This window comes from Dama dama, chromosome 7, assembly GCF_033118175.1.
Source record: "Dama dama isolate Ldn47 chromosome 7, ASM3311817v1, whole genome shotgun sequence".
Lineage (NCBI taxonomy): Eukaryota > Metazoa > Chordata > Mammalia > Artiodactyla > Cervidae > Dama > Dama dama.
Genome location: NC_083687.1, coordinates 24,760,777 through 24,904,955, shown reverse-complemented (window position 1 = coordinate 24,904,955; position 144,179 = coordinate 24,760,777). Strand labels below are relative to the sequence as shown.

The following is a 144,179-nucleotide window of genomic DNA, read 5'->3' as shown; positions in this document are numbered from 1 at the left end:
TTGAAAGCAATTGAATGTCATGATTAAGCAATCCAAAAATCTCAAAAGATGTACATTCAACAGGACAACTGTCTTGGGCTCTTGAGAGAGATAATAGCATGAAAACAAGCAGGAAAGAGAGATTATTATAGACTCTAATAGATTAAACTGACATAACCAAACACAATGTGCAAACCTAGATTAGCTCCTGGTTCTGGTCAAAAGAAAACAGTCATAAAAAATAATCTTTGGAGAAATGGAAAAATTTAAATATGGACTAAAAATTAAGTGTTAAAGGACAATTATTAATGTTTTTAGGTCATAATGGCATTATGTTTTTGGTTTCTGTTTTTAAATGTTTAAGAATAAACTGCCATGATGTTGAAACTTTAAAATGGTACAGTTGTACATGTGTAACACCTATACACATGCATAGGGAGGAGAGAAAAAATAGTAGAGCATTCTATCAACTACACTCTTTCCTACTGAAAGGAACAAGAACTCCTTGGAAATATGCCTGATTCTAAGACTGGGGCAAAAATGTACAAGATAAACCTCAATGTTTTATTACAGCAGATATCATGGAAGCTATCAAAGATTACTAAAGTGAAAGTGAAAGTCGCTCAGTCCTGTCTGACTCTTTGCAACCCCATGGACTGTATAGTCCATGGAATTCCCTAGGCCAGAATACTGGAGTGGGTAGCCTTTCCCTTCTCCAGGGGATCTTCCCAACCCAGGGATTGAACCCAGGTCTCCCGTATTGCAGGCAGATTCTCTACCAACTGAGCCACAAGGGAAGCCCCAAAGACTGCTAGGTTTGTGTAAAAAGACTCAGGATGCAACTTGAAAGGCTTCCTCTGGCCAAACATGGGACAATCTGAGCATCGACAGAGATAATAACCTCAATAGATTTAAACACATTAAGTGTTTAGTGTTTAAATCCATGAGTCCTTAGAATATATTTAAAACATTTTGTCATCATTAGAGGGTGGAATATTTTAAGAGTTGATAAAGGATAGAATTTTGAGCAGTTTATTTTGCCTTTCCTATATAACTCCACTACTGGGAAAGTGAATGGTAGATGAAGGAGCATTTCTCTTTACAGAAGTATGTTACCTAATAAATGAAGAAATAATAAAACTAAAATATCAACATTTTGTAACCCCCATGAATTCATGAATCTAGTGGTCGAATTCATGGCACATTAGTGGTTGCTAACATCAGAAAAAGAGAGACCCAATATTACGTGGCACCTGGATGGGAGGGGAGTTTGGGGGGGAATGGACACATGTATATGCATGGCTGAGTCACTCTGCTGTGCACCTGAAACTATCACAACATTGTTAATTGACTATACTCCAATATAAAATAAAAAGTTAAACAAGAAAAAGAGAAAACCAAAGAACACAAACTGCTTAAAGGGGAGAAGCATCGTCTACTAGGAAATATTCTTGCCAAAAATATCATTCCTATGTCTAATCAGACCTCAAGGTTTAATTACAAATTTGCAAGAAATGTAGAAGTCAGGCGGACATTTCTAAGAAAACAAAAACAAGCCCCAAACTTCACGAGGATGCAATCAGACAAATCCAGACTGTGGGAAAATCTACAGAACAAGTACTTTGTTCTGTCAGCAAATGGATATAAATGAGACAGAGAAGTAAAGCTATAGGCTAAAGGAAGCAAGAAGGCACATTATCTAATTGCTTTATGTGAATCTCATTTATATCCCGATTCAAAGGAATAATTAGAAAAGAACCTTTTATAAAGTGATGGGACATTTGAGTATTAACTGGATATTTGAAAGTATTAAGGTATTATTGTTTTTAAGCATTATAATGTTTATAAGTATTATAATGTTTATATCATTCCAGGAGACAGTGAAGGACAGGGAAGCTTGGTGTGCTGCAGTCCATGGGGTTGTAAAGAGTCAGACATGACTTAGCAACTGAACAATAACAACATTATAATGTTTTGGTGGCTATGTGGTTTTTATTTTTGAGTAGCATTTAAAAGATTTTTTAAAATTTATTTTTATTGAAGTATGTTTGATTAACAAAATTGGGTTTATTGCTGCTTTATAGCAAAGTAATTCAGTTATACATATGTATATATTTTTAATATTCTTTTCCACTATGATTTATCACAGAATATTAAATATAGTTCCCAGTGCTATATAGTAGGATCTTGTTCATCCATTCTGTTTATAATAGTTTGCAGCCGCTAATTGCAAACCATCCTTTCCCCAGCCACCTCCCTCTTATTTAAAACAAAGTTTTTTTTTTTTGAGCAGCATTTTTATCCTTAACTGCAGATGAAGTGAGATATTGTCTGGAATACACCCCTTAATAATATGAGATGGAAAGGAAGTAGGTGAAGCAAGACTTTCATGAATTGATAATGTTTAAGGTTAGGTGATGTGTAACTTTCTAAAATTATAAAGTGTTTTGATATTCTGTAGCTTAGAATGAGAAAGCAAAAATCTTCCTGGCTGTTCATTTGGTTGAGGTAACAGACATCTAATGCTAATTGCACAGTTAACAAACAACAATTTTTCTCCCAAGGACATGCCGCAGCTCTTGTCCTTAAAAAAGAATTATGAAGTTGCTGCCTTTATTATCTTCATTTTACAGAGGAGGATAAAGTGAGTTGCTCAAGATCACACACTATGGTTTGCCACAGAGATGGGTTCCATATCCAGGGACTCTGGACTCAAGGGTCTATACATGAAGACATAAATCCGTGGGATGAGATTTTCACTGGGGTGTTATGACCCAATATAATTGAAGAAGTTTTATTCGTGTGGAACTTACAAGTAACTCTTTGGCTTATTTGAAAGGTGTGGGTTCCAAATTAGGTCTAGGCCAAAAAATTAGGCCATGTGAAAGCCAAGACTCAAGACCATTCCCAGTACTCAGGAGTTGAATTTTCTTTGGTACGTAAAACATGTAGGAATGATCACAGTTCTTCCATAGGGAATAAGGTAGAGATTTTGGAGATGGCAAGGATGGTAATCACTGTATTCTTCCTTTGATCAATATGCAAAATAGGGAATGAAAATATTTCCTTTAATGCTTGAGAAAGGCTCTTTGCTTCTGAGAGTGAGAACTGAGAAAATATTTTTTCCATTGCCTTGGCTGTAGTAAAATTGCTTGATATTTTCAAGCAAGATAACTGACTCATAAGAATGAATATAAAAAGAACTCCAGCATATTAAAAATCTTCCCTATGCTAATGTGTTCAGATATCAGAAACAAATTGATTACATCTGTAAAATAAAAAAAAGAAAGAAAAAAAATGATACCCTCCAGGATGCAATGGGGAGAATTTAATAAGCTGCCTTAAATCACTCAACCTATAACACATCTAAAATGTTAATTAAGCATTTTTTTTTTTTTATCCTCACCTCTGCTCTGCTGGCTTTAGTAAAATCCTGTCTGCCAGTATAACTCTCTACAGGTAGCTCCAATTCTGTTTGAAGTTGATGATCTGGGCTTGGCTCATAACATTCACAGTAGATTTACCTGAAAGATCAATAAAAGCATGTTCAAAGCTAGATTGGCTTCATAGAGCCCAGGATTTTTATTAATTCATATAAACTTCCTAAAACTTTCACTGTACAGGAAAAAGAAGGAAACTTGAGAATATTCACATTGTAAGAAATTGAATTGATATCATGGAGTTGCAGAGTTGGTCTGGAGCCTGTGAATCCCCTGACATGTCAGAATTCAAGGAGGCATGAAAAATGCTGTCTTTCTTAAATCTTCTAGGAAGTCTTAGAATCATCAGTCACATCAAAAAGTATTTGATAAGTGCCAATCTCTTTGTTCTGGATGCTGTGCAAGATTGGTGACAGGGACGTTTGCCCTTTGTGAACAGATGTCACTGATCTCATTAGACAACATGTGTCTAGGCATTAACTACTTATCTTACTAATTCTAGTAATTAGTAATACTAGTTGGAGTGAGTATAGCAAAGAAGAAGTTGAAGCAGTTAAAGAAGGTATACAGATACCATGTGGAAAACAGGAAGAGACTGGATCCTTGGACCTGGGAAAAGAAGAGAAGGTAATGTTATAGGAGCCTTCTCATAATGCACTGAAATAAAAAGGCATATTAGAGCCAGATATAACTCTGGTTGGAGTTCAGTTCAGTTCAGTTCAGTCACTCAGTCGTGTCCGACTCTTTGCAACCCCACCGACCACAGCACGCCAGGCCTCCCTGTCCATCACCAACTCCTGGAGTTTACTCAAAATCATGTCCACTGAGTCAGTGATGCCATCCAACCAACTCATCCTCTGTCCTCCCCTTCTCCTCCTGCCTTCAGTCTTTCCCAGCACAGGGTCTTTTCCAATGAGTCAGTTCTTCGCATCAGGTGGCCAAAGTATTGGAGTTTCAGCTTCAGCATCAGTCCTTCCAATGAATATTCAGGACTGATTTCCTTTAGGGTGGACTGGTTGGGTCTCCTTGCAGTCCAAGGGACTCTCAAGAGTCTTCTCCAATACCCCCGTGGTCTTGCACAATTTCCTATTCTTAAACCTCAGTTTCTGTATCTGTTAGTCAAGAATAAGGGGGGAAAAAACTGATTTAAAGGAAGGAAACTGTTTGTCTTCATTTGTAAAAGTAAGGATTTTGAAAAACTATTTTGAAATAATCCCATAATCCCTCTTGAATTATGTTTATATACTTTAAACTGTAGGAGATACTTGAAGGGGAGAGATTATGTATTCTGGGGTTGGGACAGTCTTTCATGGAAGCAGTGGTATTTCTTCACATTTTAGTATCCAGTATAAGGGTTCCTGGCAAGTGAAGAAAACAGGGAGTTCCAGCCATAGGGCATAGAGTGGTACAATTAATGTGTAATTTGACTAGCATTTATTATTTCTTGGAAAAGTGTATCTAGAGATAATTGTTTTCTCTTTGTTTGGGGAGGTAATACTCTTCCTTTTTCAAATTTAGATTTTTTTTTTTTTTTTAAGAATGTATGGTTTGACTAAGAATGTGAAATTAGGACCTAGAAACTAATCAAGCAGCAGAGAAGCTTTGATCTTTAAAATGCTGGAATTATCTTTAATCAGAGGAGATTTAAATTGGCTAAATAGTGGGATTAAGGCAAAATTATCATCATTTTGTGCACTAAAATGTTGATTCTTTTTCTACGAATGGAAACAATTCTGTGAATAAAAACTCAGTTTTCTCTCTTAATTAAATGATTCATTGCTTTCTAATAGGTTCAGTTTTAAAAATTATTTTTCCTTTTAGCGGTTTTAATATTGGTATACAAAATAGTGAAATATAAATGTTGACGTAAGATTTTGTTATACTTACCAATGTTTCAACTCTTTTCTTCTGTGGAGTATTGCCTGAAACTTTTTTCTTTAATCACCACTGTTTATTCCTTTAGAGAAACATCCTGCTATCTGAGCATGGATTTTGCCATTTATTCTATAGGATCCTTGTAAGGGATCCCATAAAAAGTTGATTTGCAATTTATTTGTTACTTATATTTTTAAAAATGTGTAACAAAAAGGATATACATACTAAATATTGTCACATAACATATTTTACTGCCAATATGTTAACATACATTACCAGATTAACTAATTTTGTGCTGATCATAGAGATTAGAGTTTCCTGACATATGCATATATTTGTTGTCTTGCAAATGTGTCATTGATCATTTCTTCTTTTATTAAGTGTTACTGGCTTAGGTTCCACCTAAGTTTTATAAGGGCTAGATATAAGTGTTAGTGTCCCTAATTTCAGGGCAGTGTTGATTCTCAAACTGACTCCCATATAAAGAGGGTCCAAAGAAAGATGCAGGGCTTCCCCTGTGGCTAAGATGATAAAGACTCTGCCTGCAATGCCAGACTCAGGTTTGATTCCTGGGTCAGGAAGATCCTCTGGAGAAGGGAATGAATGGCTATCCACTCTAGTATTCCTTCCTGAAGAACTCCATGGACAGAGGAGCCTGGTGGGTTACAGTCCATAGGGTCGCAAAGAGCCAGACATGACTGAGCAACCAACAATTTCACTTTCATTTTTTTTTCCAAAGAAAGAGGCAGATCACTCTGGATTGGTAGGTAGCAGGTTTAATAAAAAGAAGGGAACTTAGACATGAAGCTTTTCTCTGGAAGCTGCAAAACAAGTACGTCTTTGAACCCACCTGCTGGAATTTTAAAAGTTTATACAGTATGTAGGTCTTAACTGGGTTCAGTCATGTATATTGTCCAGATGGTCTCAATAACACCTCCCTCTCTCCAGGCTGCATCCTTGAGGCAGCTTCTAGCTTTGGAAGGCAAGCAAACACACATTCCAAGACAGGGGATGGGGTGAGGAGGCTCTCAGCTCTGAGGTCAACCCACAGTCACATCCTCTTCATGACTCCCTCCAACAGGTAGGAAATTTTATCATCTATTTGTTTGTTTGTTTGATTTATCTGTAAGCGAATGTGGCTATCCTTCTCTCAGGTGACAAACAATTCATTAATTCATGATTCCTTTATTCCTTCAGTTCAGTTCAGTCCAGTCACTTAGTCGTGTCCGATTCTTTGTGAACCCATGAATCACAGCACGCCAGGCCTCCCTGTCCATCACAAACTCCAGGAGTTTACTCAAACTCATGCCCATCGAGTCAGTGATGCCATCCAGCCATCTCATCCTCTGTCGTCCCTTTCTCCTCCTGCCCCCAATCCCTCCCAGCATCAGGGTCTTTTCCGATGAGTCAACTCTTAGCATGAGGTGGCCAAAGTATTGGAGTTTCAGCTTCAGCATCAGTCCTTCCAATGAACACCCAGGACTGATCTCCTTCAGGATGGACTGGTTGGATCTCCTTGCAGTCCAAGGGACTCTCAAGAGACCTCTCCAACACCACAGTTCAAAAGCATCAATTTTTCGGCGCTCAGCTTTCTTCACAGTCCAACTCTCACATCCATACATGACCACTGGAAAACCCATAGCCTTGACCAGATGGACCTTTGTTGGCAAAGTAATGTCTCTGCTTTTTAATATGCTATCTAGGTTGGTCATAACTTTCCTTCCAAGGAGTAAGCGTCTTTTAATTTCATGGCTGCAGTCACCATCCGCAGTGACTTTGGAGCCCCCCAAAATAAAGTCTGACACTGTTTCCACTGTCTCCCCGTCTATTTCCCATGAAGTGATGGGACCAGATGCCATGATCTTAGTTTTCTGAATGTTGAGCTTTAAGACAACTTTTTCACTCTCCTCTTTCACTTTCATCAAGAGGCTTTTTAGTTTCTCTTCACTCTCTGCCATAAGGGTGGTGTCATCTGCATATCTGAGGTTATTTATATTTCTCCCAGCAATCTTGATTCCAGCTTGTGCTTCTTCCAGCCCAGCGTTTCTCATGATGTACTCTGCATATAAGTTTAATTAGCAGGGTGACAATATACAGCCTTGACGTACTCCTTTTCCTATTTGGAACCAGTCTGTTGTTCCATGTCCCGTTCTAACTGTTGCTTCATTAGATACGTATTCACTTTATTCATTAGACACCTATTAAGAAACTTCCTTGTGCCAGACCCTGGTATTACAATAGTGAAAAATAGCAGCTCTATTCTGCAGAGTCTTTGCCATTGAGCTACCAGGGAAGCCCATGATAAGCACATAAACAAGGAAATAATCACCCATTGAACACTTGCTATGAAGGAAATGACACTGAACTTCAGGAGAGTAGAACAGGCAAATCAATTTAGAAATGAGATACAGGGAAGATGCTCTTTAAAAAGAGGAGTTGAGACTGCAACATGGAGGCTGATGAAGAATTAGGCAGGTTAAGTGCACCTCTGCATAGAAGGTGTGAGAGGGCCAGCTTCTAGACCACTGGAGGACCTAAAGAAGTAGCCTTCTTTGAGATTCTTTGAGATGAAGAGGTAGATGGGGCCTGATCACGAAAGGCCTCAAATGCACCAGAAAGGAGCTATGTTTCTATCCAGTATTGGTGAGAACCTATTTAAGAGTTTGAGTAGGAGAGTGAGGGTATTTAAATGATGACTTTAGTAATTAGCAAGAATGGATTTGAGGTAGACAAGAACAGTATTAGGGAGACCTGTAAAAAATGATGGTGAATTAGGCCAGGATGAGGCTAGTGGAAGCAAAGAGAACTGGGCAGTGTTCAGGCCTATTTTGAGTATGAATTGACATAACTTGATAACGGGTATGAGTGTGTGAAGTTACTAGGTTACTGGTGTGAGCCCTTGGGTGAAGGGTTGTCAGACACAGAGGGCAATGCAGAAGGACATTTTGTGGGGAAAAATATAAGAATTTGACACTGAACATTTTAAATTTGAAATGCTGGAGAGAGTTCCAGTGGAAATATTAAATAAGGTGATCAGTTCACATCTCAGAAAGAAGTTTTGAGAAGTCTGTATACATTCGATTGTTGTTGGTGGATGAGGGATACGTGAAGATGAGGGATGTGCATCAGAATTATCTGTTGGAGCCTATTTGAGGTTTCAAAAGTTGTGTTTACATCTTTAGATAACCTATGTGTATATACCTGCATCAAAATGTTCTTGTCAAATAAACTCTGCTAATCTATGTTACTTAAGGGGGAAATGATTACAATAATTTTTACTGTTAATCATTTGAGCAAAATCAAGGTGTATACCCAGGAGCATATCTGAGTCAAGAAAGATGGACCGCTTCTGCTGGTTTGGCTGTACTCTTCCAAGCCTGTCAGTTTTCCAAAGCCTGTCAGGTATATCCAAAATATAAAAACACAGGTGGAGAAACTCCCCAGGGGGATCAGAAAGCCATTCCTTTAAAAAGCAATTATCTGCAAACTAGGTGGTAACAGAGATTTGGTATTAGGTTATGTTTTTCTCTTTCCTTTTTCAGAGATACAAGATGGCTCTTCCTGACCAGTATGAAGAATTGAGCTTTAAACTGCCTTTCTCACATTTAGCGTGATACTCATTACATTTAGCACTTGCCGTCTTTAGCAGAGCATCAAGCAGAGCCGTCCCCCCCCCCCCCTTTTTTTTTTGGACTCTCCTCCCAAATCTGTCATAAAATGCAGGTGTTGTTACTTGAAATACATTACAAGTTCCTTTAGGGCAGGAACCGTGTATCACATATATTTGTAGCCAGTCCTTGGCTCAGCAAAGTAGCTCACAAAATGTTTTAGAAATAATGTCGGCTTGTTTCATTTGATTTGACATTTTGCTCCAGAGCGCCATTGTACGTTATGGGAGATGAAGAGCTGTTTTTACAAATGAAAATAACTCTATCTTTTTGGACTTCAGATGCTGGCTTCCAGATAAATATTTAGTTTTATTTGGGTAACTTCTCAGTCAATGTAAAATTCACACATATTGAGGGTTGTTTCTTTCTAAGGGAAATTTCCTTTCCTGTCTTCCTCCTCAGCATGGCATCCGGAACAGAGGGAGTTAATATACCTTGGGTCCAGGGGCATAACCCACATACATCTTTCTCTTCCTTGGTGTCAGTTAAGGCACTGCCAGTTTGGGATGGTTGATCTTGCCTTGTCTCTGGGCTCCTGGCACTAGTGTTCCTTGGCAAGTGGCTGATGTCACTAGGTTCTCTTGGACACTGTCCCAACCGTTTGTTGCAAAGGTTCTACAACTGAGCAACTACCTTGTCTGTTTGTAATTTTCACCTTTTGCCATGTTGACTATGACATCATCCCCAGTGCCTGCCTTCTCAAAGACATTTGCTGTCTTCTCTATGCCATGTCAACAGAGGTGGGACCCTGTCACTCATAGTCTCAGATATTTCCCCTCAGGTCTACTTGTAGGTTTTCATATCCTTAATGCCTACTCCCCACGCAGACGCTCATGACGGATCTTGTCTTAGCTTTCTCTGTCTCCTTTCTGTGTCTCCACTGGAACCAGAATGGCTTTCTTCATCCTCTGTTTCTATTCTTTAACTATTATTCTTCCGATCCTATGGTAGTTATCTGCTTAGATATTGAAGAAACTGCCAAACTGTTTTCCAGAGAGACTACCATTTTACATTCTCACCAACACAGTATTCTATTCTCATCCTATTTTGATGGTGGCAACTTTGGATAGAGATTTTGTAAAACTGGGGTTCTGCTCCAGGTTTGCTCATTAATTAATTATAATGAATTTCTTCAATGACACCATTTTTTCTAGCTCCAGTTTTCCTCAGTTACATAACAGATATGAGGAAAACTACTGCCCTTTGACTTGTGTGAACATACAATGAGATAGTTTATATAAAATATAAGCCACTTGGGGAAAATTCTCATGTTTAAATGGGATTTTATGGTTCAAAAAGCTTTTGAAAATTTACCTCACTTAATTAAAGCAGAAAGTGATCCACAGTTGAAAACTATCTATTTATTTTTAAATTCCGCTGCATGAAAGTCACTGGGGAATGGCCTAACATAAAAATTAACATTATATCAAATTATCTCATAATTTGCTTTATATATTTTAATAATCTTTTTATTTTGAGGTTTGTAAATTCACAGGAAGTTGTAGGAAATAATACAGAAACATCCTATATATGCTTTGCCCAGTTTACCCCTATGTAACATCATCTTGCAAAACTATAGTACATTATCACAAATGGTGTAGTGTGCACCCCACCCCCCCAACCTCTTCCTCAGCTCTAAACTCTCGCAACCACTGGTCAGACTGTTATCTCTAATTTTGTCATTTTATAGATATTATATAAATCAAATCATATGATATACAACCCTTTGAGATTAACTTTTTCACTCAGCATATTTCTCTAGATACTAGTCCAAGTTGTTTATTTCAACAGGTTGTTATTTTTTATTGCAGAATATTATTCCATGGTCTGGATGTACCACAGTTTGTCTAACAATTCAACCACTGAAGGAATATTCCTTCTAGTTTGGGGATATTAAGAACAAACCTGCAATGAACATCTGTATATAACTTTTTGTGTGAATATGAATTTTCATTTCTCTGGAGCAAATGCCCAAGAGTACAATTGCTGGTTTTTTATGATAGCTAGCTAACTTTTTTTTTTAATGAAACTGCCAAACATTTCCAGAGTAGCCATACCATTTTAATTCTCAATAGCATTTTGCAGTTGATCTTATTTAAAGAGATGGTAATACCATCTTAAACACTTAAAGAAATGGGAAAACCAGACCACCTGACCTGCCTCCTGAGAAATCTGTATGCAGGTCAGGAAGCAACAGTTAGAACTGGACATGGAACAACAGGCTGGTTCCAAATAGGAAAAGAAGTATGTAAAGGCTGTATATTGTCACCCTGCTAATTTAACTTATATGTAGAGTACATCATGAGAAATGCTGGGCTGGATGAAGCACAAGCTGGAATCAAGATTGCCGGGGAGAAATATCAATAACCTCAGATATGCAGATGACACCACCCTTATGGCAGAAAGTGAAGAGAAACCAAAGAGTCTCTTGATGAAAGTGAAGAGGAGAGTGAAAAAGTTGACTTAAAGTTCAACATTCAGAAAACCAAGATCATGGCATCTGGTCCCATCACTTCATGGCAAATAGATGGGAAACAGTGACAGACTATTTTTTTTGGGTTCCAAAATCACTGCAGAAGGTGACTGCAGCCATGAAATTAAAAGACACTTGCTCCTTGGAAGAAAAGTCATGACCAACATAGACAGCTTATTAAAAAGCAGAAACATTACTTTGCCAACAAAGATCCATCTAGTCAAAGCTATGGTTTTTCCAGTAGTCATGTATGGATGTGAGAGTTGGACTATAAAGAAAGCTGAGCACCAAAGAATTGATGCTTTTGAACTGTGGTGTTGGAGAAGACTCTTGAGAGTCTCTTGGACTGCAAGGAGATCCAACCAGTCCATCCTAAAGAAAATCAGTCCTGAATATTCATTGGAAGGACTGATGTTGAAGCTGAAACTCCAATACTTTGGCCACGTGATGCAAAAAGCTGACTCACTGGAAAAGACCCTGATGCTGGGAAAGATTCAAGGCAGGAGGAGAAGGGGACGACAGAGGATGAGACGGTTGGATGGCATCACCAACTCGATGGACATGATTTTGAGTAAACTCGGAAGTTGGTGATGGACAGGGAATCCTGGCATGCTACAGTCCATGGGGTCACAAAGGGTCAGACATGACTGAGTGGCTGAATTGAACTGATTTATTTGCATCCTCACTACACTTGGTCTTGCCCATACTTTTGATTCTAACCATTCTAATAGGTGTATAGTGCACAGTCTCACCTATTATCAATATCTGCCACTAGAGTGGTACATTTGCTACAACTGGTGAACCTGCATTGACACACCAGAATCACTCAAAGATTATAGTTTACATTATGGTTCATCTTGGTTCTGACAATTGTATAATGGGTTTGAACAAATGTATAATGACGCATATATCCATTATTATGGTATCATGCAGAATATTTTCACTGACCTAAAAGTTCTCTCTGCTCCATCTATTCGTCCTTCCTGCACCTCCCAACTCCTGAAAACTACTGGTAAATTTTTTATTGTCTCCATAGTTTTGCCTTTTCCAGAATGACATGTGATAGTTGAAATCATGCCATGTGTAGCCTTTTCAGGTCAGTTTTTTCATTTAGTAATATGCTGTTAGTCGCTCATTTGTGTCCAACTCTTTAAAACCTCATGGATGGTAACCTGCCAGGTTCTTCTGCTCATGGAATCCTCCAGGCAAGAATACTGGAGTGGATAGTTATTCCTTTCTCCAGGGGATCTTCCTGACCCAGGGATTGAACCTAGGTCTTCTGTATTGCAGGCGGATTCTTTACCATTTGAGTTGAATATGTTACACCTGTCTTATTTTGATTTATGTTTGCAAGATATATACTTTTTCCTACCATTTTATTTTCATATCTAATTCACTGTATTTTAAATATCTCTTGTATATACATACAGTTGTCATATTATTTAACACACTTTTCCAATCTCTGGTTTTACTTGACATATTCAGACAGTTTATGCCTAATATAATTGCTTATGGGACTTTCCAGGTGGCTCAGTGTTAAAGAATCCACCAGCCAATGCAGGCAATGCTGGAGATGAAGGTTCAATCCCTGGGTCGGGAAGATCCCATGGAGGAGGAAATGGCAACCCACTTCAGTATTCTTGCCTAGGGAACCTCATGGACAGAGGAGCCTGGCAGGCTATAGTCCATGGGGTCACAAAGGGTCAGACATGACTGAGCATGCAAGCACAGCTGTTTATATGTTGGGACTTAAGTCTGTCATTTTATTTTGTTTGTTCAGTCTCCCCTCTAGGCCTCTTTTGACACAGATGGAAGGGAGCAGGGGAGGCCTCCTCCTTACTCTTGGGTGGGGTGAGAGTTTGGGCTCCCCCACGAGTCCCCACTGTCATCATGCTGGATGAGGGGGATACGCTGTTTGTTATTACTCATGCATCACTCTGCAGATACCACAGAGGGTGCTTCAATACTGCCTGATGATGGTGAAGGTCCTAATTCTTTACTTGGCCTCCTCTGATACCACTCAGACAACAATGGCGGGCCCCCTGATTATTACGGGATGTAGTGGAAGTACAGAATCCCACTTGGTTTTCCCTGAAGAAACTCTGAAGCGGGGGAGCCTCCTTAATGCTCAGTGTGGATGAATGTCCTGGCTCTCTACTCAACCTCTCCTGATACTTCCCTGTTGGGGTTGTGTGTGCATGTTTGTATGTGCATGTGCTGTGTTGGGGGGAGCTTTGGTACACCTCTTGATTGCCTGGTGAGGGTAGAAGACCTTTGCTGGTGTGGGAAGACATGGGGCCACGGTTTTTTCCATACTGTTTAGATGTGGTGGTTAATATCTAAATAGTTTCTGTTTTCCTAGGCTGCCCTTTCCTAGTCGTTTGGCTAGAGAGATTGGACTTTTATTGGAGATGTTTTGGTCTGCGTGCTTTGACAGTTCTCAGAACGAGAGAACAACTATCAGTGTCTTCAGCTGCAAGCTTGGTAAATGAAATAAAAACAAATCTCCCCTCTTTGTCTGTTTTTCGGGTCCTGAGGTCCCTAACTAATCTGTCTCATTCTCACCTTTCAGAATCTTATGTTTGTTTTCTGTGTTCAAGGCTTCTTAGCTGTAGTTTGTAGGTGGAATAGGGAAAAGTATATTCCATCCAAAAGTTTATTCCATAGTCCCAAAAGGAGAATTTTGATTATTTTTTTAAAGAAAACATAGCAATTTAGAATCTCCTTGTAAGTCTTCTCTGGTCTCATTCTTCACTCTGATTTTTAATTTTTATTTCTTTATGTATTTTTGTATAGTTATACTCTGGTGATTTTGTATAGTTATACTCTGGTGATTCTTGTCACTTGGTTAGTTAATTTGTTCCAAAGTGCTTTTGAAATCTATCCATGCTAACACGGAAAGTCTAAGTTCATTCAGACTGATGGATTCTTATGGTTTTGGATGACAGAGGAAGTTGTTGGATGCTGGGCTGACACATAGTGTCAATGAAGTGGATTATGTAAGTGCCATCCTATGTGGCCATGAAATAGCTTTGACATTAATTAACAGGAGTTTCTGTGAGCAGTCGAGGCTGTTCCTGGTGGATCTGGGAGACAGGGCTGGACCATCTCCCAGGACTGCACTGTCAGTCCCCTAGCAGCACCACTACTGAGTTTTGGCATGGGTGGGAAGATGGGTTTTAATGCAACTTCCTGGGCTCATGAAGGCTTCTAAGTATGGGTTGAAAGATCTGTAAACATATGCTGAGGGATAGAGGCAGGCCTAGGATTTTCTCTCCAGGTGATCAACTACAGCAGGGAGGCACAGCTTAGTTTCCAGACCCAATGTCCCACTTTTGCAGTGGCTCCTTTATGAAACTATTGGCATATGTCTCCTCAAGAGTGGTTAGATAATATGAATTTAAAAATATACTCCACACGCTTGAATGCCAATTAATGTGAGTGACCAGGGTCTTTTCAATTCTTTGATCTTCTTGGGCTTTTTCTTAGTTTTCCCGGAGGCCAGTTTGGACTGAACTGAAAGACAGTGAGATAGTCCTGGCCTTCTGGGAAACTCAGTGACATTTAAAGGCTGCTGGGGCCTAGATTGTGCATATCTCAACTAATTAAAATCAAACAATAATTGTAGGACTTTGGTCTATAGAATTCTAATCAGCCTTGAAGCTAATGAACCATGTCAAAAAAAAAAAAAAATCTGTATTGAAGCTTTCTTCACAAGTGAGAATTGTATTTTTTTTCCATCTGGGCTTATTCCCAGACCTCTTTGGGATTGTAAGCATCATGAGTTTGTATGATAAACTCTTACTGGGGGTAGAATGTCTCTGCCAATTTTCTTCTTCTATTTTATTTTATATTTTGATTTTGCTAAGTTTGCATTTATATACCTTTGAGCAAAAGTATTATTTGAGCCACATAACTAAGCTAACATTACATTTAGATGTTATTTTATTAGGCTTCATTTTAATTTTATTCCATTTGTCCTCATTAAACAACTGTTTGTCCCCTCAGGCATTTTAGAGCTAACTTTCTGACTCTATGTTGGTTCCCAGGCTGTAAAAGTTAAAGCTTATTTGATTTTTTTTTTTCTTTTTTTTGCCTAGGACTCTTAAAAATGCACACAAGAAAATCAACTTGACAAATTCTAAATGTTTTGTATGTATACCTGTTTTGGTATTTGTTTCACACTCAAGCAATCATACCTGTAAATAATAATAGTAATCTCTGAGTAAATTATTTTCTTTAACTACAAGGAATATGTGTATATACATACATATATGTGTTTGTGTGCATGTGTGTGTACATTTGGTGTTCAGCTGCCAGTCATGTCCGACTCTTTGAGACCCCATGGACTGCAGCATGCCAGGCTTCCCTGTCCTTCACCATCTCCTGGAGTGTGCTCAAACTCATGTCCATTGAGTCGGTGATGCTATCTAGCTATCTCATCTTCTGTCGTCCCCTTCTCCTCCTGCCTTCAATCTTTCTCAGCAATAGGGCTTTTTTCTAATAAATCAGCTCTTCACCTCAGATGGCCAAAGTATTGGAGCTTCAGCCCAGCATCAGTCCCTACATTGAATATTCAGGGTTGATTTCCTTTAGAATTGACTGATTGATCTCCTTGCAGAATTGATTGATCTCCTTGCAGTGCAAGGGACTCTCAAGAGTCTTCTCCAACACCACAGTTCAAAAGGCGCTCGGCCTTCTTCATGGCCCAACTCTCACATCCATACATGACTACTGGAAAAACCATAGATTTGACTATGTGTATATATAAATATATTTTCCTAAAAAGGATACATCTGGATATACATCATTTATATTTATGTATATACAGCATATATATTGCATTGTATATATTCTAGCTAGGACAATGTTTAGTCAATGTGTCTCTGTGGTGTTCAAGCTCCATCCTCCCCTCTTTCCCTTCTGCAGTTCTTCACTGGAGAAATTGGAAGCAACAGGAGTAAGGATGCAAAATTAAGAAGAAATGACGTCACTACTGTCACAACCCTGTGTTGAGGACCCACATTTCCCTCCAAGCTCCAGTTGTATGTCTCACTGCTCCCCTCCACCCTTCTCCAGGCATCAGAGAAACGAATTCAGACACCCAGGTCCTGCCAGATTGAAATTAATTATTACATATTCTGATTGCATAGAAGTCATTCCATCTCTTTGAAGTTTTTTGTGAAGTTATTTAACAACCTCTTTAAATTCAGAGATGGATTTTGTTCTTTAGCATCCTTTTCCAGATTTAAATCCATAATTTATTTTTATTTTCTTTTATCAGCCTCTCTATACCTTAGTCTTTCTCATTTCTCCATAAGTCTTCTTCCCCTCCCAGTACTTTTTTTCTCTGAAGCAATTGTGTTTGGATAAGATCATGACCATACAAGTAGCTAAAAAAGCTTTTATCAATAACAAAGGAAAAACATTTTCTTTTTGTACTCCAAGCTATTCAGAATTCTTACTTAGTTTTCCTTCTTAGTGTCATATTCATGATGTATTAATTTGAATTATTAGTTTAAATATTTTCTTTTCACTCTTCCTCATAGGAAAGGCAGTTTCAGTAGGGGTGAAAGACAGTTTCATTAACTAAGTTCACAAATAGCAAAAGCCTCACTTCTAACAGAATCAGTAATTTGTCAATCAGAGGGAAAAACAGCTATTAGATTATGAATTTTATCTTATTATAACTTGACTTCAATTGGAAATATTCCCTGGTAGCTACTAAATTTTTAGTTTGGAAAATCCTATTAGTTGAGAAAATGTTCATAGTGTAATAAATTTCTCAGCCATGTGACTGGGAAAAGGAAAGAATGAACAGTAACCTTGCTGAAGATTTATCATGTATCAGACACTTGGCTGGGAGTAAGCGCTAAGTAAAGGTGAGTACTGTAGACGTGAAAAGCTGAATAACTGCTTAATTACTCCTGAATAATTAAAACATAGTTTTACCCAGGGATAGAAAGTTCCATAATCAAGTTTTAGGATTTGTATCATTCTAACACCTTAAACATTTTGAATCCCATCACAGACAGTGATATGGCAGATTAATAATGGCAAAAATGTAAATTTCAGGGACAAGCACACCAATTTATTGAAAAGAAAGCTCTTCATGACTTTTCTGTGTTATAATGATGTGACCTCTGGATTATCTCGAATAAGTTTGAAACTCCAGAGCTCATCTGTAAAATGGGGAAGCAGTGGTATATACACAGCAGTTATATTCTAATTGCTTTCTTATCTATAAGACAAAGACCATGACCAAAAATCATTGTTCAGATTTACTTACTCTTTCAAGTAGAAGAGAGAAGATTTGGTTCTCTGATAATTTTCTGGAAATGTCCTAAAATGGTTTATATACGGAACAAAAGCCTTGACTGCATTTAAAAAAATGGCAATATGAAAGAACTTAACTTCTGTTTTTATGTGTGAGGGAACACACTTTAATTATGTTTTACAAAAAAGAAGCTGAGAATGTCACTCAAACAGGGTTCAAGTCCTGGCTATGTATCATATGGGTGTCATTTAACCTCTTAATTTCCTTGCCTCTAAGCCATGATGTTGATATATCCCTGCCTTGCCTAATTAAATGGTGATGTCACTAAGATTAACTTACGATCAGTGCTTTTCCTCATAGCTAACACTGGATGAGATCATTTTGAAGTATAAGAGTTGGCGGCTTTCTCTACCATATGAAACACTGCTTGTGAGTATAGTTTTTTCCCTTAAGATTAGCATTTATCAGCTACAAGTTTCTGAAAATTTCCTATATTTTTCAGAACACCTGCTTGTTTTATTACTTCTGACTCTAGCCTCGAGTTCTTTTTTTTTAAAGCAAATAAAATATGTGTAAAATATGAGAATATTTACAGTTTGTTCTAGAATGATATTCTGATGCATAGGACTAGAAAAATAAGATATTGACTTGGTTGGGACTGACAAAATTTTGTGTTTTTTCCCCTTATTCACAGATGTTAATGAAACTTTCAAAAATGTCAGTTTTCCAAGATAAAAATGGATAGTTTAATGCCATCTCATTCCAATCCTTGTTTTTGAACATTTTGGTATTTGTTAAACTGAAATGTCTGTCAGTAAATAATATTCACTCATGCTTCTTGCTCCTTCTTTTTAATGTTTTGAAAAATTTGACTCAGATGGAAAAATACTGATTAACTATTCCAAAACTATTTTGATCATATTCCAAGACCCAAGTGGTGCATGAATAAGTACTTTAAGTTTTATATTTTAAAAATAATTGGATCTTTCTAATCCTAAGTGTCCATATCCCATGTGTTAGCTGGCACAGAACTAAGTAAATAACCCTTTTTTGTATTTGCATTTTAATTTCCCTTTAACGGTTTTGCAATCTATGTTTTCATACAGAGAATATGCCTGCATTATAAATAGATGTCACTTGAGCTGTCATTTCAAAGATCTATGGTAGGAATCTGAAAGTCTAGAGACAATGTTTAAAGTGGCAAATTTATTTAGTTTTTGAAACGTTTTTAAACTGTGTTCAATTAAGATGGAAATATATCTGGCCCCCTAATTGATAATCACAACTTGTGGTGTGCTGCTTATTTATATGAATTACATATATACATCTATATGAGTTAAAGTTTACAAGATAGTTTTTAAACAAAATTATACACACAGCATAAAACTAGATTATTAACACACTTCCCTTTGATTGTGTGTATACATAATACAAATATACATACATAATATCTCATAATCACATTCATGCCTAATGCATATACACATGTATAATATCTAATAAACACATTCATTCAATACAATAGAGTTCTCCCAGATATATTTCCTTCTTTTGGTAAAAATTAAAGACTCTTGATGAAATTCAAAACATACATTAAGTAAATGAAATAAGACTCTGGGGTGTTTACTAATAAATGCTTGAATTAACTGTGACCATGGTGAATTTTTTCTACGAATTATATTTTTCAATGGATTATATCTTTCCATGAATTATGTTTTTAAATGGTGTTATATTGTTTCTGTTTGTCGTTGAAGTATACTTTGCAGTGGGAAATATTTTAAACTAAATACTTCCCGTCTAGCCTTGCCAAGGTGAATGTTTCCCTTACAGGCCTGACTTGCAGTTGAAACTGATGTGAGAGTATGTCATGGTTGTTTTGACAGTCCGGTCATCCTAATCCAGGGATCTGATCCCTGTGGTTTGTCAATTATCCTGCTAACCCTACAGCGAGAGCAACACTCAAGGCACTGAACTGTCAACCGATAACCAAGAAATAATGTCAGGAGCTAGAGAGGCAGAACTGAGAAGGGGGGACGCTTTTGACAACAGAAGTCAGTGTATCATTCAGCATTTATTTTATTTGTGGGGGCTCATAACAAATTAATTATTAGGAATCACATGATGAAATGTCATCCATAGCTTTGGACACTCTTTTGTGTCTAAATTTGAAAAGCAACTATTTGACTGCATGTGTAAGTTTTGCTAACATAGGATTTTGGAACACAGCTCTATGTGGAAAATGGCTAAATCACCTGAAGTTAATTTGATTGTTAGTGATTTCTTTCACCTGCCTCATATTTACTTTAAGGTCTTTAGGAAAAGAATAATGCACCTGGGGACTATGTGTGTGCTCATGGAAATAATTATAAATTACTAGGAGTCTCATTTATAGGGAAATGGACATAAATATGGGGTGTGTATGTGAGAAATTATGCTTTATGCATTCAAAACCAAAATTTCAAAGGGAAATTAGTTTTTTGAACAATTCATGATTATTAATAGTTTAAGGGAAAAAAATAAAACAGACTTTTACTTTGCATAGTAGCTGTCTTAAAATGAGAAAATGATAACAAGGTTTTAAGTTACTGCTCTTGAATGTGGCTGAATGGAATCTTAGTGACATCAGCTAAAATCTACATAGCTTTTTTTGCTACTCTAGTTCATGGTCAGTGTTTCATGTGTGTACCAATTCAAATATTTACTACTTACATAAACTAAGTGATGGTCCATAATTAACAAATACCCAAGCCTGGGATCTTCAAATAAGAACTCTCTGGGCATAGCCAAACAAGATTCACTTGCATGTGTTTACTCAAGAAAAAGTGGAATAAGCCAAACTTCCTGCTTTGTAAAGTGCAAAAAAATTGAAATTTAAATGTATTTTGTGAAATTCCAATCTGTAATCAAACTGGCTTCTGGTGCTTAATAAAAAAAAAAAAAAAATTCTCCTGGTTTGAGAAACTATAAAGTCACTTGCATAATAATGCCTATTTATTTTGGGCAATACCTCCCCCTCCAAATAAATAAGAAAGATATAACACCAGCATCCATAGATGTTTACTTTTGGAATATATATATATATATATATACACACATATATACACACACACATATGTATGTAATATATCACATTATATAGATGTATATGTTTAGTGTTTTGTAGCCAGCTTATTTTCATTTAATGAACACATTCTCATGTCATAGCAAATTTTTTAAAAATATAACTTTATGACACCATAATATTTTAATATATAGATATACTATAATTCAATTAAGTAATAACCTAATGTTGGAATTTATGTTAATTAAATTTGAGAAGATATTAAATGACTCTGCAAGAAATAACTCATCTCTGATTTATTTATGATTTTTATTTGGGGATTAATTTGTTTTAGGTAAAATTACAAGTCAGGGCTTCCTTGGTGGCTCAGATGGTAAAGAATCTGCCTGTAATGTGGGAGACCCGGCTTCGATCCCTGGGCTGAGAAGATCCCCTGGACAAGGGAATTGCTACCCACTCCAGTATTCTTGCCTGGAGAATGCCATAAACAGAGGAGCCTCGTGGGCTACATTCCATGGCGTTGCAAAGAGTCGGACATGACTGAGTGACTAACACACACAAGTCAAAGGGTATCAATAATTTTGATCATCTGGGAGGACTTCAAATCTTATTTAAGGTTAGTAATTAAGCATCAGAAATTTCCTTACCTCCTTAAATATTGCTTATTGCTCTTCTTCTCTCTCTTTTTTTTAAAGACCCTTACAGGGGTAAGAGTTCTATACTTATTAGTCATTCGGTTTTCTAAAGAACAAGAACAGGTTATTTTGGGGTGAAAAATATTTATGTTTTGGTCTAGGCATTGTTTTCCAATTTTAGTGACTTAATTGAATACTAATACGGTGGACAGCAGATTCTACTTTTGTGGGCTTAGAGCCCACTTTTAACTCAAGCTGTGTTCTCAGACAGAATACTTATCCTCTGTGTTTTAATTTCTCCTTCTATCAAGTGAAGATGATATTATTACTCCCATCTTTGGGTCCTGGAGAGGATTAAATAAGGTAATACATATCATATATGTCATATAGTGCCTGGCATATAGTGAGCCTCCCATAAATGTTAACTGGCTATTACTTAAATATAGCCATTAGCAGAAAAAATATATTAGGGTTTTTAAAGTATTGCATTTCTTGTAAGGAAGTAAGGAATGGAAAACATTTTCATTATGCACATATAACCTGGTTAGACAAACTTTTAATGTAGTAATAGAAACTTCTAAAAAACCATGGTGCAATATAGTAGTAAATATTCTTGCCTACGGTGAACAAAAGAGAGGTAAGACACTAGAGTCTCTGGGTTACAGGTTATGTGTTATTAGCAGTATGCAAGGATACCACCTTGGTATCATCTGCGATAGCCAGAGCTTCTCCAACTTTAGTGTGCTTATGAATCATCTGGTGTGTGTGTGATCAGTTGCTTCCGTTGTGTCTGACTCTGTGTGACCCTATGAACTGTAGTCCACCAGGCTCTTCTGTCCATGGGATTCTCCAGGCAAGAATACTGGAGTGGGTTGCCATTCCCTTCTCCAGGGGATCGTTCCAATCCAGGGTTGAACCCGTGTCTCTTACATCTCTAAATTGACAGGCAGGTTCTTTACCACTAGGGCCACCTGGGAAGCCCTGAATCACCTGGGCATCTTATCAAAAGGCAGTCTGATTTGTTGAATCCAGGGTGGGGCCTGAGATTCAGTATTTCTACCAGATTCCATATGATGGTGATTGTTAAGGGACTACATTGAGTAGCAAGGATTTAGAATTAAAAAATTAAGTGATTTGATTGGAAAAGTGAGTCTTTCATGTACTTTTTCCTCTTTAGCACTTTGCTTTGGGCATTTACTGTATCTGCATACTGTGAATTCATCTCCTCAGTCTTCGGCAAAAGTGTGAAGTCAAGACAAAGGTTTAAAGTGAATATCATCAATTGGCAAGTGGGAGGAGGAAAGAATGAAAGACAAAACCTTCTCCACCGTCAACTGTCTCTGCAAATGTGATGTGAATATTTGGAGTCAGGCTGGAGGCGCTTCTCAGTGCCACAGTCACTACACAATGATCTGTGTTTCTTCTTTAACCTGGCGGCCGCCAAGGCACAGAGGCAGGAATCAGGTCTCATCAGTGTTTACTGATGACCATTGTAAGGACACATCCCTCCATCAGAATCTATAATATACTCTGACTGCTTTTGTCAACCATCCTCACCTGATTATCACAGGCTGGATATGAAGTCAAAGGATGTATGACATATTGGACAAGTTTTCTGAATCGTTGTAGAGCATCCATTTTACTCAAAGACTTGGAAATGGCATTACTACACATGTGGATCATTTATACCATAATGTTATATGCATTAAAAAAAACATGCAAGATTATGACAGACCACCTGTGGCTAGGTCCCTACATCCCATTATTTTGCCATTAAGGCTTATTTCAAGGGAAACAGATAAAACCTCTTGGAAGTGAAAAGAGCCAGAGAAGAAACGCAGGGAGGGACTATGATTAAAAAAAAGTTGATGTAAGTCAAAACACTTAATTTATAATCCTTGCTCAGCCACTCACATCCTTTATAACTCTGTCTCTCTGGTCTCAGTCAGTTTTCTCATTTGCAAAATGAAACAGTTAGACTGATTTTGAGGTCCCTCCAAGCGCTGACATTTTATGATTGAATTCCTCTTTTCTTCTGAGAATTTTACCCAACTCATAGGCAGTCAGTTGACTCTTTTGTATGGTAGAGCCTTCCCCAGCTCTGGCTCCTATGGTAGCTTCCATCTGTGACCAGAGCTGTCAATCATTCTGTGATTATTTCCACTGTTTTGCAGAGTCAAAGGCCTTACCCTAGAGATCGAGTTTTATTTGAAAAATAATGCAGTGCACACGGTGCTAGAAAACGTGTTACCCCACACACAATGGGGTACGTCTCTAAAAGAATTTACCCCCTAAATGTAGGGTATCAATGAGACAATGTAAACCACCAGAACAGCTACTCGACCATTTGTCACTCAACTTCAGCAAAACTATAGAGGAACAGCACAATGAATTAATGAATAGCAACAAATCCCCATGACAACATGTTAGTTCATTAAAATTTTATCAGCATTCTTCCTAAGGAAAGTGTGCCTTCTGTTCTATGTTGAGTTTCTTCAACATTGTTTCACAGCCAATTCACAGCATTCTGGGGCTTCAAAATTAGTTCCTGTGGAGAGTGAGATACACATAGACTCTACACTGTGTCACACATGGGTCTCTTGGGTGTCACGATGAAATATTGCCTGCACTTTTGTGTGTCTTATGGCTTCAACATTAACCAGCATTTTCCCATTGCCTTTTTTGGATAGTAGGTTAATTAGGTGAAAATCCACCTCTGTGTTATTTCTTAGCAAATGTATTAGATTGCATTTCATAAGCGTCTTTCCAACATTTAACAAAAAAAGTATCAAATGAGGGGGAAATGGCAAAATATTTTTGCTTGCTGCCACAGTGGCATGTTCCCTCTGGCTTCAGAAAACAATAATAACATACAAGCCTTGACATATTCCTTGGATTATTTTCTTTCCTTGAAAAAAAATTTTTTAATGTGGAACCCAAATGCCAAGGACCTGGGTTTTCTCAATTCATCCAGCATAATAACAATATACTTCTCTTTTATAATTTGAAAAAAAAAAAGGTCTCATAGCCTCATCCTACAAATAGTAGGAAAATCAGCATGGTTCTCAATATTTTGGAGGATTTTTGAGGGGATTACATTCTTTCTATTCAGTTTCTGCTGTTGAGTTCTGCTTCTACTGAATTCTTGGTCACACTCATGTCTTTCTTTTATAAAAGTACCTAATTGTACATTTGTATGTAAGTCAGACCTTTTATTTTTTGTTGATTTGAAACAGAACAAATTCCCCAATTAGAGTGATTTAACAACCTCTCATTTAGCTCCACAATTTAAGAAAATTGAGGATTATGATCTTCCTAAAGATCACAGACTTAGTCCATTCATCCATATATGCCTACAACCACTATGAGATCTTTATTTTTTGCACAGAATTTGGAGAACTGATTTTCAACATGCCATTAAATGTGTTTACAATGGACACTATGAATTTATTAATTAGTATAACCTTTATATTGTGGAAATTACGAAGGATAGCAAAAATATCGCATACATCCCTTGACCTGTTTCTGGGATATGTTAAAAATAATCAGACATTAGTACCAAAATTTAGGCATAAAAATATTCATGACAACTTCATTTATAATAGCAAGAAAAATGGAGTTAGTCTAAATATTTGGTAAAAGATTAATGTAATTTGTTTTAATCTATAAATTGAATACTAGTCATTAAAAACAATGAGGTAAATCTTCATTTACTGACATAATAGGTTATCTGCAATATACTGTTAAATTACAGGAAAGTATAATATGATTATTTTTTGTCCTAGAGTGTCTGTAACAATGTGAATATTTGTATGACATGCAGTCTATAAGAAAAGATACCAGAAAATTAATAGTAGTTATCACTAGAGTGTGGGATTTAAGGTGACCTTTTTTTTCTTTACGCCTGCATTTTAAAATTTTTCTATGGTAACCATGTGACATTTTATAACTTCCTAAAGAAAAATGTTTTTAATCATAAACTTAGACAAACTGATTATAAGAATTATTAAGGTGGGAGGGGGGTTCAGGATGGGGAACACATGTAAATCCATGGCTGATTCATGTCAATGTATGGCAAAAACCACTACAATATTGTCAAGTAATTAGGCTCCAACTAATAAAAATAAATGGAAAAAAAAAAAATAAAGCTATACACAACCCTCTGAATTCTATTTTAGTTGTATCCCACAAGTTTTGATAAATTATTTCATTATTTGATCTTAAGTAAATTCTAATTCAACAACAATAACAAAAGAATTATTAATGCTTTTATAAGATAAATGCACAAAAGCAAGTTATTTACATTTTTTATAGCAGGATTTCTCAACAACTTCACTATAGACAGTTTGGACCAATAATTCTTTGTTGTGGGGACCTGTCCCGTGTATTGTGTGTTTATTGTGAGATATTTAATAGCATCCCTGGCCTCTACCCACTTGATACAAGTTGTATCACCTGATTTTGACAACCAAAATTGTCTCCAGACATTACCCTGGAGGGCAAAATGGACGTCTGGATGAGAACCTCTGATTTATACATGCTGCCTGATTGATTGATAAGATTCTTAATTCAAAGTAGAACCTTTGCCTCCTCTTATATATTCATGCTTCTTGTAATATTTCTCTTTTTCCTGCCTCCATCTTGAAGGCAAAACTTTCCTCTCTTCAGAGGAAGCCCCAGTTCAGTTTAGGGTAGAGTAATTGACACATTGTGACTCATTTAAGCCAATGAATATGAAAGAATTCTCTATCATTATGTAGTTACCATTGCTAACCACTCAAATCCAAGCTACCAAGGAAAGACTTGTGCCCACAAATCCTTGGGCCCTAAACCCGAAGTTTACTTTAACAACTAGAGACTGTTCAGTGGGATCATTCCTTTAGTCCAATATACAAAAAAATATTTAGTCTAAATATAAATATATTTTTATTTTCAATAATTGGGCTGAGACTGGAAAAATGTATGATTTTCCAGTCAGAAGACTTTGAGCTCTGAGCCTGCCACTTGCCTGCTAACATGACCCTGGATGAGTCTTTTAACCTCTTTAAGCTGAAGTTTTGTCATTTGAAAAATAAGAATAATCTCAACATCCTTACTTAATTATAAGATTGCAATAAATAATGAGTGTATTTATGGTTTAAAAGTGCTGTGTAAACTGCCAAGGACTTCATTCCCATTGGGAATTCATTTCTCATGGAGGTTATCTGGTGGCTGGGGTTGCTATGGCAACATTCTGGCTTGTATGTTCCCCAAACAATGCCTAATATATACATGCCATCTATTTACACCTAGAAAGTAAACAGAAATAATTAAGAAACTTAAATTTAACTGTTTTTTAAAACATGTTTTCTGGATGTCTCAGTTCCCTTTGTCAGTGTTTCGTAATCATAGTAGAAATTAACTGAATGTTAGATGCTGGCGAATATTAAATATAAAACTAAAGAAGATAAAAGGAAGAGAAACTAAAATAAGGTAAATTCTTAAAAAAAAATAAGAACATCACAGAAATTAAGAAACACATGTTTGAGCTCATTTCAAGAATTACCAGTGTGAGATTTCCTCTGATAGTTGTTTTCTCAGCTTTATTCAACCCTGTTAAAATGAATCAACCAATGGGGCTTCTGCCATATCCCCCAGGAGCCTCTGCTACACTGTAATATAACTAACATTAGAATATCTTTTTCTGATTAGCTGTCTCACAGCTTCTCTCCAAAACATCCCCTGTGGATTTTAGAAAATTATTGCAAACTAGCATCTGAACAAGAATGGAAGATATGCCAACTCCTTTGCCTGATAACAGCTATCCCTGCTAAGCTCAAGATTGTACACTGACAACTCCAAGAAAGCAATAATAAAATGGATGAAAAAACACACACCAACCAGTCACTTGATTTGACTTTCACCTATTCTCGCTTTCAGTTCTCCAAAGTCCAGCTAAAGGTCAGATTTAGGAAGCCTGAACAGAAGTGACAATAAATACTTGAATGAAATATGGGATGAGAATGCATTTGTATGTGTATGTGCATATGTTAATGTATTGAACAATCCCTTAGAAAGAACATAATGATGTGGATAGCTACATGTACAAGCTAATATTAATTTGCTGTCCACCATGTGGAAAGAAAATATTACAAACTGTCTGGTTAGCCAGAAATGTATTTCAAATTATTTTCCAAGAGCTTGGAATAGATTTTAGTATTAGCTTCTTTTGTTTAGATTTGTTCAACCTTCATAGGGAGTGGTACACATTTGAGAAATGATTGCTCAGTGTAAGCTTAGAGCAAGGAACAGATTTTAAAGAGTTAGTATCCATAAACTTTTGGCTATACAGACTTGGAAGGGGGTTAATGTGATTGACTGAGAGGAGAGAAATAGCATGAGAAAACTCAGTTTGTCTGGGGAAATGTTTGGATCCATTTTGGATAGCTGTAACATGAGCAGGATATGCACACACCTATGGAGTCATTCATCAATTAATGGAATTGACAATATCATGTCCAGGAAAGAAATGTATGCTAAAATCAAAAGCCTTTTGATGAAACTAAAGAGGAGAGTGGAAAAAACTGTCTTGAAAATTCAACATTCAAAAAACTAAGATCATGGCATTTGGTCCCATCACTTCATGGCAGATAGATGGAGAAAAAAATGGAAATAGTGACAGATTTTATTGTCCTGGATTCTAAAATCACTGTGGACAGTGACTGCAGCCATGAAATTAAGACACTTGCTCCTTGAAAAAAAAAGCTATGACAAACCTAGGCAGCATATTAAAAAACAGAGACATCACTTTGCTGACCTCAAAGCTATGGTTTTTCCAGTAGTCATATATGAATGTGAAGTCGGACCAAAAAGAGAGCTGAGCACTGAAGAATTGATGCTTTCGAACTGTGGTGCTGGAGAAGACTCTTGAGAGTCCCTTGGACAGCAAGGAGATCAAATCAGTCAATCCTAAAGGAAATCAACCCTGAATATACATTGGAAGGACTGATGCTGAAGCTTCAGCTTCAATACTTTGGCCACCTGATGTGAAGAGCCAACTCATTGGAAAAGACACTAATGCTGGGAAAGATTGAAGGTGGGAGGAGAAGGGGACGACAGAGGATGAGATGGTTGGATGGGATCACTGACTCAATGGACATGAGTTTGAACAAGCTCTGGGAAATAGTGAACGACAGGGAGGCCTGGCGTGCTGCAGTCCTTAAGATCACAAAGAGTCAGACATGAGTTAGCCACTGAACAACAAAGCACAGAAATGAATTTGCATTTTATTGTTGTTGTAATTTATTTTTAAGTGGAGAAATCTCACCAAGAAAAGGATTTTAAGGTAATTTTTTCTCTCCCTTCACATAGGCTCCTGTATTCTTTATTTGTGGATTGACGAGTGATGTTTTAGTCAGGAGGAGGAAACTAATCATACGTCTCTGTTTCTCTGAGGATTGAGTGTCATGATGACACCCTTCTGACTTTGTATGAAGGGTCTGTTTATTAATGGTGTCTCACCCATGTCCAATTCTAGAGGATTCTCTTTTATTTAGGCTTTCTAAAGCATTCAACTTTTCATAAAAATAATACCTTCCTCTCTTTTTACTCATATTTCATTAGTGTATTCAATACTTAATAGCATTTTGTATTGTGACTGAGGATGGGGGAGGGTGTTTTACCCAAAGAGAAACAAAGTCAAAGTGTTAGTCACTCAATCATGTCCGACTTTTTGTGACCCCGTGGACTGTAACCCACTAGGCTCCTCTGCCCACGGAGTTCTCCGGGCAAGAATACTAGAGTGGGTTGGCATTCCCTTCTCCATGGGATCTTCCCTACCCAGGGATTGAACCCAGGTTTCCTGCTTTGTACATAGATTCTTTACCATCTGAGCCACCAGGAAGGGGAGATTATTGAAAGACAGCCAAATATTACTTAACCATAAAAAAAACAAAATAATGCCATTTGCAGTGATATAGCTGGACATAGAGATTATCATACTGAGTGAAGAAAGTCAGGTAGGGAAAGACAAATAGCAGATACCAATACTATATGATATCACTTATATGTGGAATCTAAATATTATATGTGGAATCTAAATAATGGTATAGCTTATTTACAAAACAGAGTTCCAGATGTCAAAAACAAACTTAAGGTTACCAATAGGGAAAGGGTAGTGGACGGATTATTTGGGAGACTGGGACTGATATATACACCCTACTATATAAAAAATAGGAAACCAATAAGGACCTGAGTACAGCACAGAGTACTCAATACTCTGTAACGACTGACATGGAAAAAGAATCTAAAAAAGAGTGGATTGATGTATATATTTGTGTGTGTGTGTGTGTGTGTATATATATATATATATAGAGAGAGAGAGAGAGAGAGAGAGCATTCATCCTGAAGTAAATAAACTTCAGTGAAAATTAAAAAAAAAAGAAAGTGGAACATGAATCTTGGACAAAAACAAGAGAAGTTCATCTTACATGGACATCAAAAATATTCTGTATTTTCTATACAGATCTAAAGTAAAAATGCAGATGTTATGTGTTTCTAGAGAAAACTAAGTGCTCAACTCTACTGCTCTGCTTTCTAAGCTCTGCTAATGTTTCCTTCCCCTTATCTAAGATGCTAGTCACTTTTAAATTAGAAATCTATGTGGAGTAGGAAGAAAAGTTGACTTGAGCTAGAGTCAAATAAAACTGTCAAAAGAAGAATGCCAGTCACTTTAAGCCTCTCTCTGAAGTCTGCCTGCTTGTCTCTTTCCTATAGTCTCTGTAAGACAGCTCTTGTTAAAGGTGTATGTCATGTCAGTCAAACACCATAGGAGGTGTTTGGAGTTTGAGGTATTGACAATAGGTATTTGCTTTTGTCTCACATAATCCCATCTTAAAAGGTGTGTGGTAGGTACAGATAACTCTTGAAAGAAAGGGGACAAAAATGCTGGATGAAAAATTGTAGATGGTAGCCAGTACTATCTGTTATACCCAATTTATCAAATGGATACTGGATTTAACAACATTTTCCCCTTTATTTGAGCATATGATTATTTTCATGATGGATTTTATAAAAAATAGTGACTGAGTGGAAAAATGCATAGGTTGTATAAGCCTTAATTCAATAACAGTTACTGAAAGTCTACTAATTTTAGGGTATAATTTAAGACATTGTGAAGGATAATAGAAGAATGAGAAAACACAAGTTCCTTCCTTTAAGTGATTTACAATAGGGATGGAGGGTGTGGGAGAGTCAGACAAGGTAATTACATAATTATAGTTCAAGGAAATTATTTAAGCAACAGTGCAGAGCTACAAAATATAGGTGTTCTGAATTGACATCTGGTTAAGGAAATGGCAACCCACTCCAGTATTCTTGTCTGGAGAATCCCATGGACTGAGGAGCCTGGTGGGCTATAGTCCATGGGGTCGCAAAGAGTCGGACATGACTAAGCGACTTCACTATATATGGTCAAGGGGGCTTTCCTCGTGGCTCAGTGGTAAAGAAGCTGCACGGGAGATGCTGGTTCGATCTGTGGGTCAGGAAGATCCCCTGGTGGAGGAAATTGGCAACCCACTCCACTCTTCTTGCCTGGGAAATCCCATGGACAGAGAAGCTTGGCAGTCTATAGTCCATGGCAGTCTTTGGCAGTCAAGGGCTCACAAAGAGTTGGACATGACTGAGCATGCATGCATAGGGTCAGGGAATCATCAAGACGAGGATGATAGTTAATATTGTTTTTCAGGACTATGAGAATGAATTCTATGTTAAATAGGAACACTTGTGTGTTAGGCTCAGATCTTAGTAAATGAGAAAAATACCTTTATTAATTTTTGAAAAATTAATACCTGGAAAAAAATTTATCTAAATTAACTCAGTCTCATCTCTAAGATGAACAATGTTTTATTAGTGATAATATTAGCCTGGAATATTTCTGTTTCTTTTTTGTCTGGGGAAGAGATTAAATTATTATATAATATGTATGTAAACATAAGATGTTAAATTAGATATAAAAGGGTAATAAAGTGGTAGGCACTTTTATAATTAATTATGAGTACTAGTATCTTTTTTTTTAATATAAGAAAGCTCCAAGAATAGGAATCATTCATGTTCTTAAACAATCATATTTATTACTTTTTGCTTCTGCCTCATTTTAAAAATGATTTTGAACACAACAAAAGTAAAGTATATCAATATTTTTAAGAATAAATTTGATATATGAATCATAAATATTAAAACATTCTGCAAAAATGCAAAATACTGAGTTGTAAAATATGCCAAAAGCTAGTAGAAAAAGGCAGATTTTATTGGACTTATTTTCATCCCTATGTTTGCAGTTTTAAATACAGATTTTATTGAGTGTTCATTCAGTAGAGCTCTATTTTGTGCTTTGTGATATCAGGAAGAGTACAAGGCTGAGAAAACAAAGATGAGCGTACTGGTCCCTTGAAGACCAAATAATCTATTGATAAATAAACAATAAACATTGACTGAAGGAATTATTTCAGCACTGAGTTATCCTAAGGGTGATCGTGGGATAAATTTAAGTGAATTCATAATTGCTTTGAGAATTGGGCAATACAGTTGTTCTTTTCTTTTTTTGGAAGGATGGTAATCGGTGCATAGATGTACACGTAAAAGACAGCTCATTTTTTTCAAAGAGTAACCTTTTTCAAAGGCTTTAAAAAAAAACTCTGTTAAAAGAAAGAAACAAAACCAACAACCTGAAGCTAATTAGTGGGCCAAACAGAGAAGATAAAGAATATACCGATTTTAGAAATATTTTTGAAACCTATTTTTCAAAAACTAAAGAGTAAAAAAAGAGAAAGTCATCTAAGCAGTCTGTTTTGAAAATTCTTTCATTTACTATCTTTTCCTTAACCTATTTTCTTTTCTTTCCTTCCGATGTACTGAATGATTGGCTTCACTCGGATATGGTTGAAGAGAGAAGGGCTGAAGTTAGCTCAGACAGTAATTGAAAAATGCAAACAGGGCAGTAAGAGTCCTCTATATTCCCAAAGCACACACACAACCAGTGAGTGCTCACTTTGTGCTAAGCACAAAGTTTGATGTACACACACACACACACACACACACACACACACTGATATGGAAGACAGTTCTTATTGCTCACCCAGTGAGTAGAAAGAGAGCTATTAAACACATAAAATTATTTCAAATATTAATAAGTGTTATAAGGAAATTTATCACTAAAGTGTGTGAGAAAAGAATGGAGTATCATTTTATACAGGGCTCCAGGGCAATCTCTCTGAGGAAATGATATATCCATTGACAGCTGAAGGATGAGAAAGAAATAGTCACACACTTAGGAAAGTATTTTCATCTGTGTGTGTGTGTGTGTGTGTGTGTGTGTGTGTGTGCGTGTGCTAAGTCGCTTCTGTCATGTTCTTTGTGACCCCCTTCCTCAAGATATTACTGGATAATGACTATAATAATTATGTGAAGAAACCAAATGTGAGTATAGCCCCATGTACATTCAATATATACTCCATGCAATATTATACTCCAGCCTGATAAAGACTCTGAGGTGGGAGTCTACTACACCCTCATGGCAGTAAAAGTTGCTTCATGATCCTGGAGTCAATTCAACAGGATGAAGAGATACACAGGAATCAGGGTGATGCAGGGCTTGCTTTTCTGCCCCTAGCGGGTCAATGTCATAACAGAGAATATATTTACTTCTGTCTTGCCCTCATGGTTGCATGACAGCTGCAATATCTTCCATGTATAACATACTTATGCAATTTATTTCAGAAGCAAAAAATAGTTTCTGAAAAAAACAGTAGTTGGGGAAAAGAATTTTCTTCCCTCTTTTCTCCTCTCCCCACTTCCACTCCTTCTTTCACTCTTTCTTCAATTCAGGAAGGACATGATTTTCCAGAAGCTGTCCAGTGGACTTCATTTGATGCTCATTGATATAACTGATCACTTCCTCTGATATCAAGGGATACCCACCTGAACCTAAGACTTCCAAGACTTACCACTGTGTTTATAAGAAAGATAAGCAGAATAGTGTCTGCTAAATTCTTATGGGCTTAGAACAGAGTCTGGAATGATCAGAAGCCTTTGAGAGGTATTCCTAAAGCAAGTGACTCCATATGTGTATTTTAATGAGATATCTCTGAGCATTGGCTGATGAGTATATTAGAAGGCACAAAGGCATTAACAGTGAGACAAATTAGGAGGCATTTGCAGAAGTGCAGTGAGAATTAAAGTTGGCCCACACTAAGGCTGTAATAGAAGAAATAAAGAAAAGAGGTAATATAATCCCAGGAAGATAGAGCAAGTATACAACTCAGTTCATTTTGCATTTCTGTCTTTCGAATTAGAGATGTAAACAGATTGCCAGGCTCTATTATTAGGGAAGAGAGAAGAGGGATGGCCTATTATTTCCCTTTATTCATTTTCTCTTTATTTTATTTAAAGAATAAATGGATGTTCTAAACATGACATATTTTCTCAAGACTAAGAACTTGAAACAATAGAAAAATATGAATGACAAGCATAGACTGTGTTTTAAATGATAAAAACATATAAAGAACACACAACTCACACAAAACTATATAGAGAACATATAACTCACACAAAAATAATAGTACACTACAAATTAAAAACTGGCAGATCTGAATAAGAAAAAAAATCTAAAAATGCTGTATGCAAGTTATAAGGATCATCAGATTATTCTGAAGAGTATATTAGTGAAATAAAAGAAAATGATTAAGAAATAGAAAATATAAGAAAGATTTAGCAAGTGGGTAGAATAATAAATTCCAACATACGCCTATTAGATTTTCCAGAAGATAAACATAGAAGATGGGAAAAGCCAATAGTAACAGTTAGTATCTGAGAATTTTCATCAATTGTTCAAAGTTGAGAGTCCCAGGATAAAGAAGCACAAGAAAGCTAAAGGAGTGTGTTTAAAGACAACTGAATGCAATATTAAAAATTTGAAAAATGCCAAAGACAACAGAAAATTGTAAAGGCCAACAGAAAAAGAAAAGATGACTTACGAAGAAAAATCTTAGACAAATAAATACAAATTTCTCTCTTACTAAACTAAAATGGACAGAACACAGAGGAATAGTATATTTAATCTACCGAGAGAAAATAGCTATTAGTTGTTAGTATGGAAATTCTGACACTGCAAAGCTGTTGTTTAGGAAAGAAGCAAAGTAAAGATAAGCCAAACAAAAATTAAGACAATTTACTGTGCACGGAATCTCAATGAAACAAGCACTAAAAAACGTACTCCTATAAAAATAAAAACAAATAGAGAATACAGGACCTTGGTAGTGATGTTGGTAACTTTAGATAAGTTGTAGCTGGCAAATTTCAGTACAACCACTTAAGAACAGAAATCCTAAGTATATTTTCCAAGTCAATAGAGGGAAAGTGAAATAAAGAAAAGTTGGTTAATCTAACACAAGGCAGGAAGGGAGGAAATAAGCAAACAAAAATCATAGAAAAGAGAAAGCATAAAATGTATAAATTTTATCTATATCCAATTGTATTGAAAATCACAGGAAATAGACGAAATGCACTTTTAAAACAGAAATTGTCAGATAAATTAAGAGCCTTAAATATCACTTTTGTAACTTAAAATGCACACACAAATATTTTATATGATTTATGGTAACCTATATATGTGCTAAAATATAAAGACATGATTTGGAGGGAGACACATGGTCTTCTAATTATTAATTACATCTGAGGAGAGAGAAGCTGCTTCAAATAACCCTGTGATATTTTATTTCTCAGAAAAAGTTTAAATCAAATACAGCAAATATTAACATTTTAAATCCAGATGGTGGGTACATGAACATCTTTTGTATATTTGAAATAATTTAAAAACAAAAAAAGGAAAGGAATCACAAGCTCATACAAAAGCTTTTTTTGTAAATAAATCAGTTTCTGGGACATGGTCTTTGACCAGTATACATTCAACCAAACATTTATTTTCTCTGAAGTCTATATTTCCTGCAACTGCATGACCAGGGTTCCAGATTTTGTAAATTTATGTTATTTACATTTTTACTGTGGTGAGCCTGAGTCATGAAAAACGACCAGTTGTTAGAGAAATAATTTGTATCCATTACATTCTTACTTCAATGGAAAATTGAACTAATATATTTAGGAAAATCTTTGACAAGAGTTGAAGCAAAACGATTTTTCATGCTAATCAGGAATTAAGTAGAAATTAAATTAATCATAGATCTGCATTTTGAAGATTCAAGATTTTGTAAGGTTTTCTGTGAACATAAGTAGACTAAATACATACTGCCCTCTCCTTCATGCAATGTATTCATGCATGCAATAAAAATCCCTATAAAATGCAGTACTATAACAGAATATATAGAAGATAACATATTTTTTCTGTAAGTTGAAAATCCACCCGCCTAAAAAAAACACCCAAAATACTCAACTCACATTTGCTACATTTTTATTTCTTGGAAGTCCAAGGAATTTTTACTATGACAGTGATTTTGTATTTTTAATGACAAAATGATTTATTCATAAAGAATCTATTTGCTGGGAAAAATACACACAGTCTGATCATTTTATTGTGTTAAACAGGAAATGCCTGCCTTCAGCTATGAGAGAACTGAGTTTCAAAAATCTCTCAGTTATCAATGTTTTACATATAATTGATATTGCTTAAAGCCAAGACTGGGATCAGTCTCTGTTCGCTGAATTAACTTTTGCACAGGAACCCTTGAAAAGAATGTTGCACTGCCTCTCTTCACTAGACAAATTATTTCCATGCCCAACACAATTATGGAATGTGTTTTCTTATAATTAACTGTCCTTGGATTTTTGGCTGGGGGGCGGCTTGGTATTTGAATAATCTGTCAGTTCAGGCTTTGATAAGTTTCCATGTTCCGCATAGCAGGTCATGTAAGAGTGACATTTTTCTTTATCCTATACATTAGGTCCCTCTGTTCTGCTGACTATTTTTCAGTGATAGTCTAGGCCAAGAAAGTTAGGTGCTGAGAAAACAAACTCATGACCACTAGCTCCTCAACTCACTAAAGCCAGAATATCAATAACAACAAAACAGAACTCCACCTTGATGATGGAGGAAGTGCTGGAAGCATACTTTATTCACTAAGGAAAAAAGAAATTCTAGTATAAAGAGTAAGCTATTTAATGGGTCCCTGGGATGAGATCTGGACCCAGAGGAGGAAGGAGAGAGAGATATTGATCACGTACACATCTAACTTGGCACATGTTCAGCTGAACTGGGTTCTTCTGAAGCTCAGATGGTAAAGAATCTGCCTGCTCTGCAGGAGACCTAGGTTCAGTCCTTGGGTCAGGTAGATCCCCTCGAGAAGGGAATGGCAACCCACTCCAGTATTCTTGTCTGGAGAATTCCATGGACAGAGGAGCCTAGTGGGTTCCAGTCCATGGGGTCTCAAAGAGTTGGACATGACTGAGCGACTTTCATTTTCAGCTAGTGCTAGAAATGGATTCTCCTGCTCTCACTGTTTCTCCTTCCCCTGTCTTTGTCATCTCATTAGCATTAAAATATGTTTATCATTGCTAAAACATTCAAAGGAGTTTGGATTTGGAATATGGAAGAAAGCCTGGGATTATGGATGGGAGGGTTTTGTTTTTTTTTTTTTTGAGTTTATAGTTATTGTTGTTCAGTTGCTCAGTCATGTCTGATCCCATGGACTGCAGCACACCAGGCTTCCCTGTCTATTACCAACTCCCGGAGCTTGCTCAAACTCATGTCCATACAGTCGGTGACGCCATCCAAACATGTCATCCTCTGTTGTCTCCTTCTCCTCCTGACCTCAATCTTTTCCAGCATCAAGGTCTTTTCCAATGAGTTGGCTCTTCACATCAGGTGGCCAAAGTATTGGAGCTTCAGCTTCAGCATCAGTCCTTCCAATGAGTATTCAGGACTGATTTCCTTTAGGATGGACTGGTTTGATCTCCTTGCAGTCCAAGGGACTCTCAAGAGTCTTCTCCATCACCACAGTTCCAAAGCTTCAATTTTTTGGCACTCAGCTTTCTTTATGTTCCAATTCTTTATGAAGTTTGTTTGTTTATTTGAGTTTATATTGGGATGTTAAGTTGTGGAAATGAGGAGGCCATGAAAGAAAAACTGAAACACAGACTGAGAAGAGTTGACAGAGGAAGGAATCTGACTATAGTGTATAGTCTCCAATATTTCTGATCAAAAAATGGATGCTTCTTCCTCCTTGTGTTGGGATACTCCAAAGGCTGTACCTCTTCTTGAAAGTGAAGAGCTTCTATTGTGTCCTGGTAGAAGGCAATTCCAGCAGTGCTAGCTGCTATGAATTTCTGGGGGCTTAACACACTAGAAATTTCTTTCTCTCTCATGTAAAGTCCAAAACTGATGTTCTTGATTGATGAATGGGTTGTTTTCGAGCAGAGTTGAAGGTATCTAGCCTCCTTCCATCTAGCATTTTTGCCTTTTTCAACTCCTGGCTTTCGAGACCACTCTGCTATCTGTCTCACATCAGGAGACGGAGGATAGTGGTCATGCATGAAGCCTATGACCAGGCCTGAAAGTGGCATACAACAATTTCCATCCTGGCCACACCTGACTGTAAGGTTACTGTAAGCTTTGCAAAAAGAAAAACCTGTCTTGGTGGAAGAATCTGTCAAATCCAGGGAAAATTTTCAATTTTTGTGTCCTCACTGATGTCTGATATTCTACTCTGAAGCAGTTTTCAATTGGTTCTTATCTCTGTTGACATATAAACTACAGAAGTAGGATTTTGGGACACATGGATATTTAGTCTTTGTTATAAATTGTTACTTTTAATTTGTGAGTCATAACCCATTATCAGGTTTTGACATCAATCCAATAAGTCAAGTTGTGACCTGATTTTAACAAAGAAGAAAAAACAGAATACAATTAAAAAAGTCTCAGTGCATTACAAAAAGTATAGATCAGTATTTTTTTATAACTTTTATTTCAATTGTGTATATATATATATATAATTTATTTTTCCTTTATTTTATTAAAAATTTCTAATTACACAGATATTAAATATATATGCAATGTATAATTGCATATTACATATACAAAATAAACACTAATATATAATTGAAATAAAAGTTACATGTTATCTGTTTATACATATATATGTGGATTATTCAGCCAGCTGTAATATCTTTTTCTTCCTAGGGTTGCATAAAAAATGCAAAATAATAGTGTAATTAGTTTACCATACCATTCTTTCAAAAGTTAGGACTTGACGTGGACATGGGGAATAAAATAAACCTATCATATTTCACAATTTTACATGGTGTTGTACAGAGGGAGTGAAACAGAGTGCCTACTTAAGTTCCAATATAACCTGAAATTTCCTTTTTCTGTAGATAACAATGACAGGGCAGGAGATTTGTGAAATATCCTAAAAAATTACAACATTTCTACACAAGGCAAAGGATGAGTCGGTAGCAGAATTACAAACTTAACTCCCAATCTGTTTGCCTTCTGTCAGTTTTGGATAGATACTCTTTTTTTTTTTAATCATCATTTCAAGAAGTATCAATATACATGCATAATATCAGTCCTGTCATCTAAAGTTCTTTATATAAGCAGGTGGTTTTGGACCTTGCCTGCAGCAATAGCCTTTGATCATTTGGGGGCTGCTGATGTACCCTAGGCAGCTCCAGTTAAACAGTTATTTGTAGTAATTTAAATATATACCTTTATATTATATCTTTAATCCTTTTGCACTCATAATAGGCTCTCAGTATGAGAATATTTGAAAAGATTTTTCCCCCACAGTTATACTTCACCTTTTTCTTTCTGGGGACATGCGTAGTAATTGTTTTTTTTTTTTTTTCTGTATGAATATAATTGAGATTTTACATAAGCATAAATAGTTGATAAATACAAGTATAGATAAGCCTAGTAAAATCATTTGAGATGGTTTTTATTGGTTTTTATTATTTTATTTAAATTCAATTAATTGTTTCAGATCTAACTTTTGAAACTAAAATAGGGAGTTTTTCAGGAATCCAGAATGATATTTATTTTACTCCATGAATGCTTCAGGAAAAAATGGAATTATAATATATAAAGTGATTAAAGAGGAGGAGGATATACAATTAAAGGAGTGGTCAGTTTGGTCTCCACTCTTTCTTCATATTAAGGCTCAAATATTCCCAGTCTTTAGAGATGGAATAGCTATAAAACCAATGATGCTACAATGCATTTCCAAGCAGTATCTGAATTCATGGTTCTCAAATAGATAGCCGATTCTGATGGAGGATGCAGGGTGAGTTCAAGAAGAAACTAATCTAGTGGCTGCATAAACTAGAAGAAAAATCTATCGAGTTTTTTTTTTTTTTTTATTCCACCAAGAGGCATGTGGGATCTTAGTTCCCCTACCAGGGATCAAACCAGAGCCTCCTGTGTTGAAAATGCAGAGTCTTAACCACTGAACCACTAGGGAAGTCTCCAAAATGTATCAGTTTTAGACGTAAAGAGAAATGCTCTTGAATCCTGACTCTGCCATTTATTCTAGTTCTGACTGTAGGCAAATTATTTAACTTCTCTATGCTTAGGTCTTCTCATTTGTAAAGTAGGAATGATAATACTTTATCAGTCAGGAATGTTTACTGTGAGTGACAGAGATACCAGCTCAAACTGTTTGTTTGTTTGTTTGCTTTTAATTGTAGGCTAATTACTTTACAATAATGTAGTGGTTTTGCCATACATTGACATGAATCAGTCATGGGTGTACATGTGTTCCCCATCCTGAGCCCCCCTCCCACCTCCCTCCCCATCTCATCCCTCTGGGTCAAATAAAAAGAATTTTAGCTGGGAAGGGGTGTGGATGAGGGGTACCTAATAGAAAACTGAGAGGTGCAGAGGCATACACCATCAGAGGAGCTGTTTGATTCAGGGTCATGTGTCTTCAAGGTTCCAGCTCTCTTTCTCTTGCATCTGTCACAGTTTTGCTGTAACTAACTTTTGAGCTTAGGCATCATACAAGTTGTATCAACGGTAACAAAAGTAACTGGAAAATATCTAGACCACACAATAACATCCTAAATGGAGCAGGGAGAAAAGAGCCCATTTTAGAAAATGGCTTCCATAGAAAAGTAGAAAACTTTCTTACCTAGAAATCTCCTAGAGAAGGCTCTTCTTGCCATACATTTGATCACATGACAGTCTCTGAAACAATTACTGTGGCCAGATGAGGGGGATAAACTGTTAGGGTCCAATCTTGAAATGGAGCGTCAGTCTATCCTGCAAATGCATGCTGGCCGACATGGATCTCCCAAAGAAATTTATGTTTTGGGCTTTTTTAAAAAACTTAATTTATTTTATTCATTCATTTGGCTGCACAGCATGTGGGATCTTAGGGGGAATCCATGCCCCCTGCATTGAAAGTACAGAGGCTTAACCCCTGGACTGCCAGGGAAGTCCCTAGGTTCTGTTTAAAAGAACAGAGATGCTGGGAAGACAAGCATTTGCTAGCTACTCCTCAACTACCCACATCTGTATGCCTTCCCCTTTTCAGAAAGGTATGCTAGATGTACCTGCCCCATCTCCCTTCCAAGGAGACCCTCCAAACTTGCTTCCCTGAGTGGAAAAGAGTTAACACGCCAGGCCTGGTTGTTCAACACTAGTGTTATTTTCAAAAGGGTCTGCTGTGTGACTGAGTCTTGACCAATTCCTGGGAACATGGCCCTTGGAATATTCCCTCTGTTGCTAAGTAATAAGGCTGTTTTGTACATCTGAGGCACCCAACCATGCTAGACACACTTGTCAAGAAAGTTTATGCAGACACTGTGATTTTGGGTGGATACTGGCTTCCTGCTGGGGATCTGGAGTTGAGGAAATCATGGCTGGCCAAGTAGGTGAATATGCCGACTTAACCAGCCCTCAGTAAGAGTCTTGGAGTCTGAGATGCAGACTTCCTTGGGCAGAAATGCTATGCATGTGCTATTATTATATTGTTAGAGGAAGCATTCTGTGTGACTTCCATGAAGGAGGGCTTTAAAAACTTGTGTTTATTTCCCAACAGCCTCCAGTGGGTACATTTTTTCCCCTTGCTCACCCTGCTTTATATCTTTTAGCTGTAATACATGCTGTTGTTGTTTAGTCTCTAAGTCATGTCTGACTCTTTGCGACTCCATGGACTGCAGCCTGCCAGGCTCCTCTGTCCACGGGATTTTCCAGGCAAGAATTCTGGAGTGGGTTGCCATGCCCTCCTCCAGGGGATATTTCTGACCCAGGGATTGAACTCAGGTCTCCTGCATTGGCAGACAGATTCTTTACCGCTGAGCCATCAGGGAAGCCTTTAGCTTCAGTATAAATAATTGTTTCTGAGTCTTGTGGATCCTTCCAAAGAATCATTAAAAGAGTGTATGGTTGGGCTACCCCTGCAACAATCACACTGCTGCATCCAGATCCAAAACTAGGAATCTCTAGGTTAGGGACAGACTTTTTTTTTTAATTCCAGATCTTAAGTATTTTATGCTTTGTGTCATACTGTCTCTGTGACAATTACTCTGCTAGCTACGGTAATGCAGTGTGAAAGTAGCCATTTAGACAACAAATGGATGTGGCTGAGTTGTGATACAATTTTATTCACAGATGTAGGTGGGAAAAGACAGGTTTGAGCCACACTGTAGCTTGTTGACTCTTGCTCTAGGTAGCCAGATTTTTGGCTTTGTTCAAACGTAGCTTCCTATAGTATGATGATTTGATCAATTTAACTTGGAACTGTTAACCTCTTACAATGAAATCAATATATGGTGGAGGATAACAAATTAAAAAAACACATTACTCAGTTGTTTGTAAGACGTATGTTTCTGTTGGACCACAATAAGTCAGGCTCCTTGACCTGGGAGCAAAGTAAGCTCTTAGCTGATCTGGTTTGCCTACAGCCCCCTAGGAGGTATCTCCTTATCCATTGGCACTGAGATCACAGGGTGGATAGGAGTTTGGGTGGTATTTACCGTTGGGGCTTCACACAGGACTCCTCTTGGTGTGGGGCCTGAGAATTGCCTGGGGGGGTAGCGTCATCAACAACCTTAATTCCTCATTAATTGGTTGAAGGTTTTGCCCTCAAACTATTTCCTTAATACTTTAATTGAATTTTAAACAGACTTTACTTTTATTGAACTTCAAGGGATAATAAACAAAGCCAGGGATGTTATTAGATTATGGTCTTTGAGTTTATAATGTGCCCTGAGAAATTTCTCAGAAATAGGTGTTTGTCTCATGGTCTCTGCCTTGTTCTCTTCTAGGGACAGTTCAGAACAATAGGTTGATGGACTGGGGTATGAGAAAGTCACTCATCTGCATCTTTGCAATGATCTTTGCAATGAGAAGGGATGGCCCCCTTTCCATGTAGTGAATATACAAGAGGTTATCTGAGAGATGCCTAGGCAATAAAACTTGTCTCGGGCCCCAATTGTATCATTTGATAGTATTTCTTCTCCATAATTTTTATTACAATTAATTTTAGCATGAAGTGAAGTGAAAGTCGCTCAGTCATGTCTGACTCTTTGTGACCCCATGGACTATACAGTCCATGGAATTCTCCAGGCCTCAACACTGGAGTGAGTAGCCTTTCCCTTCTCCAGGGGATCTCCCCAACCCAGGGATCGAATCCAGGTCTCCTGCATTGCAGGCAGATTCTCTACCAGCTGAGCCACAAGGGAAGCCCGAATTTTAGCATGGGCCTGGATAATTCAGTTCTTTTTCCCCTACCTATGCAAAGACAACTTCTAGTCACCTTTAATTACCTGAAACACATCAAAAGGATCTCTCCTAGAAAAGTGAATGTTCTTTTATTTTTGGCCTAGAATTTTTCTATTTTCTATAGGTTTTTATACTTTAGTTTCCTCATCAGTAAAATGGTGATCATGATTGTACCGGTGTCATCAGGTATTGGGCTTCCCTGGTCGCTCAGCTGGTAATCTGCCTGAAATGCAGGAGACCAGGGTTCGATCCTTGGGTTGGAAAGATCCCCTGGAGAAGGGCATGGTTATCCACTCCAGTGTTCTGGCCTGGAGAATTCCATGGACTGTATACTCCATGGGGTCGCAAAGAGTCAGACACATGACTAAGCTATTATTTTCACTTTTCTTTCATCAGGTGTTAAATGAGCTAATACAAGTAAACTGTTAGTATAATACCTGGTGCATAGTGAATTCTTTAATATATGATAGCAGAAAAAGGCTCTAAGAGATAACACACTATTGTCTTAAAAATTTCCTACTAAATCTTTCAAAGCTTTGACTCAAAATACACAGACTGAGCCTAAGCTACAGCTGCTATTGTACATATTTTGCTTTTCTGGAGCTTAGGTGCATTTATTTTTGTACAAATAATTACAAATCATTACCCCCCACCCCAATGTGCAACGGCTCACTGCTGGCTGCCTCTTTCACTGGACCCCTCACAGCCTCCTCCAGAAAGGCCTCCAATCTTCACTTCCAGGCTCCAGGAGAGCAGAGGACAAACCCACTCCACCAAGGCCAAGCAATAAAGTGCCTGATGTAGAGTGAGAGGACAGAACCCAGGCCACACAGTTGGCTGGCCCCCTAGAACCTTCCTAGGCCCAGCTTGGAGGAGACCCTTGATGGAGTCCAGCAGCTGCAGACAAAGGTGTTGCAGAAAACCCCAGACTGGCTGGGATTCCCCCTTTCTAGCCCCAAAGACTCCTCAACAGGTAGAAAACCTCACTGTTGGATGGCAGAAAAGGGGAACTGCCCTTTCAAGAGCCCAGCTAATGGCAGCTGAGGGAAGGGGCTAAGAAAACAGCTAAAGGTTTGTCCCTTCTTAGCAGAGTCACCCGAACTCTGGAGGAGTTCATGAAAAATATGACCCTAAGACTCTAGGAGGAGGTTAGGAAGGGAATCTCAGACCCTCAGGGAGCTGAGCCCCCTATAAAGGAGTGGTGGTTGGAGGGGTCCAGTCTTATGGAAGCCAGATCCAGGAGGACAGACTCAAGGTGGTTGATGAGAGAGGAGGGAAAGTTCTCATACTCCAGGTTAGACCCTGACACTGGCAGAAGGATGCCCAGAGACAGTGCAACAAAGGGATTTCCTAAAGCCACTCAGCGCAGGCCCAAGACCAGGACTCCAGCCTCCAACCCCTGGGATCCCCTCAGCCACACAAATGTCCCAACGTAGCCTCCAGACAGCTCCCAACTCCACCAAACCTTTTATTGGCTCTGGGAAGGGAGGACGCAACACAAAGTTGCCAACTCTGGGATAGGACCCCACAGTCCCAGAGAAGAGAAAGTAGCTTAGCGCCCATCCTGGGGCTCTGAACCAAGACCTCATGGAAAAGGACATGCCCTTAGACTCAGATTACTCAGAAATACTCTGACGAACTATGCTCAGACCCTGACTGGACAGGAAATACCCTTGATGCAGGATTAACCAGAAAGAGGCCCACATCCCTGATTTGGCTGAGAGATACATCCAGGAATGCCTGGAGAATACACCCTCTTCAAGGCTCCAACTGATCTTGATCGGTCAGGAGACGGCCCTTTGTCGGAGGCTCTGAGGAGACCCATTTCTCTTGTGTTCCTCGTGAGGTTCCCACAGGCATTGTAGTCTAGGTCCAGGAGGGCTGGGAGAAGGTGATTCCCTACAACTGGGCTCAGAAACACGCCATTCTCCATGATGACGCAGCGATGGTGGCCCTTGAGGCTACTATGATCATTCTGGATGGAGGTGGAGGCGACACTCGCCGGGCCCCTTAGGCTCATAAGGAGCAGAAGGGCACGCGCCGCAGCAGGACCACTGGTTGCACTAGCGAGGGGTGTGCACAAGAAGTACGTGCGGTCACACAACTCCGCCACAGTCTCCGTAGTGAGCCAGCCGGTGCTCAACCACGAACCGGACTTCTCCCCAGGGCCTTGCCTGTCTGACCCCGGAAGAAGTTGTCAAATCGGCGCGTGGATGGCGGGAGGGACGGCGCCCGACTCGGTGCTGGAACACCAGGCCTGCGCACGGGTGAGGCGCGCCAGGCTGTCCTGGGGCTTCTGCATCTTGTTTGGGGACCCCAGACGATGGACCCCAGACGATGTCGGGGGTCTGGTTGAGGAATTCCGGGGGCCTCGGCTGCACACGGAATACTCTGGCACGGGGCCCAGGTGGTCTCGTTGCTCACATCGGCCGAAGAGGCCGTGGTGGATGCATCGTTCATGAGGATTGTGCACTCAGCCCACTCGATCTGGTGTCTAGCTTGGTGCCCAGCGGGTAGCTGGAGCTGGTGGCAATCACAGACTGGCGGCACCGGGAAAGCCTCCTTTTGTTGCTGAGATTGAGGACGTAGATACCAGTGATGCTCCACTTCTAGAGGCTGAGGTATGCGGCCAGGCAGGGAACATTAATGAAAGACCCGTTTGTTGCTGTTCATCTCTATTCGGCATCTGCTGAGGGGCAGGTACCAGCGTCCCGTAGGCGACCCAGGGGGCAGGGATGTGAGGTCACACTGCTGAGGAGCTTCAGGCAAGTGATGTGACGTCTCTGAGCCTCAGTTTCCCCCTCTCCCCTGAGGAGCGCCCAGCCTGGGTAGCCCCCAAGCCCCTCACAAGACGCCTGGAGTGGAGAGCGCGAGAGTTTTGCGGCTCAGGCCACCCAGGTCCAGCAGTGGCCCTCTCTCGCCGGATCCTAGTGCCGCTGCTTGCCGCCGGCACCCAAGCCAGGGAGGTGGATCAACAGTTTGTTTTAAGGAGTTTTTATATCTTGTAACAAAGGTTGCCAGTTTTCTCGGCTCCAGATGACAGAGTCCTCATTACTTTTCTTCCTACTTCAACTCAGCCAGTTCTGCCTACCTTAAATCTCTCTCAATATCCCATTTCTGGTTCTAAACAGCTATATGAATAAGAATCATTTAATTGCTAAAGATGGAAAATCCAAATCAAGATGGTGGGTGCAATCAAAAGGAAGATACGTTGGCTGAATTAACCGAGCAATTCAAGGAAGACAGGATTCAGGCACTGCTTGATGTAGAGGTTCATGATGCCATTGGAGCTCTAGTTACTACCTCTCTTTGAATTCCTTGCCTCTGCCCTTCATTGATCAGTGCCATTTTCAGGCTGTCTTCTTTCAAGATGGTGAAATGGCTGAGGGAAGTTAAAGTTTCACCTGTACTTACCACACTATTCAGATTCAGAGTGTAAACCCATTCTGGTTGCTCCTGTTAGAAGGATAAACAGAGGCGTATTGAACATTTAGGAGTCTGTTTGAGCAAAAATGGATTTGACTTGGGCAGCACCAAACCAGAAGTGGTTAGAAGTGCTCTATGCACAGGAGCTTGGGGAGCGACTTTTCCAGAGAAAAGGCAGAAGTGAAGTATGGAAATTATTGATTGACTGAAGTTTAAAGCATAGCTGGCTCTGATTGGTTGTCCTCAGCATTTTAATTTCCTAACCTTTCAGTATTTACAAACTTAGATTTTGGTTTGCTTTTGAAGGCTGCCATGGAAGTAGAGTCACCTCTGTCTGATTGCCTCCTTGTTTAATCAGTTTATCACTCCTAAGGAGAAGTCTCCCTAAGAGGGGCATAAGGCCTTCCTTTATTCAGTATCACGGAAGACAAAGATTTCATCTATCCTGTTGACTGCTTGTGACAGATACTGCCGACTGGATGCAAAAACTCTATTCCTATTCCTGTGTAATATGCTTTGCTTCATTTTTGAGACTGGGACATTTAAAACAGTTTCTAGATCCTTTTCAGATGATATATATCTGCCAAAAAAGCCATCATGTAAGATTTGCAAGGTGGAAAGAAGCTGGTCTCTACTCCTGTTGCTTCAACTGGTTCTGAAGGTAAGCTCAGTTGTGGAGATTGTGGTGTCTGTTTGCATTTTCTGCAGGAATGTTCTAAGAGTTCTCAGTGTCCAGTCTTTGTCTCGTGAGTGCCAAGAGGCAAGGCATGGGGCTTGAATTGTAGTCAAGGTAATGAGATCTTGGGGCCAACAGTTGGCTTTCTCACGCCTGGGTACTGAAGGAAACAGGGTGGTACTTGAATCAGTAGTTACACCAGCAGCTTCCTGATTACCCAAGCTTTAGTAGCAGGGAAAGCGCCTGCCGTATTAGACCAGTTCTTTTCTGGTGTTTTGGGAATCATTTATAAAGGCTGAATCTTGGTTTGTCTCCTTCAGTTCCTTCAGAGAATTTGTAAGTACCCTATACTCAATGTCTTTCTGCTTAAACTATCTAGAATAGTTTCTGTCATCTGCACCTGAGTCAGTATATTTAAATGCTTAGAACTATTGTTGATCTATTGTACATACACAAAAATTATTTGTTACCTGGATAAATTTTTCCCCACAGAAGTCTGGATGATTTTTTTTTCCCCACAGAAACTTCTACCCTCAAATTTCCTGGGTTTTTTTTAGTGAATGAAATGAGATACCAGTTACTGCCTGAAATATTAGGACCGGGGTGGGCCTACCGTTGACTTCGCTGAGCCCTGGCAGTAAGAATAGAGCATAGTAGCATGGTAAACCATATGGCTGAGAGTGATGGAAGAGGAATTCCTAAAACAGTGGAGGTATTGTTTGTGAAGAGGGGGAAAATACTACCTATGGAGGCAAACAATGAGTTTGTAGCGGAGAAACCTGTTTTTAAATAGCTGTGTGTATTCTAGGAGATGATCCTTGTTCATCTCAGCCAATTCTATTTGTAAGACAAAAGCCCATAGGGAATACTGAGAGAACTGTAAGAACAAATTTTGGGGACAGTGCTATTTACATCCCTTATTTCTCCATTAGCCACTCACGCCTTCTTCAGTAGTATCAGAATCTCGATTTAGCCTGGGCATACTGCTGCCCAAGTTAAAGATTTATTTCCTAACTTTCTTAGCTAAGTACAAACAGATGGCTAAGTTATGGTCAGTGAGATGTAAGCAGAAGGTTCATGTGTGACTTCCACAAGAATTTCTTACAAGGAAAGAGGCAAACAGCATTCTGGTCCTTCCACTTTTTCACTTTGGTAGTCTGCAGATACGATGGTCGGAGTTCTGACAGCCATTTTGTGTGATGAAGTACTCTTGCTGGTGGAATGGAAAAAGTGAGTCATGATCTCATTATAATTATGGAGCTATCGTGACAGTTCTGGGCCACTAGTTTTTTAAAAATCCTTTTGCGAGAGATAGGAAAACGTCTAACTTGTTTAAACCGGTGCTGTTTTGGAGGTTTTCTGTTCAATGCAGATGACTCCAGTTGTATCGAATAGGTATAGTCAAGTCCTAAGGGATAGGGATGTGACTTTAAATTCTGTAGGGGGATGCACATTATAGACTTAGGAAAGAAAACAGAAATGGAAGAATTGAGCAAAATCAGAGGATAAGAGGCAAAGAATGCAGGGCAGTTTTTATAGTGTCAAACATTAATATCATCTTGTTAATATTTATCTTTACAACTTTCTTTATAGCGTCTGAATCTCCTTCCATTTTACAAGTAATACATGGTGATCTAGCCTCAGCAAATCAGACTACTCACCCCGGACCTTAAATCAAAAACCAGTGCTACCAGGAAGAGAGCAGTAGAAACTTCTTGGTTGTGCCAGTCAAAAGTGTTGTCACTCAGTATTCAGTGCCAGTAATATGGGAGGATGAGATGTGGGATTGAGACATTCGTAGTGGCAGCAACAGAGCTTGGCAGTAGCTCTCTGGGTGGAATTTGGCTGTGGTTCCAGCTATGTTGTTGCTACTTGATTCTTTCTCATCTCCGAAGTAATTCAAATCTGGGTGCTCCCATTATAACATCTTTTAAAAACACCTTTTGATTTGCTTACGTCAGCCAGAGTCAATTTGTGTCGATGCCTAAAGTGAACCCCATCTGATACACATCTAATAATCATGCAGTATATAATACTGCAAAGACAAGCTTTGATTTAAATAAGAATTTCAACCTGTCTTTTTTCTGAATTGATTTTAAATAACATCCATATGTTTCTCCAGGGGCAAGAAGTCTTAGGAGCTTCTTTGATTAGTCTTTTTGCCTCTCTAAATTCATGTTTCAAAACCAATTCATTTAAACTTGAAAAAGATGAATTTGGATTGAAATAATGAACCCATATGTTTCAAATGGATTTTGAATTTACCAAGAATGAGATCTCTTAAATCCACACTTGATAAATACTCATCTAAACCTGTTACAAATGTGTCTTTAATGTGTGCATATTGAGAGAATGCAGAATAACTAAGACAGTATCTGTATTCAGTGAGGTCACTCTTTCCAAAATTTGTCCATTTATCAAGGAAACTTCCATTAAGTACCTGACTAATAGTTTGTCTTTAATAAACATTTATTGATAATTGAATTCAGGAAGAATAACAAGATGACTTTTATGGGATTCTGTTTATGTAAAATTCTTGTACCTTAGAAAGATGGAAATAATTTAGCGGCAAGAGGATCAACAGCAGTAGAAAATATGTGAGCTGTATAGTTTATTACACTGATTAGAAGATGGATGAACAGAGCACAATTCTGCTTTCTGTGTATTTAACATTTCAATATTCATTTCCAAGTTCACACCACCTCCTTGTTACTGCCTAAGTCAATAAGCATTTACTCACCTGGTATATGTGCAAATTACCTTATCAGGTATACATTCATAGTTTGTGCCAAACATATTGTATTAAAAAACGATGCTTTCTGATAGTGCCATAGGTGAGATTTCATTATCATGAAATCACCATAATCATTATCATGATTCATTATAATGAATTTCATGATTCATCTCCCTCTTATACCTATAGTTTGTTATATGGATTCAAATTTGTCCTTGGTTTCATTAAGAAATATAGCTTATCCATGGTTGTAATAAAATGTCCTAAGGTATAACAAAATAAGGTTTGGAAATCATTGTTGAGCTTTGTTACTGAACAGTCATTTTACATTTTTGAACATTTAGAAAAAATTTTTGTTTTCTTTTATATTCTTTTAAACAAAACTCGTTTAATCTTTACCTTTCCACCATTGTTATTAAAGGAAAAATCTGTACTTTTTGCTGTGCTTACTTGTTTTTTGCTCCTTCCCAGACTGGGTGCTTCTCAAGGTCAGGGCTGATGACATTTTTCTTTCTGTAACTCTATCACCTTGTCTGCAATATATAGGTAACATCATTGTCCCTTACAAATTTATCATGTAAATATAACAGATGGAGATGGACTTGAAACTTTTTACTCTGTGAGACAGTTCACCTAATGGAAAAAGTTTAGTCTTTGGGATCAGAAACCTAGTTTCAAATTATTCCTCTATTTCTTATGAAATAAATTATACTACTTTTTTTTTTATTACTTATGTAATGACTAATATTACTAGCTCTTATACTCTCTATGTCCTGGTCCTCAGTTAGAAAAAAGAAACAATGGAGGTTGAGAAGATTAAGGGAAATTATTGTATACCTCATTTATTAGCTCAGTACCAAAGATACTATAAGACCACAGTAATGTTGGCTCTCTTTCTTACTGGCATTAATTTCAGGGAATGTTAAATATACCATTTTACTCAAGTAGAGAAGGCGCTGGATAAATAGTTAAGAAAACTGAGTTCTAGTATTCATTTTGACCTTGAATGAGTTTGGATAAAGCCTCTAAACATTTCAATCTCAGTTATTTCCACCTAAAAATTTCAAAAACTATGCATATTTTTGCTTCTGTTTTAATTGTTCATAGCTCAATAAATTATAAACTGTTAAAATTAATATCTATATATGTTATATATATATATATATTTGTTATTAGGGCTAAATATTTCTATTGCGGCTAAGATGATGTTACTAGAAGGTCCCTGAGGGCTCCCAGAAAATGTTGATTTAAAACACTGAAAAGTAATCTTAAGGAAGAAAGTAGCATGGTGAAAGAAGAGCTTTGAAAGATGATTTTAGCTATAAGATTTTGGACAGATTGAAAAGAAGGCTAAGACAGGTGGTGAGGAATGGGTTTTGGAATACCAGATGTGAAGTGACAAGGACAGGAACAGAGATTTAACTGTGGAAAAATAATAAGTCCTAGAAATATATAACTGATTTTCCAAAAGAAAACGGTTCAACTTGTCTTTAACTGTAGAGTCTTGCAATATGGTCTTCTATATACAACTAACCCCTGACTCATAAAGCACGGAACAATGTGTTTATTATTTTTCTTCATCTGGTAATAAACCTGTTGTATTTTGCTCCATTGCAGCCAAATTCTCAAAGTTCTCTTCCATCTAATTCTTCCAGTTCTTCACTGCTACTCTTCAAGACATTCTTTTTAGTAACAAGAAAATTGTGTAAATGTTTGAAGAGGAAATCTTTTATTTGTAAGAAGAGTGTTGACAACTCTTGGTTAGACTCTATGTTTAGAAGTAAAAACTCAGGCAGAGAGTTATCCAAGGGTAATGAAAAGTTCCAGTTTGTGGAGTTTATACTCTAAGTACTTAAATACCTCATTGTCATTTTTTAAAAGAGAATATAGGATATTAGGACTGTCAATACACTTTGTCTTTCAATCACATTGATAATTTTGAAGAATGGACATTAATGTCTCAGTTTCTTTCCTGTGAACTTCTGCTCACTTCTTCAAAGTTGAAATTTTACCAGGAATTTTTCTAGAACCCCTTATTTTGTGCTCAAATTCCCGTTGAGAGATCCTGGCCATTCTCAGATTTCTAACCTTTACGACAGACGTCCAAATCGATGCCTGTAATCTGGACCTTTACAGTTAGTTACACAGTTCTCTGCTCACTAAATCTGTTCACCTGAATGCCTTTTAGGGCGTTTAATCCCAGTACTTCTAAGTGTGCGCACTTTTGTTTCCTCTTAAAAATTTTCCTTCCTCCTATATTCTCTATTTGATGATAATTACTTTGTATTCAGCAGCCACACAAGAAATTGGGAAGTCACTGCAGACCCCATCTTTCTTGCACACCCTACCATATATATCATAAAATCTTGCCAACTTTCCCACCTAAAAAGCTCCGGGATAGATTCTTTTCTCTTTGTCCTTGTAGTAAGGCTTTGGTTTAACCCTTATCACGTCATGCAATAGATTCCTAACTCGACTGCCTGCCTCCAGTCTTATCCCTTTATTCTTCATCCTGTCACCAGAGTGATCTTCTGAAAACTCAGATTTGACCATGTCACAGATTGATGTGGACCCCTTCAAAAGAGTCTTAACTCTTACTAAATATTGAACCCTTTAGTAAATATACTAATATACTAATATAAAAGGACCTTCATCATTCAGCACCTTCTAGCACCATTGGAAGGTGATACTTGGGCTTCTCTGGAGGCTCAGTGGTAAAGAATCCGCCTGCCAATGTAGGAGATGGGAGTTCAGTCCCTGAGTCAGGAAGATTCCCTGGAGAAGGAAGTGGTAAGCCACCCAGTATTCTTGCCTGGGAAACCCCATGGACAGAGGAGCCGGGTGGGTTACAGTCCATGGGGGTCACAAAAGAGTCGGACACAATTTAGTGACTAAACAACAAGCACCAATCTTACACCCTTTTCTGGTAGTCCCTTGCCTAGAATGGCATTTCTCCCCTCTTAGCCGACCAGCCTATTTGGAATTCCTGCTAATGTAATAAAATTCAGTTCAGGTTGCCTTCTCCAGGAAGCCTTCCTGGACTCTCCTACTTGTTCTCACTGTGTTCCTCAGGAAATATCTTGCTCTGAGCTTTTGTCAGTTTTGCACATGTCTGTCATTGCCCTCACTGCCTTGCATTCTGATGATCACTTTGTGACAACCTTCCGGGATTGGTTGTGTGTGACTTGAGGACAGAGCCCACCGCTTGTTCTCCTTTATATCCAATATGCTTTAGTACTAAGAGTTTGTACAGAATAATAACACATCTGTGTTTGATCTGTGGATCGATAGAAGTGCAATGCACTTATAAAAAGAACAACCCATCTTTAAAACATTTCACCTAGGTTTTCCTGTTTGTTCTTCATTAATTTTACTATTGTTATGATAGATAATCACAGTGAACATAGGCCGTCTAGGGGGAATAGAAAAGAGACTGGGCCTTCTAAACTGAGAAGTCATTCCCTTGCATTTCTTCCGATTTCTAGATCGAAGATATAATTAGATCTCTGAAGTTTAAGCCTAAATCAGAGTAATTGGAAAGAAAGCTTTTATTTTTTTTTGCCTTTTCATTTTAATAGTCTTACTACTGGTTGAACAGTTCAAAATCACCATGAAAATCTTTCTAAAAATAATTAGGTCATAATCATTTGAAAATAATTCTGATCTACTCAGTGGATCTGAGGATAAATGGCCTTTTTGCCGTTCTGTATTTTTTGCTTTGTATCACTTTTTTCTTTCTCCAGTGGGTTAATTTGCTGTACTTAATCCTATGCTTAAAAATAAGTTTAAATTGTCAATCTAAGCATAATATATTTTAATGAAATAAACACAAATATTAAAATAAGTAGTCAGATGCCACCTTCTGGTTCTTGAAGAAAAGGAGAAAGTAAATCAATAGCTGTACACAAATCGACATAGTGAAGGTGACTGTCAGTTCCTTCAGGTTGATTTTGTCCCCCACCCTTTAACACATATGGTGTGTCACGCTGTATCTTCAGGCTCTGTCAGCTACACATAGTATAGCAATGGTAAGGAAGAAACACAAAATGCAAGACTTTGATCTTCAAAGTTACCTAATTTGCCTTTGCTCAAAAGCAGTTGTTAGAGCTACAGAGTTAAAAAGTCTTCTAAAGAAATGTAAATGGCCGTCTGTGCAACTTCAGTCTCTGGCGTAAATCTAGAGACCCAGGAAACATTGTCACCATAAATCCAAGTGGCAGCATAGGTCCACAGAGAGAGGAGGGAATCATGTTCCTTTGGTAATTAGAGATTAAACTAGTTTCCACCCTAAGAGGAGGACAGACTCTTACTTCTCTCTGCTTCTTTTCAAACTCTGGCTACTGACTGTAAGCCCCTATCTTCAGGAAGGTGATTAGAAGTTATATATATAAGGTAATAGAAGAGTTACATTTGAAATCTAGGCTCTATATATTTTTATTCAATTGATAATACAGCTAAGTAGTTAATAGATTTTGTCAACAAATTGGGTTTTTGATGATTAGGGAACAGCTCTCGGATACTAGAGTTTTTGTCTGTGTCTACAGTTGTTATCAGTTGGTGTTTCAGAAAGATAAAAATAAAATTCAAAGCAAGTAGGCTCTTGCTGTAGACAGCTGGAGGGAACCTTCCTAAGAATTTGAAAACCAATTTCAAAGAGCCCTCAGGTGTTTTGCTGTTAAATGTTGGAAACTTAAAGTCAACAATCCTTTGTTTAGCAAATCATCTTCATGAATTTCTGAGTATGCAAACATGAACCTAAACATTATTTGGCTGGGGGTGAAGAGCTGAACTACTCTGCACAAGAAATTAACTGGAAAAGTGAGTTGGAGACTGTCTGGTAGAGATAGGAGGGAGAACACAGGAAATTGAGTCCAAAATAGGTGGTGATTGATGAGAAATTCCTCAAGATAGGAAATGCCTGGTAGGATGTAGAAGGACGTCTAATATATAATTTTAAGATTTTAAAAAATATTGTATAGCATAATTGGCATTCCTCGTTCCCAAAACCTTCAGTAAAAATAGGTTCTATAGATACACAGCCTTGAGTTAAGTGAATTTTAGAGAAATGAGAGGAAATCAGAAGAATGTTGTATGTGATTTTGATTTTAAGTAATGTAGAAGAGCAACAGGGTAAAATGAAACTAAACTGTTGACTCTGACTCAGGAAAAAGGAGTCATTGGTAACTAGGAAAAAACAAGAAACAGAAGAACACCCTGAGAAATTAATGAACTGGGTTTAAACCTTTTTATTGAAAATTTAGATGACGGGCTTCTGGTTAAGCCCAGAATGTGGGAAGAGTTAATTTCAGGTGACTCTATGGAAACTTACTGTCTCACATATAAACAAATCCTTTAAAATGTTTTCTGTAGTGCACGAATCCTACTGCATTCACAATAGTAACATCTAATGAAACCTGGTCAAATGAAAAATAAATTCACTTGGATTTCCATTTTCTTCTGTACAGCATATGTTCTTTGGGAATTTTTTTTTTTAATTTAAAAATCCTGCATTTTGTCTTCTGGCATTGCTTTTGAATCAAATATAATTGGGTTATCTGTTGGTTTTTTAAATTAGAGTTCAGTGGTTGACAAATATTTCCACTGAAGAATTAGTTCTTGCAAAATCTTAAATAGAAAAAAATAAGTTAAAAAAGGATAAGAGGATAGAACTACTATAGCTGAAATAAAAGGGCGGAAGGTCAAGCTACAGGTTAAATTATTTTAAGCAGTTCTGGAGGTTGAGAGGAAACAGTAATTAATAATGTCAAGTGTGTCCTCATCTTTTCCAAGTCCATCTTACTCTCCTGCAGTTTCAAATTTGCTCAGAATAATAACCTCATGGGACAGCATTTGACACAGTTAACCACAATTTTACATCTATTTTGTATTTGTTATCTGGAAGACTTAAAAATTTATTTTACCACTTGTGTGTCTTTCTCTTAACAGATTTTCTTTAGCCAATTTAATGTGTGCCCTTGGTCTTTATTGCTTCTCACTCAGCCTTTAATCCTGCCTGCCAGTGCAGGAGATGCAAGAAATGTGGGTTTGATCCCTGGGTCGGGAAGAGCCCCTAGAGGAGGGCATGGCAATCCACTCCAGAATTCTTGCCTGGAGAATCCCATGGACAGAGGAGCCTGGAAGGCTACAGTCCATAGGGTCACAAAGAGTTAGAGATGACTAAAGCAACTTAGCACACAGCGCGCAGCCTTTAATGGTTCTCAAGTTGTAACTGAACCCACATTGCCCATCTTCTCTGATTCTCTCCTAAATCTTTCCTTTGTTTCTCCCTCTAATGGTCTTCAGTTTGTCTGTGTACCCTCTGAGACTGAGCCCTAGGAGACCATAAATGATCCCTAATTATGTAGCAAACTTGCCCTCAGACTTACTCTCCATATATGAGATTACAGATTTTTTAAGGGGCACAAGTCAGACCTAGTAACCTAATCTTAAGGTGCAGGTCTAATATATCCTGGTAAACATCTATATACTATTTATAGTTGACAAAAAAATTTGTCTTTTAAGACATGAAATTGAACATATGTCACAACCAAACAGGTATGATGGTCTAGAAGTTGAGGATAAAGTTGTACATGGAAACAATGGAGAGTTTTCATGGATGCAGGATAAAGATGATGGTTAGAGTTTAGGACCTACAAGTTACGAACTTGGACTTTTTATTCAACATACACACTTGGATTCTGACTGATCGTCTGTAATGCCAAGTGAATTAAATAAGTTGAAGAACTATGTCTGAAATCCATGATCATATTCATTTCTTTAACACTTGTGAAAATGTCGCTGATGGCACTCCATGACTTTCTGTGAATTCCTTTTTTTAGTACCTTAGTAAGGAAGTGTGAAAGAAAAAATGATCAAATTAATGTTAAAACATTTCCATAGGCTAGAAAAAAAATCTGCCTAGAAATCAGGCCTGGAGGAGGAACAAGCAGCCCAATGTGAACTTTAGGTTGCTGTTGAATGTTTTTCTAAATTTGGGCCTGTGAAGGAGAGGCGAGAACCAGTGCAGAACTGTGGTCTCTGAGGAAATCCTGTGCTTCCTGCTATCTTGGCGCTGGAGTGTGGTAAATTGCTAGAGGTGATATACAACATATGGGAGAGGAATGGATGTGATGAGACAGACATAATTTATCTGTCTTTCTCATTTCTCTGCTATTTTCTCACTCCTTCCTATTTATAAATATTGTCAAACTTTGCCTACTTCCCTTATCTTTCATTTTGGATTTGATAACATTGACATCTCCTAATCTTTATTAATTCTGATTTGATTTTCAAATTTACTTTGCTTTTGAAGAAAGAGGAAAAGAAGCAAGCTGGTACACTAAAAACCACAAAATTGGTATAAACAAGATTGTAATGGAGTGGTGGGGTTTGGACTGTACTCAGGCTAAAGGGAGCCAGAGATAAAGGGAACGGAAAGAAAAGGCATCCAGATAGTGGGCCGTCTCATCAGACTTAATTTCAGACTTAATGCAAATGTGGTTTGCATTTCCCATTCACGATTCTAAAAAGTCAAGGTACAGAGGACATTTTAGACTATATGAATATGCAAGAAAACTTTTCTTTGGTACATTTTCTGGAACTTTTACCCCACCATAGAGAATTAGACCCAAAGAGCATCTGGTCCGCAAGACAGGTGACCTATAGGATTTCTGCAAAGACTTACATAGAGAGGGGAATGGTTCATTTCTCCAATATTTTAGAAAGCCTCTGGTGACTGGCAACAAAAAGACAATAGTTTAGCCATTTAGCCAATGTTGAATATTCTTACCTCAAATTCCAAATATTTCTGTGCCTGATTCATTTACTATTTAAGAGACATGTAGCACATAGTCTTCAAGGAAAGCCCAAAATATGAAACATCTAGTTTTATGTAATAGATACAGATGGGTTAAATTTTTAAAAGACATTTTTAGACTTGCAGAAAAATTGCACAGAATTTTTATGTGTGCTTTACTGAGATTTCCCAAATGTAAACATTTTACCATCTTTTGCTTGTCATTTTCTATCTCCTCTGCCCTCACACATGCACACATGCACACACACGTACACTCACTGTCACACACTTTTTTGCCCTCTGAAACGTTTAAGAGTCATTTGCTGACATGATGCTTCTTTACTCATTAGGGTGTAACTTTTGCTCAGTTTTATTCAGACAGAAAATTTATTTAGTGTACTTGATAGATTGAGGAGTCAAGTTTATAAACAATTGTTTTATAAAAAGGCTTTCAGGGACATTTTTATTGTGAAGTCCAAGTGAACTTTTTTGTTTCTATTTTATTCTAAGGGAGGAAACACCTAACAATGTTTGCATGGTAACCACCTGGAGAAATTTAGAAGGTGCAAAACATGATTTAATACCACTTCTTGAATGCTTATTATGAGAGTCATGCTGTTCTATGTATGTATTAATTTTTGCATGTGTGTGTCAATGTGTTTTAACAACAGTGTCCTAAGAAACTTAGTATTATTCTCATTTTACACTTAAAGAAACTGCACTTCAAAGAAATTAAGTAACTTGCATATGATAACATATCTAGTAAATGCTAGAACTGAGATTTCTAAAAAGCATCTTTTATTAACAGAATAAATCCCATATAAAACAAAGCCTTGACTCTTACCTCATCTCCCCAAAAATACAGTCAGCCAATTGCAAAATTCAACCTGTCTCTTCTTGAAGATGGCTTATGATGATCTTTAAAAATTCCTTTAGTAATTTGTTACTGTGTTATATCAATCATTGCCAAGCAATTTATCTGAAGCAAACTCAAATCCGTCTTTCTTTCACGTAAAAAATTTGCTCTTTTGGAAATCTCTAAAAGCATAAAAATATTCCTTTTTCTTTGCATACAGAAAGCAAATAAAATCCTCTTTTACTCAAAAATGTTAGTCACTCAGTCGAGTCCGATTCTTTGTGACCCTGTGGAGTGTAGCCCTCCAGGCCGCTCTGTCCATGGGATTCTCCAGGCAAGAATACTGGAGTGGGTTGCTGTTCCCTCCTCCAGGGAATCTTCCTGACCCAGGGATTGAACTCAGTTCTCCTGCATTGCTGGCAGATTCTTTGCCATCTAAGCCACCAGGGAAGCTTTTTCTTTTACTTGAAGTCACTGATAAAATAACACATACAATTTATTTTTATAGTTATTCAGCAACCATTATTATTTTAGACTTTATTCATGTTCTATACTCTACTTCATTAATCATTTTGATACCTCACCGTAAAACTTGTCTTTATTTTCGACAAACATTTTAAGCATAGACACTGACTGCACTTGCCTAAAATATACTTCGCTAATGTAGATAACAAAAGAAAACCCTTGTATAACACTTTTTCATACATATTAGAATCACTGGGGTTTTTCTACACCTGTTTTAAACTCAGTTTTAAACTATAAATTGAACAAAGTTATAGAACTACTAGTTGGTGGAGACATTATTTGAACAAAGCTTTCTCAGATTACAATAATTTGATTTTGATCACTACTGTCTACACTAGTAATGCAGAAATTATAATAAAAACAATGACAGATCCTATTTATTTAGTGTGGACTATATGACAGGACTTTCTTCTGATTTTCTAATTTTAAAAATTATTTTAACAGGGATTGGGATTCTTACAAAATGTAAACTTCTATAGTTGGGATGATGCACTGCAGGAGGAGTGGAGAGATGTTGTTCAATTTGAGAAGCTTTTCTTGGATTAAATAATATTAGTTGTTTCCAACACAAATGGTGATCTGTAAATTCTACCCTAAACCTCTAAAAGGCACTAACACATATAAGAAAAGCAGCACCTTTATATAGACTTTAAACACATGACTCAAGAGTCCTGAAGCTGATTTTCTTTCTGACCTCGAGAAATCATAAATTTTATTAAATTTTCACTATAACCTTATAGCTCATTTGGTAAAGAATCCGCCTGCAATTCAGGAGACCCCGGTTCAATTCCTGGGTCGAGAAGATTCCCCAGTGGCTCAGCTGGTAAAGAATCCGCCTGCAATGTGGGAGACCTGGGTTTGATCCCTGGGTTGGGAAGATCCCCTGGAGAAGGGAAAGGCTACCCACTCTAGTATCCTGGTCTGGAGAATTCCATGGACTATACAGTTCATGGGGCACAAAGAGTCGTACATGGCTAAGCGACTTTCACTTCACTTATTGGATGGCAGTTCATCTTCATTTTATGAATGAATAAGCTGAGGCACAGAGAAGTTAAAGTCACCCAAGATGTGGCTCAAAGTCATCCAGTAGGAGTTTGGTGAAATATTCTGGAGGACTGGTCTTGGCCCATCATGTTTTTGGAGGCAATTAAAAAAAATGTCTTTCCCGTTTTACATTATTGTCTATTCCTGACTTTTAAACACATCTTGAGTCAAACTTGAAAATTTACTTTATCTCAAAATTAGCTGTCTTTGATATTTAACATTTTTATTTAGCATAATAATTTTACATTTTATTAGAATAATTAGGGAATTTTTATTATTTCCCTTGGTCAGTTGTGTATTCTTTTTGAATATGAATGTGGACATTTTACTTAGAAAAAATGTATGTTGTTGATGTTTTATAAGAGCCAGCTCTTGAATTTATTTATCACTCTACATTTCTATTTTTCTAATTAAGTATTATTTTTGGCTTTTATCTTTATTTTTCTAGCTTCTAGAGCTGAACTTCACCAATTAGATTCTAACTGCCAAATCCAATGTGTATTGCTTAGTTCCCATGCCACTTGATCTCTCTGTAGTATTTTATGTTGTTGGACAGAACTTTCTTCTTAAAATTTTCTTCTCCCATAGACTTTAAACTTCATACCACTTCTATTTTTCTTACTTCTCAGTCCACTCTGCTCTTTTATCGTTAGCTCAGCTTCTTCCTGTCTTTGAAATGGAAAATCCCCTCCAAACTTAGCTTTTGGCTTGCAGCTCTCCTCTCTTGAAACCTCAACTAGCAACTTCCTAGGTTTCAACTCATTGAAGAATGTTATTTTTAACAGCTTTATTGAAATGTAATTTTCACACCACAAGCTTCACTAATTGTGAGTGTACAATTCAATGATTTTTAACGAATTTATAGGATTGTCCAACCATTACTGCTGTCCAGTTTCAGAAATTTCCACTGCCCCCAAAAGATCTCACATGCCCATTTGTATTTAATTACTGCTTCCACCCAAAACTTAAGGCATCAACTGACCTGTTTTCAGTTTTACCTTTTTTGAACATTTCATATAAATAGAAGTAGGCAACATGTAATCTTTAGTGTCTGGCTTCATTCACTTAGCATAATGTTTCTGAGGTTCATCCACGTACGGATAGTTTATTAATTTTTCTTATTGAATAATATTTCATTATACAAGTATACTATTTTTTACCCGTTCACCAGTTGATGGACATTTTGATATTTACAAGTTGAGTTATTGTGAATAATGAGGCTATGACCATTTAAGTCTTTGAATGGCAAGTTTTTGCTTTACTTTGAAAGAAACTGCCAAACGGTTTTCCAGAGTGGCTGCACCATTCATTTCATGTTACCTCCAGCAGTGTAGGAGAGATCCAGTTTGTCTACATCTTTGTCAATACATGGTTTTATCTTTTTTATTGTAACCATTTTAGTGGGTGTGAAGTTTATTTTGTTTTTATGGATGTAATTTATGTTTTATGGATATAATTTTTAATGTTAGTATTATCAGTCCTGGCTTGCCCATAAAGATCTAGGTCCACATTTCCAGCAACCTGCTATGTATTTCCACTTGGATATTTCATGATTACATATACATGGGGGAAAGCAGACCCCTCTACTGACTCTGTATTACTTTTAGAAGTTCCTGTTCTTTACAATAATGTTATAATTTTCACTCCAAATTTTGAACATTTCAAATCATCCTTTATGCTTTCTCTCCTTAAATCCTCATGTTTAACCAGCCAGTAAATTCTACAAATTATTTCTTAATATAGGACTTCCCTGATAGCTCAGTTAGTAAAGAATCCGCCTGCAATGTAGGAGACCTGGGTTTGATCCCTCGGTTGGAAAGATCCCCTGGAGAAGGCTTCGAAAGGCTACCCACTCCAGTATCCTGGCCTGGAGAATTCCATGGACTATATAGTCCATGGGGGTCACAAAAAGTTGGACATGTTGTTAATGTAACATTTATTTTTATTCTCATCATCTTAATTTGCGTCTAAACTATTTTTAAAACATTTTGCTCATGGTATTTTATTCCCACCCACTGCTCTGTCTTGGGACTAATAAGATATGGTAATTAAAAAAAATTTTTTTTTGGTCATGTCCATTAGAGGCATAGAAGTATTTCATGTCTCTTTAACCTATTTAGCAGAATATTATTTTTTAGCATTGAACCTATAGGGCTTCAACCCAGCTTTTTCATCTGGAGAAAATCTTTAGTTCTGGTTACACCGAAACTTTTCTGAACAGGTCTTTACATTTCAATCTGGAGGTTTTAGTGAAACCTGACCCCATCTGCCTTACTTGGCCTAGAGTTTTCTCCACCATATCTAGCCCGTATTCTTTGCAGATGTCTCTGGCTTTAACTCTGTTCTGGGAATATGCGCTCTATCTAAGTTCTTTCAGGCAATTAGTGAGAAAGTCAAAATTTCTTCCTGAATCTTTTGGGCCTTGATTGTTTTTAGCTAGAAATAACCCTGTGCCTAAGAGACATTCTGGGGTGTAAGTTTTGTTCCCCATACCTGTTAGAGTAAGCAGATTTATGGATCACATAACTGGGCAATCCAGAGGTACAGCTGGAATCAACTGTGTCTGGATCAAGCTATTCAGAGGATGTCTTCAACGTTTACACTGTTTTCCCTCTAGTGTAAGTCCTCTTCCCAAGTGAGGCAAATGACCACTATCTTTGCCCAAAATATGAAGAAGATTTTGTTTGGTTTAGTTTGACTCACTGTTTTGGGGGCTGCTGGGCTAGACTAATTGGTTGGAACTGAGTCAGCCCTTGCTCTAAAGCAGGAGGAGGATCAAGCTTGCTTGAGTCACATGAAGTGGGTTTTCCACAAGAAAAAAGTTCTCTAGTACCAGAGAGAGTGGTGGAGACAAATTCAACACATGCCCACTACGTTCACTTATTGTCACTATATGCGTTTCTTTTGGAGCAATTGAAACAGTGGAAATGATAGCATTGTTTATTCTATGTTCTGGACTTCCTTTTAGTACCTAGAAATGTGGGGTTTGGGGGAACATAACTGAGCCTAAGGTCTCAGATATTCTTTTATATTATATTTGAATATTCACTCCTATATGTGACAGTCCCATTACACATCCAGGAAGATTCTAAGACCGTTTCTAAAATGTGTCAGACCACCTGACTCATATTCTTAGAGAATTTGCATTAAACATGCTTTTGAAATATAATGCTCTCAGAAAGAGAACAAGTAGATTTTAAATATATTCTGAATGATAGCAAAAGAAAACCTCATGAAACATAAAGATTTAGTGTAAATTTGAGTAGACTGAAAAGTATAATGTATACCCTGACCAACCTCCTGGTAATATAAATGTTATAGTATTATAAATGGGAACATGAATTTGCTGGGCTTAAATTCTGTAAAACAATTTTGATAGTATCAACCTACCCAAATGTAATTTAAAAATTGTCTGTTTTCTGTTGACTGCTTTATCCTAAACTGCTTTACTCAGAGTCTCCGTATTGTCACTCCCCTAAAGCTAAACAACTGGTGAAATAAATATAATTAGAATTTATTACTATTTGTCTGATATAAAAAAAATCTATTCCTTAGGTTTTGAGGGATAATCTAAATGACAGTGGAATATGGTTACAGTCATTAGGAATTAAAGATACTGTTTTAAAAAATTTTAGTGTTTCCTTGGAGCTCTAAACTTTCATTATTGTATTTCCAATGTATTAAACTAGACATTTTATTTTCAGAATAAAATTTCACAGCACTATGTTTGCAAGTATGTCTTATATCAGCACTTCTTCATCATCGATATCAATCAAATTCATCTTGAATGTTAAAAATGCTTAAAACATGATACTAGTATTCATACCTTATAAGAAACTGCATGAAGTTATGAAGAAAACAGCTATTTGGAGTCAGATCTGAGACTGAGTCTTAGTTATTCCATTTGTTTGCTGTCTCACAAGATTTTTATAAATATTAAATGAGCTAATCTCTATGAAAGCTACTAGCTTAGTGACAAGAGTTCTTGTGGGTGCTGAAAATAATTTTCTTTCCTCGTTCAATTCCTATTTTCCTTTCTCTTTTCTTTGTTTCCTTATTATCTTCCCACCTCCTTTCTCTTCTATTTTTTTAAAATCAGTTTTTCATATCACTTCTTGTTTCTCTCAGCTTAACCTTTTCTGTCTTTGTCCTTTTGTAGCTCATTTGAGGGCTTCAAGCTCATATCCTTGAAGGTATAGGTCCAGTAGAAAAGAGCATTTATCTGTGGAAGTTCTTGCCACAAGTTCAGGGATTCACTCTGATGGGACTTTGGTGTCTATTCCTAAGCAAATCAATTCTTACAAAATGCTTACATGATACAAGCCTAGCCATCTAGTGCAGCAGTGAGAATGTGTGAAAAAAATGGGATAGAATGATTCCTTAAAGGAAATTTCAGGTATTTCTATTAGAAGAAAATGATTGGAAGCTGAATAATTAAAACACAGCAAACATTCACTACATTTTCTTCCTTTATAGAGCTCACAGTTTCGTTGAAGAGACAAAATACATCTTACATACATACATCTGTACATACATTCATACATAGCTAATAAAAAAACCTCAGGTAGGATTGCTAATTGATAAATGAGTTTGTCTTAATGATGACTTCTAGAGAAGGACAGTACCTGTGGTGATTAAGAGTACAATCTGGAAACAGGGCCAATGCACTTCAGTTTTCACGTTCATTCTGGTAATAGTATCTATCTTGTATGACTTTTTAAGAATTACATGAGTCATGCATGTAAGGCCTGCTGGCATATATAAGTGTTAGCTTTTATCTGAAAGAACACCTGTTACACCTTGAGTAAGACTCGGATACAGATAAGCTGAGACAAGTGTGAGGATCATTCCAAGTAGAAACAGCCAGGTGGCTCAAAGTATGAGAAATGGAGCACTCACTTTCAAGCTCATACCTTATAAGTTCACGTTCAAGGAACTAGTGTCCACAGAGATTATGACATCAAAACATAAAAATTCATCTCTGAGAGCCTTTGTGATGTGATTAGGTGGCTTTCTCACACAGTTCCCTTTCCTTCGTGGCTTTTCACTTCATACTCTTGCTCCTTTAGATCACTTCATTCCTCATATTTTAAGACCCAGTATACTTTTTATCACCTCCTAGGTATGGATGTCTTACTGGAGAGGGGTCAACTATCTAAAACTGTTTCCAACCTGCTCACCCAATTTTGAGCTGAAAGTGTGAGGCCAGGTAGAACCTTTCTACTTTATTAGATCTATCTTTCCAAGGGCCTTGATGACTTTGTTTTTAGATCCAATAGATATTCCTGAGTATTCAACTTTCTTTTCTTCTTTGAATTATTTTAATCTGCAAACTATCCACGCACTTTCTTCTGGAAATATTCCTTTCTCAGTATCATGGTGATAAGACCTATGGAGGCTTCCCTCTTTTGTTGATGGTCCTTCCTTCATAGCCTAATTTTCAGTCTCCCCCTCTTCTGCTCCTGATATTAATGTTCTTCAGTTCTTTGATGGGCTGCTTTTCCTCACTCTAAATAGTTCCTCACCTTCTCCTTTGACTCTAAATATAATACATGAGCTAATGGATTCCAATCTATATTTCTAATACAATTCTCTCTCCTAAGACAAAAATCTGTATGCATATCTGCCAATACCTTCAATCAGATATCTAAAGGGAATTAAAAATCTCAATACATGTAAAATGGAACCATTTATCTTCCCCAACCAACGTTTCTGTCCTCATGTGTTCATTACTCTGATCCCTGATCCCAATTTTAGTTTTCATCCTATTTCATCTCTATCCCTCATTTTCCGAATGTCTTGGATCTTTCCATCTAACTTCCCTAGTGCCTTGACTTTGTTGTGGCAAACATCTTTCCCTCTCTGGATCCTTGTGATTGCCTCCTAAATGATCATTCTGACTCCGAGCTTGTTCCTCTCTCTTCTGTTATCTATGGCTTTTTAAAAAATTGTCATCCAAATTTGGTTGTACTACATCTCTGCTTGAAGGTATTCAATGGCCCTGAGTGCCCTGAATCAATGTCCAGAATATTACATGCCCTTCATTATGTGCTTTCTGCTTTTATCTCTAGACCCTACCTTACACTAGTTTTACTCTACCCTATTTCCTACCCTACCTTTCCTTTCCTTACCCTTGCCCTTATCCTACCCTATTTCCTCTACCTTACCCGAGTTTTCACCACTAAACCCTGTTCTCTCCCCTTGGCTTTTATGCTTGGTGATCCTCTCGTCTCTTGGATTGTTTTTCTTCCCTCTTTTTGTTGTATTGACACCATTAAATCATTCTTTGATCCTCTCTACTCCTTTGTTTCCATTTCACTAAACTCCCCCAGATATTCTACATGCTTCAGGTTACCAATTTTGTCTTCTTTAAGGGCTCTCTATCTTCTAAGATGAAGCATGTTGTTGTCCTGCCCTGTAATAATCAGGATTTCCCAAATAAAGGTCTACATCATCTTCTCCATTCATCTTTTTTATCTTTGCTCCATTTCAATTGATGGCCTTTCTCCCAACTCAGATGTCTAGGTTAAATTCTGGGGATTATCCCTGATTTTTCTTTGTTTTTTAGACACACATCCAGTGAATCCCGATTTTTCTATTTCTTCTACCTAATTAGTTCTCAAATGTCACCATGTTTCCTTCCATTCCCCCAAATGCTGCCTTAGTTTATATCCTCATCATCTCTGATTACAACAAAATACCTAATGTCCTTTAATATGGGATAGCACTCTTTTAAGTGTTTACATGTGTTATCTTAGTTAATTCTCATAGGAAATTCCTTTGAAATAAGGAGTACTAGGATTGTCACTAAATAGTTGAGGAAACGAAGGGTTGAGGAAGTTTGGCAGCTTATGTAAACTCACACCACTGCTGCAGGGTTCGTGTATTTTTATAGGGGCTCTAAAATACCAAAACTAATGGGGTCCTTGATCTTGTAATAGTTCCTCTTAAAATCAGATACTTGTTTTTAAACTCTTGAATTTTCGTCAAAATGTCATATGTCTTGCTCCAAATCCTGTTTTTTATTGAGATCGTTAAAAATATTTTCTGTGACTGTTTCATGCTGACATTAAGGCTGCCCTTCCAAGTTGAATTCAGGTCAAACGAATAGTAATCAGAAGCAGCTACTGAAGGAAGAACACTCTCTTCTCTGTCTTCCTTTTCTACAGTGGCATAAGCTTCCTTAGAGCTTTTAATCCTCAAACTCTGGAAGGGTTTCAGCAGGCTTAATATTTTGTTTTTTACCCTACCTAAAGGAAAACTCAAACAGTGCTTCTCCTACATAACCACGTTCTCATTTTCCACCTTATCCTTGCTAGCTCATTAGATGGCCACCGCTCTCCTCCCAAGCAGCTCTCCTAATTATGTCAGTGGTGCACAGCTTCCCGTCTTAAAGGCTGTGTTTTTTTCACTCTGTTCATGCCATTTCACTGGAGAGGAAATCTGCATCTGTGCTCCGATGGAAGCCATAAGGTCACCACGTGAAAACTTGGAGGGCAAAAAATGTTGTCAGTAATGAGATCTCAGGCATTTGGAAAGTTCACAGGGTCCTTTGTAAATACAACACTGAAGAATCCCTCTGTTTCCTCTGGTGCTGTTTCATGCTAATTTCAGAACATCAGCCAGTATAAGGCATCTCAACTGAAACTTCAGTTCACAGTGGAACCCCTTTCATCCTTTTTTTGCAGCTAGGCAGTTAGATTTATCTTGTTGATCTCCAGAAAAAAAGGGAAAAAGAAAAAAGAAACACAGTCACATGAATATAACAGATGGAACAAATTGAGGGGTTTGCTCCTATCACTTTTCTCCTTATTAAAATGAAAAGGGAAAATTGTTTTTCAATGGGGTACAGATCATTATGATTATTTAATATTTGAAAATTATGTGACATGCTAAAACTCTAGAAGTTGCTGATATAGGCTGAAAACAGCAAATAGATTATGTCACAATTACAGGGATTTTCATCACTTTGTCACTGATTTTTGCCTTGTGACTCCTCTGGTTATATCTGTTGAGAGAGCAGAAAGCCATTTGTGACCTTTTGATTCTACCACATAGAGAAATACATAGAGATGGAATAAAGGAAATAATTGACTCTCTGACCTTCTGTTGTGTACTCTGTGGTCACAGCATCAAATTTAAATGTGAAATTTGATTTGAATACAGATATGCTTGGGAAACTCTGGAGTTGTGCTCCCATAGAGTTACCTCCTCATATTTTCTGTTGTCCTAGTTCTAAAATATTGTGGTTTTACTTCTAGGGGTGTGCTTTTACAATACAGGAAGGAAAGAACACAGGTAAACATCATATTAGATTAGACCCTAATTCCCCAGTTCCAAATATTTGAATCATAGAATCAAAAAAATTCTAGTAAAATTATTTAGTGTAATTCCCCACCTGTAGACTGCAGCGTAACTAAGATTCCTTCTTTCTGCTCTTTCTTCATTAGTCTTTTTTAAAAAGTTTTTTTTGTTGAGAAATGAGTCATTGTCTTAAATTTGCCAGTCTTATCCCCTAGGCTCTTACATAAATAATACAGTCAGCAAAAGAGCCTTTGAAGATGAGAAACTGTTTTATAGAGTGCAAATCGCAGAATCCACTCTACTGTGTTATGATTTATCACTTATATTGGCTTAGAACACCAAATCATCTATTTTTCTACCTTGTTGGTGTCATCCTATAGATAGGGCATTAGGATGAAACCATTTATGGAATATTAGCATATAAAGAGGTAGTATAAATCATAGCTTGAACAAGTGTTGATTTTTAGTTCAGGATTATAATTTTATCTAGTTTCTTATTGAATTATGTAATTTTCACTACTATTAGACAAGGTTAAATGATGTACTTCTCCTCACTTCTTTGCCTCTTAACCTAACTACATACCTGACTTTTCATGTTTCCAGTGTGGCATGATATATTATTCTTTGGAGAAGCTTCGTCTGCCTTGTGTCCTGATCTCCACCATGTCCTATTGATACCATTTTACATCACATACTGTGCTTTCCTCTGTAGCTCTTGTCAAAGGTGTAGTTGTGTATAGACTTGCAAATTTACTAGTATATTTGTCAGTCTCCGGAAACTGTGAGCCTAACTAGAGTGGAACTATGTTTATCTGTTCAATGTCATGTCCTGTAGTACTGGGCAAATCTTTATAAATTGTTTCCAAAAATATATTTACCATTTGACTCAATGGTTTTAAGTAGAGTTTATAATAAGAAACTCACTAAATTCTAAATATTTGGGAGGAATAATCACAAAGGCTACTGTAGAGACGAAAGATGTAATCTGCAAAGCACCAAGAGTGAGATTAGTAAGATTTATTAATGGACATAGAGATACTAAAAGGTAAAAGGTACAGAATTTCAGGAGTTGTACAGGAAAAAAATATGTTGAATGTAATATCCCATACCCACCCAAAATTTCATTCACTTCTGAGGGCAAAAAATTACATTTGGGGATATTGATAAATTCAGAAGGTTTATCATTTGCACTCAAATGATTTAATCTTTTCCAATGAAGATTACTGGAGGATATACTTGACTAGTCCAAAGTAATTATGTATACACACACATAGACAGTATGCTTTTCCTCTGGGTAACACAGTCATGCAAAAATCACAAGTAAACCTGGAAAACAAAATCTAGAATCTATACCTGGATGCTGTTTGAACCAGCCAGTGACAGCTATGGGCATACTTTGGGGTTGATGTTGGTAACATTTTAATGAATTTGCTCAAAATATAGTCATCACTGTTGTAACATATAGGAGGAAAATTTCTATGCCACCCAAGGAAAAAGAAAAATCTGTCAGTGTAACCAAAAGGAGAAAGAGTGAGGGTGAACAACAAGAAAACATAGGGTGAATGATGTCAAGATAAGATTAAATAAGTGTTAATTAAAATATTTAAAATAGAAGACACAGAGATGTGTTTAAGAAAGACCCAGCTCTACAATGTTAACAAGAGATACACCAAACTAAAAATAAATGTAAAATTTAGAAATAAAGGGACAGAAAAGAATTTATCCAGCAATGTAAGAAAGGCAAAGCATATGTAGCACCTTTGAGATTGAATGTGAAAATTAATACAAAAAATTAAAATCTTGTTAGATGAAGGGTGTGGTATAAAAGGTACAGTTTACCATGTTGTGAATCTTGATTTGCTATATTATGTTATATTATTTGTTATATTGAGTTTGTATACTAATATGATAATCTTTATATTTAATTATTTAACAATCTATACAGTAATTATATTCCTTATATTCATAACATTTGTAAGCTTTATTTGCTTATTTATAAATTTTTCATATTCAAAAGAGGAAAGAATTTGGTAAAAGTCTTCACAGATGGCAGCATGTGACTGGAAGGCTCCAGAGTGGGGCACCAGGGGAAGAGGAACTGTCTGAACCCAGACCTTCCCAAGCATCTTGCTCTCTGTTCCATAGATCAGAGGGGAGGGTGGTTACCTTGTTGTCCAGTATCAGCACCGTTCTTAAATGATGGAGAAACAAGTTATGAATTGGCTTAAACATATTTGAATCTTTTCTTTCACCATTTTGCTCTTCTTTCTCACACTACTAGCCTGTTATTTTAATTAAGGAAATATTGATGCCATCAAAGTAGAAGCTTGCAAGTAAAAACTTACTCTCTCTGATTATGGTTTAATCCTTCCTTTAGAAAGGTATGGACAGCATTTTTTAATGATGTTTTTTTTCCCTGAATATACACATGTTGAGAAGAGTGAATCATCAACTATCCATTATTGGATAGTACTAAACCCAATTAAGGATGAGGATGACTAGGCCTTTGATGTTGATTCACGCCCATGTGTCAGTAGGATATAGTTTTTAAAAAATGAGCCACAGAAGTACAAAGCTTTAACTGTACACAAATAAATGAAAGATTTCAGAAATGGAAAGCATTGCTCCGAGTGTTGAGAGAGAGAAATGATCCTGACAACTTTGGAAGATTTAAAGTTAAGTATGTGATTAAAGAATGGCTAGAAAGCCTGAATTAGAGATTATGTAACACTTTCTAAATGAAATAGTTTTCCAGCCTGAGTCCCAAGAAAGTAGGAGAATTTAGTTTTCAAGTTTATGAGAAGTGAAGACAGATTTTTGCTACTTTTCTTCTTGCCCTTCTGTCTCCGATTCTTTTTGTTTTTGCATGACTGTGTGAAGTTTTTAGATTTGGCAAATTAGTCTTCTGAAATAGAAACGACTGATTTATTTGAATGGGCGTGTGCCAACGTTGCTTTGTCAAAGGTGCTGGTACATGATAGGGAAAACAGTAAGAAACATCTAGAGAGGTTTGTATCTCCAAATCACGCAAAGTACAGCATTTTAGTCAACTTTAGGGTGATTTGAATATTTAGTTTCCTCACTCCCTGCTCCCTGCATGTTTTATCATGCATCTGCTGTCTTTCTATAAGAAAAGAGAAGGTGAGGCTCATTGTTCGCCTTGGTTTATTTGAACTGGTTTCCCTTCTCAAATAAAGCCAGCAGGTGACGGCTGGGTTGATACAGATGGAGAACCGTGTTATAATAACCATCCATAGCATCACCTTCTCCACTCTGCCCGATGCCACATGTTTCCGGCAGGCCACTTGGAGCATCTCCACTCATAGGCCTGCTTCTGCCTAAACCAGGGTGCATGCCTTTTGATATTCCCACGGTGTGCACAACATACCCTGGAACACACACCGCTCAGGGTAACGTGTCTCTAAGGCGATGAAATCAATGGGAACACAGCCTTTTTTGCCTGACAGTATTGTCAGGGTGTATTATCCGGTTTAGGCTGTGGCTTCAGTTCATAGCAATCGTCAGTTAAATTTCCCTTTCTGAAGCTGAGCAAAGTGTGGTAATGTCACAGCCACAGGCGACTGCCGTTCATAGGACGGTTACCGGAGAAGCATAGCCTCCTGGCTTGTCACACTGTATATATCTCAGGGTCTTCTCTTCCTTCCTAGTCAGAGGTTTCCAAGAATGTTGCCTGGAGCAGTCAGGGGATGCAAAAGAGAAAGATTTTTGTTCTGCACTTAGCAACATTACCACACTTCACACTCTGTTTCTGATAAGGGAAAATTTAACTGACTTGCTCTGAACTCTATCTATCAGATAATACACTCTGACAGGGCTGTGGATAAAGGCTAGAAAATCTACTAATTTATATTTCATTATCTTTGCACTTGGCTTAATCTGTTATCTTTTGCTAAGTGTTACAAAGATAACAAGGAGAGCTGAACTGAGAGGGGAAAGGGGAACCCTGACCCCACAGGGGATGCAGGAAAGCACACGAGATACTCAGCCTCCTGACTGAAAAAGTCATGTGCCAGGGGATACACTTCACAGTCGGTGCCTGAGATTACAAGAAGGAGGCCAGTCTTGCACAGGTGAGGGGTGGTTGCAGCATTTCTAGCATCTGCTGCTTCTTATCATGTATCAGAAAATAACCCAAGGATACTGGAATTGTGAAATAGCTCATGTTGATGCTTGGACACTTCCTAACCCACATCTCAGGTGGTATACTCAAGAACTGAAATAAAATGATTATCTCAGGACTTAGCCATTGTTATTGAAACAGACATTCGTATTTAGGAGGGCACTTTCTTTGGAACTGATGAACTAATAGGGGTGTAAAAGGCTTAGTTTGGGAACAGCTCTGTCCTCCTCCAGGGTAGAGGACGGTCAGATGTAGTAAACACTCCTGGATGTGGAGGGGTAAGGATTCATGTCCCATTCCTGAGTCGGTATGTAGCAGTGGGACCTGGCAGTTTTTTGCAATATAGATAAATCCACATTGGAGCTGTCCAAGCTTCGAAAAGAGATTATTAACTAGAGATAATAAATTCAAGGACTCTCTAGAAGTATGTTGAAAGCTATTTGATAGATTGACTAGTATTTACTTGTAAGGCACTAGGTCAGACATTGGGAATCCAAGTATTTATAAAACTTTCTCCTTGGAGTCTTTGCTTTGCTTTTTAAAAGAAAGCCATGCAGGTACCTCTCAGAGGTCATCTGATTCCCTTTTTGGTCTGTGTTGACAAGAAGCATACAAGTAGGAGGGTAGGTACATGAATATAGACTTCGTTAGCTCTGTCTGTAATTCATTCTAAGAGGAATTATACCTCTCTTGGGGGAATATGCAAAGCAAAGAGTTATAAACTGTATACCTTTGTTCTCAGAATGACCAAGCTGTACTTCTCAACCCAGAGCAAATGATTCTTACACTCAGAGCTTTTGCCTCCACGTGGATGAAGCAGAGTTAGTGGGAAAGAGAAAGAATATAGGCTCTAATATATCTTAAGGATGAAAAATGCCAAAAAGAAAGTGACTATAATCATAGGATTTCAGAGCTAAAAGGAACCAAAGAGATTACATAGAGGAAAAGAACCAAACTAGGAGTGAGAGTCTGGATTCCAATCCTAGATGTACCATCCACTCACTACCTGTGTTTAGGAAAACACTTTCCTCAAAGTCTCAGGACATCTTCTGTAAAATGAGAATGTGTGAATAGTTTCTCTCTAAGAGTCATTCTTACTCTAATCCCTTACAGTGGTATCTAGAGAAGTGGAAATTGGCCAGCATTACATCGGATGGTGATGAAGTAACCAGGACCAGAATTTCTGATTCTCATTCCAATGTTTTCCTTTAAAAAAATAAAAAAAGTCATCCTGATTCTTTTTTTGTTTGTTTCATTTTGTTTTTTAAGTTTGTTCAGATCCTTGGAAAAGTACCTTAAAGATTCAACATTGAGTCAAGAGTTACAATACATAAATACTAGTTGTTATTGTATGGAAGCTTCTGGTGAAGTTGTTAATGATCTTTCATGCTATGAAGCATGAAATAAATAACTTATACAGATTTTAAAGTATGGTACTGAGGTGCTCATTGAAAATGCAAGAATAACTGTGTGTTATCTTTAAAATATGTCTTTCTCTAGTGATACACCCCAAGTATCTGTACAAAGGTAATGTCAGCTCCCAAGTTTTCTATTCACTCCGACTGTGGTGTCCTGATTCCAGGCCTTGCTGAGATCAACTTTCAAAATTCTGCCAAACTACTTCTGACATAAGCTGGCTGAGGCTCACTCAGTTATCTTGTCAATTTCTCTAGGGAACTCCTACAGTCACCCCTAGGGAGGTGGTGATAAGGACTTCATCATTTTGAATTGTTTTCACCTCCCACACACAACCAGTTCTGATTCCAGTTTTTTTGTGTGTATGCGTGTCCTTAAATGCAAACTGGGAACTGGCATCCTGCTCTTTTACAGGGCCCTTCCTGTTAAATTTTGCTGTGCCCAACTCTCTCTTCTTCTGGGGAGCTCTCCCACTGATGCTAGTAAATAAAGTAGACCCTGCAATTCCTCATTTAACTTACAGCCTAACACTCAATTTTGAGGTACTGATGAAAGCTATATGTTATTATTTGTGAATACTTCTCCATTCCTGGTGGTTTTTTAAAAAAATTTGGCCACACCCCTCCGCACTTGGAACGTTAGTTACCTGATCAGGGGTTTAACCCACGCCCCCTACATCAGAAGTCCACGATTTAACCATGGGACCGCCAGGGAAGTCCCCTCAATGTGATTCTTTTCTGTTGGTAGTGGAACTCGAGTTCATTATTTATTCAATATTTCATCCCTGGAGGAATGAAGAGAATGATTTGACTAGCAATATTGGGAGTAATATCTGGACAGGTGTGACTTAGTCCCACTTTCTTTTCTTTCCTGTCCACTGTTCCTCTAGTATTTCTGTCCCCTGAGGGGGAGGGGAAATGTGAGATCTGCCTGCGCTGTCTTGGGGTTAATTTTACCTGATTCTGAAATTCAGTCATGAGGCTCATTGGGCTCTCACACTAAAGTTCATCCTCCATTCTGGTTTTTATCTGTATTAATGGTGACATTATCTTTCATGTTGTTCAGAACTTGGTAGGAAAGAGGGGAGTTAGTTGTGGAAACTCCCTCAGAGATACCACCTCTGACACACAGAAGGATTAAAATACTGAAGTATCTCGGTTGAGTGAACAGACCCTTAGTGATCATCTACTAAGTGCCTGGCATATTCTTAGACATTGGGGAAATAAACAGGAATTAGATGAAGTTATTTTCTTAAAAGAGCTCAAGGTTCAGTGGAGTAGATTTGTAAGGAAGATGCCAGAAGGAAGGGGACATATTAAGACACAAATGTTTATCCTTTGTCCCTACCAAATAAGTTTAAACTACCTAGGAGTGTGGATGGAAGCAGAGAAAGGAAATAAAGGCAAAAGATAAGAAACATGTTTATAAGTGGATTCCACGCATACTTCCCTTAGCCTACCATTTTACTGTTTTTTGTAGTCATCTTTTAAAAATTTATTTCAAAAAATACGGTGGTTAGGACTTTCCTGGCAGTCCAGTGGTTAAGAGTCCCAGCTTCCACTGCAGGGGGAATGGGTTTGATTGCTGATTGGGGAACCAGGACCCCATATGCCTCACAGTGCAGCCAAAAAAATAAAATACAACTCTTCATAAAAATATGACCTATTCTGTGGATCAAAATCTTCAGTCTAAATATATATTAATAGCAAATAGACATATGAAAATTGAAAAATTAAAATGAAATTTTTAGTTATATGTGACACATTGAATGTCTTGGTGGCTAATACATGTTCTTACTGAACAAATTAGCCTTGTTTTCTCAATTTACAAAGTAGATGTCATAGCCGCCACCTTGTGGGGTTTTTGTAATGGTTGGAGTGAATGAATTAAAGGTCTTGGTGGGAAGTAAATGGATAATTAATAAATGGTAAATATTATTGTTTATACTGTGGCAAACATCCAGTTTGAATTTGATTTGAGTAATTCCTTGGATCTGAAGCTTATAAACACCTCTTTCTGTTGCCCAGGGACATAATGCACCTCTTCACCTCTTAGATGTTGTTGATATTATGTAATCACAGTGGAACATGATTGAAATTTAGATAGATTATGTTGGGGTTTAGGTCAGGGGGACTAAGTAAAATAAATTAAAGAAAAGGCAGAAGAAAAGAGAATGTTAATTTATAGATAATCAACAACCAACCATTCCTTAACTTTCTAAGAGCAAGGTGTTCAGAGCAGTGCTTATTGTTGAATTGACGGTTTGTCTATTGACCTGAAACAAATTATCTTTGCTTCTGAAATTTTTAGCAAAAATTATTGACCTTCTTTATTTCTATTTGATAAATCCCACAAAATACTAGGAGTTACAGAAACAAGGTGTTAGCATCTTGGTGTCATTCCTATTAAACAAAATTTTCTCTGTTCTGTGGAATCTGAATGAAGTTTTATTCCCTAACACAGTTTACTATCTGAGAAAATAAATACAAATTACTAAACCCTATTTAGAAGATTTTAATCATTAGTCATGATTCACTGCATTCTACAAAGCATATGCTATGTAGAAATAATACTGTGTTCCATTGCTCCTGGTTCCTCATGTTGGGCTAAAGGAGGTGGTGAAGATTGGAGAGGCAGGTGGGTACAGGCGGAGGGAGAATGAATGAATAATACTTTCACACTGAAGGAGCTGTCACGATACTCGTTTACTCTGTAACTTCTCCTTTCTCTATTCCCCCAAATTAAGTTTTACATAAAGCTTAATTTTACTTTGACTCTCTTCACATTCACTCTTTTTTTTCTAGGTTAACTCACACAAAGCAGACATTGCATTTTCTTTCTGGTTAGTCTGACTTCTTACAGACAAAAGTTCTTGTCCAAATCATACCCCATACACCATGCTCCATTCTGGAGATCAGTGAGTGTTGCACTCTTCAGCCATATGAATGATTCTGAGAATCAACTGCAAGTGTCCAGTTTCAGGGAACAACCCTGTGTGCTTTATTCAGGGTCAGTGAATTGCATAAGATATGTTGCACTTTTAGTTACCGTCTGTCTCCTTGCATCCCATTTCTGAATTTTTAGAGAGGATTTGGTTCAACACATATTGTGCCATAATCATGGTCAGCCCTATTATGTGAAGCCCAAAGTATATTCCTCAAGGAACTACACTAACTCCCCTACAAACTCATAATTCAAAGAATTTAACACCACTCTATAGAAAGAAAAATGATTGAAGCACTAGAAATGCCACATGCATGTACTTCTAGATTTCTGTTCTGTAGTGTACAAACAAACACAGACAGAGTGGTGAGATGTGCCCTGCCACACTTTAGATCTGCTATTACTCATTCGTGTGCAAGCCATCTAATCACATTGTAAACATGTATATACACAGGTGTGCACCCCCCTCCTCCCCTAGAGTTTTTCCTCCATTCTTCTCTTCCCAGGAGGGAAGAGTCACATTTGCTTTACCATGCACTTGTTCTAAATGTTTCTACTACAGTTTGGCAGACTTGTTTTACCAACAGCCTATTTCTATACCATAAAAACAAACAGTCCCCACATATCATTGGTTCAATGGACAGAAATGTACTTCTTTTACACATGCTCATTATAAGTCACTGAGGTGCTGTACTTCACAGTTGCATTCAGGAGACACACTGATGATCAACACTCAATAATTTATTCAAAAACTATTTGTTGGAGAGCGTATATACCTGGCATTGTTTTAAGAGCTGCTTATATACTGAAGGGAGAAAAAGAGTGACAGAGTTCATACTGGGATAGATCTAAAATTCTAGTGAAGATAGAGAAGAAACAAAATAGAAAATAAATTATGTAGTATGGCAGATATTGATTAAACCAGGCGGGCAGGCATGGTGGGGGTGGGCGGGCAGTATGAGAAAAGGCCTCCCTGAGAAGGTGATATTTCAGCCCACATGATTGATGTGAAGAAGCAGGTCATGGGGAGAAATAAGGGAAAGACTTCTTGTACAGAAGGAAATGGGAGAGACTTCCAGAAGAAATGGAAGTTTCACAGGGCAAGTAGTGTCCTTGGAGGGGTTTCCTTCAAGTAGAGCAGGGTTGTTCAATCTCAGGCTTATTTACATGTCGAGTCAACTAATTGTATGTTGTGGGGGACTGAACTTTTCACTGTGAGAGGTTTAGCAACATCCTTGGCTACTACCCAGCAGGTACTAGTAGCATCTTTTCAGCTGTGAGAGTAAAAACGTCCCCAAGTATTGCCAAAGATTCCCTGGGGCAGGATGGTAGGGGAACAAAATTGTTTCTGGTTGAAAATTCTTGAGTTAGAATGAAAAAGTAAAGGGTATGCAGATCTGCATCAGTCTATTATCTGCCTATATGCATATCTATCTATCTATCATCCGTCCATCCATCCATCAATTATCTGTATATCTATCTATCTACCTATCTTTCCATTTACCTCTATACCTACTGACTTACCTGACTTTGAAAAGGAAAAGTGCTCCCTGCTGAAGCTTCCCTATCCCATTTTTTTTATCAGCAGCCATGAAATGGCTTTCCCTCATCCCTAATTACTGGAAATTAGGGCCTTGAGACCCTCAATCATCTCTAGATTAACTTTCCTGTTAGGCTGGTGAGATTTTCCAAGGAAAGATTTTAAGAAATGTTTCCTACACAAGTAATTTACTGTGTATATTACTGGAATTTACTCCTTTTTGGGCATCTTTCCCAGTAACCTTTTTGGGTATGTCTCTCAGTCACTAAAGTAGCCTGTAGGTCATAACACAGTCCTTTAGGCCAGACATCTCTTCTATATTAGACATGCTAACTGGCAGAGACAAGCTGTATTTCCTGTATTTCCTCATGATTGCCTCACTGGACTCCTTATATTTTTATTGCCCAAAGCAATATTGTAGAAAGTTTTCAACTGGCTGGCGTTCACTCATCATTCATCGTTTTAGCTAGATCATAATATGATTGGCTCCTATCGATTTGCCTTTAGATCATGGTGTTCCAAGGAGACAGGCTGATTAGGTGTCCAGTGATTCATTGATTGTCAAATCTCAGAGTTGGTTCTCAGCTTTGGATGTTGTCTGATTTATCTTCCCAGAGTATCAATCCACTGTCCTTCCTGGGAGATTAGCCTCTTTGATTGGGTTTGAATATGGCTTTATGTTTGATTGGTTTTCATCTTCTTTTCTAAAACCATTTCCCTTTATTTGTATAGGGAAGATCTTATCAGAAAGACCAAATGCATTGGTCATGCCCTGAAGCTTCATCCTTGTGTGTGTTCATAGCCTCTTCATTTGTTTCATGGAGATTTACAGATTTATACGTCCATCAAATGCGCTTTCAAGTAACGAAGACAGAGAGGTTAAGTTCTTGCTATTACTCAAAAAAATGTTTTAAAAATGTTCCCTGCCTCCTTAAACAAATAAGCATTTGATTTGTATTTCACTCAGATTGTGTCTATAGTGGTCAAACTTTGAATCTGTTTCTATGGGCCATATTTAACACTATTTCATTACTCCTTCCTTTGTCTGTCTATTTATCCATCTATAAAAAATAATTATAGATCCATGACCATGATCATGTGACATATATGGAAATTATAGAGGTCCCTGGCTCCCTAACTTTGTGTTTGGTCATGTGATATGCAGGTGATATGTTTCACTCAGTGGTCATGCAGGAGAAACATGAAGATCTTGTGAAACAATTGAGAAGGTCTTATACAAGTGTGCTTAGGCAATACATCGCATCATAAGTTATTGTGAAAATAAAGCTACGATTAATCCAGTGGATTGACTTTATACTTTGATTGTTGGTAACATTGATTATCTTCCCTCGACATGAATAAATAAGGCATTTGGTTTAGTAAAAGACATCCAACTATCTTTGTATGTTGATTGTGTACCAATTACTAATTGCCACATGTGTATGAACATTAACCTTTTATGTGTTACTTAAGACTTAACTGTTTGCATGTGAAAATTTCAGGCTCACATGAACAACCCAGAAAGCACAGGTTAGACATGTTTTCTTGTTGAATAATATTTGTTTGGTATTTGTTTGGATGGATGCCCATTCACTGAGCACTTGTTTGAGTGTGATATGTTGATAAGGGAATGTATCTTCCCTTGTTGGATCTTCACCATCATTATGTAAGACAGCTTCTATTTTTTATATATTTTCTAAGGAGAAAACTGGCTTTGTAAGATCTTATACAGTTTTATAAACCTAGTCAACAATTAAGTCAGAAATGACTCATACATTTTCTCAGGTTTTAGAGTTTGAACTGTTAACCACTACTGAACTACTTTAATTGTGAGAGGTGGCTGTTCAGTCGTTCAATTATGTCTGACTCTTTGCGACCCCATGGACTGCAGCACGCCAGGCTTCCCTGTCCTTCACCAACTCCCGGAGCTTGCTCAAACTCATGTCCATTGAGTAGGTGATACCATCCAACCATCTTGTCCTCTGTCCTGCCTTCAGTCTTTCCCAGCATCAGGGTTTTTTCCAGTGAGTCTACTCTTCGCATCAGGTGGCCAAAGTATTAGAACTTCAGCTTCAGCATCAGTCCTTCCAATGAATATTCAAGGTATTTCCTTTAGGATTGACTGGTTTGATCTCCTTGCAGTCCAAGGGATTTTCAAAAGTCTTCTCCAACACCACAGTGAGAGGTGGTAGCCAAGTCAAAATCTAGGCAAGAGCTTTTGATTTAGGATTCACATTGCTTATTGAGATTATGAACCATACATATCTATTATCTCCTCTCCATAAATAACCAAATAAACTGAGCACCTAATTGAAGCAGAACTTTTTACAAGTCATGAAGACACATCACTGAGATATCCAGAGAAATTGCTTTCAGGGGAAGGATTCTGGTGGATATTAAATAAATGTTAAGTTCACATTACTTTGCAGTGCACTAAAATTGTTAAAATAGAAACATTATTTTTCTTACTTGAAATTTGTCTCTCGTTAGGTCGATATCTTCTATAATATATAGCAGTACATTTCTCTCTGCGATTTCAAGTTGCTTTTTTCTGTCTAAAACAAGAGGAAAATAGAAAGTCATGCTTCTTCCCAGTGGCTGAAAGTATGTACCTGGCCTTGACCTGTAACAGGGGTCTAGATGGCTGGTTTCTTCTCTGGGTTTGTCACCTTTCTCATCTTGATCTATTCCCAAATTCACTTTAAAACAATGGGGCAATATTATGGCAAGTCTTAATATCTTAATTAATATAAGATCTCTTGCCGCCCCCCATTCTCCCTGTCTCATATTATGTGGTCTTGCAGTCTTCATGAAAAAAACAAAACTAAGGGTTGTGTTTATTTGCTTTACAAGTTTCTTCTTTCATTTCACATTTTAAAGAGCATTCTTTTTAAAAAAGAAAATATGGATGTGAGTTAGTCTATGCATCCAGTGAGGGTCTATACCCTTTAGTAATGTTGATCCTTTGCCAACAGCCTCTCTAAAAACAAGCCATTTCTTTCATTAAACAGAACTATTATAAACTGAGCAACTAAATAGTATGAAAAATTTTGTTTTCCTTGGACAATTATACTGCCTTCTGTTAAATTTAAACCAAAATCTGAACAAAAGCTGAATATTTAAGTGAAAGAAAGACAACTAGGTTATTCCTTTTTAAAATGCCAAGTAACTCAGTAAAGCGTTGTCTGCAGGCATTTACTTTACATTTTCACACTGAGACTGTTTGAAGACTGTTTTTCGAAATAATTAGAGTGACCCAGAAGAGCAGAGTCTCACTTTGGGATCATAATAGCAAATATAATATTAGATAATTCCTACATGACTGAAAGATAACTTTTTAAGTTGACCTGGATTTAATAGACTTTCTGTTTGAAAAATATAGTTTTGTTTGGAGTTTCAAGAGACTTTTATCCTTTGATGTTTGTCTTGAATATGATTGCCTTGTGTAAATAAACCAATGGGATTTTTTTTTTTCTAGGTCCAACTACTGATACTTTGGTCTATAGGTAATAGTACCCAACAAATCTTCAGTCAGTTTTATTTGTGTTAGTGCATCTAAGCCATGAAAAAAAAAAAAAAAAGCAAAACAGAATAATTTGGAACTTAAATAGAGCTAGAAAAAAATTTGCTAAAAATGTTTCATTGAGTACTGATGAGGGGATACAAATAAAACTATACATGTTCTAATCATAGATAGATCAGTTGCATCTCAAAGATACTGTGATCCAATACAATTAAAAATAAAACAAACTCCTTTTGAGAAATAAGTTTTAGATGAGAAGATCCTGTGGTAAGTAAAAATCTGTAACCAATTTTGGTCTGAGATAATCCAGAAATCATTTATATTTCATAATTGGTTTAGGGATACTTAGTGTCTTAACAGGAGATATGCCTTCTGAATTGTTTGCCTAAGGCAGATATTAAAATTAATCATCATTCCCTGACCATCAGTGAAAGAACTGCAAGGAGAATGAGCAGGAAGAGCATAAGGCTGCTGAAGGACTGGTGACAGATGATCTAGAAGGTGGCTGATCCGCAAATACAAATTTAATGAGTCAACCATATAAGTGTTATCTGAGAGCCGATAAAACTAGGGTTCTTCTCACAGAATAATAGAAAGATTCCAAGATATACATCAAGTGTGCTTATCTGCTTATTTTCCAATAAAGAACCCAAACTAAACCATATCCTTGTTCTTGCTAATTGAGAATCTTCCCTCCTTTTCACTTTAATTCAGGCCCTGAATGTTGGCACCACAATTTTGGTATTAAATCATCTCCTAATTATGTCACAAGCTTTTCTGTGACAACCATTACCTGTTAGGCACATTTTATTTTATTTTATTTTATTTTTGTTAGGCACATTTTAATGCTAACTCCTGTATGTCACTCCAGTCTTCTTTTTGTTATAATAGTCTATCAGAAAAATGTTCAAGTTTGATAGCTGATTTTCAGAGGGAATACCGTCTTCTACCTATAGACTCCATATTAAGGATGATTCCTTGAAGAGTGAAAAACACCCAGAAGCTAAATATAGTATATTGTTATACACCGTTACTCATGTTGGAAACACAGTTACTTTACTTCTTATCTAGGTTTCTATCATGTTCCATAAAAAATAATAAATTTTATAGGAAACCAACGTTAATTATATTCATTTACAATTGAGTTGTTAAATCTTTAACATGAACCTGTATTTTTTTCTCAATAAAAGGCCTCATGGGATTCACTAACCTTTCTCACATCTGTGTTATAATGAGGGCAGATCTCAGGAGAGTAATTATCAGTGGCCTGGCTTCCATTTGCATGTGTAATGCACATCTTAATTTTTGCTAAGTCTAATTTGCATTGTTTGGCTTTCTTCATTTTATCCTCCACAACTTTAGTTACGGTTCCCCATCTGAATAGCCATACATGAGAACCTGGCAGATTAACTTAAAGGATCATATGGTTTCTGTCATCACAGCCTACAAGGCTTTGCCTGATATGGTCTTAGCTTAATGTTTCAACATCTTCTTATACTGCCTTCTTTTAGCTCTCTACTCCCTGCTACCCTAGCCTACTCTCGATTCCTAGGACCAGTGAACTCTTTACTGCTTTAGGTACTTTTCACTAGCTCTTTCCTCTAAATGGAATAACCTTCTCACCAACCGTTCTCATGTCAAGTTCACTATCATCCTTGACAGTTTCACTGTCACCTTTTCTGAGAGATCATTCTGTTTACTCCACCTAAACTAATTCCCTGTCTTTGCTCTCCCTACCATTAACCTATTTGTGTTCTTTTGACACTGTTAAGGGTCTGTGGTTATCTTTCCATTTCATTTGTCTTTTGTTCTATACTCATCTTCTCAATTAGATGCTGTCAGCATCCAAGCACTCCAGTACAAGTGACTCAGCAGGAATGTGAGGTTTGGAAGGATAGTCTTAGCAACCCTGTTTGTTTCGGAATCATGGGTGGTGGATTTGATCTAAAATTAAAGGGCAAAGGACAAATCAGATGATAATGCAGGCTTGGCTGCTCAGTGCCTGTTTTACATTCCTACAGCCTGTGGGTGAGTTTCACAGGTCAGAGGATGACTGTCTTTTAATTCTGACAACCCAGAGGACCTCATCATCAACAATTCTCTCCCATCAAATGGATCCAAATGATGGGATTCCAAATATTGAGTGTCTGTACATAGGTCCTAAGGTATTCTAACCTAAGGCTTAAGTGAAACACAATTTTTCAGTGGCAGGCCTTCTGCAAATATAAGATCCGTGAGATCAAGAGCTTTGTCTCTCTTCACTGCTTAATTGCCAAAGATCATTGCATGCTTAGGATTTAGTCAGTAGGCAGTAAAATTAATTGAATACATGTATTAATAACTGAATGGGCAGAATCAGTGGACACGTGAAATAACCATATGTAGCATCCATCTTTGGGTGTCATGTAGATATTAGTTTTGACTTTTAGTATTCAGAAGCCTAAATTTTGTCTTTCAACATTAAAGACCCTTTATTTTCCCAAGCACAGATTCTTTTTAACCTCTTCTGACATCCTCTCCAAGAATTAGGCATATGCTTAGTCAAGAAAAGAACACTTTGCCTCAGTGGGTGGGCTGTTTGCTTCCAAAGCAAAAACTGATGCTTTGCAAGTATTTCAAAAAAGCAAATTATCAGGGTAACAGAAACAGACGCAAGCAATGCCTTCTGCCAGATTCTCTCCAGATCTGGCCCCCAATAGGAGTATGTGCCTGGTGGTGTGGAAGTGAAGATGCCTTGCACACAATGAATCTGCAGCAGCCTTTCACACAAGCACAGTAAGGAAAAGACATTTGTATACTTCTATTTCTCATCTCAATATCCCTCACCATAAACCCAAAGAGGACTTCCCTCCATGGGTTTAATTAAGTGAAAACACTCTCTGGCCTGTCAATCAGGGACTGAGTTCATCCTAGGGCACTGAAGTATCCTAGATGAAGCTGCCAAGTTTCATCCTGCTCTAATTAAAAGTTGTGAAAAGTTGTCTTTTGTTTATCATTTTTCTCTTGAATATATATTTTAATTTTATTTATTTAAAGAGGTTGTTGAATTGCCTTCAGAGATACTACTTGTTTCTTGAGACAGTCACCATTCATCATGTGGTAAGCTTATTTCTTAGTATGAATATTATGTAAAAACCATATTTCCACCAACAACTTAAAATTATAATTCCATGTATATTCTTTGTCTTTTAGCACTGAGTTAAGAAAACAGTTTATCTTTTCATTGTTTTGGGGGTAACTCTTGGCTTCAGTGTGTCCTTCTATTTAGGTCACTATTAGCACCATTGAAGTCATCTTAGTTTGAGATATAATCTGTCAATACTAAACCATGCTCAGTTAGTATATCTCTTAAGCACCTACCCCAGCCCATCATGAAATACAACTAGAGAGGAAATACTTTCCCATGTAACACGTTCTTAAGCTGAGAAGCATAATCCCCAAATATATGCTACAATAAATAAAAAGGAAATTTTCTGTGTTGGTTAGAGTTCATTTTTCGTTAACTTTGTTTACATTTCAAGAGTTAGGAAAATAAATCACTGACATTCAAGATTACATTTTACAACCAAAGAGTCACAGTTGGGTAGAAGTTTACTGAACTGCTTCTTTACATATGAGGCCTTTCTGGTAGGATTCTGTAGACCCTAATATCATGAAGTCACAGTGACTCATAAGATAAAATTTATCAACAGTGTGAAAAATTATCTGAACTACTTCCAACTTCCTGGCAGTGTCTGTTTGCAGTGTCTTGGCATACCTGTCACATATGTCTGTACCTACTCTGGGAATCAGTTCCCAGGATGTTTCCAGAATTTTTGCTAGACCAACATATTTTATGTTATTCATATTGGGCCCCATAATCTCATAGCCAGTGACTTGTATATATGAATATTGGACTTTTCTCAATTTTTGATAGTTTCATTTTTTGGTGGTAGTTAAAACTTCACATATCGGTAGAGTGAATTTTATCCATTTATTTCATATGAGAAGCTTTAGATAAGTCTCTCCAGGTACCAGACAAGGAACTCAGGTCTATAAGACTTTTATCCTACTATGCAGTTAGTGTACATTTTCAGGCTCCTGTTTCTCTTGTATTTCTAGATTCTTTCATTGACCAAGTACTAGTATAGTCAACTTTTTGTCATCCAGACTTTGTGCTTTATCAGCAGAAATAATAAATATGATGTATTCAGTTCCAAAATGCAGACTCTTATTACTATGAAACATTAGCAACTTTCTCATTTTTTTCTTATTTTCTCAATAGTTATGCTTTGTGTATAAGATCATACTGAGTCAAAATAAATATAACTATAGAATTTTAGAACTGTATACTAAGTAAGTATTCTCACAGCATTTTGAGGCTTAGAATTGTCCAGCCTTACAAAGATATGAAAAAAGGAGAAATAAATCTTAGAATGTTATTGAGACAATTAGTTATTTAATAATTCTTAAAAAGCAATTTGGAGTATCTCTTCATACAGGCATCAAAAACCAATTCCAGAAAACATTAGATATAGTATTATCCACATTATAAAGAATATCCTGAAAATAAGTAAGGAAAAAAAATCTGATTTAAAGACTATAGTAAAATTTATTAGATAACTACAATAAATAAATGCAGTCCTAAGAAATTTAAATGGCTAGCAATTAACTAAAAAAAAACATTCAATTAATTTAGGAGTCTGGTAGCTAAAACTTATCCTAATAATGAGCTGCATTTTTTTTGTCTACCCCATTGATAAAACTTTAATAGCTATTACATCTATTGGTGAGAACGTGAAGAGAAACACTTTATCAATTCCATCCTTAGTTGCAAGCACCTAAGACTTGTTCATTGGAAAAGACCCTAATGCTGGGAAAGATTGAAGGCAAGAGGAGAAGGGGATGACAGAGGATGAAATAGTTGGACAGCATCACCAACTCGATGGACCTGAGTTGGTGATGGACAGGGAAACCTGGCATGCTGCAGTCCATGGTGCTGCAAAGAGTTGGACACGACTGAGCGACTGAACTGAACTGAAATGAAGACTTGTTCTGGGTGATTTCAACAGAATCCAGATTCAAAGTGCAAGGTGGGTGCATCTGGTTGACTAAGTCCGGTTTACAAACTGAGCTGCAATTTTAATATTCTGGCTTCCTGCCAAGGGTCAGAAAGGAAAGTCTTTTTGCATTGCTATGAGGAAGAAACTAGGACAGCAAAACTAGTGAGAGATAAAAGATTATGGATAACTTCAAATAAGGATAAAGCATTATCACCTTAACTTGTGTTCATCCTGATTTGCACAGTTACCTGATTTGGTTCTGTAAACATGGTTAGAAGAGGGAGTATTTGGAATATTTACCTGTTTAATTTGAGATTCTGACCCACATCAAAGGAAAGTAGGAGCCTGTCCACACACAGGAGGTTTCCATAAATGACTTTAAGATGAGAAAGCTAAAATGTAAAGATTGGGTCTCAGCAGTGGGATGGAACATTCCAATGAGAAATTCTTTTCTGCTTCATTGTTTAATTTCTTCAGCGCAGCCATCCAGTTCTTTGTGGAAAAGAGAGGAGTAGAAAGGTGAGCTGTGGTGGGTGGAGGTTGCAGTTCAGCAAGAGGTATACCTGATACGGAATGTCTGGTCACAGGAAGAAAAACTACTTGGGTGTAGCACTGAAGAGGCAAGACGTGGCAGAACAAGAAAAGGAATCCAAGTCAGGAAGAAACAAAGACAGTAGAATGAGAATTCCCAGGGGAAAGGTCAGAAAATGTGAACATAGCTTGAAACTATGGAAAATTGGAGGGTTGTTCTTTTCCACCTGTGGATATTGAAAGCCCTGCAGAAGTCTCCTAGACCCTTATGGCTTGAACAAAAATTCTAGCACCAATCCTTGTCCAGACAGATGATCCGTGTTACCATGAAGGCAGTTACTGCGTCTTTCCCTCAGCCTCTCGCCTCACTCTCACACTAAAGGGCATCTGGGTGGTATTTAAACATTAACCTTCCCTTTGTGCCTCTACGTTTATTGCTCCCTGACAAACTCTGCTTTATTTAGCATAATGGGTTTTTGGAACTTTGTCTGTAAAATAAGAAAGCCCCTCATTCTCCTAAATACACCCATGGCTGTATGTTTTGATGTGATTGCGAAGTATTCTTAATTGTTAGTTTTCTCCCTTTCCACGTCCCAACTTCTGAAAACAGTTTGGGGAAGGGTTTTCTTTTCCCCTAGACTGATGCTGTAGCTTTCATTTGTTCCCAGCAGGACTTGTGTATGGTGTCCATGAGAAAAGGTTTGATTGCTTTAATCTATTTGGTTAGAAAGCCCTTTCTGACAAATGGCGCAAGCAATTCTAATCTGAGAAAATAATGCTGAATTATGAATGTGCTGCAATTTATTTTTCTTAAAATACTCAATGAGAGAGCATATCAGCAAACCACATCTGTATCATCAGCACTCTTAACTGCCCTACACTGATTTGAGGTTGTGACTGCTTGCTCCATAGTTCAGGTAGTATGGTATATGTACATGTCTGTGTGTGTGTGTGCGCACACGTGTGTGTGTGTGTGTGTGTGTGTGTGTGTGTGTACGCGCGCGCATGTGGTTTTTTAAAGAGTTAAAGGGAAAAACTTTTTAGGGTTGTAGAAGAGCTGTTCATTCAAATTTAGACACTCTGATTGATTTAAAAATTATGTAATCATTTATAAAAGAAGGAGTTTCTAATTATACTGTCCCGATATACTTGGAATCTGTCACCAAAACAGGGAAGACCATAATAGATCCAAATATGTTTGGGGGAGGAATTCAAGCTTAGTGGTGAAAATATGAAACCTTATTATGGAATCTTGAAATCAAATACATGTTATCAGTGCCAGAATATAAAATGAACAGCAATTCAATCATCATGCAATTCAAATTAGTATTTTCACATTTTTATGTCAGATTCCATATAGAGGATGATATAAAAAAGAATGAGATGGCTTCAACCATCTACAAACTCCCCTGTTCATTTATTCACTTCATTAATTCATTCAGTCAAAATTGACTGAGCACTTTATCTATGTGAACCTCTCTGCTAGAGGAAGAAAGTCCAATAACTGTAATCCCTGACTGAGTGTCATACCTTTTAAAACACACATGGGTAAAGAAAATGAGAGAGCTGGACCGTCAAATCTGTAATGTCCATCAAGAAAAAGCAGAATTTCTGCCCAAAGAAGTAGCGCTGAAGTGAATCAAATAGAGGACAGAGGGTTTTAATCTGTCTCTCAATCATTTTTCCTTTATGCGTTAGGTTTAGTTATAAGTGTTCAACATCAGTCATTTAAATACAATGGAACTGCATGGAAATGATCCCTAAATATGGTGGTCTTGTAGACTGAATAGTTTGGTAGTTTATTGTCATGACCTTAGGGAGTCTCCACCTCCCCTTGATACTGCACACGCTGTGCTGGCTGGTGACTCCTACTGCGCTTTTCCACACATGTGTGTCTCTGTACTGCACTGGCTCTGTCATTACATATATTCACAACCTGGGCGAGAAAAGAAAATGCAAAAGAATGAAATCCTTAGTTATGCTTAGCTCTCACTTGACTATGGGCTTTAGAATAGTTATTTTCTTCTCACTTTGCCACAGTTGTCTGTAGGAAATCTTCTGTAATACTACTAGTATCAAATTAATAATATGAGGTAACCATTTACTGCATACTTACATATCCTAATCTCTGTGTTTTGCATGTTAACATAGGTCATTTTATTTAATACTGCATAGGCAGTGAGGTGAAATTAAAAGATGCTTGCTCCTTGGAAGAAAAGCTATGACAAACCTAGAAAGCATATTAAAAAGCAGAGGCATTACCTTGCCAACAAATGTCCGTATCGTCAAAGCTATGGTTTTTCCAGTGGTCACATATGGATGTGAGAGTTGGACCATAAAGAATGCTGAGTGCTGAAGAACTGATTCTTTTGAACCACAGTTCAAAAGACTCTTGAGAGTCCCTTGGATTGCAAGGAGATCAAACCAGTCAATCCTAAAGGAAGTCAACCCTGAATATTCTCTTGAGAGTCCCTTGGATTGCAAGGAGATCAAACCAGTCAATCCTAAAGGAGGTCAACCCTGAATATTCATTGGAGGGACTGATGCTGAAGCTGAAGCTCCAATACTTTGGCCACCTGATGCAAAGAGCTGACTCGTTGGAAAAGACCCTGATGCTGGGAAAGATTGAAGGCAGGAGGAGAAGGGGATGACAGAGGATGAGATGGCTGGATAGTATCACGAACTCAATGAACATGAGTTTGAGCAAGCTCCAGGAGATGGTGATGGACAGGGAAGCTTGGCATGCTACAGTGCATGGGGTCACAAAGAGTCAGACATGACTGAGCGACTGAACAACAACAGCAGGCAGTGAGGTAAGGTGGATTATCATCATTTTCCAGATAAGGAAACCTAGAACTCTAAGAGAAGTTAGGCAATGTGCCTAAAGTAGCATACATAATATTTAGTAGAAATTAGAAGTAATATTCAAGTCCAAGATTTGTGCTTCCTTTGCCTAGAATTGACCTCCATTTCTGACTTAGCCTTCCTTATTTTTGCCAGCTCAGCAGTCTTAATAATCGAGTGCCACCACCAGAAGGAAGTAAGAATTTCACATCAACGTCTCAATGAGTCCATATGAGGTCTGCCCACTCCCTTCCCTTCAGGTCCCATTCCCTTGTTCAGGTATCCCCTATTTTGATCTTACTTTGTAGCTCTCTTCCAGCTTTCTACCTTTTGGGTTGACACCTTCGGTGGACTCTGGTTAGAAAGATGATGGCTCTTCTCCAGGCTGTTTATTTCGTGGGGTACTTGGCTCTACAGCCCAATGACCATCCTGACTAGCTCTCCCTATATCCTGAGTACTTGTAACCTGCCTTCTTGAATCTTTTAACTTCACTTTTTCTGTCTTATTTCCCTTTAGTTGGCTTCTTCTCAACTCAGGCTTAAGGAGAAACTCAGTTCCATAGGGAATACTTTTTAGGCAGAACATCAAGTGGAAATGTCATCTGAGTAAGGACCTAAAAAACAGACCAGAAGAAATGCATACTAACTGACATTCTTGGTTTTAAAATTGATGCAAATTTATGCATAAATTATATAAATGAACAATAAATTCCTTAAATTAATAGGCTTCGATTTAAGGTTCCTAGTATTTATCTACTCTTTGAGAAAATTACTCCAACAGCTTCATTGTTAATTGTCTTTATTGGCTGGAAGTAGTGGTCTCTAGGGCTACCCTGGTGGTGCTACTGGTAAAGAACCCGCCTGCCAATGCAGGAGACATAAGAGACGTGGGTTCGATCCCTGGGTCAGGAAGATCCCCCTGGAGGAAGGCATGGCAACCCACTCCAGTATTCTTGCCTGGAGAATCCCATGGAGAGAGGAGCCTGGCGGGCTACAGCCCATATAGGGTTGCAAAGAGTTGGAGATGACTAAAGTGACTTGGCACAGCACAGTGGTCTCTATAGTAAGAGATATGTTCCTGCCTCAGAGCGGGGTTCCTGATAGAGAATCGCAGAGTTTTGGTTTCACTGAAGAGTGAATGAGTGCACAGATGCTCCAGAACTCATGTAATGGGCTTCCCTGTTTTATATATGATGTAGTGTCAATTTGAGCATCAAAATTGGAGAGATATTTTCAGTCAGTTCAGTTCAGTCGCTCAGTCGTGTCCGACTCTTTGCGACCCCATGAATCGCAGCTTGCCCGGCCTCCCTCTCCATCACCGACTCCCGGAGTTTACTCGAACTCATGCCCATTGAGTCGGTGATACCATCCAGCCATCTCATCCTCTGTCATCCCCTTCTCCTCCTGCCCCCAATCCCTCCCAGCATCAGGGTCTTTTCCTGAGTCAACTCTTCGCATGAGGTGGCCAAAGTATTGGAGTTTCAGCTTCAACATCAGTCCTTCCAATGAACACCCAGGACTGATCTCCTTGCAGTCCAAGGGACTCTCAAGAGTCTTCTCCAACACCACAGTTCAAAAGCATCAATTCTTCGGCGCTCAGCTTTCTTCACAGTCCAACTCTCACATCCATACATGACCACTGGAAAAATCATAGCCTTGACCAGACGGACCTTTGTTGGCAAAGTAATGTCTCTGCTTTTTAAGATGCTATCTAGGTTGGTTATACCTTTCCTTCCAAGAAGTAAGTGTCTTTTAATTTCATGGCTGCAGTCACCATCTGCAGTGATTTTGGAGCCCCCCCAAATAAAGTCTGACACTGTTTCCACTGTTTTCCCATCTATTTGGCATGAAGTGATGGGACCAGATGCCATGATCTTAGTTTTCTGAATGTTGAGATTTAAGCTAACTTTTGGCTCAGAGATATTTTAAAAGGATTTTAAAAAATCAGTTAAATATGTCACTTCTTATCTATTAAGCTATGTTTGCAATAAGCATTCACTTTCCACTACTGAAATTAAAAAAAAATGTTGTGCTATATATATATGTATGTATATATATATATATGTATATATATATATATATATATATATAAGATACCTTACTTACAATATAGTCAGTATTCTGTTTTTGTGTATAATTTTATTAATTGCAGTATTATCAATTTGTCTCCTCAGAGTAAAAGCATAAGAGTCAGTGATTGCATTTAATTTATAATTTAACCAATTCAGTGCTTTGTATGTAGAAGAGATTGATGCATTATTTTGAATACTGGTGATTCCCTTTTGCAAAGAAATCTTTGTTTGGCCTGCGTGATGGACTTTTGAAGGTTGCCTCTGGAAAAATAGAAAATAACTGCGAAGATTCTAAATGATACTGTTGTACTTAGCCTAATTAATTTACTCCGATGACTTCCCATTCTTTCCATTGAGAACAGCGCCCCCTCTGTCAGCCTCACACCCCCCTCATTACTGCTTATTATAGTTGTGTAACTGCTGGGAAACGGCGGTCTCTAAAATGCCTTTCCCTGTGGCTTAAAGTAAAGATTTTTTTAAATAAATAAATACAGTTTATGTTGGGCATCTACCACTTGAAGGGCTAATGATTATTGACTAGCCTCCAGCAGGCATCAGGGAGTCTTGCCTCAGGCCCTTCCAACTAGCCCCCAAACATGCCGAATGTTAACACATGTTTCTGGATTCTGGCTGGGATTGGACACAAACAAGGCAGTCAGAATGGACCATTTAGTGTACAAGTCAAGATGACAGATCTCTGCTTAATACAAGGAAGAGAAAAATTCGTATCTTATTGAAAACGGCAGAAGAGCCCCGGGTGCTTTCACTTTGTGATTCTGCAGCAAAAAAGTGGGTTGTGTCAATATAAGTCTATGTCACCAGCTCACAGCTGCCACAGTGAATTGACCCTGTTTATGGCAGACATAAAGGCCTTCCATTTCCAAATTCTCTCTAATGCTCATCTGTGAATGGGAGCAGAATGTGGAAAAAAGCCAACAAGTCTCCTTAGCTATAGTAGAAGAAGAGAGACAGAATTGCCTTAATACAGCACAGCAATCTGTGGTGTGATTTCTACCATCGGGCAGCCAAACCAAGAATATTCCATTGCTTAAAGTCTTTGAAGGAGAATGCTTTGACAACCCCAGATTATGCTCTGCAAATCATGAGCCAGAAAAAATTTTGTACCCTTCTAGATTTTTTAAATGGCACAAGGCTAGGTTAAATAGCACAGCCCTGTATTTCAGAAATGGGTGGTTAAAACAGCCTTTCTCAAATGAGATGCTGCAGAATGTATGTGAAATGTCAATAGGAATTCTTACATTTCCGTTATCAAAATAATATTTTGGAAAGGCTTCGCTTGATCGGTTAAAGTGATTTTTCACTTTAGGACATTTCAGGAATTTTGCGTCAAACCTATAAATAGCTAAAAAAAGACCCATACATTTCATAGTTTGTTTGAATGTGGAGACTTTTTCCGAGGAAGGGGTGTAAAGTGTTCTATGGACCACTGTATAGAAATGCTGGACTGTAAGGAGAAGCAGCATTGAAATTCCATCATATATTATGTTAGTGTTGCCAAATTAAAATTCACCCCATCACCCCAGTATTTTACGTTAATATGTTCATTTCAGCAAATATGAATTAGGTACCAACTACATGTAAGTAAGAATGTCAAAATTGTGACATATAATCAAAGAAAAAAACAAGATATGCTTTCTGCTATGTAGAGCTAATGATTTGATGATATTGTGAAACACTGACTACTTTTGGAGTAAAACTAATATTCTCCAGGTTATATTCTGCTTTTAATGATTCTTATTATTTTTGGAATAACATAACCATAAAATAATTGAAAGGGAAAAATCTTATACTTATCAGTTTGAGAGAACACTTATGTGTTCAAAATTGACTAATAGTTCATCTTAAAATAAATGTTCAGTTTGTCATAATGGGCCTCCCAATTGGACATAAAGCTTTAAAAATAAAGGTGCTTATCTCAATTTCCATTGAATCATGTACACACACTGCCTGGTTGCAGGACCCGTGGTTTCAGATCCTAATTAACCATAGTCCAATTCCAACTTGAAATGTACTGTGATTCAGATACATTTGCCTCATTTCTTAATCTGATTCAGATATTGACAGATAATTTTAAAAGACAAAGGAGTAAGTCTTTACAGTGTTGTTGAAATAGAAAAATCAACAACATACAAAACAGACAACAGAGACACTATTTCTAAATATGTTTTTAGTAGAATTATTATAAATTATGACTAGAGAAATACTATACCTGGCATTCTAATTAAAAAAGACTTTAGAATTGGCATAAAAATCAATCTTTTTATTCTACTATTTCTTTTTATGGTCAAAAGTTGCTTTTATCAGTTTGATTACTAATAGTATGCACCAAAGTTGGCTTACAGTTTTTGGCTTACAGTTTTTGTTGTTCAAAAAGGGAAAACTGCCATCAAAAAATGGACATTTGCCATCATTAAACACATTTGTTAGAGCTGTAACTCAAGAAAGATAAGCCAAAAATGTTCCTTTGTTCACTTGGTAATTTGACAGTTCTTGACAGACTTACTGTATGCCAGGAACTGTATTATATATCATAGGTATCCATAGGAATGTGTGTGAAAATGTTAGTTACTCTGTCATGTCCAACTCTTAGTGATTCCGTGGACTGTAGCCCACAAGGCTCCTCTGTCCTTGGAATTCTCCAGGCAAGGATACTGGAGTGGGTAGCCATTCCCTTCTCTAGTGGACCTTTCAGATCCAGGGATTCAACCTGGGCCTCCTGCATTGCAGGCAGATTCTTTACCATCTGAGCCAAGTAGAAATAAAAACAATTCTTGAGGTCGGATTATTCACAAGTATTAGAATAGTGGAATATTGCTAGATTAAATGTGTGTGTGTGCACTCAGTTCCATAGAGGTTTCCAATCTGACTAGTGTCAAGGAGTTAAGGGTCACTGAATTTATATGTTCTTAGAAGTAGTGTCATTACTATCTTCATTAGCTTTTGTTGTTTAGTTGGTAAGTTGTATCCAACTCTTTGTGACCCCATGGACTGCAGCACACCAGGCTTCTCTGTCCTCCACTATTTCCCAGAGTTTGCTCAAATTTCACATCCATTGAGTCAGTGATGCTATCTAACCATCTCATTCTCTGCTGCCCACTTCTCTTTTTGCCTTCAATCTTTCCCAGTATCAGGGTCTTTTCCAGTGAGTCAGCTTTTTGTATCAGGTGGCCAAAGTATTGGAGCTTCAGCATCAAACCTTCCAATGAATATTCAGGGTTGATTTCCTTTAGGATTGACTGATTTGATCTCCTTGCAGTCCAAGGGGACTCTAAAGAGTCTTCTCTAGCACCACAATTCAAAAGTATCAATTCTTCTGTGCTCAGCCTTCTTTATGATCCAACTCTCATATCAATGCATGACTACTTGAAAAATCATAGCCTTGACTATAGGGACCTTTGTTGGCAAAGTGACATCTCTGCTTTTTAATATGCTGTCTAGGTTTGTCATATCTTTCCTTCCAAGAAGCAAGCCTCTCTTAATTTCATGACTACAGTCACAATCTGCCTGCAGTGCAGGAGATGCAGCTTTGATCCCTGGGACAGGAACATCCCCTGGAGGAGGCATGGCAACCCACTTCAGTATTCTTGCCTCCAGAAAATCCCATGCACAGAGGAGCCTGGAGGGCTGCAGTCCATGGGATCTCAAAGAGTTGTACATGACTGAGAGACTAAGCCCAAGCACAATTACTGCTAAAAGTCTAGGAAATTTATTATCTTAATGATTAAAAAATTTGAATGAGGCTTGAAACTTCTAATTCAATTCTGAGAAGGTAAAGAAATATTATGTTGTAAAATAAAACAGGAAATTAACATTTGATACAGTATTACTAACTAATGCACAGGTTTTATTCAAATCTTACAAAATTTTATGCTAGTGTCTATTATTTGTTTTCATACCTATTCAAGACTCCACATTGTATTTAATTGCATTGAGCAGCTCCAGTTGCATGGAACAAATTCTGGTAAATTCTCTTTGCATTTTGATTATATTATAAATATTTTCTAACTTTCCTTGTTATGGCATCTTAGATATACCCCTTATTTAAAAGCAGACATTTAATTCCCAAATACATGGGATTTTTAAAGATATCTTTGATATTAATTTCTCATTTAAGTGCTTTTTTCTCTACAGTCACTCTCTGTGTTTTTCCAGTCTTCTAACTTTATTGAGGCTTTCAATGCCTTAGTCAAAGATCTCCTGTGGTAAATGTCATACTGTGCTTAAAAACATGTGATTTATTTTCAAATATCTTTTGATATTGATCTGTAACATAATTCCACCGTGATAAGAGAAGAGACTGTATTATTTCAGTACCTTGAGACCAGGAAATTTCTGTACCTGGTCTTATGTCTCTGGATATGCTCCCGTGTCTCCTAGTTTATAGTCTATGGAAACTTGAATAGAATTTGTATCCTATTGTTGTGTGAAAATTGTATAACTCTTAATTATGTTGAATTGGTTCATAATGCTTTTCAGGTCTAGTATGATCTTCTACTTCTCTGTACATTCATTCAATTAATTTCTGATAGCTTAATATTGAAACTTTAACTGAAACTGTTAACTTATCTACTTAAAACAAACAATTTTAATGTATAGTGGAGCTATATGTAAGTTTTTTCTGTATTTTCTAAGTCTCCTGTAACTGTTATCACATTTTCATAATTTAAAAAATAAAAAAGAAAGATAACTCAAAAAAACCAAAAATAGATAAAAATAATACTATAAAGTAAGCTTGTGGCAACAAAGCTTTAAGGGTCTATTATAAAGAAAAGATACTAAAAAGTATCCACAAGAGGAAATGCATAGAACTAGAAAAGGTAAATAAGAAAATTAGTGTAATGAGCTCTATAATTACTGTGCTTTCTTCCTTCTGCTATTTTAAAAGGTGTACAGTTATATAAAGTAATAATAAGTTTGTTTTTGAATTCTAAACAAATATAGATGCAATATGTATAATAATAATAGCATTTTAAAAATAAAAGCATTTTAAACCTTTGCTGTTAATATATGAGTAAAAATTCTAAGTCTCTCTGGAATTAAATTAGTATAAATATGAAGTAGTGTGATAAGTGGATGAATATTTTAAGCCTTAGAGCAACCACTAAGAAAATAACTCAAAAATAAACATGGTTTAAAGCCAGTTAAATAAATTGCTAGTTTTACATTAGCAAATATTCATATAGTGCAAAACAAAACCACAAAAGAGGATCAGAGGAACATTTTGATGTCTCTTTATAATCTGATATATAGGAATAAAAGGAAAATGGTAGTGGTATATATTAACATATAAATAATATTAACTGTAAGTGAATTAAACAATCTGATTAAAAAACACTGTAACATTGATTAAAAAATGAAGATCCAACTATAATTCTGTCTAGAAGAGACAGATTTTAGATTCGAACACACAAATATGAGAATAAAAGAACACAAAAAATACACCATGCAAGCAGCCACAAAAGTTTGTTGTTGTTCAGTGGCTAATTTGTGTCTGACTCTTTGTGACCCCATGGACTGTAGCACACTAATCTCCTCTGCCCTCTGCTGCCTCTGGGAATTTGCTCAAATTCTTGTCCATTGAGTCGGTGATGCCATTCAAACATCTCATCCTCTGCCGTCCCCTTCTCCTCCTGCCTTCAATCTTGCCCAACATCATGGTCTTTTCCAATGAGGTGGTTCTTCTCATCAGGTGGCCAGAGTATTGGAGTTTCAGCATCAGTCCTTCCAATGAATATTTAGGGTTGATTTCCTTTAAAATGCTTATAATAGTATCAGAAAAAAATAACAAAATATATTACTAGAAATAAAGAGGGGTATTTTGCAAGAAGAAAATAATTGATTCATCTTGAAAACGTTATAATTTCAACATATATGCAATTCTGAACAGAACTTCCAAATAGTCTATTTGGGCTGCTACAACAAGATACCATAAGCTAGGTGGCTTATAAATAATAGGATTTTTATTCCTCACATTTACGAAGGCTTGGAAATCATAGATAAAGTTGCTGGCAGATGCAGTGTCTGATTTCTGGTTCACCCAAGATGTCTGTCAAAGTGTCTTTCCCCATAACTCACAAGAACAGGAAAAGCAGTGTATTTAATTAGTACTATAGAGCATGCATGGTGCATTTGCTTTATATATATTATCTAATTCAATGTTTAGTCTCATATGAAGCATATGAAATAGTTACTCTTATTTCACAGATGAGGAAACTGAATACACAGATGTGTTAAATAACATATCCAAATTATAGGATGATAGGGTCTGGTTTGGGCTTCCCAGGTGGCACAGTGGTAAAGAATCCACCTGCCATTGCAGGAGATGCAAGAGACTTACAGGTTTGATCCCTGGATCAGGATGATCCTCTGGAGGAGGAAATGGCAACCCACTTCAGTATTCTTGCCTGGAAGATCCATGGGGTCACACAAAGTCGGACATGACTAATCACATATGCATTTCATGTCATCAGGGTCTGGTTTGAGAATCAAACTCAACACAAATGCGAATGCCCCGTGTCATTTAGCTTTTCTAAATGTATTGGAATTTGATACTTCTTTCCCATCAAATCAATTTCTTATCTTTTGTGATAGTTGCTTCAATTTATGGAGATTTTACTATGTATTGGGTACTGTTCTACCCAACAGAGGAACACTCTGTCACACATTACCACGTTGGTACATGGCACCAACACATTACCTGTCACACATTACCATGTTGGTACTCCCAATAGTGTTATGAGATGGGCGTTACTATAGTTTATTTTAGCAACAAGCACACCCAATTGGTTAGTGATGTAATACATTTAAAATAGTAACATTATTTTCCTTTAGACGTGACATTGGATTTTATATATATATAAACTCAACATGCTGTGTTTTTGGAGTAAACCAGCAATGGTGAGATGGTGAGAGTGAATCATGAAAACAAAACAGACTTTTTTTTGTCTTACCTCTGCCACTAGTTACTTTGGGCAGTACTTCTCACCAGGGAATCTGGTCCCTGTCTTGTGTGGGTGTCAGGCTCAAATGAGCAAATTATATAAAATGGCTTTGGACATGATAAAGTGTTATAAAAAATAAGGCATTATTAATATAAACTAGGTCAGAGTCAGTAAATCCATAAAGTTTTATAACACTCTGCTTGCTCATTAAGGTAACAGAGTGGTTTCAAATCAATAATTTACAGCAGAGTGAGGCAGTGTGGGCTGGTGTGGGAGAAAAGAATGTCAGGGTCTGAAAACCCAGATCTATAAGTTGCTACCAGAGTTCACTCTAACCCTAGGCAGGTCCCTTATCATCTATACTTGCAAAATTATGAACACATTACTGGCCTATTATGTAGAACTTTTATTAAGAGTGATTATAAAGCACCTCACAAGTGGTGTTGGATGTAAATCTATTCTAGCATAGGTCATGAATTTTACTTGAACATTTATTTCAGTAGGTAGAGTTCTTTAAATTCTGAAGTTTAAACTTAAGTTTCAAAATTGATTATTGCAATTAAGACAGGCAGTGGGCTGAATTATAGACCTATATTTTCACCTTTTCAGTTGTCTGTGTTGGTCTCTATAAAAGTAATTCAGTAATAAAGATCTTACAACTCTATATTGCTTAAATGATCAGATATTTTATAGCATTTAAAATAAAATAATGGAGCCATGCTTCACAGTGTCTCATGTCTATATAGCAGGATAAAACCATTTGAGGTCAAAAGAGGTACTGGAATCAGCACTTGCTCCCCCGACTGCAGAGAAGAACTCACAGAGTGATTTTTGCTGGTGCTTAGTACTGAGTCCCTGGCATCATGCTCATATGTGGTAAAGCACAACAGGTGGTCTTATTGGGCCCCCTCCCAAAGAAGCGTTTCCCTGTTCTTTCTCATGCTTCCCTCCTACCCTGACATGTGGTTTGCCTGGAATTAATTCTTGAGTGGGAAAGAAGAGTAAATTTATCTTCATTTTCATTCCTATGCATGCATTCTTTTTTTATGGCAGTGGCAACAGACTTCTTAAAAATTGCAAGTTTTCAATCTGCAAAGAAGAGAGGAAGCGGGAAGCTCTTATTTTCCTTATGCTGGTTACATCTGCATTCTATGGAATTTCTCATAGGCAAAATGAATACTAGTGTCTAAGTAGTTACAAATCCAGGGGCACTTTAAAGCTCTTTTCTCAAAAAATGTCCCTGTTTGCACTGGATGCTTAAAGGCCAAAGAATGGCTTTCTTTTTTGGGCACTTGTTCTTTTTTCTTTTTTTTTTTTTTTGAGTATTTCTAAATATTCAAGATCATAGTATTTAAAGATTCATGTATAGGATTCAGTATAGGTGTGGATTCACTACAGTTAATTGCAATATTTTATATTTCAGTGTAAGCAGTCTTTCTCTAAAGACAAACCTTTAGCTCTCATTAAAATCCCAAAGATATTCATGGTTTAAGAAACTTTAAAGAAACAGAGGCAATGTCCTGCCTAAGTTGTTGAGATGTTATCCATCCTCAATTCATGCTATACTCTCAAAAATATTACTTTGGAATTCTTCTTGAAACACTACTTTTATTGTTTTATCATTCTGCTCAAACATCTTTCTGCCACCTGTAGCAGCTAAAAGCTGCTACATAAAATCCAGTCACCTTAGCCTAAAATTCAGGATTCTCTATGCATGTGACCAAGCAACAATCACTGTTTTAACTATTGCTCCGAGGTGGCACAGTGGTAAAGAATTTGCCTGACAATGAAGGAGACACAAGAGATGTGAGTTCTGTATCTGGGTCTGGAAGATCCACTGGAAAAGGGAATGGCTACCCACTCCAGTACTCTTGCCTGGAAAATTCCATGGACAGAGGAGCCTGTTGGGCTATAGTCCCTGGGGTCACAAAGAGTTGGACATGATTGAGTGGCTGAGTGCACACACCTACGACCAACAAACATTTTAAGTTTTAACTAAAGGGGAACACTTGCGTTTCCCAGACTACCTATGTTTTGCAGTTTCTGTATTTTTGCCAATATGAGGATTCTTTCATGAAATGATGTCTTTTCATCCTCACTTTGTAAGTCCTGACTGTCCTTCTAAATTAAGGCTGTCCAAAGAATCTTCCCTGATGTGCTAGCTTGTTCTGTTGTTGAGTTAGTCAAGAGGAGTCTATGCTCTTTCTGGATGCCCTTCCCTGTGGAGTTCCAGGTTAAAGTTGGCCAAAGGAATTAGTAAATTCTGAGAGCTGAAAGTGAAGCAGCAGCCATTGACCTTTGAAAATCTTTGCCATCAGAAACAATAATAGATGCAGAACTTTTGGGTGTAGGAGGAGAGGGAGGGGATAGCTAGCCACCTGAATGCAGGGGTTAACTACTTTGGACTACATCCATGAGGAAGGGTCAGTGCTTTGATCTTACTGGAACACATCATACTCTGGATTTAAATTTGCCACACCTGACTACAAGGCTTCTGCCAAAAGCACTGTCCAAGTACAGACAGAATTTACCCATTCACTATCATTATATTAATAGTTCCCTTATTCCTTTGTATTGATAGTGACTCTGCCTCCCTACCTGAACCCTGACTGATCCATGTGCTCTTCTGAGGCAGAAAGGCTGCAGGTCCAGAGTTCATCATCTGAAAAACTTCGAGTCAGTTTTAGAATTTAGATCAGTTTTCCTTTTAGAAAGACAGTATGGTGCATACACTGTGTAATATTTAACAGCTCTATAGTGGGATTTAGGATGACATCTCCAATTCAGACACAGTCATATTTCTGGACTAGAATTTAAGTGGGAGAAGGGCTTCCCTGGTGGGTCAGATGGTAAAGAATCTGCCTGCAATGCAGGAGATGCAGGTTCAATCCCTGGGTTGGGAAGATTCACTGGAGAAGGAAATGGCTACTTACTCCAGTATTCTTGCCTGAAGAACTCCGTGTTCTGCCAGAGGAGCCTGGCAGGCTACAGTCCATGGGGTCGCAAAGAGTTGGACATGACTGAGTGGGAGACCTGGGTTTGGTCCCTAGGAAGATCCCCTGGAGAAGGGAAAGGCTACCTACTCCAGTATTCTGGCCTGGAGAATTCCATGGACTATGTAGTCCATGGGGTCACAAAGAATCCAATACAACTGAGCAACTTTAAAGAAGAAAGGAAAGAGTGACTTTCACTTTCACTTTCATTTTCATAAATAGCCTTATATCATTTCAGGTCAGTTTTCATTGCTTATTATGCCAAACGTATTATTCTTGGAGCTTTTTGGATTTCCAATTTGCAGAAAAGATGTTGTACATGTGTATCTGGCACATAATAAACTCTGAAGAAACTCAATACATTTTATCTTTAAGGTTTATCCTCTCATTTTCATTACATTTTGTAGTACCTATAATTTTTTCATATAGTGGTATATTATTATTACTTGGTCATGTTTTAGATCTCCTACTGAACATCAGGACTCTTGAATAATGATGTTAAGTCTTGTAATTTAGAAGAATCATCTGTGATTGTTGCTTTACAGAGCTCATGTCTTAGACAAAGCAGCAAAATTTAGTCCTTTAATGTGTGAACTAGTCCATCCGAAAGGAAATCAATCCTGAATATTCATTAGAAAAACTGATGCTGAAGCTGAAACTCCAATACTTTGGCCACTGATGCGAAGAACTGACTCATTTGAAAAGACCCTGATTCTGGGAAGGATTGAAGGCACAAGGAGAAGGGGGCAGCAGAGGATGAGATGGTTGGATGGCATCATCGACTCGATGGACATGAATTTGAGCAAGCTCCGGGAGTTGGTGATGGACAGGGAAGCCTGTGCTGCAGTCCATGGGGTCACAAAGAGTCGGACACGACTGAGTGACTGAACTGAACTGAATGTGTGAACCTGAAAACAGCCAGTAATGAAATAAAGGACCTGTTTTAGTAGTTATGTGACAATGCACAAAATAATTCACCCCTTCATGTTTCAGTTTCCATATCTGTAAAATTGGGATGATAGTACCTTCCTCTAAAGCATTACTGCAAATCATCTTGCCTATATAATGCTTACAAAGCATTGAGCATAGTATCTACATATAGTAAGAACTTAGCGAGTCAAAGCTGTGGTTATTATTTCACTGAACTACCCCACCACCTACCCTCATCTACTGTAGTGCCTACTTTATGGTGCATACTGAAAATATTCATTTTGCAAGAATGAGTAGTTAAATGAATGGAGATATTATCTGGAAAATACCATTTATGTAACAATATTTTAGTATTTCTCTTCACTACATGCTAAGTCTCTTAAGAAGCGTCTGACTCTTTGCAACCTTATGGGCTGTAGCCCGCAGAGAGAGGCTCCTCTCTCCATGGGATTCTTCAGGCAAGAATCCTGGAGTGGGTTGCCATGCCTTCCTCCCGGGGATCTTCCCGACCCAGGTATCGAACTTGCATCTCTTGTGTCTCCTGCATTGGCAGGCGGGTTCTTTACCACTAGCACCACCTGGGAAGCCCAGGGGAATAAATTCATGTCTGTGTTTTTTCAACCAAAGTTCTTGCCTGTGAGTGAAAGTAATTGGCTTCCAGCAAAGAATAGATATATATCCCTGTGGGAGTAAACAAAGACCCTTCAGGAACATGTGAGAAGTGGCATTGAGTATGACAAATGCTATTACAGTTGATCACTCTGAAATGTCCTGTCAGAATTGCAGTGTCATTGCATCGTCACTTATGTATCTAGACTTCCCATTCATGGGCGCTGACTTGGTACATAGTGAGAGCTGAATTGGACAGGAAGTTCAGTCACTCATTTTGTTTTTCTGTGACCCCTAGGCACTATCCAGTGGAAGGTGCTTAAAAATGGGCTCATTTTAACTGATTGCTTCATGCATGCTAGCAATTTTACATGAAATAATATTTGGCTAAATATCTCAAGTGGGTCATGTATTAGATGCCTGGAATTTCCTAATAGATTGTTTGATCATGGATATTGGAAAGTTTAAAGATTTTAATCACTATGTAATATATATCTGTATCTCTATACATACATATAATTATCATATTAATGATCGGCTTCCCAGGTGGCACTAGTGGTAAAGAACCATCCTGCTAGCGCAGGAGACATGAAAGATGTGGGTTTGATTCTTGAGTCGGGAAGATCCCCTGGAGGAGGGCATGGCAACCCGCTCCAGTATTCTTTGCTGGAGAATCCCATGGACAGAGGAGCCTGGTGGGCTACAGACCAAAGTGTCACAAAAAAGTCAGATACAACTGAAGCGACTTAGCATCCACAGTAGAAAATAAAGCACAGTTTTCAGATAATATTTCAGTAGAAGTATTCTTAGTTTTATGAGATTTGCACTTACATTTAACTTGAGATAAGGAGTGTCCTAGAAAGAATTCTTTTCAATGGAGTAGAGGACTGAATTCCTCAATTACCTCTAGTGAGTGAAAGTTGCTCAGTCATGTCCGACTGTTTGCGACCCCTTGGACTATACAGTCCATGGACTTCTCCAGGCAAGAATACTGGAGTGGGTAGCCGTCCCCTTCTCCAGGGGATCTTCCCAACACTGGGGTCGAACCCAGGTCTCCCACATGGCAGGCGGATTCTTTACCAGCTGAGCCAGCAGGGAAGCCCAAGAATACTGTAGTGGGTACCTATCCCTTCTTCAGAGGTTCCTCATGACCCACGAATTGAACCGGGGTCTCCTGCATTGCAGGTGGATTCTTTACCAGCTGAGCTACTTGTTGGGAATATTATTTAACATATGAAGGTTAGTTTCTTGAATTGTAATATGTATGCATCTATCTACTTAGCTAGTTTAGGCAAAATGATTCTTTAGATCTGTTGAATCCTATTTGTTCAACAAGTTATTACTGAGAGCTTTCATTACAATGAGTGTGGATTGTAGATAAACCAAAGAATGTGTCAGGGAAGCCCGTGCTGAATTTATGGCACTCAGTGAATTTATGGTCTAATATTGGCATAAATATGTTGCATCGAGTGCAAGATTCTACTTCAAATGCTGTATTTAGAAGGCTTCTAAAACAAGAGTCCAGAGTCAGGGAAAAAATTCTGTGATCAAGTAGCAATACCAGTCAAAAATAAACATAGAAACGGGAGTGGCAGCAGGCATGATTTATGCTTTGCTGTTCCTCATCTAATCTTTAAAATTGTATGCCCTCACTACATGTTTCTAAAGATAGGCCAACTAATTCTTTGTAATACTGGATTGAGAGAAATAGAACAAACATGCTGGAAAAGCAAGAATTTTTTTTATAATAATTGCTAAGTATATCAGCTATTGATAAACATATGTTAGCATTTACCTATTCATTCTGTTGGAGAAAACTAGATAACTCTTAAGTGTTTTGCCCTCCAGGCTTACATTAAAAGTTAATTATCACCACGTGGGACAGGCCTCCTGAGGCCATCACAGCCCTGAACTAGTATCAGCAAAATGTGCACCTCACATTAGCTCCTGAGTTGCTAACCTCTCACAATAGAATGCTTTCTCCGTGGGTGAATGCTTACAGGTTAAAAAAACCACATCACTTTCTGTCTGAGTATTAAGGTGAAGAAGGACAACTTTTACCTGAGAAGAATAAAATTTAAGCACAATGGTACCGAAGAGATGCCATTCTGTAGGGCTGTCATTAGCTACACCCAATTACCCAGAATTTATTCTGCGTGCAGTTGAGTGTGTGTGGCCGTCTGTCTGTCTCTGCCTGTCTCATGTAAATAAGTTTCTTCATCTTGGCTTTTTGTGATGTTTGCCATGGATATTTGGGGGTAATATGGTCTAATAGCAGCCAGCAGGAACAAAGATAGTTTAAGGGGACATGCAGTAAGTGAAATTGTTAGTTGCTCTGTCGTATGTGATTCTTTGCGACCCCGTGGACTATAGCCCACCAGGCCCCTCTATGGAATTCTCCAGGCAAGAATACTGTAGTGGGTAGCCATTCCCTTTTCCAGGATATCTTCCTGGCCCAGGGATCGAACCTGGGTCGCCTGCATTACAGACAGATTCTTTACCTTCTGAGCCCCCAGGATGTTTTAATTAGCCCTGGATCACCTTTGCCCCTAAATCTCTCTTTGACTGGTTTGCAGAAGACCTTCAGTTTTTTTCATCACATTAATTTCTCAGCCCATTAAATAGAAGTAAGTTGTGCATGGATCAATGGTGAGTGGATTTCAAGACCAATCCTAGTCTATGTATCTGAGGTCAAAAATTAAATTTAAAACAGGGGAGACTAAAGTTTGGATTTCTTTGGAGAATACCAAAACTACAACCTTTAATACATTATTATTGTACTTATTGGAGAAGGAAATGGCAGCCCATTCCAGTATTCTGGCCTGGAGAACAGAACTCCATGGACGGAGGAGCCTAGCAGGCCACAATTCATGGGGTCACAAAGGGTTGGACACGACTGAGCGACTAACACTATTGTACTTATAGGTTGGTCTCATTGATTTACCATTTATTTAGGTTTCAGGTTATCTTTTCACTTGTTTATTAGGTTATTTTTCCCCAATTTGACTGTAAATTCCTTAAGGACAGGAGCTTTCTCTTTACAGTTCTTTAGTAGTGTCCATTGCAGTGCTTTATGTTTGGAATATTGCAGAGAATCTGAGTGTCTGAAAATCCTTGGAAATTCATCCATTAATCTGTAATTTTCTGGACTATGCAATTGCTCTTATCAGAATCTCTGTTTTCCTACACTTCCTGCCAATTGATTTGTTTTCAGATATCAGTGTCCTCTTTATAGGCCAGTGGTTATAATCACTCTAAACAAGATGATTACTGAAATGCATTCATAAAAAGTTTTCTTTGTTTTTGAATTAAAAGTGATGTCTGCCTGGTTTGAAAATATTAGTAATAGTCTTCAGCCAGTGAAGAAAGTTTTCAGACTGAACTTACAGTTCTAAACAGGCTGAATTTATATGCTCATGTGTCAATGAAGCAGAATAATATGGCATGTCCTAATAAGGAAGGAAATATGATCTCACTACCATCACTTCAACCCTATGAAATATGTAATTTCCATATCCCTATTTTCAATTTTTTGAATTTTCTTAAGCCTTTACTAGCATATAACATTTAATGAATGTATTTGTTCAATGACAATTGTTAAGGCTATGCAAACATGCTAAGAATGGTTCAGTATCTTTTGCCTTACATTCTATGTGAGTTGAGATCAGGGACCATACATGCTTAACTCACCAGGTTCATTATCAAGTGCATGAAGAGCCTTCATACATGCTTTGGATGAAAAAGAAGATACTACATCATCCAGAATGAGGGAAGGGGACTATTAGAGCATTTTAAAGGGAGACATTACATAATTATGGTGGAGAAAAGTGGCAATGATGCTACATATGTAGGGGAACATGAGATATGAGGAGACAAAGAGGAGAAGGAAGTAACTCACACAAGAATTGAATTGGACCAGTAAAACATCTGAAAATCTACTCCTCTCATCAATGTCAAAAAATACGAAGAGAACAGGTGATCTGAGCGTGCTGCTGACAGCCATCCTCACACCCTCTTGGTCTATAAAATACTTCTTTAGCTTCCTTGAACAAAGGCAGCACAGTGGGCTACACAAGGTGTAGCAAAGGAAAAGGAAAGCTGTTCTGTCTCCTCTGCATGCATTAGTCATTTTTCTTCCTCTGAGTCTGTGTCTTAATTGCCTTGCCTGTCTTATTAGATTGAAAACCCACTGGGTTGGGACCATTGCTACTAAGGTGTGCAGCGCTGAGCTTGGCAGGTGATCAGCACTCAATAAATGTCTATTGCTACCATAAACCGATGTATAAATTTCAGAAATAGGCATAATAATGGACCTGACAGATTAATGCCCAGGGCTATTTTTGTACAGCAGCATGGGCTAGCCAAATCAAAATCAGACATCTCAGATTCGATTCTTCTCAGTTTTGCATGTAATTCTCAGCCTTTCACATTTTCTGTCCTGTGACAGACAGGAAGAAATAAGTCAACTTTTCAACATAATTGAATTAAAAAGCATCTCTCTTTCTTTTTTTGGGGGGGGGTGGTGGGAGTCTGCTTCTCAAATGCTGTTGACCCATTATGTAGATGGCATTGCTTTTTTCTTATTGATAGGGTGGTTTCAAATGCTGCAGCAAATATGATACGTGATATCTATACTCCGCACTTCAAGTCCTCGTCTTTATGGGAGCTCTTCTCTAGGAGCAAGAAACTATTTAAAGAAATCATCTACTTCATACTTTAATGCTTCCTCTGAGGTAACTAAAGAAGAACTTCATCAGTTTTTCTCTTTGGGTAACAAAATTAAAATGTGGAGAAACTGAGTGACTTAAGCAAGATCCCCCAGAGAAGCAGTGGTGAAGCCTTAAGTAGAATTCCCCTTAACTAAGAGCTTTTCACAGAGCCAGAGTTGTTTCTGGGGTCATTGAAGCTTTTTGCAGTCATAATAAAATACAATAAGCTTCACATTCCATTTCCTTTCTTACATGAAATGTCAGTTTTGTCTACCTGTGAGAGAAGATTATTTTCCCCATCTTTACAAACCTTCCCGTAGCTACAGTCTGCTATTAGTTTTCCTTTTTAGTTAAACATTTATATATTTCTTTCATCAGTTTATGTGTAAAATGTCACCCAAACCAGGTCACCCAAATGCATAACATGATCATAAAATGATTTGAAAATTGCAATAAATTCTTTTAATAACTGAATTTTTTCTGTGACAGGAAGATTATAAATTATAGAAAAATAAATAATTTGTTTTCAGATCTAGGCTTTTGAATGTGAGTCCAAGGACAAAGAGCTTTTGACCAATGAGGGTTAATGAGAGGAAACTGGATATTAAGAGTAGGAATGAATGCAAAAATTTGATCCTGTGCCTACATAAAAGGAAGAATTTAGGGTTCAGATTTACACTACATAAATGAAGAGGGCTAAAAGAGGAAATGGTTTATATAATTTTATGGAAAAAAATGCCTTTGTATCTATTATTAAGATGTTTCAGGTGTTTCCAGAATATTGCCAGCAAATACATACATTCATACAGAGCTATCCACTAGGACTAAATTCTCGGATGGAATGCAAAGGCAAGGGAAATATTTCCATGTAAATATTACTTCCCTTAAATATATGAAAGTAAATAAATAAAATTTTGATTAATCATCCTTTTCCAAAAATATTTTGAGTGTTTATAGGATATCAGGCTGTTAACTAAACATTATGGTTTTTTTTTCTCCTTATTCTTTCTAGCCTCCCTTTCCCCAAAATAGATTTATGGACACTTCATGTCTTTTGTTTGAAACAGAGATGGATAATAAAGTTTATAGAGGAAATGTGACAGCTACACAGATGGGGGAAAAGTATCCACAAAGATTCTGAAGTTTGTGAGCTTGGGTTACTGTGAGAATGGTGGTACCCTTAATAAAAGTAATCAAGTCCCAAGTCAGGAGAATACATAATTTGTAAAGGGGTACTTAATGACTTTAGTTTGGACCAAGATGTGACTATGAAGCCATCATAGAACATTCAGACAGAGGTTACCTGCCCTTTATTGTATAGAATAGAATTAGAATTTGAAGCTATTTGAACTAATTAGTCCTGATGCCCCAGTTCAGTCATTATCCACCAAAATATTTTAATTTAATTCAGTATTTGTCTGTTTTATTTTGTGTGCATAAATGTTGTAGATAGAAATAGAAATCAAAGTGTTCAATACATCTGGAAGAAATTTTTCCTTATAGAGGAAAAATTGAAAGTATTTCTCTATGGATAATTGATTAGCTGACATTCTACTATGGTCTCAAATATGAAGTAAGTTTTCCCTTAAGACAGGTTAAAGTAGGAGAAATACTTTTTAAAAATTAGAGAAATACCTATTTTTGAAAGTATATTTATTTGTAATGTTTCTGAAATTGGTGAAATCCATGCAAAATCAATTTTTTTTTTTTTTTTAGTATTTAGAAGCCTTGAGTCCCTAGAAGAATGATTAAATCTTTGTCCTTTGGCTTGCTAAAAGAGGTAGTGAGCATGAGGAAAACCAAACCAAATGGAACAGCCCTGCAAAACCTTTAGACAGTGGTGCTACCATATTTTCAGCAGTTTCTTTCATTGCTTCTGACCAACTTTCCATCACAAATACCTTGTTTCTACTGTTTCCAATCCTTTTTCAGGCATCTCTGGACCTAAGGAATCATGGGTCAGTTGGCATGACTTAGAGGTTATGAGACACATGAATAACTAATGAGAGGTACAATTTTATCCTTTGTTCATTCAAATTTTTCATTTGTCCAGTTTGATTACAGAGGTTTTCACCTACCCATAAGTCTCACTCTCTGCAAAGGCTTCATGGACTTTCCAAGATCCGAAGTCTTAACCTAAAATCATCTTCCAATGAGAGTGTACAACATATAGTTCATGAACTCTGCTGGAATCAGGAAGGCTTGAGCTCTCATCCAAATTATGTCAATAACTGTGTGACGTGGACAAATCACTCAGCCGTTTATAAGCTTCAGTGTCTTACATAAAATCAGGACAACAAAGGTACCATGAGGTTTGTTATGGGCGTTAAATGAGATATGCAGAAACTATACCGTTGCACATAATAAACCGTCAATACATAGAATATTCATTGCTGTAACTAACCTCTGCTCTGCAGGCAAAATATAAGCCAGATTAGAAAACTAGCACAAAAGAGAACAGGTAATAATAAGAAGAGAAGTAAAGGATGAGAAATACAGTGATTGTTTTAGTCATACTATGTCAGACTTCCTGGATTAAATTACTTCTTGGTTTCAGCAGTCTTTTCTACTTTGCTGATCAAGTCCTGGTTCTATCAATAGTTGAACTGCCTGCCCCCGCTCCTTTTTCGCCTATGATCTTCAGTGGGTCACTTTAGGCACACTTTTATTTTTGAAATTCTGTAAATTAATACAATACAATGTTTTTTCCAATTCTGGAATTTGAATTAGTGTATCTTGTTCTCTTTGTAATCTTTCTAAAATTCAGTTTTGGGATTATATGTTGCACTAAAGCCCAAGCAGACTCTGTGATATACTCTGAGTATAAAAGATCTTCTAGCCTTTTGTTTTTTTTGGCATCCCCTCCCTCCACTGATCGTATTTTTCTACCATTCCAGGATATGATCACACCATGATGTTTTTACCATAGGTCTTTTCATGTGTCGCTTCTTAATCTGGTTGTTTCTTGGGTTTGTCAAAAATTCTGCTTTTTTGCCTTACCTAATCCAGTAAGATGAAATAAATCGTTACTCCTCACTTTGTATCACCACAGAGCTTTCTATAGAGCCCTATTATTGTATTAATCATATCATATTGCAGTTCTTTATTAGATCACTCATTTACTAAGTTTATGACCTGCTTGAAGAAACTTAGTTTCAGGGTCAAGAAGAAAAAAATGGTAAACAAAACATATCCACAAATCAACTGTATCTGCTTGTCATTAATTGGTACTCAATTAATGTTTGGTGAATTAACTATCTATCCTCAAATGCTTTGAAGGTGCCTTGGTATTACTAATATCACAGATTCCCTGTGATAATCTCAAGTGATCTGCTTAGTCAACATTCATTAAATGTTTGGAGTAACTTTTGAATTTTAAAAAGGTTTTTCTATTTTAAAATTAATTTTTTCATAAGTCTAGACCATTATTTGTAGTGCAAGCAATGTCTAGTGAGATGTCTTTTAGCTATCCCTGTCATGACCAAATAACAATAGCTAACAGAGAATGAACTTTTATTATCATCCAAGCACTTGGTCAAGGTGTATATCATTGAATTCTCTCAACAAACCCACAAAGTGGTTACCATGTTTATTCCCATTGAATAGTAGTGAAAGGCACATAGAATTTAACTTGCTCAAAGTCACATACACAGTTAGTGATTGGTGGAGCTAAGATCTAAACTTAGAAAATCTGTTGATGAAGACTGTGCTCTTAAACACTGTGTTATATTATTACTAAAGTAAACCAGACTGTAGTAACCCAAGTAAGGCGCACGCTAAACAGCTTTGTAGCCAGTTACCATTGACACTGCACCTTTTCTTCCCCTAACCCAACCAAGAAATCTCTCCCCATATTTTATAGATTATCATCTCCCACATTCTTCAATATGTTTATCCAAGAAAAAAGGCTCCCAGAATCTAAGCCGTATGTTTTGCATATGCAAATTGCCCAGTATTTTAGCCAGCATGCTTTAAATTATTTGCTTCAATGTTTGTTGCTGTCTTTAAAAATTAGCACCGAAATGATGATTATATTCATTGCCACCAGCTAAAAAGCATTGGACTCCTACAGTGCAGCTTGAGGGATTTTGTAGGTTTTCTTTTTTTCCATTAATATTTAAGCTTACGTTAAGGCAGACAAAACTGAATACATAACAAATAACCATCAAGGTTATCCTTTTTGGGTCAAACATAATGAGTCTCAATTATTAAAATTCACTGCAAATTGTAGGCAGTGATTTTTACTATGAATATTTTGCAAGTTCTTCCTCAAGCTTGCTGGTTTCCCAGTTTTAATAAACTAAACTTAGGTATTATCTAGTCATTGGGTAGAGTTAGATGTTAGCTTTTCTTTTTCTTAAAGGTCTCTAATCCCTTATGTTAATAGCAAATAACCTCTAGGCTGCAATATGCTCATTTGTGTCAAAATGAGTTAAAAGCAGCAAGTCCTGGGATTTAAGGAGTGTGGTCAGAGTCTCTGACCCTGAGGGGGAAGTCCAAGGATCCCTGGGACCACTTGACCTAATCAAGGTTGAACTAAAATGATGCCTGTTCCTAGAGTGTCTCAAGTCCCCAACATCCTTTGGGAACCCCGCCGTGGAAGACCTGACTCTGAAACATGCCGGAGTTCCCTACTATGTGACACAGACCGTACCTCTGCCTTCCCAGCTCCAGGATCCTTCCTTCTTGGTCTCACATTCTTTTGTTGTTGTTGTTGTTAATTAGTAGCTATTTTTAAAAAGCCTTTTATTGAATTTTTGTTACAGTATTGCTTCTGTTTTCTGTTTTGTCTTTTTGGCCCCAGGGCATGTGAGATCCTAGTTCTCTGACTGGGGATGGAACCCACACCCCTTGCACTGGGAGGTGAAGTCTTAACCCCTGGACCACCAAGGAAGTCCCTAATCTCACATTCTTTTTCTTTCTTGTTTCTGACAACTCTCACAGGCTCTCTGTCATCTTCTGATTTATTTGAGACAGACAAGTCTTCTCCCCTGAAGACAAAGGCAGGTTGTTTTGTCTATGAGTTGGCTCCCCCACACAAGCCTGTCTACCCTTCTTAATAAATTCTATTCCCTCTGATACTCTGGGTCTGAACTCTGAACCCTGAGGCTCTTTCTCAATCTCTCCCAACCTCAGAGCTCTTATTTCTTTATGTGGAACTTTATTCCACAGCCAGCCCTTGCTGCACACATCTTCAGCCTGCCAAAATATTGATAGATATTATACATGGAAAGATGGGCTTGTAGGCTGATGGCTGGGATGCAGGGTCACCTGACCATGAACTTTCCCCCTAGATCAACCACAGTCATCCGGTTGAGATTCCTGAGGGAACTATACAGAGAAGAAAAGGTTAGAAAATGGAATGGTTAGACTGGAATCTTGAAATAGTCCTCTCTTGAGCCCGTCTGTTCCTGTGGAACAGTCCCTGTTACCTGGGTCAGAAAAATGCCTACAGTCTGAAGCACAACAGACAAAGGATGACTTGTTTTATTTTTACTGACCCTCACATTGCAATTTCGGAAATTACTTCAACTATGATGTAAAGGACTGGTCCAGGAGAAGCAAAGGCAGGAGCGGGAGAAGCAATACAAGGGTGTTGCCTCTTGTTGCCTTGCTGGGTTTCTTGGCATTTCAGAAGGAACAGTGTACCATCTTTTCTCAGGAAAAGTATCCCAAGGAAGAGGATGAGAAGTGATACAAACACACCGTCCGTCTCTCTGTTTCAAAGTTATGCCACTTAATTCTCACAGAGAAACTATAACATAGCTACCATTGTCATTGCCGTTGAAAAGTTGAGGTGCATAGATTTTAACTTGTCTTATAATGAGAGAGAGAGAGAGAGAGAGAGAGGAGAGAGATTATTCTTATGTTGGTGAATGCAGGTGGTAATTAAGGAACAAGGAACCCCACCAAAGCCAGACTCCAGAACCTCACAATCCTGTCTCAGGCAAATTTAGCAGATGTATGTTATCCATGCTGTCTTTTGGTATTCAGTGAGGTGCACAGGGGTGTTCTTAGAGTGGCAAGGAAAAGTTTTCCCTAGCTTTGCCCTAGCTCAGACAGGTCACCCCTCGAAGACCAGCAAGGAGGAAGTAAAGCAGACTTCTCACCCTTAGCATCCAGGGATGCAGTGAAAACCATGTAGGAAGAACATATTCTTAGGATGCTGTAAGGACATGGTCCCTCACCTCCTAAGGGAACATTACGGTCTTGGCTTTTTACTTCAGTTTGAAGTGGTTCCACCTGGAGCCGTGTAGTGTTTCAATTCACTTACAATTCTGGGTAGAATTGCTGGAAGCATGTCTGCTGGATAAAATTCATCTAATGTCAGAACATGAGACAGATGGAAGATTAAGTTCAAGGAAAAAAAAAAACACGCATCCAGATTCCCAGATCTCTGCAGATTGAACCAGTACTGATGGTGATGTTCACAGCCCCACCTTTGAGCTTTGGTAAGAATGCCTTTTGTTTGGTAAACTCTCTTAAACAGCTGGGGATACATGACAGCTTCTGGATTTATATCAGTCTTAAGAGCTTCCTGTTACCTAACCTCTTCAGACTGCTTTTACAAACCTAAAAACAAAATAAAATGATGAGATACATCTCTGTGTCTATCAGTCTGTCTGTCTCCCTACTTATTCACTTAGAAAAAGCAAACGCTAAATAACCTCCTGTATGCAGGGTATTTACTGCTTTAGGGCACAATCTGTTGCAGAACAGTTAAAACTGTTGCTAAGGCATCTATTGTCGTAATGTATGCCTCGGCAGCCCTGTGTTCTGTCTTGCTCTGCATCTGTGAGTACAGTGATTTATCGGTAATACTAATCTTTGAGTGTTGAAGTGCTGCGGAGTCAAACATGTTTGAAGAGGGGAAAAGCAGTTTCATTTTCTGTTGTTTGTTTCCATGGATTTTCCTATGACTGCTTGAGAAAACATTTTATGTGGAAAGAGAGCACATATGTATGGAGTTGGGTAAAAAATAAGAGCAGCATCTTCTTTAGAATTCTGTTATTCCAATGAGGTCTGCCCCTGCTACTTTCATCTTCTTAGGGCGATTGTATCCTAAGGATTTCGTCATCATCACCATCCACCATTGTCCTTACATCATCATCAGGTAGTCTTACTGAATGGTCATTATGTGTAGAGCATTTAAGAAAAAAGAGGAACATTTCAAAACAGAGACCCTAAACATAAACACAATCTAACTCTTCCTTTGAAGAAAAGTTCTTGGAAGAGGGTTCCTACCCAACTTCTACCTTCTTTTCTAGTCCTTCCACAGAGTATTAGTAAAACTAGGAGAACTTGCCATTGATTGTATACCAATAATCAGTGGGCTGAACCATTGCATGGAAACTCAGGTAATACAAAGGTCAGTTGAGAGGAAAGTAAGGGTCTTCTAGGCAAAGGTACTTAGAGTTTGCACACTCAGCTGCTTTCCAGATTGACCCCAAGATGATGACTGGGTCATGGGCAAAAGTGAGTAGGAAACTTTACTATTATTTCAAGCCTATAACACATCCTGTATCCCAGGACTTCAGAAAAATGTCTTTCTTTTTTGTTTTCTTTGTACTCAACTCCGGTACCAAATGTTGCCTTTGGCTCCCCATTTGCACTAAGGTGAAAGCGAGTGATAACATCTCCAAGAGGTAATTGCTCTCAATCAGGTATAAAGTCTGTGTCAAATACTATACAATTGACCCTTGCACAAAGAGGGAGGTGAGGGAACTGAACCCCAAGCAGTCAAGAATTCGAGTATAACTTAACAAGTAATCCTCCATATTCATGATTTCTTGTCTTTGGATTCAACCAACCTTGGATTGTGTTGTACTGTAGTATGTATTTATTGTAAAAGTGGACCCATGCAGTTCAAGTCTGTGTTGTTCAGGTACCAACTGTAGTTCTAAATGAAGGACATTAGTCATCCCATGGAAGAAGGCATGGCTTGAAGAAGAAAGTCAGCAAAGATAAGGTGATGTCTCTGACTATAGTTTGGAAAGGTTACCATAATTACTACATTGTGAATTCGGAAGACTGGTTGACTTGAATTTAAATTTAGTCTCATCACTTACTTGCTGTGTTAACTCACATTGGGCAAATTTCTCAATCTTTCTAAGAGCTAGCTTCCATGCAAATTGAGATAAAAGTAGTGTATACATTTTCAGAGCTGTCATGCAGATTAGATAACATAAAGCATATGAAATGATAACCATGGGGTCGCACTCAGCTAATACTCAGTATTTGTATGAGGTAGATGATAGAACACCTGTGTGTAAAGATAGCAATGAATGATTCCAGTAATTGAATCTGCAGACTCCGTTGATTTGAGTTCTTCCCCCTAAGATTAAATATTTATTTCTTTTTTTTCTTGTTAATCTTAGATACTGGACAAAGACAAAAGTAAGCATGAACTATAAATATATACAGAAATTAATATGAAAGATAATCTACAAATAAGCTAGCTGAATGTGCGCTTTAAACAGCCATCATCCCAAGTGGGCAGCGAAAAATGTGCAGTGCTTTGATTCTTATTAAATAACATCACATCAAACCTCAAGTCACAATTCCAGAATTTTTTTTTTAAAAGTTAAATTGCTTGATTTTAATAATATTTTTAAAATCCAAGACTATATGTTGTATAGTCATATATGAGTAGTAGCTATTTTGATTAAACTCCACATTCTTTGCCAGCATATTAGGGCAAAAGAATATTCTGCAAACTCAGGAGACCTGATAATACTTTGGAATCAGAATTTTACTAATTTTGTAAGCTGAGTGAACATTCCTGACTGCGTAGGGTATAAGTTTCCTCATCTGCCACTTTCATGAGATTGACTATAGGATTAACAAGAACATATTCATAAGGTGCTACATACAGAGAAACACTCAACACCTGCTGGGTATGTGATCGGAACAGGGCACTTACTAATGTGCAAGTGCGGCTTTCTCAAAATTCCCATACTTGGCAACAATCTGCCTAGCAACACTTTCTTCCTTAAAGCACCTCTTTAATTTTATATTTATTGTTTAGATAGACTAGGGTAAATAAAAGCTTGAGTATGTTTTCACTTGCCCAGAAAGCAATCAACAAACCAAAGCAAGCCATATACTTGGCAGTACCCAAGCAATAAAGAACAGCCTCTGCCTGCCTGGCTTCTCTGTCAGTGTTGAAGGGCAAGGTATTAATTCTCTACTACCTGTAAATGTTTCGTTTGAGGGCTTTGCACCTCTGGATGAATAATGAATGTTAATTAATGATGGCAATGATAATAGCATTCTGTGTTTTTACCTTATTGCTCTTTATCAGTCTCTAAGCCTTTTCTTTCTCAAGTGGGTTCCTTATTATTTTAGCCATTATTTTATTCCTGGAAACTTGTGCTTTGTTAAAATACAGCACATATCTTCTTGTGTGTTACCATAGCAAATTGCATAAGAATTTACACCATAAATTATTCATTACAGCCAATTTAGTATAATTATTAATTCCCGCATACATTGGTGCCTGATTACATCTCAGTGCTCATTGCGAGATCTTGACCATGTTCTCCTGAAAATAATGATCTGTCATGGCTAATCAGGATCTAACAAGTCCCACTAAAAGGTGAAAACGTTTAATTAATATTGGTTTAATGCAACAGCGATTGATCCAATTGCTACAACCTGTCAGAGATTCTTCCGAAGGTAATCCAAAATCTTACTGGTAATGAATTTAAGAGATGGCCGTGGTGTATAAGCAATCAACGTACTTTCCAATTCAAGGGCAAATTGGGATGTACTCTTCCCTCAATATCTTTCTGCAAAAGTAAATCAGCTCCACTTTCACTGGGAAGCTTTGCTCCCAACATCAGTTCTGGTATTTCAAGCTTTCATGCCTTATGCTCCCAATGAGCCCTTCTTTTGCATTAAAGATGCATCCTGTATTGTATGTGAATGTTCCAAGCTGCACTGCCTCCCACGCGGATCTCATTTTAACTCTAGGTTGAGCTGAGCAAAGTTTGCAGTTGCATTTCCCACTGGGATTAACTGTGTAGAATATGGCTTAGAATTCAGTTCAAAAGCCCTTTGGCTGCAAAACCATATAGTCTAAATATACACAGAGCATCCCTGAATAGCCTTGGCCTTAAGTTTGATTTAAATTTGGTGGGGTAGGGGTGGGGTGGGGAGGGCAGGCTCTTAAAACGTAGAGCAGAGATCAATCCTATGTGCAATATGATCAATTTTATTACTTATATGATCAATTTTATTACATTAATTTGTTTCCTATATTTCGGAAAATTTCTTTGTTTTTATGTTGAGTGCCCTCAGGATCAAGAGTGAGACAATATTAGTAATTTTAAATCTAGAGGGTACATTTTATGGCTGATCTTTTCATCATAGAGGAGAAAATAAGATGATAACATCTCTCTTACTGAGGGTCAGTGATGTACCGGACACTTGGTATATATTTTCTTTCAGACTCACATTAACCTTTTAAATTAGATGATATATTTCCTCATTTTCAAGATAGGAAAACTGAAGCTGGAGGTCCTCATCTAGTAAATTGATGAGTAAAGTTGTAAATTCAGACCTGCCTGATGTGCTACTCTCTACTCCCATGCAGTTTATTGAATCCTCTCTAAACCAGGGACATAAGACAGGGACTGTGTGAAGAGCTAAAGTGATTGCCTTTTTGATCCTTTCTTTGTTACACCATGAGGGAATTTTAATGCATTGTTTCAGAAACATTCACGTGGATGAGACAAATGAGGGGAATGAGACAAAACTTATATATTCGCCACCAGTTCAGTGTTGGTTTTTGCTTGACTTGGTTGTGTATTTGGCTCTGTTTCAAGGGACATAAACTTGTAGATATCAGACCCATGTACTGTTGAAACAGGTCCTATTACTAAACTATGCATCCATCACATTTCAGCTCTCACATCTCCCCTACTGAGGCCCTGTGTGTTTTTCCAAGATATCATTTCTAAGGCTAGGTTTTTTGTGTGTGAGTTTTGTTTAAAGTACCAGAGTTCATTCAGACTGGTACTGTCTGGAACTGTCACTGCCTTAAAGGCTCAGGGGTAGTGGATACCTCAGTAGCACTTTGAGCGGCCACCTTAGATAGCCACTGATGGACAAATGCTATTATCTTTGCCATTCAGTTCAGTGCACACAAGTTTGAAGGTGTTCTTTACCACCAGAGAATTCATTAATGTCTTCAAGGCTAACCCCCTGTGTGCCATATCAGTTCACCCTAGAGTTCCTCAACACCAAAGGTAACTTACATGTGAGAGGAGAGGTTATGGCTGTGTTTATATATAGCCAACCATTCTGTTTGCTTCTGGGACTTCATTATGCCCAGTATCACATCTTGCAGTTTCAGAGGTCTTTGCCGAAATTACTCAGTATAGTTCTTTGACATAGCTAAAGCTTGTTACAATTTTCTCTTATTTTCACAAGTTTATTGGGTTACTATAAAGCTGAGAGAAAAAAATCCCAGGAGAGAGAACAAAGACTGGAAGAACCAGGCAGAATGAGGAAAGAGAAGCCATAGAAGTAGACAGTGAAAACTGCAAAAAGACAGCTAGCTCCACTAATCTTTCTCCTTATAAACATATATTTATACCAGTAATTTCACCAAATAATCGAGTAAGCTGCTTATTTAGTGACCAGTCAATTGCATAATTCATATCCTTATACTCTAGGAGCAGACAATGAGATAATACAATTGTTATCTCTCTTTTAATTTAACTTTGATTTGTTGGAAAATTTCAGGAAATGTCCATTTGAAGGTTTCTCATGAAGGTTTCATTATAGATGAATAAGAAAGAAAATATTTATTCCTATTCTTGGCATATTTCAGTCCTTGTGAGAATCCATTAAACATGTGGAAATGGGAAACTTCACTTATTATTACTTAATATAACATGATTGTCAATTTCTGTACTTTGCAAATGCTTCTCATTTTCGGAAGATGACATTGGAAAAACAGGAAATGATTCTCACCTTCCCCTTCAAATAGGAACCTCCCCCCACCCTTATGCTATCTAGTCACGAGAAAAGGACACATAAGTGCTGAAGGAACTAATATTTTTGACAAAATATTAATGAGTTTTTCTCTTTTGTAATTTTGCCCATAACTCATTTATAGTCAGGCCAAGACAACCTCTCTGTCTCAGGAGTAAGATTCAGACTGTAACAGCAGGACTGGAAAGAGAAAGATTTTGTCTTCATTTTCTGACATTCAGCATAGAATTTGATTTCAAATCCCCTTCAACACTTCAAGAGTCAGCTTGGATTCTAGATGAGATTTTCTCTCATGGTGCATGAGGCAGAATTTAGGGAAAAAAGAGGAAGTAATTGAAAGAGCATCAACCTCTGCAAACAAGAGGATTGAGCAATCAAGAGAAAAGGCAGAAGACATTAAAATGGTCAAACATGTGGTTGGCTCCCACTTGGAATAAGAAGATGTGTTAGGAGATAATGCCTTGAAGGGCTCTAGCCGTCTCTCATTTTGGGACTCAGAAGATAACTCTAGAGTTGTCTAGCACCAACAGTGGAGAGTCCCACTCAGTTAAGAGTGTGGAATTGCATTGCCAAGGGTGGAGTGTTCAAATTTGAAATTCCAAGGTCTCTACCAATTCTTGAGTGGCTTATGAATGGTATTTTCTATGAGGAAAGCTGCAGTGAAAGGGAGAAGATGCCCAAGTAGAGGCTGGGTTAGGCTATTTTAGGACAGAAGTCAGGGTAGAACACAGGTTCTATCTTGTTGATAGGTTGAAATTTTTAACACTGGCAAATACCAAATCCCAGAGAGAGGCCAAATTATGAACTTTATTATCTGCAAAAAATGACCACCCACACTGGAAGAGGTCCAGAAATGAGATCAGTTATTCCTCAAAGGTCAGCAGCTTATTCACATGAGGTGACCACCTCTTTTACCGATGCCAGGAGTTTCCTTTTTCTTATACCTGGACCTCATCATGAAGAGGAATCAGGGTAACCATGGTGGAAAAAGGCACTGAAGCTGAAAAAACAAAAAAACAAACTCAAAAGCCTGAATAATGCCTAAATACTTTTATTTAATCATATTTTTTGTGTGTGTCAGATTTCTGAAAAATATGATACAATAAAAAGTCAATAGAAGCAATATGGAAGCAAATTTCAAAGTTTCTAGAAAATCTGTTTTGTATTGCAAGGAAATTTGTAAACTTCTTTGAGGAAAAAAATTAGGTGATAGGAGCAATGTCTTGATGTGTTTTAGTCTATCAGATTTTTTTCTCAGAGCAAATTTGATGGGATAAGTGGGTAAAAATTGGTATAGAAGAAAGGATAAAGGCTGTTGACCAAAGCAGTCAACACTTTCTTCCCCTGGAGACACTGTTTCCCTATTCCCAGTGTTTATTATGTTTAATGCTATGTTTGGAAGATGATAACAAATTATGATAGTTACTATTGATAATAATTTATAGTCACAATTAATGAAGATATTTTACTAGCAGAGCCTAACCTTAGATATTAATAGTGATTTGGTGAAAGCTTCTGACAATCACTTGTGCTTTTTACCAATCAAGGAAATGAGGGAAACAAAGGCTCAAACTGCTGAATAAGTAGCAACATTAAAAGTACTGAACTAGGGAATTCCCTGGTTGTCCAGTGGTTAAGACTGTGCTTCCACTGGAGTGGGCCCAGGTTCGATCCCTGGTTGGGGAACTAAGAACCCTCAAGCCGTCTTGTTCAGTTGCTCAGTCATGTCCAACTCTAAGACCTAACGGACTGCAGCATGCCTTGCTTCCCTGTCCTTCACCATCTCCCAGAGTTTGCTTAAACTCATGTCCATTGAGGCATTGACACCATCCAATCATCTCATCCTCTGTTGTCCCCTTCTCCTCCTGCCTTCAGTCTTTCTCAGTATCAGGGTCTTTTCTAATGCATCAGCTCTTCACCTCAGGTGGCTGAAGTATTGGAGCTTCAGCTTCAGCATCAGTCATTCCAATGAATATTCAGGGTTGATCTCCTTTAGGATGGACTGATTTGATCTCCTTGCAGTCCAAGGGACTCTCAAGAATCTTCTCCAACACTGCAGTTCAAAAGCATTAATTCTTCAGTGCTCAGCCTTCTTTATGGTCCAACTCTCACATCCATTCATGACTACTGGAAGAGGCACAGCCAAAAAAAAATTTTTTTTAATTTTTTAAAAAATATTTTTAAAATATTGAACTAAGCAGATGAACACAGGCTATAGACCACCAGTGTGGGCATATAGGTGCACAGTTGCAAATGCAGTTCTTTTTATATGGCTTCCGTCTGAAAACTCAAATTGTATTTGTTTCCTAGAAAACAAATCAGGATCAAAGAAATGAAAATAGTAAGTGTGTCTATTAATAGATAGGAAATTCATTGGATTATAAAGCTGTTCAAATATTGATGTCACATCTCAATTAAAATAATTTAAATTGGGCCTTGTTTTTATAATTGGAGCATTTGAAAAATTTGAGTGCATGAAGAAAAGTTTTCTACATTTCTGTGTTCCAAAGTTGATGACCAACAACTAATATTTGTGTCTTGCATTTTTTCCTAAAGAGATACTTTCACATTTTCTTTGCCTTTATATTAGAGACCTTTTTTACTCTTGACTACACAGTAAAAAAGAAATATATAGGTAGGTCTTGTTTGTTTTAAAAACACATGGAAATTATCAAAATGATGACCAAAGTATCCTTCTGCCTTACCATGACCAGATAGGCACTTTGAAAAAATTATCGTCACAAAAATACTTTTGTGAATAAAGCAAAAGAAAAGTGAAAGTGGAGTCACTCAGTCGTGTCCGACTCTTTGTGATCCCATGGACTGTAGCCTACCAGGCTCCTCAGTCCGTGGAATTTTCCAGGCAAGAATACTGGAGTGGGTTGCCGTTTCCTTCTCTGAATAAAGCAAAGGTGCTTGCAAATAGTGATAGTGTTACATGTATTTTTATTTGTGTGTGTAGTTTGTGTGTGTGAAGAGGTTGAGCTTTTTGGAACTTAGAAGCTTAGGGAAGTGACTCCGAGGAGCTGACAGTGAGACCTCTAAGGAGGGGTGTACAATAAGCTTCTCCTGGGGAAGCTGGAAGAAGCTGGAATAAATTGCCAGTTCTGGAGCCGGGACCTGTTGCTGGAAGCAACAGCAGAATAGCTTCAAAAAAGGAAAGAATATCCTCCTCTTCCTCCTCCAGCCTCACAATCTCCATTTAGTGTCCTAGATTCAAAAGCCAGCTTAAAGCCGGAATGTAGTTTATACAGCCTTAGCCCTAGCACCAGGCTGTAGAGTGTAGAAAGGAAAATTTGGAGGTGAGAGATTTAAAAAAATCATCTGTTTGTGCCCTGGCAGAGCATCACTTTCTTTGGCACACAAGTCAGAGTTGAACCATTTATGAAAAACTGAATCATTTGTAGACAGATCACATTTGTCTCACCTTGGAAAAGAAGCATCCATATTCACAGTTCCCCCTCTAATGCTAAGATGGCTCAGTGGTAAAGAATCCGCCTGCCAACACAGGAGACATGGGTTTTATTCCTGGGTTGGGAAGATTCCCTGGAGAAGGAAATGGCAACCCATTCTAGTATTCTTGCCTGGATAATCCCATGGACAGATGAGCCTGGCAGGCTACAGTCCATTGGTTCACACAGAGTCAGGATAACTGAGTGACTAAACAACAACTGATACTATGAAGAGTCTGGCATCTCTTAATTTACCTCTTTTTGGGTTTTCTAATTTTTTTCTCTTTAGCTTCCCTGGAGTTTTAGAGTTTACATCTTGCCCATGTATATTGCAGATACTTTGCTAGGAGCCAGGGAGCCAACTTAAACATTTTCTAGATCTTTTGTAAAATACTTGGTGTCCATCTCATTTTAGAATATTATTTACAAGTAAAAAGTGTTCTTTCTTCTTTTTCTATTGTGTTTTAGTATATTGATGAGTCTTTCTTTAAAAATATGTATTTATTTATTTGGTTGCATTGGGTCTTAGTTGTGGCATCTGGAATCTTTGCTGTGGCCTGCAGGATCTTTAGTTGTGACATGGGGGATCTTTAGTTTGCTAATTTTGTTGAGTCCAATCTGCTGTTATAGATTTTTCATTTCAGATCATATATTTTATGACTTTAGCATTTGATTCTTTTTATAGGTTACAATTCTAATAGAAAAGTTTTTGTCTTTTTTCCATAATTTTCTTTTAGTGAATAAATTAATCATGTTTTTAAAAGTTCCTTGTCTGTTAATTTTAATAATGATATCAATTTATCAATCTGTTTTTTTATTATCTATTATTTTGTCTATTATGAGTTTTTATTACCTGGGACATCTGCCACATGGGCTTCCCAGGTGGCACTAGTGGTAAAGAAACCAGCTGCCAGTGTAGGAGATGGAAGAGACACGGGTTCAATCCCTGGGTTGGGAAGATCCCGCCTGGAGGAGGGCATGGCAACCCACACCAGTATTCTTGCCTAGAGACTAGAGGTTTCATTGAACACAGACATCATGTTTAAGAAGTTCTAGATAATGTTATTTTTCAAGCAAGATGGTTTTTCCTTTCCTGTACTAGGCAGTGAGATCCAACTGGGCTGGCTTGAGGCTGTATTGAGTGAGTGAGTGAGTGAAGTCTTTCAGTCCTGTCCGACTCTTTGTGACCCCGTGGACTGTAGCCCACCAGGCTCTTCCATCCATGGGATTCTCCAGGCAAGAATACTATTACCGGCTAGTAAAATTTAGGTACTGGTTCATTCAGATTTCTGTGGTGTATTGTCAAGGCTTCGCAACAGAGACCCTCTGGAACTTTTCCCCTCCTTTGAGAGAATTTTGTCTTAGTTCTTTATTATCATACCATGCACAACTTTACTATTTGGCGGATATCTTACTAGATAAACCAACTGGATGACCGAGGCCCCTTAAGTGTACAGTTTTGTCCCTCGAGACCTGTGAAGTTCCCCAAAATACAGCTGGAAGTTCAACCTCCCTCTTCCTGGGGACAGGAATGAATGCTGGGCCTCTGACTATGCTCAGATTGTCAAATGTCCCTGGGTAAAGAGTCTGGAAGGTAGCCCTGTGCCAACAAACACATATTTCACTTGCCCAGGGGCAAAGAGAGAGTGTTCTTTTTAACCTCACGCTCTTTTAGAAGATTTGAATTTTAGAAAAATAACCTTTTAACTTGCTATTGTTTTGATTTTTGAAAAAGAAAGAAGTTGGAATCCTGCTGCATTTTGTTTTACTGTCCCCCACATACCCTTGTCTTGAAAGTCTAAACTGCAAGTACGGAGACAAAGATCACAGTACCTTGTTATGCTCTCTCTCTTTTTTTTAATGTAAATGGTGTACTGGTCAACCAGAAAATTGAGGATTCTGGAGCGACTGGCTGTCTTTCCTTGAAGTACAATATCTGGGCAACACAAATAAATATTTAGCTGTTGTGGTAGGGAGGCACGTAACAACTTTGCTATTAAAAGGGGGGTTGTTGTTCAGTCACCCAGTCGTGTCCAGCTGTTTGCAATCTCATGGATTGCAGCATGACAGGCCTCTTTGTCCCTCACCATCTCCTAAAGTTTGCCCAAGTTCATGTCCATTGCATTGGTGATGCCGTCCAGCCTCCTCATCCTCTGATGCCCTCTCTTCTGCCCTCAGTCTTTACCAGCATCAGGGACTTTTCCAATGAAAAGGGGGTATTATGTGATAAAATATAGGGAACATTAAGGAGAGGCCCAAATATTCAATAAGTATTACTAGAATCTGCTTGTACCCAGGCAGGAGACCTGGGTTCTATCATTGGTTCAGGAAGATCCCTTGGAGAAGGGAATGGCTACCCACTCCAGTATTCTTCCCTGGAGAATTCCATGGACAGAGGAGCCTGGCAGGCTACATGGGATCTCAAAGAGTTGGATATGACTGAGTGACTAACTTATACACAAGCCTAAAAATGAGGTAGTGTTAACATACTATAAAATGTTATATAATTTTGTGACCAAGTTTTTTTTTTAATTAAGCATTTGGTTATGGGATTTATTTTAAAAGATTTTTAGAATATTTCATCTAAAGAAAAATAAATCTACTATTCTTTTCTCTGCCAAAGAGTTGCTGCCTGTGGCCATTTACATGGTAATAAATCAAAGGTATCTATCATCATCATCTATTTATCTATATCACCTATTAACTACTTAACAATCAGCTTCTTACCCATGTCTAATATTTATATATATGGTTATGCTTTTGGCTATTAGTCATAGTGGGTGATTATAAAAATTATAAGTGCATCCTGAGAAGACAGTACACCAAAGAGACAGAATGTAAAGAAAAAAAAATCATATATTCTTGTCATTAGAGGAGATATTTCAGTTCTTACATTACTACTACCTAACAACAACAACAAAAAATAAGTATTAGTAGAATGAAACTTGATGCTAAAAAGAGAAGGAAAAATAGTCATAATTCAATAGCATTTACAATCAAGTTTCAAATAACTGTCAAAAGTTTCCTTCAAATGCTAATAAATAAGTTAGTTATTCTTTTCTCATATCAAGGGACTGTGCTCTATGACACATGGTAAATGCTCTATAAAAGAGAGTTCACATACCTTTAGGATATGCCCTACCGTAAGCAAAATGGGAAAAGAAGGAATAAGAGATGAAGCATTTGCTAAAGTTATCATTCACTTGAAGCTTCTTTGTGTCCTGGGCTCTGAGAATTTTATCAACAGAGTGAGTGAAAACAGAGCCCACTGGAGCCCTGGAGAACATGCCTCGGGGAACTGCCTGACCTGGGGCATTAGGGGCTGATTGAGAAGGTCTAGTGCAATTTCTACAGCTTGTGCTTCTGGAATCTATAGATTCTGATTGGGGGAAAAAAAACCCAAACCAAACCAAAACAAATAGCCACCACTACTACCACTGACATGTCTTTCTAAACACTTTGTGATCTTGAATGTGTTCCTGTCCCTCTTCTAGCTGCTCCTAATTGGGCCCAACTCATAGTCAGCCTTCTTAGTGGTATACTTCAAAAACAGGGTTGCTGAAAAGTAATATAGACAGAAAAGAGTAAAATACCATAAAAGTGTAGGTCAATGAATGTCCGTGACCTCAATTCTCCTCTTATAACTGTGATTCAGATCAAGCAACACAACATTACCAGAACTCCATCGTTCACCCTGTACCCTCTACATGTCACTACCACCAAGGGTACCCCTAGCCTCAATTTTAACACCATCGATTAATCCTGCCTTTTTTGTTTAATATAGAATCACATATTCTGTGCTCTTTTGTACCTGGCTTCTTTTGTGCAACTTTGTGTTGGTATGTTCATCCATTTTGCTGCATATAGTTGTAGATTTTTTACACTTATATTGCTGTATTCCATTATGTGCATGTGCTACAATTCACTTATTCTTGAAATGGTAATATTTGAGGAACCATAAAGGAACTCTGCTGCCCAAATATACTTTTATTCATAACTCTTCATCCTGACTGACATTCCTTACTGAAATATGTCTTTTAGCACAATGCATTAACTGCAAATTCATTAATGGGGCTTATTTGTTCCTGTATGAGCTGGTTTCTACGCCTTCCTCAGCTCTCCTCTATTCCACTTCTGCCTCTGCTATAGTTACACTGAACTACTTTCCACTACTTTTTTTTCTCTGTGTGTTTCATTTTGGATAGTTTCTATTGCTAGGTCTTCAAGTTCATTTTTTTTTTCTGTAGTGTCTAATCTGTGGTTATTCTCATACACTGATTTTTTTTTTTAATCTAAGTAGTGTATTTTTCATCTCTAGAAGTTAATTAAAAAAAAAAATCTTTTATTTTTCTCCTCATCCTAGTTAGACTGTCCTCCACCTTCTAGAACATACAGCATACATTTATAATAGCTCTTTCAAAGTCTTTGTTTAATTTTATAATCTGTGTTATTTCTTTTGTATATCTGTTACCCGCTTGTCTCTGTTTATGAGTCATAAATTTTGGCATACTTATTTTCTGATCAGTTTCCAGGACACTGTAAAATTAACATTGTTGGATGGTGTTTTTTTTTAGTAACTTTATTGCCTAGAACTTTGTTCTAGGACATAACTAAGTTTAATACTTTTGTTGGCTTTGCTAGGAAGGACAAAAGTGCCTGTAGTCAAGAGTTTCTTTAACCTTGCTGCTGAGGCAGTCCCCTTCTGAGGACTGTACCTGATGCTCTATGTGAGGAAGTCTCATCACTCTGCTGGTGAATATATGAATTCCCTCCTCTGTATGAACTCCTGTGACTATATCACTTACTTCTGTTTGATGATTCTTTTCTAGTCTCAGTAGTTTGTTCATACATGGTTGCTCAGTCGTGTCTGACTCTGCGATCCCATGGACTGTAGCCTGCCAGACTCCTCTGTTCATGGGATTCTCTAGGCAAGAATACTGGAGTGGGTAGCCATTCTTGTCTCCAGGGTATCTTCCCAACCCAGGAATTGAACCTGCTGCATTTCAGGCAGATTCTTTGCCATCTGAGCCACCAGGGAAGCCCTTGCTCATTCATATGTGCAATTAAATACTCAGGGGACCCAAAGAAGGTCTCCAGAGTTCTGTTTGTCTGTGCAACTTCCTGCTCTACAGTACTCTGTTTCACAATCTCTAGCCACATCTTCCAGAAGTCTATTTTGCTTCCTCAACTCAAGGAGACTGATGTGATCAACTTGGCTTGCCCTACTAGGTGGTGATGTGAAAAGTCTCTCCAGGCAGTGACAAGTTGGGTCACTCGTAGGGCTGACACTGTCTCACTTGTTTCCTTTCTCTTGGGGTCACTGTTCAGTGCTGTTTATTTTCTAATAACTAAAAATGATTGTTTTGTATATTTTCTACTAGTTCAATGTTTAAAGTGGGAAGGTAAGTCCTTATTACCTCATTATGGCTGGAAGCAGAAGTCACCACTCTGAACTACTTTAGTTTGTTAGCAAATCTTTTTTTCCTGTGTCTAAGATCGAGACATACTATTCTTTGTTCCTTTCTCTCGTCTCATTTTCCTTGGCCCACCTAACTCTCACTAATTTTTATGGTCTAATTTAATAATAATAGCTTACACTTGTTGAGAACTAATTATATGCCAGTTATTCTTCTTAGCATTTGTGCAATGTTTCATTTAATCTTCAAAACAATTTTATGACTTCAGTGCTGCTGTCATTATCTTCATTTTTCAGAGAGGAAATGAAGATCAAAGACGCTGAGTCACTTGTTGGCGGTCCCATAACTAATAGGTGGCAAGTCTAATTTGAACTCAAGTGGTCTGGCTTTAGTCCTGATGCTGCATGATAACTTCTCAGTTATCAGTTATTCTGGAATGATTTTGTTTTTGTTGATACTAAAACTCTGTGTTATTCTGTTTTGTTAAATGTGTTTCCATGACACCTAATGTTTCCCCAAATTAAACTTTTCCTTCCATATTTAAACCACCTGCTTATTTCTCTGCATCCTCCATTCAACTTCATGTTCTGGGGGCCTGAGTGGGGCTGGGCAGAGACTATATTGTCTTGGTAACCATCACTTCAGTAGCAACCAAAACATGAAAGACAACCAATAAATGTTTACTGAATGAATGAATAAAAGAATATCTTGATGAGAGGACACTGATTTTTATAAAGGTCTTTATTAGAAAATGAATTTTACATTTATTTCCTATATTCCCAAGAGAGTCACAGAAAAAAATTTATTTTAGACATGTAGGGAGGTTAGGAAAGGTCTGTACATTGAGGTCTTGCCCATTGAAGCTGAGCCTATTTGTATATCAGAACAGGGACTCAAGAACCTAAAAGGAAGAAAATGGGGAGGGGCTTGAGGAGAGGACAGATAGAAACAAAAGGGAATAGGGAGTTGTTGAATAGACAACATTTTGTCATTTTGCCTAGGGCTGGCCTGCTTACTAAAAAGAGTCACTTATCACATCCTATTCAAAAATCCATGATCTCTGAAGGATGGAAGTCATTTTGCTTATTGGGCACAGATAGATAGCTATTCTATCAGTCCAAATAAATTACTTAGTCAATAAAGTTGTGTTCTAGTGACATAAAATTGGTATCCTTTTGAGAATGCTTGATCTTCTTTCCTATGACATAAAAGAGCACAGAATGAGTGAACACAGTCAAATCTGAAAGTGGCTCTGCTTTATATATTAGGCTGTTTAGATGATGGTTGTTATCATTTCTTTCTTCTTCTTACCCAGACTACACCAGAGTGAGGGAATCACTAAGCATATTACTTTTTCCAACCTAAGCATCCTTTGTATATGTGGTTCTCCCCTTTAGTTTACAAAAAAACTTTCTTCTATATTATTCTATCTGGTTAAAGTAGCAACAATATAGTGGGAATGAAGTTTTTCCAACCTAACCTTATATTTCTGAGCCTCAAATATCCCTATATATGAAACAACTGTATTCTTTATAAATATTGTAGTCCATCCTGATTTTCATATTGTGCTCAAAGATACCATAGAGTGAAATTAGGAAGGAAGAGAAGTGGAGACCAAGAAGGAAGGGCTCCAGGACTCTCACCTTTATACCAACTAGCGATGCTTTGCTTCTTCTCTTTTATCTGTGAAGGAGGATTTGCATTAAACCATCCTCACTCCCTCCCCTGGTACTGTTATAATGAACTGACCTGAAAATAAGTGCATTAAGTGGCCATAGAACATAAAGACACTAATTAGTTCACTTGGGGATCAAATCCATGATAACAGACTTATTCATGCTTTTCTCTATCCCCAAAACTATATAGATGAAAGCAAAGGGGGAAAACAAATCTATCACATATATGACAATCTTCAAGAACAAACACTTTAAATTTCAAATATGATCTGGTTGATTCTGTCACAGGGAAAGAATCTTATCAGTAGTTAAGAATAAGTAATAATTGAGTCTGGACCCATTGCAAATAATATTTCACAGCCAAAGAAATGCAAATAGCCAATAAACATGAAAAAGGTTTAGCCTCTCTGATGATCAAAGGAATTTATATTAATATTACAATACACTATTTTAGACTTTTAAATTGACAAATGTTTTAAAAATTGTATGTCATGATGATGGGAGGAGGCTGAAATCCTTTCTTCATACACTGTTGGAGGCAGTACACATCAGTAAATAATTTCTGGAGAGCCATTTGGCATTATGCAAAAGCCTCAAGCATATTCTTATACTTTGACTAACAGCTTCTATTTCCAGAATCATCTGAAGGATATAATCATAGGTGTGGCAAAGGGGTATACTCAAGTTTTATTTTCATGGTGTATAGAACTTAAGTTCGTTTACTTTATAAGGAAGAAAGAGATGCAAGTTTAGCCCCAGGTCTTATGGGTTTGTTGCAAAGCTACAAAGGTTAGCGAGGAAGACGAAAAGACTTGCCCAGCCAGAGTACATGAGAGTGACCTGTTTAGGATTTAGAGCAAAGGGGGAGGGGAGCCTTTCATGACATGTTGACATTCCTCTAACAGCATCATCTTGTCCCATCCAATTCACTTTAGTTAGGTTGCTCTGTCTTTGTTTAATGCTGGTTATGACTCTGGCCTGAATCTTTACTTTCTCACTGCCTCATGACTGCCACTCCTAGATACTGCTTGTTGTTTTCTCTTGATATTTTGGTATCTGCTTCCACAAGGACACTCCTCTGTTCATGGGATTTCCCCGGCAATAATACTGGAGTGGGATGTCATATCCTACTCCAGGGGGTCTTCCTGACCCAGAGATGGGACTTGGGTCTCTTGTGTCTTCTGCTTTGGCAGGTGGATTCTTTACCACTGCACCACCTGGGACGCCAGTACTATTTGTCTGGTACCCAGTACTATTCCAAACAGGCCTAACTTCCAGAGAGGGCCACATAGTTTTGTTTCTGTTGAACGGGTTGTGAGTTTGCCTGGTACTTGGAGGAAAACCTATTCCTACCCCAAATGCAGTATTGCTGGGAAAAGCCCAAATGGGAAATAATGTACTTATCCCAAAACAGGGATATTAGCATATATACTATACTCATAAAGTATAATATTATGCAACTATTACACACATTTTGATGACATTGTGATTAAGAGAACATGTATATGATAAACTTAAAAGTGAAAAAGAGTTTGAAACTATGCTGAATAGTGTGTACTTCAGAAAATATATACGTAGACTAGATATATTGGGACAAAATAGACTAAACGGTTAAGCAGTTATGAATGGTGGGATATGGTGAACTCTTGTTTTCTTTTTTTTAATGAGTCAGTTCTTCACAACTCATTGGAAAAGACCCTGATGCTGGGAAAGATTGAAGGTGGGAGGAGAAGGGGATGACAGAGGCTGAGATGGTTGGATGGCATCACCGACTCAATTGACATGAGTTTGGGTAGACTCTGGGAGTTGGTGATGGACAGGGAGGCCTGGCGTGCTGCAGTTCATGCAGTCGCAAGGAGTCGGACACAACTGAGTGACTGAACTGTACTGATTTTCTTTTTTATATGTTTGTTTTCCAGACTTCATTTTAGTCTATTTTACTTTTTTAATCATGATGCTGTTTAATAGAAGCGGCTAATTTGAAAAATATAAAGTCAAATGAAAGAAATGTATATTTGATTTGCCCATGAGATAGATTTTCTCATGATTTCTCCCTCCTGCTTGTATTTACACAGGCAGGAGCTGAGAGTCATTAACTTACCCAGCAGATTGAATCCCTTAGGAAAGTGACTGCACATTCAGAGTTTTTCTATATTACTATAGGGTCCTTTTCTCCAAAATGTTGCAAGAAGCTTCTTTCTTTTTTCATCCACTCCCAGACAACCCACCTTGTCTTTTTCCAACAAAATGACCAATGACTAACCATAGTGACAACAAATGTTTATCTATTTGTCCCTTAGAAAAGTAGTACATTTGCCATTTTCCACAGACCTTCACGCTTTTCAAAAGGGCAAAAAATAAGCAACAGAATAAGCGTAAGAGCTAGCCATGGCTCTGGGGGACCATTCATATTTGAAGTTCCACAATAAAAAGATGTTCTACTTATTTATGTACATCAGACACAACTCCCCTGATAGATGGTGGACTTCTGGGACCAACGAACAGCATTTGACATTTCTTTACATAGTCTCAGCAACTAGTACATGCAAAGACTTTAGAAATCATATGATCTTCTTCTTTGGCCATTGAGGAAACTGAAGCCTATAGTGAATAAGTGATTTTTTCAAGATCAAACAAGTTAATGGGAAAACTGACACTGGAACCAAGGTTTCCTGATGTTCACTCATATGGGGAAGAAGAAAAAAAAATTTTGATTTAGAGAAGGAGACATCTTTTCCAAAATGAAACCATGCAGAATCAAAATATGATGAAAATGGAAAGTAATACAATAGCTAGTAGAGCCAGGTTAGTTTCTGGGAGAAGCTGCTGTCAAGATAGGATGAAATGTGCAAGCTATTTACTGGGAGAAATACCTGTGAAGGTAAAAGAGGAGGGAGTAGAGATGAGAGCCTTCAGATCACAATGCAGGTCAGACCTGTAACTCAGGCTGCAGTACAGTTCCAGGAAATTTTCAGCTAGGCTGTTAGAGAGTACTGAAGTCAAATACCTCTAGCAAAGCACCCCACCCCCACCCCCACCCCCAACTCCTGCCCTTTTCATGGCAATGGCTTTCATTGGTATCCTTGCTGTGTTTAGTCATTGGGGCAGCTTTCTGGATGCCTGGACATTGGTGCAAACTCAGTGGATTCGGAAGTTAACAGCTTGGGGTCAATTACAGATCCTGCAGGACAAAATCTGGATGGGACATTTTCATGGCTACCACACTAACTGGGGGCTTATATTGTGCCAGACTTATATTGTGATTAAGTATTTATATGCATTATTTCATTTCATCCTCAAAGCTAGTTTATGGCATGGATATTATTACTTCCACTTTACAAGTAAAGGTTAAAGGAGATCTTACCTGTTTTTTGAAATGTCTTCTAATTTTTTGCCTATGAGCTACTTTTTATACTAGGATACTTGTTCATGAAACTGTTTCTTGATCTTTCCTTGAAAACCACCTTTTATACAAATAAAATCTGCCATGACTGGGATCCCATGTGCTCCTCTTTTAAACACCTGATTACAAAAGATGCAATGTGGAAAGTGTGTTAGTTACTCAGTTGTGTCCTACTCTTTGCAAGATTGTAGCTTGCCAGGTTCCTCTGTCCATGGAATATTCCAGGCAAGAATACTGTAGTGGGTTGCCGTTCTCTTTTCCAGAGGATCTTCCTGACCCAGGGATTGAACCTGGGTCTCCTGAATGGCAGGCAGATTCTTTATCATCTGAGCCACTGGCATGTCTTAATTCTGCACTGTGAATTCATCATTCACTTTACATTAAGACATTTGCTATTACCAATTGGAATGACTCTGTTACCTAAAGACTGGATACATTTTATCCTTGGACTGCTTCTTCTCTGGGTTCTGATCCTCAGCATATGAATATTATAGCACAACAATGAAGGTGAGTCAAGGGCAAGCAAGGTATTCAGGTGTATGTAAGTGATGGTGCTGTTCAACTTAAACGACACAGTGCTGTATGTCAATCATATTTCAATAAAACTGGAAGAAAAAAAATACAATGAAAAATAAATGTGTGAAATGTTTCAAATTTTATACAGAAGCAAAATAACATTTGCAAATGTACCTATGTAACCGAGAGTAAAGCAGCTCAGGCAATAAGCAGGGTAGTCCAGGAAGGACTCCAGGTCACTTCACATGTCATAAATTCCAGGTTTTTTAAGGAAGTGGTTCATTGAAGAGAATTTAGTCTCCGAAGTCGGCAGTGCTGCAGACCTACAGGTTAGGGTAGATTGACGGGAGGTGGGAGGACAACTGCAATAAAATTGAAGGACAGAAATTTGCTTCTTTAAAATAGTTGATTTTTAAACTTGTGTGTTTTACAACTTGTGGGATCCTATAGATTTTTAAATTTTCGGGCTGGTCAGTGTTTTTATTTTGTTTCAGTTTTTAAAAATAAACATTATTAACCAATTCAGTTCTCTCTTTTTTCACTTTTTTTTTTCATTTATTTTTATTAGTTGGAGGCTAATTACTTTACAGTATCGTAGTGGGTTTTGTCATATATTGACATGAATCAGCCATGGAGTTACATGTATTCCCCATCCCGATCCCCCGTCCCACCTCCCTCTCCACCCGATTCCTCTGGGTCTTCCCAGTGCACCAGGCCTGAGCACTTGTCTCATGCATCCCACCTGGGCTGGTAATCTGTTTCACTATAGATAATATACATGTTTCGATGCTGTTCTCTCGATACATCCCACCCTCACCTTCTCCCATAGAGTCCAAAAGTCTTTTTTCACTTTTAAGTGTTGCTCACAAAGAAAAACTATTTTGGGCTGGTAATTGCTTTAGCAACCTACTGATACAGAGTCCTCTGTTATCTATTTTTTTTTCTTTTTAAAAAAATTATATTACATTATTGTTGCTTTACAATATTGGGTTATTTTTTGCTGTACAGCAAAATGAATCCGCCTTCCGTATGCATATATCCCCTCTTTTTGGATTTCCTTCTCATTTAGGTGATCACAGAGCATTAACTAGAGTTTCTTGTGCTTTATAGTGGGTTTCTTTTGCAACCAAGGAGAGGTAAGGCTAGTTGGTGTAAAGGGTGGAAAGAGAACTGTTAGTAACATTTTAACCTACATCCCACCACCCTCTGAAACATGTGGTTCATAGTGTTTCTTTTTAGCAGAGCTCTAAGTTGAAACATTTGGTTCATCTTCCCCTAGCCTCAATCCTAAAGAAGTTCTCATAACCATAATAGGTTGCATGTTCTTATGAAAAGATGAAATGAGATTTAAAAAGCAAATCAAACATTATTTTAATATAAAATAGCACATCATATAAAATTTTTTGTCAGCTCTAAAATGCTATGATTGTTTTCTTCATTCTTAGCTTTGTGACATGTGATTGGCGAGTGAACAAACATTAACCCAAAACCTTCCTATAAAGACCAGTATTGATTTTAGTCTGTATTTGAGGACACAGAAACTAGCACTTTTGATTCACAGGGTTGAGAAGAAGGACGATTTTAAAGAAAGCTTCTTTTAAATATAAATCCTATTTTAAATAGTTGAGTCATGTGAATTCCTCCCCACCCCCTCTGCCGTATGGCGCGGCATGTGGCACTTCCCTGACCAGGGATCAAACCTGTGTTCTTTGCAGTTAAATCATGGAGTCAACCACTGGACCATCCAGAAAAGTCCAGTCATGTGAATCTGTATGTTAATATTGATGTAGCGGTTGGATGTTTATTGCCTTTCCATTTAAAAAACTCGAACATGTTGCTTTGTGATAAATTCAAACTTAAATGACTAGAGGGGGTGACTTTCTGTATAATTAGCATGATAATATAATCAGGTCCTATCTCTTGATGTTTTTATGAGATTATCATTCTTATAATCATTTACAGAGCTCATGCACTGTTGATAGTTTGTCTGCAATGTGCATTCAATATTTGAGAACTTATTTTGAAAAGAGAGTTGTTTCTACTTTATGCAGAAATCCAACAGAGTTTTACTAATGACTTGATCAAGCATCCCAAGAAACTCTAACAATAGGGCACATATTCCCAAAGATGAAAATTGCACTCAATTTAAATACAAGATGAATATTAATAGGATGCTTTGTTCCCTTTCAAATGCCTTCCCTGTTTTACTCTCTTTCTTGGGTCAGTGGTCTTTAAGCTGAGTTCTGAATAGTTTGTACAACCTTATCTTTTATAGAATTATGCATAAAATCCATACATATCCTATGAGACTCTCTAGAATAAACTGTATTAATTCTTGTACTCTGATTAATTCCTGTATTTGCTGAAATGTTCTTCCTCTTGCTATGCTGCATGCATTCAATTATGGGAAATGGGAATGCTTTAAAATACCACATTCTGGCATGAAGTGTTTTGAAAATCTTTGGGGGACATTAGTTTGCCTTTAATAATAAGTCCAAACTCATGCCTACTGGGTCTTTCCACTGGAAACAAAGATTGTATATTGCTATAAAAAAAAACAAAACAGTATTGTCATCTGGCTGATGTCTGTCAAATGGAGAAGAGCTCCATAGCACAGGAGAGAAGAGCAGAAGGAGCAGGAGAAAAATAGGCAATCAAAGGTGAGAACCACCTTTTTTCCCTGGAAGATACACTTTTTTTTTTTAACAAGAAGAAGAAAGCACTTTATTTTTCAGTCCCTCTCTCCCCAGGCTTTACAAAACCTAGATGCTCTGTTGTCAAGTTGGAAAATTAGAGCTATGATTACCTTTAAAAAGTTTTACTTGTCAGAATTTCTTCTCGGCATGTAAAACACCTCTTTGTAGTGACTCCCGCCACTATTTCACTTCTGTAAGACATACCATGGAGAACACCTTGTCCAAAAGAGTCAGTATCAATGCTTTTCCTACCAGGCCAATTGATTCTAGGAACTTTCTACTTTATTTTCTGCTGGGCAAATCTTTGTTACTTTTTTGGAGGATGACAAAGGTAATTTAATTTGAAATAAAAAAAAAAAAAAAAAAAAAACCCACCAAAACAAAACAGAGAACTATATGGATTGGGGATTGGTTCTACAAAATAAATGGAAATTTGGTGGGTACAAGTGCCTGGTAATACGCTTAAGGGCATACCAATAAAATACAGAGAAATAAAATAAAATACAGAAAATAAAAAATATGGAAATAAATACAGAAGTAAAATACAGAGAAACATCTTTCAAGATGAATAGCTGATAAAAATGAAAAATGACTATGAATATAGTAGTTTTCATAGAAGAAAAGAAAAATATACAGAATAAGTAAGGTCAGTAAAGAATCTGCCTGCGGAAGTTGTCCGGGTCCAAGAAGACGGTCCACGAGACCCTCTCCCCAAGTCCTTGGGACCACTTGGGTCCCGAGAACTGGGGAGATAGTTTGCGGAGGCTTTGCCTGCTCCAAGAATGCACTCTGCGCGCTCAACGTGGTCTACATGCTGGTAGGCTTCTTGCTCATTGGAGTGGCTGCGTGGGCTAAGGGCCTGGGTCTGGTGTCCAGCATCCGTATCATCGGAGGAGTCATTGCAGTGGGAGTCTTCCTTCTTCTCATCGCGGTTGCTGGACTGGTAGGTGCTGTCAATCACCACCAAGCGCTGCTTTTCTTTTACATGATCATCCTTGGTTTGGTCTTCATCTTCCAGTTTGGAATCTCTTGCTCATGTCTGGCTATTAACCTAAGCAAACAGACAGATGTCATCAATGCTTCTTGGTGAGTCATGAGCAACAAGACCCGGGATGAACTGGAAAGAAGCTTTGATTGCTATGGCTTGTTCAACCTTACAACCCTGGATCAACAAGATTATGCTTTCTGCACTGCAGTGAGCTGGTCTGCAAGAGCCGGAGCCCCACATGTCAGATGTGTGGAGAAAAATTTCTTAAGCATTCAGATCAAGCCCTGAAAATCCTGGGGGGTGTTGGACTCTTCTTTAGCATCACAGAGATCCTTGGTGTTTGGCTAGCGATGAGATTTTGGAATCAGAAGGATCCTCGAGCCAACCCCAGTGCCTTTCTATGAGACTCTGGATCCTTCTGACATCTCTTCTGCTGTCTGCTCTCCCTAAGCTTTTTTTTCCCCTTAGGGAAAACTTGGGGTCTCTAGCCCTTTTTGTTTGAGAAAAAGGAAAGGCCCTTTGCCATGTTCCCTAAAGATGACTCAACAGTTAGGCTTTATGCCTTGATGTTTTACTGGGAGAAAGATTATAAGGAATAAAGAAAAACCCTTCTTCCTTCTTTTCTCCCTAAGTGGATATGGGAAGTTTCCAGGACTACGTGAGATGGGATGGGGGTTGGCGTCATTCCTGGCTGTTTCCCCTCTTCTCCCTTCCACATGCTAGACCACCTCAACACATCTTTGCTCCAAGGGTAAATCAGGGACAGATCCAGAGAGAAAACTTGTAGGAACTCTTGTAATAGGAGGACCTGGTTGGGGAAGTTCAGTGAATATAAAAATGAAAACCATTTAAACTCTATTAAAAAAAAAAAAAAAAAAAAGAATCTGCCTGCACTGCAAGAGACCTGGGTTTGATTCCTGGGTTGGGAAGATCCCTTGGAGAAGGGAATGGCTACCCACTCCAGTATTCCTGCCTGGAGAATTCCATGGACAGAGGAGCCTGGCAGGCTACACCCAATGGGGTTGCAAAGGTCAGACATGACTGAGCAACTAACACTTTTACTTTTTTCTATTCGCTGGCTCCCAGTATCTCTATAACTTAAAAGTTTCCTCATTTAGTAGTGCTACAACAAATCCAACTTCCCATAAAATTCATTCTCTGTATTTCACTCATTGCTAAAATATGATTTCAGAAATATAGTCTGTTAGAAAGACTTTGAAAACTGGAATACAATGTAAGGCTTTAGTTTGAGTCATGATTCTGCTTCTTACTGACTATGTGTCCTTGGACTAGCGATTTCCTATTAAATGTCTTAACAACAGACTTTATAGGGGGAAAGAAAGCTTGAAGTGTGATTTCCTTGGTGTATATAGTCCTACCATGTCCAGTTTCAAGTTAGTAACAGGATGTCCTGAATGTAGAGTAGAAGAGAAATGTAGACAATGTGCTCTCCCAACTGGGTAGGAATTAGCTTCATCGCATTACTGCCTTGAACAAATGTGTCATTGTTCTGAATTTTCTCTTCTGTAAAATTGAAATAATAATGTTCATCTCACACAAATAGTTGAAAGAATTAAATGAACAAAAATATTAATGCCTTCATTTATCAGAGAAGTATATAAGATCAGAGATTGATAGCTTAGAGTGAAAGATGAAGAAGATTTAGCTTTGGAACTAGGGACCAGGCTTGATCACTCAAGAACTTTTGTAGCAGAGTTTTATAAATGTGTAAAAAGGGACAGAGAAAGCTTCTGACATAGACATCAGAAGGGGAACAGAGAGTGCCCCCCTTGCTAGTGTTAGCAAGGGAGTTATGTACTTCTTAATTAGTTATTACAATAAATCAGAAGAATGTCTCAAGGTTGTAAAAATTTTACCAGATCCACTCCCACAATTTACATTTTAGGATAGCAGGATTAGAATTCAACAATAGAAAGATCCTACCAGACCCACTCCCATAATATACATTTTAAGATACCAGGATTAGTCAGGTTTCATTCCAATTCCTAAGAAAGGCAATCCCAAAGAATGCTCAAACTACCACACAATTGCACTTATCTCCCACGCTAGTAAAGTAATGCTCAAAATTCTCCAAGCCAGGCTTCACCAATACATGAACCGTGAACTTCCAGATGTTCAAGCTGCTTTTAGAAAAGGCAGAGGAACCAGAGATCAAATTGCCAATATCCGCTGGATCATCGAAAAAGCAAGAGAGGTCCAGAAAAACATCTATTTCTGCTTTATTGACTATGCCAAAGCCTTTGACTATGTGGATCACAATAAACTGTGGAAAATTCTGAAAGAGATGGGAATACCAGACCACCTGACCTGCCTCTTGAGAAACCTGTATGCAGGACAGAAAGCAACAGTTAGAACTGGACATGGAACAACAGACTGGTTCCAAATAGGAAAAGGAGTACGTCAAGGCTGTATATTGTCACTCTGCTCATTTAACTTATATGCAGAGTACATCATGAGAAACGCTGGGCTGGAAGAAGCACAAGCTGGAATCAAGATCGCCAGGGAGAAATATCAATAACCTCAGATATGCAGATGACACCACCCTTATGGCAGAGAGTGAAGAGGAACTAAAAAGCCTCTTGATGAAAGTGAAAGAGGAGAGTGAAAAAGTTGGCTTAAAGCTTAACATTCAGGAAACTAAGATCATGGCATCTGGTCCCATCACCTCATGGGAAATAGATGGGCAGACAGTGGAAATAGCGTCAGACTTTATTTTTTGGGCTCCAACATCACTGCAGATGGTGACTACAGCCATGAAATTAAAAGACACTTACTTCTTGGGAGGAAAGTTATGACCAAGCTAGATAGCATATTAAAAAGCAGAGACATTACTTTGCCAACAAAGGTCCATCTGGTCAAAGCTATGGGTTTTCCAGTGGTCATGTATGGATGTGAGAGTTGGACTGTGAAGAAAGCTGAGCGCCGAAAAATTGATGCTTTTGAACTATGGTGTTGGAGAGGACTCTGGAGAGTCCCTTGGACTGCAAGGAGATCCAACCAGTCCATCCTGAAGGAGATCAGTCCTGGGTGTTCATTGGAAGGACTGATGTTGAAGCTGAAACTCCAGTACTTTGGCCACGTCATGAGAAGAGTTGACTCATTGGAAAAGACCCTGATGCTGGGAGGGATTGGGGGCAGGAGGAGAAGGGAATGACAGAGGATGAGATGGCTGGATGGCATCACCGACTCGATGAGCATGGGTTTGGGTGAACTCCAGGAGTTGGTGTTGGACAGGGAGGCCTGGTGTGCTGCGATTCATGGGGTTGCAAAGAGTCGAACAGGACTGAGCAACTGAACTGAACTGAACTTTCAGGAAGAAGAAACTGTCCTCAAGCAGGATACATGTTGTTACATAATCCCTAGTACAGAGTTTAAACTGAGTTGTTTGTTGTGTAATCATCAGCTTCAGGCTTAAAGAAAAAAACCGTTTTCTGTGACTAAGACTAAGGAATGTAGAGAAAAACAAAAACAAAACAAAAGTTTGTCCTTTTCTCCTTCTTGAGAATTCCAGACCCCTATCTCTGCCTCAAGAACCCCAGACCCCTCTATCCTCCTTGGGGACCCTGGACTTCTTATCAACCTGCCTAGGGATTGACTCTCTCAAGATCATTGTTGAAAGCCCATTTAAATTCCTACTCAACCTTTCATTCATGCCCAGATAGAGAAGGTATATCCATCACACCTGCTGCTAAGTCACTTCAGTTGTGTCCAACTCTATGCGACCACCATAGACGGCAGCCCACCAGGCTCCCCCGTCCCTGGGATTCTCCAGGCAAGAACAGTGGATTGGGTAGCCATTTCCTTCTCCAACACATGAAAGTGAAAATTGAAAGTGAAGTCGCTCAGTCATGTCCGACTCTGTGTGACCCCTTAGACGTCAGCCCACCAGGCTTCCCTGTCCCTGGGATTCTCCAGGCAAGAGTACTGGAGTGGAGTGCCATTGACATCACACCTAGGAATACATAAAACTAGGTAGAATCGTTGACAGAATGGAAGGTAGGTTGTGAATTAAAAAAATATTTTGAAAGACTTGAGCATTGGCTACATAGCAATAAAAAATTTACCTGTAGCATCTACATCTATGCAAGCAACTTAAATAAAAAAAGAAAACAACCAAGCATTCAACAGGTGAGGAAGAGAATATTTTAAAGACAGGCTTAGGTATTTTGGAAGACAATTATCTTTGTTTATGCAATTGATATGGTGTTAACAAATGTATGGATATGAGAGTTGGACCATAAAGAATGCTGAACACCAAAGAATAGATGGTTTTGAGCTGTGGTATTGGAGAAGACTCTTGAGAGTCCATTGGACTACCAGGAGATCAAATCAGTCAATCCTAAAGGAAATCAATCCTGAATATTCATTAGAAGAATAGATGCTGAAGCTGAAGCTCCAATACTTTGACCACCTGATGTGAAGAGCTGATTCATTAAAAATCTATTCATTCATTTCCCTGATGTTAGGAAAGATTGAAGGCAGGAGAAGAAGGGGACAACAGAGGATGAGATGGTTGGATGGCATCTCTGACTCAATGAACATGAGTTTGAGCAAGCTCCAGGAAATGGTGAAGGACAGTCCATGGGGTTGCAAAGACTGGCATACTGCAGTCTATGGGGTCACAAAGAGTCAGACACAACTGAACAAGTGAACAATAACAAAGCTTACAAACTCAGGCTACATTGAGGCAAATTAATTCGATTAAGAAAATAAGAATTTCTCTCCAATTAATGGTGGCCAGTCCACATATAGAAAATTTGCCTTTGTTTCTAAGTGCTGAACCTTAAAAATAATTCTAAAACATGCAGCCCATGATAAGTAGATTGACCAGATTCAGACAAGACTTAAAAATATATATTAATTGAAGGAATTGCAGATGTCTAGCTTGGATAAATGAGTGGGCTTCCCTGGTGACTTAGATTATTAAGAATCTTTCTGCATTGCAGGAGCCCCAGGTTCGATGCCCTGGAGAAGGGAAAGACTAAATGAAGATGCAATGAAAATGTGATTGTTAACATTAAATATGTAAGTTCGTCTTATATATACTTTCAAAGATAAAAATCAGTGTTGAAAAGTTTCAGAAAAACAAATTTTACTTCAAGAGTTTTCTAAAGATGAAATTGTCTTCAATGGGAAACTAGGTTCTCCAAAATGATTGCTGACCAGATAGCATAAGGATGAGCAGTTGTGAGAAGAATGGGATTTGAGGACAAGTCTAGTTGTACTTTCGGAGAAGGCAATGGCACCCCACTCCAGTACTCTTGCCTGGAAAATC

At 37.8% G+C, this 144,179-nt stretch overlaps 1 pseudogene; it reads left to right on the top strand.

Annotated features, from left to right (window-relative positions):
* Window positions 1-48,387: 48,387 nt before the first annotated feature.
* On the top strand, window positions 48,388-139,493 carry LOC133059243 (tetraspanin-31-like; annotated as a pseudogene).
* Window positions 139,494-144,179: the final 4,686 nt, after the last annotated feature.